This window comes from Mangifera indica, chromosome 8 (genome assembly GCF_011075055.1).
Source record: "Mangifera indica cultivar Alphonso chromosome 8, CATAS_Mindica_2.1, whole genome shotgun sequence".
Classification (NCBI taxonomy): domain Eukaryota; kingdom Viridiplantae; phylum Streptophyta; class Magnoliopsida; order Sapindales; family Anacardiaceae; genus Mangifera; species Mangifera indica.
The window spans coordinates 10097899-10202155 of NC_058144.1; the positions used below are offsets into that span (position 1 = coordinate 10097899).

The 104257-nt window shown below is 31.2% G+C and overlaps 9 protein-coding genes, 2 long non-coding RNA genes and 1 other non-coding gene across 15 annotated transcripts; 5 read left to right on the forward strand and 7 right to left on the reverse strand.

Moving 5' to 3' along the window:
* Positions 1 to 283: 283 nt before the first annotated feature.
* On the forward strand, positions 284 to 1323 carry LOC123224501. The gene is made up of 2 exons (XR_006503984.1): positions 284 to 548; positions 1007 to 1323. It is a non-coding gene; the product is annotated as an uncharacterized LOC123224501 (long non-coding RNA).
* A 6285-nt stretch (positions 1324 to 7608) lies between these two features.
* LOC123224580 (CASP-like protein 4A1) lies at positions 7609 to 10313 on the reverse strand. Its single transcript, XM_044648315.1, has 3 exons — positions 9443 to 10313; positions 9136 to 9271; positions 7609 to 7894 (listed from the first exon to the last, which is right to left on the reverse strand). Exons 1-3 carry the CDS (start codon positions 10072 to 10074, stop codon positions 7700 to 7702), a joined length of 963 nt encoding a protein of 320 aa, XP_044504250.1. The 5' UTR covers positions 10075 to 10313; the 3' UTR covers positions 7609 to 7699.
* Positions 10314 to 11114: 801 nt separating this feature from the next.
* On the reverse strand, positions 11115 to 21513 carry LOC123222534 (protein farnesyltransferase subunit beta-like). Its single transcript, XM_044645373.1, has 14 exons — positions 21269 to 21513; positions 21083 to 21169; positions 19692 to 19797; positions 15192 to 15227; positions 14538 to 14620; positions 14388 to 14441; positions 14221 to 14272; positions 13595 to 13659; positions 13420 to 13476; positions 13183 to 13255; positions 12964 to 13050; positions 12691 to 12883; positions 11859 to 11986; positions 11115 to 11517 (listed from the first exon to the last, which is right to left on the reverse strand). Exons 1-14 carry the CDS (start codon positions 21382 to 21384, stop codon positions 11281 to 11283), a joined length of 1374 nt encoding a protein of 457 aa, XP_044501308.1. The 5' UTR covers positions 21385 to 21513; the 3' UTR covers positions 11115 to 11280.
* Positions 21514 to 34103: 12590 nt separating this feature from the next.
* LOC123223623 (formate dehydrogenase, mitochondrial-like) lies at positions 34104 to 37839 on the forward strand. Its single transcript, XM_044646883.1, has 6 exons — positions 34104 to 34395; positions 35444 to 35615; positions 35983 to 36523; positions 36757 to 36881; positions 37101 to 37213; positions 37522 to 37839. Exons 1-6 carry the CDS (start codon positions 34318 to 34320, stop codon positions 37633 to 37635), a joined length of 1143 nt encoding a protein of 380 aa, XP_044502818.1. The 5' UTR covers positions 34104 to 34317; the 3' UTR covers positions 37636 to 37839.
* Positions 37830 to 40574, reverse strand: LOC123223624 (photosystem I assembly factor PSA3, chloroplastic-like). The gene is made up of 3 exons (XM_044646884.1): positions 40170 to 40574; positions 39865 to 40029; positions 37830 to 38281 (listed from the first exon to the last, which is right to left on the reverse strand). Exons 1-3 carry the CDS (start codon positions 40527 to 40529, stop codon positions 37961 to 37963), a joined length of 846 nt encoding a protein of 281 aa, XP_044502819.1. The 5' UTR covers positions 40530 to 40574; the 3' UTR covers positions 37830 to 37960.
* Positions 40575 to 42894: 2320 nt separating this feature from the next.
* Positions 42895 to 52007, forward strand: LOC123222478 (deoxynucleoside triphosphate triphosphohydrolase SAMHD1 homolog). 2 transcript variants are annotated; one of them, XM_044645270.1, is made up of 19 exons: positions 42897 to 43119; positions 43212 to 43249; positions 43342 to 43364; positions 43727 to 43833; positions 43926 to 43977; positions 44054 to 44138; positions 44401 to 44491; positions 44844 to 44882; positions 45046 to 45113; positions 45217 to 45279; positions 45421 to 45476; positions 45560 to 45633; positions 45794 to 45886; positions 45977 to 46078; positions 50121 to 50201; positions 50316 to 50407; positions 50528 to 50543; positions 51220 to 51330; positions 51433 to 52007. In XM_044645270.1, exons 1-19 carry the CDS (start codon positions 42994 to 42996, stop codon positions 51532 to 51534), a joined length of 1419 nt encoding a protein of 472 aa, XP_044501205.1. In that variant the 5' UTR covers positions 42897 to 42993; the 3' UTR covers positions 51535 to 52007. The 2 variants fall into 2 exon arrangements, with proteins under 2 accessions (XP_044501206.1, XP_044501205.1); XM_044645271.1 differs by lacking the exon at positions 50528 to 50543 and having other exon boundaries at positions 42895 to 43119.
* Positions 52008 to 59698: 7691 nt separating this feature from the next.
* Positions 59699 to 63518, forward strand: LOC123223841 (serine/threonine-protein kinase STY13-like). Of its 2 annotated transcripts, none has more exons than XM_044647241.1 (7): positions 59699 to 59841; positions 60015 to 60390; positions 61504 to 61625; positions 61845 to 62041; positions 62211 to 62385; positions 62764 to 62898; positions 63017 to 63518. In XM_044647241.1, the coding sequence occupies exons 2-7, from the start codon at positions 60042 to 60044 to the stop codon at positions 63221 to 63223; spliced, it is 1185 nt and encodes a 394-aa protein (XP_044503176.1). In that variant the 5' UTR covers positions 59699 to 59841; positions 60015 to 60041; the 3' UTR covers positions 63224 to 63518. The 2 variants fall into 2 exon arrangements, with proteins under 2 accessions (XP_044503176.1, XP_044503175.1); XM_044647240.1 differs by having other exon boundaries at positions 59742 to 59887.
* A 90-nt stretch (positions 63519 to 63608) lies between these two features.
* On the reverse strand, positions 63609 to 66863 carry LOC123223840 (peptidyl-prolyl cis-trans isomerase CYP38, chloroplastic-like). The gene is made up of 7 exons (XM_044647239.1): positions 66465 to 66863; positions 66103 to 66381; positions 65816 to 66015; positions 65012 to 65247; positions 64435 to 64577; positions 64120 to 64191; positions 63609 to 64029 (listed from the first exon to the last, which is right to left on the reverse strand). Exons 1-7 carry the CDS (start codon positions 66612 to 66614, stop codon positions 63802 to 63804), a joined length of 1308 nt encoding a protein of 435 aa, XP_044503174.1. The 5' UTR covers positions 66615 to 66863; the 3' UTR covers positions 63609 to 63801.
* Positions 66864 to 77721: 10858 nt separating this feature from the next.
* On the forward strand, positions 77722 to 77793 carry TRNAM-CAU. Its single transcript has one exon. It is a non-coding gene; the product is annotated as a tRNA-Met (tRNA).
* A 2278-nt stretch (positions 77794 to 80071) lies between these two features.
* LOC123224465 lies at positions 80072 to 82536 on the reverse strand. Its single transcript, XR_006503974.1, has 3 exons — positions 82382 to 82536; positions 81924 to 82287; positions 80072 to 81137 (listed from the first exon to the last, which is right to left on the reverse strand). It is a non-coding gene; the product is annotated as an uncharacterized LOC123224465 (long non-coding RNA).
* Positions 82537 to 88196: 5660 nt separating this feature from the next.
* Positions 88197 to 90846, reverse strand: LOC123224451 (bidirectional sugar transporter SWEET6a-like). 2 transcript variants are annotated; one of them, XM_044648110.1, is made up of 7 exons: positions 90752 to 90846; positions 90624 to 90660; positions 90313 to 90538; positions 90045 to 90206; positions 89831 to 89950; positions 89587 to 89753; positions 88197 to 88276 (listed from the first exon to the last, which is right to left on the reverse strand). In XM_044648110.1, the coding sequence occupies exons 1-6, from the start codon at positions 90792 to 90794 to the stop codon at positions 89616 to 89618; spliced, it is 726 nt and encodes a 241-aa protein (XP_044504045.1). In that variant the 5' UTR covers positions 90795 to 90846; the 3' UTR covers positions 88197 to 88276; positions 89587 to 89615. The 2 variants fall into 2 exon arrangements, with proteins under 2 accessions (XP_044504045.1, XP_044504044.1); XM_044648109.1 differs by lacking the exon at positions 88197 to 88276 and having other exon boundaries at positions 89435 to 89753.
* Positions 90847 to 97769: 6923 nt separating this feature from the next.
* On the reverse strand, positions 97770 to 99053 carry LOC123224422 (bidirectional sugar transporter SWEET6a-like). Its single transcript, XM_044648076.1, has 6 exons — positions 98959 to 99053; positions 98833 to 98869; positions 98521 to 98746; positions 98273 to 98434; positions 98059 to 98178; positions 97770 to 97981 (listed from the first exon to the last, which is right to left on the reverse strand). Exons 1-6 carry the CDS (start codon positions 98999 to 99001, stop codon positions 97841 to 97843), a joined length of 729 nt encoding a protein of 242 aa, XP_044504011.1. The 5' UTR covers positions 99002 to 99053; the 3' UTR covers positions 97770 to 97840.
* Between the last annotated feature and the right edge of the window lie 5204 nt (positions 99054 to 104257).

Here is a 104257-nt window from a genome sequence, read left to right on the forward strand (position 1 = left end):
GAGCTTTTTCGGGCTCGAAACGAGCTTAGCTCAAACGAGCCTGAAACGAGCCTATTATAAGCGAACGCGAATACGAACATGAGCCGAAGCAAAAATCAAGAAACAAACATGAGCCTGAACCCGAACAGAGGAATGCTCGGCTCGGTTGGCTCGGCGAGCCGAGTTGAGCTCGTTATTAATATGTTGGCTGGCGGTATTATACATGGTCTTCTTCTACGTTGACTTTGTATTTTGCAACTACATAAAAAAGGTTGCTTTGCTGGCTTTTCTTAAAAGCAAAAACGCTGCCGTTTGGAAGCAATTAAAGAAAGTAAAGCAACAAACCTAATCAGTTTTATTTTTTCTGTTGTTCTTCTCTGCCGAAAATATTAGTCGAAACTAAAATACACCAACAAGGTTTTCCACCTTTCTTCTCTGTTGTTCAGCCGCCAACAAGGTTTTCCACCTTTCTTCTCTGGTTGCAAAGATCAAGGAGTTTGGTATCACAACTCCAGACACAAATTACCAAACATGTTTAGGTTGCCTGCAAGAAACAGATTTGATGCAAGGTATAATAGGTTTTCCTTTTGTTGGAGTCTTTTCTGTGACTTTGTCGCTGTAAAGAACAAATTTATCGTTACAGTTCTGCTATCTGTGTCTTAATTTTCATCAGTCTTGTTAGCAGCAAAAAGCACATCCACTTTTGATTATATACAACATGGAGTCCATGGACCATAGAATGCTTCAGTTAATATGAAAGCTAGAATAAGTGAGTACATTTATTAAATGACAATCGTTATTTTTTATTAAAAAACTACTGCTAATTTTGCCACAGAGCATTTTAGTAAAAACATTTTTGCTTCTAAACTTGGGAACCAGGAAGGTTCAAATCTTTGGCTTGCTGCTATTTCTATTTCAAGACCCTATGACTTTAATTCTATATGAGGATTTCTCTGGGCATAATATCAACCTTTGCTAACTGGCAAACCTAGGAACTTAATATTCATGTGCATTTCTGTCTTTTCAGTTCATAGGATTTCTTGAGCCATACATGGAAGATAGTCACTCCGAGGGATGGAAGCATTACATTGACATTGGGTAGTTTTGTAGTGATTTCTTTTATTGATGTAAGCCTTCTAAGGTAACTTATTTCTGCTATAGTTTTTTCTTTCACTTCTTTATGATGGGAGATATGCCATGTATAGCTTTAGATTGCACTTTATCTCTCATATGCTTGTTTTTGCATCGGTCCCCGTCCTTTTGCAGTGATTGGGAAAAATCAGCACTGCTTAATGGTTCGTATTTGGATTTTGATTTTGACTTTTTGAGTAATGATTTCTCATACATCATAGTACTTGACCTTAATATGGTTCCTGAATTTAATTTGGATCCATGCTTCTTTTGTCTCCTCGAGTTCTAATCACTTTAAACTAGTAGAATTTCTTTTTTTGGAGGCTCAGATTTATAAGATGAGGATGCTTGGGTGTTGTACTGCACCGTCATTGTCCATTTACTTTGTTTTTATGCTGTGCTGTGTTATTTGATGCAAATACGTGGATAAGATGGGACAGATATATTAGCATAAAAGTCACAATATTTGCAGACAAACAAGACAAACAGACTTTTATATATTCATTATGATAATATTTTACTTTGTATATGAAATTATGTAGCCAATGATCCAAAAGAATTCCACATGTGAAATTGCTTTATGTATGTGCATATCTTTATGTATGTGAAATTACAAAAACGTATTTATTATGAAATTGCTTCTATGGTTGTCTAATCCTTTCTATTTTTCTGTTTCACTAAAAATATTTGCTTCTATGAGAAATTTACATGTATTTTAACTGTTGACGAGCCTAGAATACGAGCCGAACGAACCCGAGCTACTAGATACGAGCCTGAGTTAGGTGCGAGACGAGCACGAATACTTAAGTTATAAAGCGAGCCGAACACGAACATATGTTTTGACGAGCTCGGCGAGCCCAAAGTGAACCGAAAACTGAGCTGATTAAAAACGAGCCGAAAACGAGATAAACAGTGTTCGAGCTCGGCTCGGCTCGTATCCACCCCTACTTGCAAGAAACATGTGAGAAGCATTTTTTTATTTTTTAACTTTGTTTAGGGAATTTTTCTGTTCTTTGGTCATATTTTAATTTTATCTCTCATGCTTTTGTCTGTAAGACAGTCAGGAGGATGTAATCTTTTTCAATTAATTTTGGAATTGATCCTAATCCAATAGATAACATTTGGATGAGTTCAAATGGTGAGGAATTTTTGCATAATTCTTTCCAAACCAAATATTAATCAAATCTTTCAGAATCCACTAAAATTCGAAATTTGATATCTTGTTTGAGAAATGTTTTGCACCATCTTCTTAAGCTATTAACCTTTTGAGTAATTTGTCTTGATTGGATCATATTAAAGAGATTAGAGGATCCAGAAGCAATCATCCTCATTGCTTTGGGCATAACTGACTAATGAGTTTGATCCTTCATTGTTTGATTCTCTGTCATCTTGTAGTTAGGATAATAAATTTTTCAATTGAAGTTTCAATTCTTCTTTTGATTAGGCTCCAGCAAGGGAAGATGAAGTCATTGATTTACTTTGTAAAAACTTTGCAATTTCAGGAGTAATTGCTTTTTTCAATTGAGGAGTATTTGATAAATATGATTAGACCTTTTCCTTAGTAACATAGGAATGGTCTTAGTTTTCCCCATTTGACTTTGAATTTTCTTATTAATTGTGGGATTTGGGTATTTGAACCAATAATTTCATATTCCCATGAATATATCCATGACAAATGAAATCTGGATAATAAATGAAAGGTTGATGGAAAATGGGATTCTCTTAAGAGACATTTGAAGTTTAATTTGAAGAAATTGTAAAAATCTTAGACAAATTGTGGGAAATTTTTTGGTATAAGACCGTATAATCTCCACCATTTGACAAACCAATATGAGAATTTGAAAATCATTTTGACAAAGCAAGACATGAAATCAGTCATTTTGATAATCCCAATAAGTGTAACCATGAGGGTTAAACATTTGAGAAAATTTTTTTGGTTTGATAGATCCTTGCCCCAATCAGAACGACTGAAAACTTTCATAATATGTAAACATAAATGGATGATAAAATCAGGGTTTTCTTTACTTTGATCATTTTTGAATTCACAAGAATCAGAATCTACTAAGATGAATTCATAAAATTTTGAGTTTTTTCTCAAATCATTTGGAATATAATGGAATCCTTGTAGAAAAACATGTTTTATTAAAATTTTTGGATCTTTAATTTGAAATTCATCTTCTATGATTAGAAAGCTTATTGATGTTTCTTTTGAAAAATATTTTTATCCTAGTAATAGAGTTTTAAAGGAATTGTAGAATTTCTTTATTTTTTTGAAAGGGCAATTTTTGTCCTTTTTTTAAATCTTTAAAAGAATTTTTTTCCATATTTGCAAAAGTAATTTTTTCAAACTATTCTGGTATCTTTTCCTTTTTGCCTTTAGTATTCTTTGTTCTGAAAATGGCTAAAGCCACTTCTAGAGTTTGTTTGAAGGATTCTATCCATAATTGGATTTTTTGATCTTTGGAGCTAGGGGAAGAGTTTGTTAAGACAATGTCTTTTTGCTTTTGGTCTCTTTTTTGCACTAAACAATTTCAAACCAAGTTTTTGTATTTTGGAAATTATGGGCATAAGATGTCTTATTTTTGGGTCGTGGTGGATTTGGGTGGTATAGTTACCTCCCTTGAAGAAATTCTTTAGCGAGAAAATTAGACAGAGAATTAGCTTCTGTAACATCCCTCCTTAGAAGTACTACCCATCGAAGGAGAAATGTTACGAATTAATATTCGGAGCGTCTATTTTTTTCTTTTTTAAAAATATTTTAAAATAAACGCATCATTAAAAGTGTTTAGAAAGTATTCCAAGAAAACTGAAAATCTGGAAGCGAACAAAAGATGTATATACTCATATGAAAACTCATCTGAAAGTATCTGAAAATAGGGAGTAATCATATGCAACTATACCATAATCTCAAAAAGTCAAAAGTCGACAAGAACATGCCACTGTATGCATGTAATATAAACCAGAGATAACCTGCTCTAGCCGGATCTACCTACGCTGACTTGACCCTGCCTCGCAACTACCTCGATCACCTGTACCTGCAATCAGGAAAGAAAAGAGAGTGAGTGATAAGAACACTCAGTAAGGGAAAAGAATCAAGTAAACTATCTTTTTTTTTTTTTCCTGTTCTAACTCACTTTTGGGACTCAACCTCACATCCTAACCTCTATAAGAGATTGAGGGGATAATTTAGTTCACTCTTTACTATTTGAGTCATATTTTGTCCCATCTGGTGTCTATTTGATATTTTCTGGAAGCTAACTATAAGGATTTGACACTTTTCTAAGCTCAAGCTCTTTTTCTTTCACTACACTATTTCTGAATCTGAATTGAGCTCTACTGCGAGCAGACCCTACTAGGGGTCTATGTCCTACTACGAACGTGTCCTACTGCGGACGTGCCCTACTGCGGGCGGTGAAGTGAAAAGTGCCCCCTCATAGTTTATAGCATGCATGCGAGTCTTATATCTTACTAATTTTGCTTCCATCTAAATTTATTCATAACTCACCAGACATTACTCTTGGGACGACCCTTGAATCTTGAGTCCCAACCTTTTCTTGCTTTTCTTTCTTTTCTTTTTCTCTTCTTTTTTTTTTCCTTTCCTTTCCTTCCTTTTCCTTTCTTTTCTTTTCCTTTCCTTTCTTTTCTCTCTCTTCCTTTCCAAACTGTGAAATACTGTTCACACCCTGTTCATTTGACAGGACAGCCTTCTTTTTCATACAATTTCATAGTCTAAACGGTTCCTAATTCATACAAGTTATATATCGTTGAAAAGAGGATTCAAAGAGCTTTCTAACAAGCTATATCAGGCAGTCAAAACAGCAGATAAAGTCAGTGGCAAAAACTGCCTCCTCTGTTTATTTGATAAAGCAGTCCTTGTGGTTCATGCAATATTTAACAATCCAAATGATTCCCAATTCATACAAGCTATATATCACTGAAAAGATAATTCAAAGATCTTTCCAACGAGATATAATAGCACTCATAATTCCATAGATAAGGCAGTCAAAACGTGAGATAAACGCAGTGACAAAACTGCCTCCTCTGTTTATTTAGTAAACCAGTCCTTTCGGTTCATACAAATCTTTAACAGTCCAAATGATCTCTAATTCATACAAGCTATATATCATTGGAAATAGGATTCAAAGATCTTTCCAACAAGATATAATAGCACTTATAATTCATCAGATAAGGCAGCCAAAACATGGGACGAACTCAGTGGCAAAAACTGTAAATATTATGCAACTTTCTGCCATGCACAAAATCATAGACATAGACATCCCAAATGGCAAAACCACATTTCTCAACTTCAAAATCATCATTTATAACATAGATCCAAGGAATCAAAAGCCTAAAACATGTAACATATCAAGGATGATTTCCCTTACCTTGTTTTAAGTCAAATCTTTGCAAGTTGGTTTTCTCCTCTTTGTTTTGCTTCCTTTATCACCAAGACCACTTTAAATCAATACCAAAACACACTAACATATTCACATAACATGCATATAAACATAGATGAAAGGGAAAGGAAGGAGATCTTTGGTTACCAAAGCTTCCAAGTGCTTCTTTTTCTTTTCTTTTCTTATCTTCCAAACTCCTTCAAATCCTTCCTTTTTCTTCAAGAAAGCAAAGAAAAAACATGAAGAATGGTGGCTGCTGGAATATGGACGGAAAAATGATGGAAAATTCTTCTCTTTCTCTTTATATATAAAGTCTTATCTCTGTCTCTTTTTCTCTTTGTCTTTTTCCTTTTCTTTTCTTTTTTTTTTTTCTTTTTCTTTAGGTATATATATATATATATATATATATATATATATATATATATAAACACACATATACATGTAAAACAAATATATGTACTTAAAATAGGAAATATCTCTAAATAGAGTCAAAAGACATAAATACCCCTGAAACATACCTGAGGGTATTACAGCTTCTCCTTTAATATGTTTAATTTCAAAATAAAAAACACATAAAATTGCTTGTTATCGTGCAAAAATTTGTTTTGATACAATATTTTGAACAATTTTTTATAAAACACTTTTTCTATAGCTTTACAATCAAATTGTAAAAGAAATTTTTTATTTAATAAATCACTTTAAATTTTTGAAATGCATAATACAATGGATAAAATCTCTTTTTTGATAGTCAAATATTTTTGTTGGGTTAGATTTCAAGCCTTTGATGTGAATTAAATTATTTGTTCTTTTTCATCTTTTATTTGTTTTAAAATTTCTCCATAACCTATAACAGAGGCATCAGTTACAACAATTTTAAATCTCTAAGGATTAGCTATGTGTTGGCATGATAGCTGGACAATTTGTTTCTTTAGTTATTTGCTTATATCAGTATGAACATTGGTCCAAAGTTTTGGATTCTTCTTTAACCAATCGCATAAAGGTTTGCATAATTGGCTTAATTTGTGATAAAAAATTCATAACATAATTAAGACTTCCTAAAAATCTTTGTAACTGGCCTTTATCAGTTATTTGATCAAAGAATTTATTTTAAAATTCAATAGATCTTTTGATAGGTATGATTCTACCATTATATATGTTGTGTCCTAAAAATTTTATTTTTGTTTGAAAAGACTTATTTTGGTTTTTGAAAATACTAATCTATTTTGCTTAATTACACTGACGAATGTTTTAATGTGTATAAAATGTTGGTCTATGTTAAATAAATATATTAAAACATCGACTATGTATACTATTAAAAATTTGGAGTAAGGATTAAAAATTTCGTTCATTATTCTTTAAAATTTTAATTGTGCATTTTTTTAATCTAAATGACATTACATTCCATTGATATTGTCCAAATGGTATAGTGAATACAATTTTATATCTATCTTTTTTATCAATTTGTATTTGTTAGAATCCGGATTTTATATCAAATTTTGAGCATATGTATCCGTTATATAGTTTTTTAAATAAATCTCTTTTGTTTGATATAAGATATCTTATCCATTTGAAATTATTATTTAAAGGTTTGCAGCTTATTACTAATCTTGAAACTTCTCTTTCTAATTCAGTATTTTTCTTGACATAGAAAGCTAAACAACTCAGTGGAGACTTTTTCTAAATTGTATTAGTTATATATATAAAAATCAAATACTCAAATTTATATGTTATTGCCTAAACTTATATCTTCTACTTGTGCTTTTAAAAAACTTATGTCTTCTTCATAATAATTTCTGTCATTAATAATTATACATGTTTATAAGAAATCCGTTGCATTCTTATTGGGGGCAGTTAAAGTACAAAAGTGACCTCTGATGCTCAAATCAAGTGCAGTCAGACACTGTACTGATGAAGTAACATTGTTTGTGTATCTTCTCCTTGTGGGCCTTTTAGGGCCACCTAACAACCTCAAGTCCACGTTGCCCCTGCCAACCATCTACCAGTTGCCATAAGTATGCTGTCATTTGGTTGTCTTGTAGCTCAATGTTTGATTGAAAACACTATTGATAAAGCAGGTTTGTAAAAAGTAAAGGCACATCGCTTGGGGTTTCCAACTTTTTTTCATCTTCATTTTTCATTTATTTAAGTTGTGCAATATGACTGATATGTGGGTGACTGAGGCAGCTTTACGACTATAAAGACTTGAGAGTATAAACTTTATAACCAGATATGAGAGAGCTTAAAGCTAAGGCTACGAAAGCAACGAAAGATAATGCCACAGACGCCCTTGCCATATCTGGGAAGGGGTCTTTGCCCCAGTTGGATTCCCAGTCATCTACTCGCACAGCAGCTGAAGATGATGCAGATATGAGAAGATAAGTAATCACCTGCCATGAAAAACAACAAGTTTAGCATCTCAATCCGGTAAATAGTAAAAAAGGCTTGTAAAATCATCTCTTTGTAAAGCATGAAACAAGCCTTATGGCCTCTTCACTGCCATTCTTCACTCCTGTTACAGTAATTTCAGGGCCTAGTCTCTGAATCCAACGTGGTGGTATTGACAACTATGATGTATGAACCATCGATTATGATTAAGGTCTACTTTATCAAATGACTGAAACCAGTATATAAGAGATCAAGAATAAGAGCCAACCAAAGTAAAGTGAAAAAGCACATGATTCATAACACAGAATATCTTATTAAGATTGACCTAAACATCCCCCACCCCACCCCAGATAAGGCAATTTATTCATGTACTTTAGCCTGAGTAGCTCTTAACTATAAATTATTATTTCTCTTAACACCGAAAACTTGTATGCTTAACAAGTTTAATTCCATCTAGTTATAGATCATCATTATGTTTCCTATGCTCACTTAATTACACGTTCACTCATGACATATGATGTGCCAACCAGCCTTCCAAATGGAGATTTTGTCCGTTGCTTTTATGCTCTAGACTTTTTGATAGATATTGCTTCAACTTTAAGCATTTTGACACTCAAAAGGTGATGCCAAGTAGTCTCCAACTCATAATCTATGAAAAGCAGTAGAAGGAACTTTCTTCCGAGGCACAATAGTAATCAAGAAAAAGTTTAGTAAAAAGAAGCATCATCATAAAGAAAAAGAAGAAAAAAAGGTGAGAAAAAGTTGTCAAAGAGCTAGATGGTCCAACACATTAAAAACTTCTGATGTAAGCAAAGCAAATCCGTGTGCAACAGCAGCCCAAAAAGGCCCCATAAAAACTCAATATTATCCACTAATTGTGAGTCTTCCTAAACATTACTACCAATCTCCATCTACCATTGGCATTATGCACCGCCTTCAAAGGAAGTGGCCCCTTTAACGTCGCAAGATTGGCAACTAGATATTGAAGTGTGTAGTTAAACATGGCCTAGGTTAGGTATGAAGTTAACATTAAGATTAAAAAAATAAAATTAATCCATTAATCCTAATCTATAAAACTGTATGCATAAACCATGAACAATGAGATGTCACCGTGTGATCATGCAAATTAAAGATAAAATAATATTCGATCATACGATAATATATCATTGATTGTGTACAAGTTTGTGTGCATTATTTCTACACATACTGCTACTCAATCCCAATAAAACACAGATTCGGTCACCTGATCTAAAGAAAAATCCATATAGTGGCGGACGGGTTGCTTCTCTTTGTTTTTTCCGGAGGTTAATTTATAGATTAGATCGTAAGCCTGAAACCCAGAATATACAAAGGCTATCACGTTGACAGCCAAACAGTACCTGTTATTCAATTTTAAGGAGAGTAGTATTAGATAACAAAAAACAAAATCAATATTGACACAAATAGAAATAAATCAACTAATAAAACTGAAGAAGAAATTGAAATATTTGATGCGTAGAACGAAATCTAGATTGAAATGAGATATCATAAGTAGGAAGCAACAAACGAACCTGAACTCTTTGTAACGGTAGAAAGAATCAATAGCCCAACCACGATCTTTATCAGCGGCCAAAACAGAGAAAGAAACCAAACTGAAAACAAACCCAGAAATCCTAGAAACAATCAAAGCTCTGTTCATCATATTATCCCTCTTCGCTTTCTTCAAGATCGACATCTTGTTCTTCAAAAATTTCCTCCTACTCCCAGTATTAACAAAACCATCGTCGCGTCCACGCCCATCAACACCACCACCAAGCCCACTTTCTTCATCTTGGACTTCTTGGGGTGTGGGTTCCACCCTGGTCTCAACCGCCGCCGTCGCAACAGCAGGAGGAAGAGGTAGTATTGACGGAGGCTTTCTGTCTTCCTCTTCTTCATCATCATCTTTACCTAAGGGCGGTGATTTTGGTGTGGAGTTGTGATAGGGTAGACGCGGCGGAGAAAGTTGTCGTAGTTCTGGCTCACGCGGCGGAGAGTTGAGTTTTGGTGGTGGGTCTGGGTTTGGATTTGTGTGCAGTATTTCATGTTCATTTGATTGGTCTTGTTCTTCCTTGTGTACTTGTTCTTGTTCTTCTCTGTGTTCAGGTCCTTGTTCTACTTTGTGTTCAGGTTCTTGTGTGTGCTTTTGTTCTTGTTTTTCCATGGTTTAGAGAAGAGAAAGAAAAGAGAATCTGAGAGTGAGGGAAGTCTTGAGAAAGTGGTGTTTTTTAGCAGCGGTTAAGGATACGGAGCCAGTCAGGCAATTTCTTCCGTCCTGAATGAATAATACAGTAACGCGTACTTTTCTCTTCTTTCACAATTAATGCCTGCCCATGAACCGTTTCCCGATTCGACAATGGAAAAGTTAGATCGGACCGAACCGAACGTTGCTTATCTATTAAAAAGAGCAAAGACCAATCACAAATTTTCATGCAGGAAAAAGGAACATAAGTGCAAGTGCTAACTCTATGTTTATTCACTTCTTTGTTGTAGATTTGGTGCAAATATTTGAAATTTGACTAATAATAAATCAATAAAATCGTTTATACAATTTTATATATATATAATAATTTATTATTATATAATTAAATATTATTTAATTTTTAATTTTTACTCATTTAATTATTTAATAATATATTATTCTTTATGTATATAATACTTACTGTTCATAATAAATAACACGCTTAAATTAACTTCAGTTTGGTTAGGTTTTGAATCTTTTTACAACCCAATCATTCGAGGTATTTGCCTTGAAACGCTTCAACACCTTATTAAAAAAAAAAAATTAACATTCAAGGCAGGTAAGAGAGAATAATTTCACATGCCAAAACCAAAAAGAAAATACAGACGAATGGCAGAGAAGTAAAGACGTCAACCAGAGGGCTTACAGCTGCTGAAAGAAGGAATTTCTGTATCTCTTTTCCTTTCGGGAATTTCTGCGCCTCTCTTTCCCTTCCAGGAATCTGTGTCTCTCTTCCCCACCCCTAAAAGCTCCACTTAAATTATTCTTTCAACACTTTTCCCAGTTTGGTTTTCATGCTCAATGGCATTGCTTTCCAACATTTATAACTCAATCCAATATCATATCTACTTGACACATCACAGAATCAAACTTCCAAGTGTTTTTTAGCATCCAATGGAGCCGCTCCATTGGTTGAATGTGCTAGTGTTCTTTTTTGTTTTGATCTATAAAACAAGGAATCAGAAATCCAGAAAACGGGATAAATAATAAAGTTTAAAATACACACTATCATTATTCACTAATACAAACTATCTTTTTTTTTTTGCAATCATATACAACAGAAGGTCGGATATTGCGAATTTGCATCACATATCAGGAAACTACAAAAACTTGTTAAGAAGATTCCCATTAGGACCGACAGAAAAATTCATGAGCTACACAATATCGATCCAAGACAACATTGAAGATGGGATGAATAGGTTCCAAAAGATTAGAATGTGGACCTAAGACAGCTCTGGGCAATGGTGAAGCATCTTCATCTTTCAACCAGCTATACTGACAGACTGCTAGACCACTTAAACAATAACAGGTGTGATAATAGTCTCTAGATTTTTTAGGTTTGTCCTTGAGTCCACCTCCAGGGTCCTGCAACAATAACATCTATCAAAACAGCAACAGAAGGTATAAATCACGTTGAGAGAAGAAGAAAATTTATCTACCTATGGCTAACATGTCAAGTTCAACTTTGCAGCTAGTACACAGAAGACAAAATAATAGCTTGAAAAAGGTCCAGGTAATTAATTTAAACCAAAACACAAATAAGCTTAACCAAGACAAATTATGAGTTTATAAAGATGATCTCCATAAGTTTTTCTTCTGAATTCATTTTGGTTTTTTCATTTTTAAAATAGCACAAATGAAAGCACAACTCTTCTTCACTCAAAAATCAAGTAATCAATATGTAGAATTATCTTTCAAAACCAAACCTGTGAGCATAAAAGTATATATCTCTGCAAGGCAATGCTGTGAAATAGAGGCACCCTTTCTGCATGCCCCTCAGACGAGACAAATCCAACATTGTCAGAGTTAACTGGACAGGATGCATTCTGTGAGTCTGTAAATGATTAAAAAATAAAACTAATAAATTTCTCATGAATTCAAGGCAATGGCAGACATAAGGAGCTGAGGTGGCCTTACCTAATGGCTACCTTGAAAAGTAGGCGTATATAATACACATAGGGAAAAATGATTTTCTTATACATGACCCTCTTAAATAAATACAAGTTTCAATTCTTTTGTTTGGATAGCATGAAAAGTTTTGTAAAATATCCTTTATATCTCTTAAAACCCACTATTCTATCCTCTCTATACACACTGGCTTCCTCTAATATGCAAATTTTATGTCTTACAGTGGATTTTCAAGGAAAAAAATAATTTATTATCTTTTTGATATCCTGTTTTATGTAAGATTGAAAAATAATAATAATAAGATTGTATTTTCTTAACTTGATTAAAAATTTCACCTTATTTGTATTTAAGGTTCGTTCTTGTAGTATTACTTTATAATTAAACTTCAATAACATTTCATTTTAACACCTCATTTTAACTCCAATGGCAAGGTTGAATCCTAAAAATTGTATTTGTATTTTCCTTTTACATCAAAGGGAAAAGGAAAAAGAAATTTTACACATCTGTGTTTACTAAACTTAAAAAATTATAAATCTATATTCAGCCGTAACCATGTTAAAAGGCATGAAGAGGAGAAGACTTGATATTTAAAAGAAATAAAATCATGTTATTCACTTCAAGCGAACCTACCTCCCCGTTGAAAATGGCAAGCTTCATCACCTTCTGAGGAATTACAATCTGAACTTTCTTTCCCCTCTGATATATCTGATTCTGGAGTAGCTTCTGGACTATCAATATGGTGCTTTGCTTCTCCAGTACCTGACCGTGTCAGTCTTTCTCCAATAATCGAATGAAACCTTTGTAATAATGCAAATACACCTCCCTGATCACTTTTCTTTGTTTTAGTCCACTGTATATAAAATACTAAGGAACACCAACAAATTAATAGAAAAAAGTAGTCACCTGCCAGAAAGAATAGCAACCATCAACAAGTTTATTGGTTCTCCCTTGAAATCCACCTTCCACTCCTTGTCGAAATACAACACAATCCTATACAATCGGATCACACCACAAGAGCATTTACATTCAGTTCCGTGAGAATTATCAAAAGGAATCACCGAAATGAAAGTTAGATCTAACAGAAAGCATAAATAATAGTGAAAAAAGGAAACACTGTCTTACAATTAAGGAAGCCAAATCCAATCGATTAACCTCATTGATCAGAATCATTGTAGCCAAACCACAAAATGTATAGCTGACCATCAAATTATCAAATCCATTAATAGCTTTGCTAACACATTCAAACAGACATTAGTATATACATAAACCAAAAAGGAAAAGAAAAGGAACACATGACAATGGCATTAGCTAAACCAACCACAGAAATGAAGAAAAGAGAGGACACAGAGTGAAACATACCCACCATGAGCTTCAGAACCAGGTTCCCCAGCAATACCACCTTCATAGGTCTGACAGCTGCACAGATATGCCATAGAGTACAAACTTTTATTTTACTTTCATCAATAAGCCAACTGATAAACCAGAATCAGATGGATTTACTGGCAATTTAAATTAAAGTCTGCTTGAAACCAACCTTAAGATGTAATTTCCAACATCACGAACAAGGTCATCATCCAAAATGTTCAGCATACTTGCAACCTGGTAAAAATGAGAGATTAGTCATTCAAAAAGAGTGAAAACTTAAAAATACAAAAATAAAGTTGAATAATAGTTTTGGAACTGGAACCATAGAAAATATATGGAAACCATAAGGGAAGGCATAAATTTTGGTCCAACAGTCAAGATGAATAGTGAAACATCTTACCGATTCTCACGTAAGGGCAAATCCAAAACTAAAAACAGGTAAAAAAATTAATTTTCAGGTGGCTCTTTCTCCAGTAAAACAAACAACTATGTATTGGGAGGATTTAATGATGGGATCAGTTAAGAACAAACAACAATGTATCGACAACACTATTTATGAAATAGTAAAAAATCGTAGTAATTTGATGTTGGCCTGAGAACCATACTATTTTTTTGAAGCCACTATCAATTAATGTTGGACTCGGTGAACAAATATAATTTATGTTATAAGCATGTCCTTACTTCGATATTCGAGCCAGAATTAGCTAGTGTAAATATAAGCGAGGCTTAGGGAAATGCTCTTCTACATAGTAAAATGTGTCTGCATATATGCAGAGAGAGAGAGAGCTAACTTACCGAAATAGCAGTGTAGCACGCCCGAACATCAATTTCTCCTTCATCATGCATCCTAAGAAAAACCAAATGGTGATTCTAAGTGGAAGCCATAGAATACAAAAGCAATATTCACGAAATCTATATTAAGTTGTTTCTCAATTATATTTTTATAAGAAACACTCACAAACCTGAAGGCCCCACTTGGGTCTTTCATGCGCTTCAAAAACGTGTACATTTTGCCCCTACAAATTATTCCCAAGAGAAAATTTCAAATAATTTCCAAAAGGCTTAATAGCATATTGAGGCAAAAGACTGACCTCACAGAAGCGTCAACTCACCTATCAATTGACAGTAAAGATTTATCACTACCCAAAGTAATCAATGCATTCACCGCAGCATAAGTTGTGGCAAGATGAGGCATCTGATAGAGCATATACATAGAGTTGAGAAACAACTGTGAACATTATTTTTCAAAATAGAAATTAAAAAGAAACAATAAGATCAATTATATGAGCCAAATCTTCCTAAGACTCATCCTGAAAAAAAGCAGGACCCTGAAATTTAAGCAGGTTTGCTTAAGAGATCAGTGGCAAGAATCTTCAACTAAAAGAATGCACCACTTTAGAAAATAAAAGATGACCAAGATAAAGAGATTGACTTCATATAAAAACTACAGTAGATTGACTTCACATAATAACTACAGCCTCTCAGATACAACAAAATTAAGAATGTTAAAAACCACTGGAGTGGATTTCAACTTTGTCCCTTTTGTTTATCTTTTTCCAAAAACATTTGGTCTTCTCATCATGTGAAAAATTCATAAGATAGCAACAGAACAACCACTAAGGGGAATGCAAATGAAAGAAAGGTTTCACTATTAAAGTTTGAACAAGGATCCCTTCAACTTATTGCAAATTTTGTTGGTTGTAACTAGGACAGTGTCCATCAACAATAACCAAGTAATCATGCCAACCAGTGGATCATATACTTGCCTGTCCAGGTCCACCAGCATATCCACCATCTGGGTCCTGCAAACATGAGAAAACAAGATGATATCAAAAGCTGAAGTTGCAACATTTGCATTTTTACCTTAAGGACCAACAAACATAGTGGGCATCTAAAAATGGTAAACTGAATGTGTTAATTATAAACATAGATCACTAAGCATGAGGCACCAAACATATGTGATTTGTTTGCTCTGACATCCTAATGATTTGACTGGCTACTTAATACTTCAAAGGCATCAAGGTTCAAACATTTTATATGAGGACAAAAAAGAATAGATTGCCCTTTTCAGATGCTGTCAGATGAATGTGTTCGTTCCAAGCAATACTATTTTAAAAAATTTCTGATGCGCTAGAAATACAAAACGATAATTACAGAATGAAACGAGATTAGAGATCAATAACTTGTTCAAATTCTATTCATCAGCATAGTCATCAATATATACACAGGAGAACCTTATAATCACTAGGATTCCCTAACAAAAAAATAAATATTCCAAATATAAAACCTAATAATCACTAGGATTTCCTAATAATAAAGATAAATATAAAACTACTAGGAAACACAATCATAATGTTGTCTAAAATAAGAAACAATTAAGGATTCTAAATTTCTAATCATAATAAAGAGGGATAACGGTCTTAAATCCCTAACAAACAAGGATTCTTCTAGAATTTCCAACACTCCCTCTCAAACTGGTGAATGGATATTCTTCATTCCTAGCTCGGATACAATGATTTGATTAGGCCAAGGTTTAAATCTTGCGACTCAAGTCTTACAATAACAAACCTTAAGGTGTGTATAGTTTGAGTAATCTTTTATTACCAAAAATGAAATATTACCACAAAGATAAATTGCTTAGAAAATACTTGGTGTTAATTATTATTATTTTTGGAAAAATTGGAATGCATAACTAATCATTGTGTTTGATTGACAATTTTAAAAGAAAATGAAGATATTACATTATTTAAATGCCCTTAAAAAATTATTAGATATAAATTAGCATTGTGTTTGGTTAAACTAACATGTCTTATGTCAAAACATTTGTTATTTGTACTTTCTAAAATATTCTCCATGTTAAAAATATATTAAGAAATTTTCATGTTGTTAAACTGTGAAATTAATTAATTTAATTATTTTTTTCAAGTTTTCATCTTATTGCCATTATTTTTTCTCTAACATATTCTCTACGTTACTTGTTATTTAAATGGACAACGAGGTTATTTTTGTCTTAAAAATTTTAATAAGGACAAAAATGCAACAAAAGCAAGATTATCTTAGTAATCTTCTAATACCTAAGATAGAGATGGTAATCAAATTAACCTCTATATTACCTGTCACGACAACTTTGTAGTTGAAAATTATCAGAATCTTTTATTACCTAATAAACTAAATAAGTTAATACAAGTAATAAAAAATAGATTACTAACGTAATTTTTATCCCGAACCAAAAGCCCCCTTAAAGTGAAACACTCAAATTCCCACTGTATGATGGCAATAACTCGTGAGAAACCTTTTTCCTTTTTTTTTTAATGAGAAAACCAACTTTTCGGTTTTTTTATTGCAATAAGAAGCTTTACATGTTGGTGTTGATTCTTATCCAAAATGACAAATATGGTCGGTGATATTCAATCTGGTGAGAGAAACTCATCTTCCCATATATAGGTTACAATGTAAGTTTTGTTGATATGGTGAGAAACTCATCTTTTCACATGTCAATGACGGTGTCAATTTTACCGATCTAGTGAGAAACTTTACTATCCATATGTAGATGACAATGTGAGTTTGTCAAACGAATGATGTTGTCGACTTTATGGCCAAAAAATCATGCCAGCAGGAATGTTCAACTCTTATATTATATTAGAAATCTTGATCCCTTTAAACTTGAAAGACATGGATAAACATTTTTATTAATTATGGGCTTTGACATGTTTTAACTTCCAATTGTTAAAATAACTTAAGTCAATATAACTTGGATACCCATTAGATTATATACCCTTTCATTTTTACTTTTCTTCCTAATATGGAGCTTATATATTCCAACATGTTGAAAAGTCTAGAAGAATCATTATTTGTTAGGGATTTGAGATCCATATCCTCTTTACTAAAGATTTAGGATCCCTATTTATTAGGAATTTACAATTCTTAATTGTTTCTAATTTTAAACAACTTTATGATTGTGTCTCTTAGTAGTTTTATATCTATCTTTATTGTTAGGAAATCCTAGTTATTAGGTTTTATATTTGGAATATTTCCTTTTCTTGTTAGAGAATCCTAGTGATTATTAAGGTTCTGTTCTCCCTCTGTATATATTGATGGCTATGCCAATGAGCAAATTTTGAAAAAGTTATTTATCTCAAATCTCATTTCATGGTATTAGAGCCCATTGATTTAGGACTCACTTAAGCATGATGGGCTAAGATGAATGAAGCCAAACCCTTGGGTTGAAAACCAAAATGGATCCATGAGCTAGCCAAGATGAACTAGACTCTATTTTAGGCTGACCTAAGAAGAACTAGTCAAAAGTTTAGATGGGCTAGCTAAGAAAAGCTAGACTCTATTTCAAAATGAGCCAAGAATAGCCAAACTCAAGTTTAAATGATTTCTTTTTGTGTGTTATTGTTGGACTATTACAATAACCTTTATGTGGGATGAGCTTATGGGCACATTATTTTGTATTACTGTATAACTGTTGCAGTACAATTTGATGATATTTTGAATTAGAATATAGTTAATTTCTTGTAGTGTTATGTTTTTAATATTAATTTATATTTTAACATGTTATGATATGATATACAAATTACCATCCACTAAAGTTAGAGTAACTCAATTTATTCAAACTCAAGCTTGAAATCGACTTCATAAGTCTAAAATAAGCTCGAGCTCAAATTTTAGGAATATTCAAACTGACAAGCTCACGAGTCTGAAAATTTTAATACGAATCAACTAAAACAACGTCATTTTGACTAATATGTATCAAAATAACATAGTTAATTTTAGTTATTTTTGCTTAGTTACAATATCAAGTTGAGCTCAAAACTAGATTCGAGTTTGAACAAGCTCGAATCTAGCCCTCACTAAAGTGTCATGTAGTAAAAAATCAATATTTATTACTATAAATTTAATTTAAAATAGAATGCAAATGTCTTCTAGTGTAGAAAGGATGGACCATGCATTGTTAATCATATATGCATAAAATTATGAAAGAAAAGACAAGAGACATTGTCATTAATAAAAATATAAGCACTACATTAATGGGAAACATAGGCACTAGCCTGATGGTCTCAATATGCAAATAAATGATAAAATAATATTATTTTAATCTCACTTTATGAATAATTAATTTGTGTAATATTGTTTATTAATTTAAGATGCTCAACAATGAGGATGAAGTTGGTCCCTGTAATCCACTTTCTTCTATTTAATGTGCTTTGGACTGTTTATTTTGCTTAGGTTCCATTCCCTAACCTTCACCACCTATCTTTGATGCCATTCTATTCTACTCTTTTTCATATATTAATTTTAATTATATATTCATTCCATAATACAAACATGATTAAGCATTTATTTTGTATAATTTAAATTAAATGATCAACTGGTTATTGTTTTTTAATACACATATAAAGAATTTTTGAGTGTCAAGATTTGAGAATTTTCATATAATTATATATTTTTATTGAAATACAAATCACTCCATAGTATAAAAATCAAATATATGGTTAACCTCTTTACAGTTATACTCTATATATAGTTATGCTCCATATAGGAATAACCTTTATGTAGTCATAAAAAAACTCTAATTATAACTTGGACTAGTTATAAATAAGAATATATTAGTTTTAATTTTACATTACATTAAAGGTTTAAGAAAAAATTAAATATTTATCTAAAGTTGTTTGACATAATGATTTTTTTCTTTGGAATTGTTACTACATCTTTGACTTTGCAGATATGAAATAACTGGCCAACTTGTACACTTTGTTAAAACTAAATATTTCTAGCTTTTCAAGCATGTTTAGAGCTCCTTGACACAAAACTTTTTTTTTTATATTTTCGTAGTATCATCCTCAAGATTATCTCTTTCCTTTTCTTATATAACTGCAATAATAATTACTTTTTTAGTTAAAGCATACATGACTTGTTGCTCATTTGGAAAATTAAAGAAGATATTAACATACATTTGATTAGTATAGTGAGGTTATTCTCTCAATTCTGTAATGACTTTAAAATATATGAAAGAGGAATAGAGCCTTCAAGAAATTATGAGTAGAATTTGTGATGTAGAGTAGTGACGGAAATCCACCTAAAGTCTCCCAATGAAATTTCAAATAAACGAAGAAGCATGCTACTTCCTCTACTGATTTTATACTTAGTTCATATTAAAAAAAAAAAAAATTGAGAGAGAGAGCATTACAGACGATAAGAAAATTGAGAATACACATAATTCAAAGCAAACTATACTATGAAAATTAATTTAAACCTGATACCTGACAACGGCTAAGAAAGTCAATGGTCCTGTCTTCCAATGCAACATCAATAGACTGTCCAAGTAAAGCAATTGAATGCAGGATCCAGTAGCAAATCCAAGGTCGACTAGATAAGACAACAATCACACAAAGAAATAAAAATAAGAATGCATTGTAATGTTTATGCAACACATGACACAACCAAACATCGTCAAGAAAAAACACCAAACATGCTCAAAGATGTCTTGCAAGTCAAGGATACAAAATTTTTTTTCACTAAATAAACTTCCACTTATATGAAAGTGTGGATGTGACATTTGGATAAGAAAATCTTCAAAAACTAGTAAATGGAAACTGATCATTCTTTTCACTGCCACTCTACACCACTTAAAACCATTTTATTCAATAACCAAGCAGTCTTACAGGCCAAATCGGTTGTTCATTTAAAAATATTTATTCATTTGTGCTTTTGTGTTTGTATATGTTTCTTTTTCATGCAGTGTTAGGAGATGAAAGCTTCCATTCCTATTAAAAACCTTAAACAATATTTCAGAGTTGAACAATCAGCCTCCTTTTGGCTATTTTGAAGAGAAAAGGGAAAGATTTATACTTAGAAGAAAAAATTTATTTTAAAGCAATTTTCAGAATGAATTTTGTCTTTCCCTAGTTCTCTAAGAATCCATAGGGAGTCTCTAAGTATCTAAACCATCTAATGAGGTACAAGAATATATCTCAATATACAATAACTTAATAACAGATGAACTAAATGTATAACTCTTATTTTACATAACTTCAACTAACTCTTCAGTTTAAACATGAGTTGTGACCATGAAACAGTATAGCCATGGTGTAGTTCAACAACCCAGTTTAATCAAAAGTTAATTTGTATGACTGTGTTTCTCTGAACTGAAACTGAATGTGTCTATCTAATATAACATGAAAATGGATTCCCTGAGATGTGAGTTTCCTTGCACCATTCATTCTTTCATTTTTTAATCTAAAATTCATTATCCTTACTGGCTTTCTATTAGCTATATACAATCAAAAAAGATGTCTTTAGAAAATACCTTGAATTTTTTTATAGTTTCCTTCCTTTACCATATTACAATTTCACTAGTAGGACTAATGTTTTCTTATATTCAATCTAAACTTTGTCTCTGGATATCATTAATAAAAATTAATTAGATTATATAAATCCATGAAATACACAATTGTGTTACATTTTCCAAACTTAACACATTATATCCTTCCAAATATGAACAAAGTAGCCACCTTTTATTACCAATCCCATATACACATTATACTAAAATGAAACGACAAATAATTATTAGCTCTAGTCAATTAATAAACCGAAGAACTAAAAGAGACTCAAAACTAAACCAGAACCTAAAATTCAAAAGAGAGGCGCATACTTAGCATCCAAGACGCAAAAGGAAGGGCCAAGTTGTTGGAGGCCTCTCAGCAAGTACTCCATATGATTGTCACGCTGAAGCTCCATCCTGTACGCCAAATATCAAATCAATGAATAATCAGAAATCCATAATTCACGAAACATGAAATTGAAACCTAATATTTTAATGTGAAGGATGTTAGCTTACATCAAACGCTGAGTTTTAGGGGGAACATCGGCGTAGATCTCGTAGATCATTTTAACGTCGTTCATAACCATTGATTGCTCTCGCTGCGTCACCGTTATTCTCGAAGATGACTCCATTGACTGACTAGTGCAGTGGCAACAGTACTGCTTCGTGTTTGGATTTGGCGGTGTAGGCAAAGAGTTTCGTCAACTTTTCTTGCTGACCGAAAGTGATGAATTACCAGTCCAGGTTACCCGATACTTGTTTCTTCGATTAATTAATGGGTCGGGGCGAGAAAACCATATTAGAAAAAACCAATCCCAAATCAAGTTCATTCAACCTGACCAATTATGTCTAAATGACTAAAAACTCCTTGGCATTATTGTCAGAGAAATACTATATATATATATATATATATATTGAATACATAAAATAAGTTTATAAATAATATATCATTATATGAATAGATATTTATTTTATAGATTATATATCATTATATAAATAGATACTTATTTTATGTATATTATCTTTAATTAATAATTACACAACCATATAATTATAGATCATCTATATACATATTTTGACAGCATATTATAATGTATGATGGTGGAAATTCAAAAAATAATGTTACACATCTTTTTTTGATATTGGAAGTATATTTGGCTAATTAATTCATTTATCATAGGCCGAAAGACTTATTCCTACCTAAGATTTAGCCAAATCCCAAGCTCTCATCTTTAAAATTTCAAAAATCTAAATATGCATCTATAAATTGTTAAAATTAACAAAATTCATTAGTTTTAAAGTAAAATTATCATTTATTCAATGATTAAAAAAGCGTAAAACACTATCTTATTTTTCTCCTTATTTTAGAAAACTAACAAATTTTTTCAAACTTAAGTTTTAAAAAATTATATTTTCACCCCTGGGTTTATTTTCTCTAGCTCTCTCTCTCTAAAGATCAGAGTTGTGCAAAGGAGAATCACTTCCAAAGATTTCCCCTAGGCTTGCTAGCATCTAGTGAGATGAAGATTATGGTCTCTTCGTCTTCGTCTGCTTTGTCCAGACTCCAATCACCAAAGGGAGAGAGAGCCGGAGAAAATAAATCCAAGGAAAAATATAATTTTTCAAAATTTAAGTCTAAAAGGAAATTATTAATTTTTCAAATTAAAGAAAAAAATAAGATAATTTTTTTTTAATATTATTGATTAAATGATAATTTTATTTATAAAACTAACTAATTTTATTAACTTTAATAATTTATAAATAAATTTTTAAATTTTTAAAACTTTATAAACAAAAGTTCTAAAACTTAGTGTGAATAAGTCTTTTTGCCTTTATCGTATGATCTCATTATTGAGTAAATGTAGTCCAAATTACTGTCACATGGATTCAGATACGAATCAGTCTATCAAGTAATGTTTTCTTTTGAGCAGTCCGACTCACAGTTGGTCAAAAAAATTTTTTTAAGAAATTCAAATAGCTCTAGCCAAAAGCTCAAAATTAACCAAATGATAATTTACATCCGATTTCATACCACTTATCATGGGTTAAATGGCTGTCAATTACCCAAATAAAAGACTGAACGAAAGCTCATCATTTATAGAACATAACAATATGTAACATTATTGATGCGTGAAAAATTATACAATTATATCTTTTGATATAGTTCGTGTCCAAAAAAAAGAAAAACAAATTTTCTTTCAAGTTTATAAATATATCAAATGTGTATAAAAATAATTTAGATCCCCTTCTCAAAAGCTAACAAATTTCAATACAACATATTTTTTCAACATGACAAAATATGTGAAAAAATCATGTTAGATTTGAAGTTTTTTTTTTATATAAAATTTAGTTTTGATCCTCGATACGATTTAAAACAATATGGGTTTATATTTGGATTGACATGAGACTACTCTAAATTACCAACTAATTCAAATATTTGAAAAAAATGTTATTATAGTAGAAATTGTTTGGAATTGACTAAAAAAATGTTAAAGGATAAGCAGTAATAACACCTGAAATCCTTACCTACTATATATAATTGTATCCCCATATGGTTATACTTATTTTAATTAATTTTTATTTTTATTTAAAATTATATTTTATTTGTGTATGAGCATGGGATTTGATTAATAAGGTCATTGATGTCTTTTAAATGGTATGTGTAGGTTTTTTTTTTTGTTCATCCGTAAACAAGGCTATATGTTATGTTTGTGTTTTAATATTAGTTGATTGAGATATTTTGAGAAAAAAATTAAAATATTAAAACACTTAAAAAGAGTGAAAAATATTGTAGCACCCATAGGTATGTTTTAGAGATAAATTAGTCATTGTAATATGATCCGAGTCTTTCGAGAGGTTTGACTATATTAAAATTTTAAAGTCAAGAAAAAGTCAAACATGTGGGATGTTTGTCCCTATTTCTAGGACACCTATCCCTATGAGCTGGCAAATTTGAATTGTGACTGGCATGATTTTCACGATACGTATCTTGGAAACACCTATCCCCTAAGTAAGGACAATAATTCCAAGTGTGATCTCAAGCGGTTATTAAACTCTTCATCACATTCTAATAAGGTTAACCCTGCTTTTCACTACACAAAGAGGAGGGAGACGATTAGAGAGCATTGGAGAGCCGCCAAAGATAGTGGACGCCATGAGATTCTTGCCACACAAAGACTTGAGCAATGCCAGAGGAGAGGTAGAAGCACTTTCCTTTCTCTTCATATTTTATGTCATGATTTAGGTGTTATTTGATAGTCCTTATATTTAGGTTGTCGTGTTTTGCAAAAGATTGACATATGATCTTAAGTAAGAAAACTATGGTAGGGTATTAAGGTTGTGTAACTCATTTTTTATTCATCATGTTTTGCATTGATTCTTGTGTATGTTGATATATTGGTGCAAATCTATTTAATTAACACTTGTAATGGAGTCTTAGGATGAATCTGGGTAGTTTGATGGACAAGTCGTCGTAAAAAATGATGTGGTTTTGCAAGTTGCAATGGCGAGGGATGCTCGTCCTTGTCTGAGAGGAATGGTCATTCATCACAATGAAGAAGATGAAGTTTCACAACATGTGCAGAGGTAGTTTGGTAATTATCTTGGGTTAAGATGCTAGGATGCATGTAAATGAGGTCAGAGAAGGAATGATCGTCCTATATCCTGAAACGATTGTCCTTTACCAAAAGGAGAAACAGTCGTTTGATAGCCTGAAGTGGTCATCCCCCACATGTGAAGAGGAACAGTTTTGCCTCACCAAAAGTTAGCACCCATGCTGAGGGTTGGGAATGAGTTAAGGGTATGAGGCATCTGGGATGTTCGTTTTAGGGATGTAAGAGATGTTCGAAATGTCCATTCCAATTAAGTTAAGGGTACAAGGTATTTGCGACATCTAGTTTATTAGTGTATGGGTTATAAAAGACATTCAGGATGCCCAGCCTGATTCTCCATTAGGTGTAAAAGGGGTCTAGGATGTCCTACCCGTGAACATTATGAGCAAGGGGTTTTTGTTGTAAAAGACATATGAGACATTCACTTAGCAAGTGTCCAAGACGTTAAATCATATAATTAGGGAGACAGTTAGACTGTCAAGTATCATTCAAAAAATGCATAAATATTTGTATATTTATTGAGTGTTTTTGTCACTCATGTGTTTCTAATTTGTTTGTAGAAAGATATGATGACAGGATATGTAGGGAGGCTAACAGATGCGTTCATTGATCGTATGGCTACTATAGCAGACAACTCCACTACCTGATTTTATATTATTTTGAGTTTTATTTTAGGTTATATTATACACACTAATTTGTTTTCAGAATTTAAGAATTTTGAAAAAAAAATCGTGGATTAATGCTCTTTGGAAGAAAATCAAGGACTTTCCCCATTTGAAATGATGTAGCCAATAAAACCTAGACACCTGGAGACTCTATCGTCATTTAGCCAGGATAATAGAAAAATCTGGAGGGAAAAAAATTTATATTCATTTACTAACAAATGAAAAAGCGCCACGTGTATGAATGATAAACGAAAATTAAAAACAAAAAGAAAGCAAGTGTGTTAAGTTTGTTGGTTTTTCATTTTCCTTGTTATGAAAGACCACCTTTAATTTTAATTTTAAGACACACACCTTTAATTTTAAGGGAAAAGGACTATTTCTCACCCAAATTTTAGCCCAATTTCAAACTCACACTTATGAGAGATGAAAAGCTCAAATTCTCACCTATGACCAAACTATCATCCAAATTTTTAGTTAGAGATAGAGATAAAATAATCATTTTACCTATAAACTTTAAAATTTTATTATTTCCCCGCTCCAGGTTTTAAAAAATAACACTTTAACCTATCTTCAAAGTTTAAAAAATTTAGATTTCACCCCTACAGTTTGCTTCCTTCTCTGGCCACCATCGCGACGCATTCTATTGATCTCTCATATTCGGCTACAAAGGATGATGAAAGACGACTAGAGGTGTCGATGGGTCGGGCCAGGCTGGCTAAGGCTCGGCCCATCGGGCTAATAGGTCGGGCCTAAAGCCCAAACATTGATGGGCTTTTAGGTCGGGCTGACCCATTAATAAATAAAGGCCCAAGGCCCAGCCCATATAAAAATGGGTCGGGCCAGGCCGGGTTTTAAATATTTTTTAAAAAATTATTTAAAATTTTTAAACATAAATTATTTTTCAAATTATAAAACATAAATAAACATATATTATGATAATATTCAAATGGATTGAATTCATTTGATACTTGATCTATTTGTAATATTTTGTAATGATAAAATTAAAATTAAAATAAAATTATAAACACAAATAATTATTATTTATGAATTCATATATCTTCTTAAAGATAATTAATGAGAGAAAATGAGATTAAAAATATAATAAAATAATTGAGATTAGAGATTTGTAAATGAAAGTGAAAATGAAGAAAAATTAAATAGGTTTATATAAAAAAATAAATTAATTAAAAAATTGTAAAAAAAAAATAAAGGCCAAGACTTCTGCTACAAGGTAGAAACCTTATTTCCCTCTACCTAACAAGGCTTCTGCCTTGCGGCAGAAGGCAGAAACACAAGGCAGAAGGCTTCTGCCAGCAAAAATTTTTTTTAAAAAAATATCTAAACAATATCGTGTCAGGCCGGGCCAACCCATGCGCTTAATATTAAAGCTCGAGGCTCGACCTAATAGGCCCATAGGCCTAACCCGGCACGCTACAGTGTCGGGTCGGGCTTTCTAGTGTCGTGATTTTTTTCATGCTTCGTGTCGAGCCTCCATTCAACCCGGCTCAATTGACGTGTCTAAAGACGCCCTTCATCGCTCAAATCTAGATGATGAAACGTCGTCCAGATCTAGAAAAATAGATGAAGGATGGCACTTCGTCATCTAGAGGACACAACGAGTGACAAAAGACAAAAAAACGTTGTCCTTTGTCGTCTGGGTGGTGCAATGAAGAGAGATCTCTTCGTTGTGTCGTGTGACGAAGAGATTTCCGTCTCTTCATCGCACTGTGTGACGAGGAGATGAAGATCTCCTTATCGCACCACCATCATCACACCAGGAGAATGAGGAGGTCAGAGACGATGTCAAAGACCACGCCGGAAAATGAAGTTAAAGAGTGGGAATAAAACTGCTTATTTTGAAAGTTATGGGGGACTACTGAATTTAAAAAAATATAGAAACCCTAGGTTTATGGGTGAAAATATTACTTTTCAAAGTTTAAAAACTTTAAGTAAAGGCAAAATGTTAGTTTCTAAAACCTGGGGATAGAGAATAATAAATTTTTTAATATAAATAGTAAAATGACTATTTTATTTATTCTTTTAACAGAAAAAATTAACAGAAGTTTGACTATAGATGAAAGTTGAAGCTTTTTATCTTTTATAAGTGTGAATTTGAAAATAGACTAAAATTTGGATGAAAAATAATCCTTTTCCCCTTAATTTTAATTTAATGACAGGTGGATACAATTGAATTGTGAATAGGTTAAGAATTACACAAGAATGTGTTCATGGCACACCTCTCTACGAAAAATAAACACCATGAATTTTGTGCCGACAGGTTTGACCAAAACTCACGTTATTCCTATTTTGACCTCACTGACTTAGCACTATCCAAATGTACGCCGCGCCCCGAATCCGGAGCCCCGGACCCACACCCAGACAACACAGTCACTGTGAGGAGCGTGATGCTTCCTGCGGGCCGCTCTCTTTCTTATCTTCAACCTACAAGACTCTTTCTCTTTTTTAAATGTTTTACTGCCACTCTCTGTCCGGCGCCGTTTTTCTTCTTCGGCTCCAGAAATCCAGCTCGGCTTCACTTCCATTTTCAGATTTTTCCTTTTTCCTCCCACTTTCTCTATTATTTCCTCCAATTGTATCATGGTTAAATACAAATCAAACCGATCCCTAGCATCAATTATTTAAATTTCACTTAAATAAAAAATAATTTAATTTGAGTTTGATTTAAATTTATTAAATTAAAATTAAAAATAATCAGAAACGATAAATCTTTATAAAAAAAGAAAAAAATCTAAATAACAATAGCACTACAATAATAACAACAATAATAATGACAATAACATCTTAGACTACGTAAAAGAACTTTTTAATGTGATTCATTCGCTCTGTGGCCATATTTTAAACTCGAAATTAAATTTTAACTTTTCTGTAATTTAAATTGATTATACTCACTTTACATTTCTTTCTCTAATCCGCTCTAATAACACAAAATTTAAGGGTATTTTGGTCTTTTAGTTGATAAAGTAAAATAATCATTATAAGTGGAAGAGATTATGGTCATTTTAATAAATAAAAGGTAAAATAATTATTTAAACTATAAACTAATAAAAAGGATTAATTTTAATATCTGATAAATGATAAATGATAATTTTAATATCCAATAAGGGAATAAGTCTTTGGCCTATATTATATATATAAAAAAAAATGTTTATAGTTTTGTTGCATCAATTTATTTTAAAAACAAGATGAATTAGTAAAAAATTGACTTTGGGGTTTTTAATATTATATAACAAATTAGATTACTTACCCACCTTTACATTAACTTTAAAATAACATTTTACCCGTCCCAACTGAACAACTGTGTCCCACAAATTCCTCAATCTTATCCGGACCCAAACTATTGTTTGTCGTTTTGTAAACAATATTAAGGAAATAAATTAATTTTTTTAATTTTGTTTTTTTAAATTTACTTAAATATTTTTTAAGACTTGATGAAAAATATAAAATTTAAGATTTATAAATATGATAGTACAATATTTTTTTTTTAATGGACAAAAGGCTTATTCCCATTTAAGGTAAGGTAAAATATCGAACTGTCTTCCTCTAACTTTAAAAAACTCAAACACTTATTTATAATTAAATTTTTATTAAAAATTTCAGTTAAAATTAGAGATAAAACTATCATTTATTAAAAAAATTAAAGTTTTATTATATTTTTTTACTATATTTAAAAATCTTATATTTTCCTCAAATTTAAAGTTTGAAAAGTAACAAAAACTCTCTAGGGTTTATTCTTCTTCCTTCAACACTGATTTCTCTTTTTTGACCATCGATCATCCTCCCTCCCCTTTTATCTCTCCCTCTAGTCTCTCTCTTTTGTCTCTCTGGCCGTCTTCAATCAAAGACAAAGATGAACGGTCTTCGTATTTGTCTTCATCTCTGATCGAAGGTAACCAGAGAGACAAGAGAGAGAGATTGGAGGGAAAGATAAGGGGAGAGAGTGAATGATTAACTACTAAAGAAAAAGAAATCAATGTCAGAGAAAGAGAAACAAACCTTATAAGGTGTTGTCACTTTTCAAACTTTAAAATGGAGAAATTAAATTTTTAAATATAAAGAAAAAAATGTAATAAAATTTTAATTTTTTTAAATTTTTAGTGAATAATAGTTTTATCTTTAACTTTAACTAAAATTTTTAATAAAAATTTTATTATAAATAAGTGTTTAAATTTTAAAAAATTAAAAAATAAGATTTTATTATATCTTGACTCAAAATAAATCTTTTGTTTTTTTTCATAAATATCTCTGCCGGAAAGTATTTGTTGGAAGTATTTCCTGACTAAATTATGGAGGCAATATTGGAAGGGCGTGAGGCCCGTGACCACGGCATCATCATAGTTCCTACGCTTTATTGCTGTTTGTGTGGAATTTGAGGGCTCGAGATTCCCTGTGATCACCATTTCCGGTGTGTGTCGTTTATAACACGTGTTTTGTGTGCTGTCGGCAGACATGCTTTAAATACTAAGTAAATAATGTTTCAGACAATTCTGACAAAGACGAATATAATCATTACCTGAAAAAAGAAAATTCATTTGAATATGATATTAATATTAAAATATTTTATTAAAGGATAAGGACGTTTGAAGATATCTTTGATTGGATTGTCCAAATATAAATTTTTATTAAAAAATTAAATTTTAAATTTTTTAATAAATAACTTATATAATTATCATATTTTTTATTATAATAAAATTATATATATAATTTTATAATTTTAAATTAAAAATAAAATAATATCTAACTATATAATAATATATTATTTATATATTTAAATTATGTATAAAAAATATACATAATATTATTTTTATTTAAAATATTATATTATATTTATCTAAACTTTTTAATAATAGATTTTAAAAGTTTCATTGTTCTTATAAAAAAGTTTAAATTTGTATATTTCTTTAATAAAAATTTAAAATATTAAATCCATCCAATTAAATATAAATTGATTTTATATCCCCCAACATTAAATCACAAATTGAATAAAAATTTAAATGACAGTATATGTAATAAAATTCAGAGTAATTAAGTTCAATTCTTAGTTATCTTCCAAATTTATTGATGACTATTTCTCAAACAATATTTTGAGGAAAAGATAAATTTATATCCTTTTGATTTAAAATTTTAAAACTTTATTTATCATCTAATTTTATTAATAAATTTTATTACATGAAACGTTACAAATATAAGATAAAAAAACACAAATTCAAAAAATATTTAACATGTATAATTTTTTTATCCATAATATTTACACATGTATTCTTTTCCATTTTTTTTATTTTCACATTTTTAAAAATAAATGTTAACGTCTTTTCGACTCCTCTTTCTTGTACTTTTTTATTTTCAATAATATACTAATATAGCTCTTCTTTTTTTTTTTTCTACTCATTTTTTAATAATTGTCAAATTATTTTATTCTCTTCTTTCTCTTACTTATTTATTTTCAATTCAATTAAATATAAATGTGAGGTTATTAAGAGATTTTATAAAAAATTAAAAAATATAAACGTTGTAGTAAAGATGATTTGAAGAGAATGATAACCAATAATATTTGTGGTAAAAGTTAAAAGAGAATTATGGTTGATGAGTTCGAGAAGAAAAATGAGAGACAATTGGTTGGTTATAGGGATGGTAATTTGGACCCGATTTTAGGGGTTTAACTCTCCCCGACCGTAAAAGAGAGGGAATTTCCAGATAAAAACGGATAAAGGGGCAGAAATGGGGATGAAAAAATCTCCATAATCAGGGACGGGGATACACATGTCCCCGCCCCTCCCCTCCCCACCCCATAAATCTAATATATTAATATAATAATTTCTAAATTATTAAATTCTATAAATTTGTACATTATGATTTATTAAAACTATAACTTTAATTTTACTAATTTTTGAATTATCAATTATCAGCTTTTACTAATTTCTGAACTATTAATCTAATATATTAAAAAAACCCTAGAATTTCATTATCATAAAATGCAAATGCACCAAATTAATTCTATTTCAACTTCAAAACTTAGTCAGTCAATCCATTAGGTTTTACACAAAAAAATAAATTATAAACTTGATAAAATCAATTGAAGTGAATAAAAAGTGTTAAATTTAATGTTATTATAAAATTACCCTAAATTACATACATGAAGAGCTACTAATGAAAAAATTGATTATTGCATATTGTTAGATTTTATGAAAACTTTGTATTTGAACTAAAATAATAATGAATATTTTGTAGCTCTTGTAGCAAGTGATATTTTGGGAGAATATGATTTATTTTATTTATTGAAATACATAAAGGAATTAAGATTTATATTTGCAGATATGGGGAGAGGATTTTTCCTCGAGAGGACGGGACGAGGATGGAGAGGAGATTTTTTCCCACGGGGACGGGGACGGGGATTATTTGTTATCCCCGTAACGGGGACGGGGATTGATATCCCCTCCCCACCCCTCCCCATTGCCATTCCCAGTTGGTCACCAAGAAATAAAAACTAAAACTTTTTAAAGAAATATAATAAATTATAATTATTAAAAGATATATTAATAAATTAAATATTATTAAAGGATAAATTAATCATTTAATTTTTTATTTTTATAGAGGTAATTTTGTAATTTTACTAAATTTAAAGACAAATTAGTAATTAAAAAATTGTTTTAAATGATGAAAACATTTTTGCCATTATATTAATAAATAAATGATAAGATTTGTTGTTTAATGGAATCAGGAAGAGTTAGTTGGTATAATTTTTTTATTAATATATTATCATGAAAGTAATAAGAAAAATTATTTAAAATTAAAAATAAAATTATGTACACTAAAAATAAGTATATTATTGTTATTATATAATTAAATAATTTTAAATGATTAAATAACTATTTTACACTTAACGTTTAATGAAATAACATATTTTTATATTTTAAGTTTGAGAAAATAATTTTTTCACTTATATATCAAAGTTAACAAATAGTTTTAATAATTAAATCATCTTTATGTCATTTTGTTTATATATTATAACAAAACTATAATTAAGTATTATTTTGTCTAGAAGGTTTAAAATATTATAATAATATCTTTAGCAATGCCATAGGACAAATAAATATTGTTCTTATTTTGTTTCAAAAATTATCAAATTAAAATATATATATCTTGACAATATAGCTATAGCCCTAATAATTTGAAATATAATATTTACACTCCTAATTCGGTGTCTTTTGATGGTGTAATTGTTATTTTTAAAACTATAAAGAGATATATTAAAATTAAAAAAAAAAAACACCTCTAACTTTTTTGAATTGATAGTTGCTCTTAAAAATTTCATTATCATCTATGAAAATTTTAAAAATTACAATTTGTCCATAATATACAATTATACATAATTGACACACCTATATCTATATCTAGAGATGGCAAATGGGGCAGTTCAACCCACAACTGGGCACATGCATGGTTTTTTTGGTCCAACTTGCTTAGGTCTAACATGGAAAATCTTTTAGGTAGTTCAGTATTGTTGGATTATTTTTTAAATTGAACTTTTTGGATGAGGCGACCTATTTGGTACAATTCATTACTGTATCGGATAAAAATAATAATAAAAAATATTTTACATAATTAAAAAAATAAAAAGTTATTTTCTAGGTTGACACACACAAGGCTCATGAGTTTGCCTGTTAAGGGCCTATGAGAGCGTGATTTGAAGGGTGATCTTGAGATTTTTCCAAGTTAACCTAACATGAAAGCTCCCCAAATGGTAGGCCTCAGCATGATTCGACACGTGGCCTTGGTGGATCATCTCAAGATCAGCCTGACCTGACTTGATCTATTATCACCTTTATCTATATCCATATTATAATTCTTTTATTATTTTTAATTAAAATTAATATAAAATAAGATATATTAATTGTTATAAAAAAAATTTAAAAACAAAGTGTAATCTATTTGATGGCTTTTTTGTTTTTATTAAAAAATTAACAATTTTTGTTAACGAATTTGAGAAAAAGAATAAGAGATTGATTTTTCTTAAATTAAAAAGAAAAAAAAATATTAAATAAAACCAATAAAAACATAAGGCTAAAATACTTGTTCCCACTTAAAGTATAGTAAAATCTTAAAGTTTTATCTTTCAATTTTTAAAAACCTAAATATCTATTTATAAGGTAAAATTTATTAAAATTTTTTGTTAGGGTTAAGGGTAAAATTATTATTTAATAATAATATTTAAAAAAATAAAAATTTATATCATTTGTCCCCCTTAATTTAGAAAACTAACAATTTTTCTTCAAAAGTAATTTTGAAAAATGATATTTTCCTCTTACCTAAGGTTTCAAATTTTGTTAGCAAATTTCTGGTGAATGACGGTCAATCTCTCTCTGACTAACAATATTTGGATTCGATAGAATTCATATAAAATCTAAATAAAAAGTGGAAACTCTTCATTTACATTTTCATCATCTAAAAGAAGTTAACTTTATTTGAATGACGATGATGATCCAGATGAAGAGTTTCAATTTTTTATCTGAATTTTATCGAATCTAAATTTCGTTGGTCAGAGGAAAAACATTGAAAGGAGAGAAATCATTAGGAGGGAGAGAGATCAATCGTCATTCATGGACAAAATTTATAACCCTAAATAAGAAAAAAATATCACTTTTTAAAATTTAATTTTAAAAAAAAATTATTAATTTTTTAAATTAAAAAAATAAAATAATATAAATTTTTATTTTTTAAATATTATTATTAAATAATAATTTTATCTTTAAATCTGGTTAAAATTTTAAAATTTTTATTAATAAATAGATTCTTAGAATTCACAAAATTAAAGAATAAAACTTTGATTTCCACTACACCATGATGGAAATAAGTCTTTTGGCCAAAACACAATAAAACGTAATTATTGAAACCCACCTAAATTAATTAAAGTGATACTTAAGAGCGGTGAAGAACAAATTGAAATTCTCCACGTAAACCATATGGTCCCACTAATGAGTGGAAGCGGGTGCGTGGGCCATCCCTCCCTGCATTATTTGGGAGAGGTTCATGCATCATGGTTACATTAATGGCGTAATACATCTTTTTAATCCAAAAAGCAAATGACGACAAACAATCTTCTATTTTTTTTTCAACCAGAGGGAGTAAGAAAATACTTTTACCTCTCCATTATTGACAGCAAGTCAAATCTCTAATCTCTAATCTCTAATCTCTAATCTCGGTAGTGTATAAAGCATAAGAGTGGCAAAGTAGACATGAGGTAAATTGTTGCAAACCTTCAGAGAAATCAGATATGGCCATGAAGCGGCTACCTACTTCTGTAATTAGGGCTTTAGCTTCTTCGTCGACGGTATTCACAAGACAAGCGCATGTAAGCAATTCATTTTTTTTCGTATTGAAATCAGTCTTGTCTGCTTGATTTCTTTCTTTTTCCTTTAATTGTCGGTGATCGGATTGTGAGTCGTTTCGAGGGAAAAAGAGAAAAAAAATCTGCATGCATCAAAGCGTTTGATGATGATGATCTGTTAAGGCAGGGCCCTACGTGTGTGCAGCTTTGGCAGAATTTCATGTGGGAAGTGTGAATTTCACTTGAGTGACACTGTACTTGTCGATCTCAGGTGGCTGATTACACTAAATCAGTTGAGCCCGGTAAATTTTGTTTATCTCCCTGAGGTTTTGTGAAATTTCAGGGGTTCAAAGACCAGTTGAGTCTGGAATCTTCTGATAAATCGAATGCATTTTACTCATAGGGGGAGGATTATGAAGAATTTTGAAACTAACTGGATCTCTCTGTATTCTAACCGATATTGATTGAAATTTAATGAAAATTTTCCTGAATTTCATGAAAATTTTTGTCTGCTACTTACTATTGATCTATGTTTTTACAGAAGGATTATTTTCTGAAAAGATTTTTAGTTAATTTGAGTCGTTAAGATGCTGAAATTTAAACTAATGCTGCAATTTTCATGTCCGGTGTTGTGTTGCATGGTAATTTAAGCTTTTAGATGACATCTATGGCACCGTTTGCTAAGTTGTTAACCACTAGAATTGATGAATTAATGATCATGTTTACTAGTTCAAGTAATTGATGTGAAGTTGTATGTTCTTACAAGCCTTCATTATTAAATTTCAGAATCTGTTGATTCGACTGTTTTATTACTTCTAGAATTGGTTGATTGTTGAAAAGTGTATGGTTATCATCTATTTGATGTGTCTTGTTGTATTCTGCTCATATGAAAATGGCAGATTAGTTGCATAACTAGCATGATTTTAATTAGAAGTGGAAGAAATTGTTAATATGAGATTTTGATATACGTTGGAGCTGGTCTCTTATTACATTTGAGTGCTTAAATGGTTTGTCCTTACATTGCTTTTATCCTGGTTGTTGAATCAAGTTTCTTCTATTTGATTGCAAACAGGCTTCTTCTGGAGGCAAAAAGATTGTTGGGGTGTTTTACAAGGCCAACGAATATGCTTCAAAGAATCCTAACTTTTTAGGTTGTGTGGAGAATGCTTTGGGCATTCGTAACTGGCTGGAATCACAAGGTCATCAGTATATTGTTACTGATGACAAAGAAGGGCCACACTGTGGTTAGTATTCAGACTTTAGTACCTTTAAGCAATATGAAAGGAAACATCATTATGTAAAAAATGTGAATAAGCTTGTATACAAATGCCACCATGCTATGCATTCATAAGGCTCTCTATCATTCAGTGTTTTTGGGCAACTGGTACTCACTGAGATAGATTGGCTGACCTGACGGCCTAATATTTGAATTCAATCTCTGAAGTATATCATTAAAAAATGAATACCCCTGCTTGATGGTTTATATCAGAACTATATTTCCTTGGTTAACATGATGCGCACTGATTGATGATATCCTTGTGTAGTCAAGAAGTTGATATTTGGATGTTTCCCTGCATAATTTACTGATATTCATATCTGTGGTTGTTGCAGAACTTGAGAAGCATCTTCCTGATTTGCATGTTCTCATAACAACCCCCTTCCACCCTGCTTATGTTACAGCAGAAAGGATCAAGAAAGCCAAAAATCTGCAACTTCTTCTCACTGCTGGAATTGGTTCTGACCATATTGATCTGAATGCTGCTGCCACTGCTGGTTTAACTGTTGCAGAGGTCACTGGAAGCAATGTAGTCTCAGTTGCAGAAGATGAGCTCATGAGAATCCTTATTCTTCTCCGTAATTTCGTACCTGGATACCACCAAATTGTCAATGGGGAATGGAATGTTGCCGGTGTTTCCTATAGAGCTTACGATCTTGAAGGGAAGACAGTTGGAACTGTCGGTTGTGGACGAATTGGCAGGCTTTTACTCCAACGGTTGAAACCTTTTAATTGTAATCTCCTCTATCATGACCGGCTGAAAATGGATCCAGAATTGGAGAAACAGATAGGGGCAACATTTGAGGAGGATGTTGACAAAATGCTTCCCAAATGTGATGTAATTGTCATCAATGTGCCTCTTACAGAGAAAACGAGGTATTATTGATATTTCATATCTGATTTTTTTAAACTAAACATTTTCAAATGTTTATTGTTTACTCACTCTCTTCCTTTTTTTTTTTTTTTTAAAGAATATATATTTTGGTTAAAGAGCTTGGTTGTATGATATACAATGTCAAACTTTATTTTCTAGGGAAATATAATATATATATATTCATTTGGTAAATTGGATTAATACTAAGTCTAAATTTTTTATTTTTTTTTTGCAGAGGAATGTTTGACAAAAATAGGATTGCGAAGTTGAAGAAGGGAGTTGTGATTGTTAACAATGCTCGAGGAGCAATCATGGATACTCAAGCAGTTGTTGATGCCTGCTCAAGTGGACATATTGGGGGTAACTTAATTTAGAAGTCAGTTTATGTCAATTGTGAAGCTGGTGTGGTACATATAAGATATTGCATCCTATTTATGTTCTTTTATCTTTTATTTATTTCTTTAATTACGAGGCATTCATCCATACTCCCAGATAGGGATGCCTGGACATCTTGAATATTGCATCGACTAAGTCAATGCACTCTTCATTTTCTGGTTTTCCTTTCAACCAAATTCTCAGGATATAGTGGTGATGTCTGGAATCCACAACCAGCTCCAAAGGACCACCCATGGCGTTACATGCCAAATCATGCTATGACACCACATATTTCGGGTACAACTATTGATGCACAGGTATATTAGTTATCAAAGTCTCTTTATTTTTACAGGTATATTGATGTATATTAAGCAGACTTAAAATACTTAATAAATCTCACATTCTGATATGGCAATTTTTACATTCAAAGTTAAAACTCCTCAAGTGACAAGTTTTACTTCTTGTAAGTATTTAATCTGTTGATATTTCTCGTTGTAACTCATTTATATAGTGTCAATGTCCAGAGGTGAAGTATATGTTTCTCACTTCTTGTGTTGTTACTAAGTTCTTGCTTCTCTGTTTCATTTCCGGCTCACAAGTCAAATCATGAATTGAAATTTTACAGCTGCGATACGCTGCTGGAACTAAGGATATGCTTGAGAGGTACTTCAAGGGACAAGAATTTCCTGAACAAAATTACATAGTCAAGGCAGGTGAATTGGCACCCCAGTATCGTTAAGTCCAGGCTTCTTGTACATGCAGTATCTGAAGGTTTAACATTGGCAGTGTTGTCTATCAGCAGGCTCCCCCTGAAATAATGTGCCTGTGCATTTGTCTTTTGTTTCGTTCTTAAGTAATAATCCTTTGTAATCTGAATTTTGTGATGCTTGTTGAACTTGTGCTTTATGATGTATGAATAAAATCACAACCGAATTTAGCAATACTATAATAACTCATCAATTTAATTTTCAGTCTGCTTATTAATTTCTTAGAAGTAGAATTTCGGGAAACCTCTTTCAGTTGGCAATGCTTCGTTCTTTCTTTTCACTAACACCAAAAACTATTCAAGTGTCCCTATTTTGTTGAAGAAATTGAAGGTCTTTCATTTGAAGCTTTACAGCTTCTTCTGGTAGAGGTTTTGGCTCTGGAAAACCGTTCTCATCGCTGCCTTCGGCTACTTTCCTTGCCTTGTCTTTCACAATTCTCTCTATCTCTGCCGGCTTAACCGATGGGAAAACAGCACTAAGCATGGTAATTAGAAGTCTCTTGTCCTCCTCTTCTATGGCTTCCCTCCTGAAGCAACAAACATAAACTGCTTCAAGAGCCTTCTCAGCTCGAACCTCCATTGCGATACTTGGGATAGCCGCATTGAATTTAGATCGTCTCTGTAAAGCATTGAATTCATAATTTAGATCATTATGCATAGACATCATCATACTTCTAACTACTAAAACATTGATAGTTAATGCTGAAGCCTTAAACATATTGTTTAATTCTAGAAAGTCAAACAGTAGCTTCTTCATACAGTTTTTCTAATGATAGCCTTTTGAGAAGCATTTCTACAAGTCTTCGTTTCACATCTAGGCTTTTAGAAAAAATATGAAGACATACTACAACCAAAAATCTCCATACTTAGCCTTAAGATTCTCTCCAACCGATAGGCTATCCAGCAGGGCCACTAACTTTTCAATCTGAAGCAGCTACATCAGTGAAACTGAATAATCTCCATACTTGGCTTTCAAAAAGTAATCATCTTTCACTTAAGTAGCCGGTGAGAATGAGAAAGAAAATAGAAGAGATCGAATGGATAAGTATCCCGACCAAAGTGTGAGAAAGATTTGGTTACAAGACTTGCTATACAACTGGGAGATATCTTACCAGATAAAGCTGCAGTACCAAATGTTAATTATATAGAAGTACTAATACTGTTACCTCTTTTAACATCAGTAGAACATAAGATAAAGAAAGGGTGTTTATTCTCTAACAAGGAATTTTTTTTCCGAGCAAAATATGCAGACAGAACAAGCTATTACTATCCAACTGTCCTCTGCCGTGGACATCTTATATTAGTTGAAAAATTCTCTGGAAAATGCTAAGAAATGAAAGGACTTTTTTCTTCTATTTCTTTTTGGTTATTTCAAAATAAAACTTCGTTACTTGATCAGTTTCCTTTGATTGTTGGTAATCATTGTTTCATCTTTTTCTTTACATACAAACTCTTATACTTGACATCTTTTTCCTTTGTCATTCAAACTATTCTTTTGGACAATCATCGTTCCATCTTAATACATTCCTAATAATATGCCTAGTGGATATAACTATGGCTAGGTACCAGTCCCCATCTCAGATGTCTTTTTTCCATGATTCATTGTTATGTTCTTACTTTATGTCGGACATCCATCCCATGCTATCAACAAAAGTGCAGCCAACCAAATAGGAAAAATAACCATTTGCTTGATTTGGGTAGCAGTAAAAAGTCTTGACAAAAATTAGAGTTTTGGGACACAACTATGTTAATCCAATTAACACCAGACAAAGCCTATCTCTTTAAATCTCTCCCACCAGACATAAGCAGGGTAAAAAGTAGTTATGTTAAACAATAATGATATGTAAATGAATTTTTCAACAAACCAAGTAACCAGCATTAATGGGGTGCCAGCAAGTGGCTTTTGAACTAATACTGGTGCTCAATATTCATAATCTAAAGAAGATCAAAACCAGATGTCTCATCCATCAAATTTCACTCAAATAAACCCAATTCAAGCCTAAACTCCTTGAACACTGAAATTAAAAATTTTGGACAAAGAATGGTTACTAAATAGGATACAAGAGCTGTTAACTAACCTCTTTAGACTCATTCAAGCCTAAACTCAATTCATTAAGCCTAAACTCTTTAAACACCGTCATTAAAAATGCTGGACAAACAAGGGATATTACATAGGATAGGATACTGGAGTTGTTGACTAACCTCTTTAGCCTCATTCATCAAGGCAATGAAGTTCTGCTCTTCAAATTCAAGATCATTTGAAATACGAAGCCTAGTCGCCCCCTCCAAAATTTCCTCAGATTTTAGTAGACCAGCACCAACAGCAGCTACCCAACAGCACATTAAAACATACAAAGGATCTCCTGCCTACCCCAAACCAACACCCAACTCAATAACTTCATTTCATAATCCGTTATTCCATTTCCTCAATTTATAACCAATTACCCATAAATCAAAATCTCAAAAACTAATAAAAAAAAGTGAAAAGAAACTTAGAGCACAGTTACCCGTCCACGCCGTTCTTGGAAGTCATAGAAAGCTTTAGAATCATTGATGCTACAGTTATTCCCAACCCTTCTTCGAAACTCAGCAAAATCAACAGTATCACTACCAACGCCGCCTTCATCGCTGAGAATTCTAGCTAAAAGGCCAATAACCGGCAGTGAACCAATGACTTTGTTTGCAAAACCAGAAATGGAATTCTGGTTCTCGTAGTAGGCTTTTATAGATAACACACCAGAAGAGGAATAGAAATTCGCAACTTTATTCGACTTGGGATTAGAATGAATGGGGCGGAAAACATGAAGAGAAGATGAAATTTGATTGCAGGAAGATAGACACGTTAAGGTAAAGGATGTCACAACCATCGTCACGGTGAAAATATCGGAAGTTAATCTCGTTGATGTTTTTTGGGCCTCTCATTTATATACGTTATCCGGTGAAGTTAGTTTCTGTTTGTGTGTAGTTAGGTATACGGAGAGAATGGTGTGAGCGTTTCGATTAAGGCCTTATGTAATTTGGGCTTTGGGCCAATCTCTTTCCAAGCCAGAGATGACAATAGATATAGCGAAAGGCCAATACCCTAATCCCCATCTCTGTTCCCTAGGATTTTAATTAAAATAGGTAGCCGCTTTTCTGCGTAAACATTTTTCAGCAGCAATTCTTACTTTTTACTTTTTTAAGCAAATAATATTTTTCATTCTAAAAATACCCTTCATTTAATTTCTCAACGTTTACCGTAGCATTTTACCAATTAATTGCTTACATTTCACTATACGCATTAATATTAAGTTATCTGTAATGAATAAAATCTATAGATTGAAAACTGGATTGATTTTTTATAAAATAATTGATCGTTATATATAAAAAATAATGAATATATCGAAAACGATACGTTTTTCTCAAAACGGTGCGTTTTCTTCTCAAACAGGTTGTGTGAAGGGGCGCGGGTTCGAGAATGGATGCAGAAATTTGGAAAGGGGTGTGAGAAGGGGCGTGGGTGCGGGAATTTGAAAAGGGGTGTGGGTGCGGGAATCTAGAAAGGGGTGTGGGAAAGAAAGGGGTGCAAGAATTTGGAAAGGGGTGCATGAAAATGTAAAGGGATGCGTAAAAATACAAACGAGTGCGTAAAATATAAAAAAGGTGCATGAATTATAAAAGGGTGTAAGAATTATAAAAGGGGTGCGGGAATTATAAAAGGGTTGCGGGAATTATAAAAGGGCTGCGTCAAAATAATGAACACAAAATGAGTGCATAAAAATAAAAACGAGTGCATAAAAATGTGAAGGAGTACGTGAAAATACAAACGGGTGCATAAAATATAAAAGGGGTGCGGGAGATCCCTTTATAATATATATTATAAAAGGGTGCAGGAGAAACATATCTCCCGCACCCCTTTTATAATTATAGAGGGCCTCTCCCGTTATAAAGGCATGCGGGAGTCACCCCCCCCCCCCCCCCCCCCCCCCCCCCACAACACCCTTTTTGTTTAACCCGCACATTTTTTATATTTTACGCACTTGTTTTATATTTTCACGCACTTATTTGTATTTTCACGTACCTCTTCACATTTTCATGTATCTGTTTATATTTTTACGCACCTTTTCACATTTTTATGCACCTGTTTATATTTTTACGTACCCGTTTTGTGATCATTATTTTAACGTACCCCTTTTATAATTCTCACACCCCTTTTGTAATTCCCGTGCCATTTTTATATTTTATACATCCGTTTGTATTTTTACGTATTCGTTTGTTTTTCACGCACCCCTTCGCATTTTCACGCACTCATTTGTATTTTCATGCACCCCTTCACATTTTTACGCACCCATTTTGTGTTCATTATTTTCACACACCCCTTTTATAATTCCAGTACTCTTTTTATATTTTACGCACTCGTTTGTATTTTCACACACCTGTTTATATTTTTACGCACCTATTTGTATTTTTACGCACTCGCTTGTATTTTCATTCACCCCTACCCATACCCGTTTGTATTTTCTTATAAAAGTATATAATAATCAATTATTTTATAAAAAATTAATCTGTTTTTCATATGTAGATTTTATTCATTATAGAAAACTTAATCTTAATACATATCGTCTGAAATGTAAGCAATTAATCGGTGAAAAGCTATAGTAAACGCTGAGAAATTAAATAAGGGGTATTTTTGGAATGAAAAATATAATTTACTTAAAAAAATAAAAAATAAGAGTTGCTGCAGAAAAAAATTTACGCGATAAACAGGCTGCCTATTTTAATTAATTTCCCCTATTCCTTCAAGTAAAATATCTTTTTATCTTTGATATTTAGATAACAGAGAATTTTTGTTTCCTTCCATGTGAAAAATTTTTCTTCCCTTTCCTCTTCTGTCTCTGCAGGGCAAATTTTCATCTCCATCTTGATCTCTATTTCCATCATCTTCTCATTTTGTTAAAAGATAATGAAATATTGATTAAGTGTCCATGTATATTTGTAGTACTTTAAAAATTTTAAAAATAATTCTATGAGTTTAAAAAACATATAAATAATGAAATGGATCAGGTAGGAACAGGTTGGGGTAAAATCTCTCTTTTAACCCTATCTTCGATTACGAAGATTTTAACCAACTCCTGTTGGGAAAAAAGCGGGTTAAAAACCCGGTATGGAGGCCCAAATTACCATGTTTAAAGCCTAAGCCCAACAATGCAAATATAATATTTAATTTAAGGAATTTGGACGCCACGTGGCCTAGTACTTCACAGTATTCCAGTAACCGTGGGGATTAGAAACTCACACAAGGGGTTCGAACTCCAAATTCTCCATTCTCTTCGCTCCAAAAATCCACTAAAAATGGGCGCCATCTGCAACGAAGACCTCCCTCTCTCCCCGCGTCGCACCTGTTTTGCCTCCTCTCATGATCTCAGATTCTTCAAGAACGTGCACGACAATGTCCACGGCAACATTTATCTCGACCCGGTGATTTTTTCTTTCTTTTGGTTTCTTCAGAAAATCGAATTAAATGATAATGTATTTTGTTTTGTTATTACTGATTCTTTGTATTGTTGCAGGTGGCTTTGAAGTTTATTGATACCGAGCAGTTCCAAAGGAAAGTTGATTGCACTTTTATATATTTGGAATTATTTTATTTTACTTAATCTTATGTTGTTGATGGCTTTAAATCTGTTTTCCACGTTACAGGCTCCGTGACCTGAAGCAGCTTGGTAAGTTTTCTGCCTTTTTATTTTTTCTAAGCGATTTTCTAATGATTATGTGACTGGAATTTGTTACAATAAAACCATGTGCATACAATGTATACAATTGGTACATAGATTATATGCCATCATGTAAATGGGTAAGTTTGAATTGATTATAACATAACACTCAACTACATAATGACACATTATCTATATATCAAATTGTGTACTTAAAACTGTGTGTAAATAGTAATGCTCAATTTGTTATGTATTGTTGAGTTCTACCTAAATGTTTATTGGAATTATTTGTACTTAACTTATTAATGTTTTTGGAAATTTTTTTCCAATTTATATAGGGTTTCTTAAGAAGATAATTTTTCCTGTGCTAGGTATGACACACATGGTTTACCCAGGAGCGGTGCATTCCAGATTTGAACATTCTCTTGGTGTTTACTGGCTTGCTGGTGAATCTGTTCAAAAGCTCAAGAAGCACCAAGTATGGAATTGTTCTTTATATTTTCTGATTATTTGTAATTACATTATGTAAACCATCTTAAGGCCTTTTATGTGGGTGGTTCAATTCTGTAGGGTTTGGAGCTTGGTATTGATGCCTTTGACATTCAAACAGTGAAACTTGCTGGTACTTTATTTCATCTCCCATGAGTCTCTCTTACAGGCGACGGGTTTGTTACATTAATTGTTGTTTTAATCTGTAGGGCTTCTACATGATTTGGGCCATGGGCCTTTTAGTCACTTGTTCGAACGTGAGTTTCTTCCCCGCGTCCATAGTGGCTCAAAATGGTATACTATAGATTATTTTACAGGATAAGTGTATTCTTCCTTTTCTAAGGTTAATTACAACATCAGAATTTGATTAAAGATTTATGCTTTTGATTGAAAGTACTCTATGTTATCAAGAAACCATGTTTTGTTTTTGTATTTAAGCACCAAGTGATCTCATATATGTTCTGTCAGTATAATATGAATGGATATCTTTGTGTTCCTCTATCTCTTCCTCTCCTTCCATCTTAGACAGAATTCTCTTGTTTTGTGTGCTGCTTAGGTCTCATGAGCAAATGTCATTGAAGATGGTTGATTATATAGTAGACGAGCACCACATTGATGTGGACTCTGGAATGATTAAAAAAGTGAAGGTAAAGTCATCTTAATAGAATCCTCTGTTTCCACCTTTTTGTACAAAAAATTAAAGGAGAAATCTTTAACTGTTTATATGTCAGCTTGACGCATTACAAGAATAAAGCTATATTCAGTTTATGTCTTTGGAAATTCTCTTATGTGGTATGAGAAAATATTGAAATGAAAAACTGATTCTAAGCAATGCTAGAAATACAATTTTTCTAACGAAATAACTTTTCTCTCTTTATTTGTCCTCCCTCAGATTTTAACTCTGCCAGAGTCTTAGTTTTATTGAAGTGGGCTCTAGTCCTTATTAAAATGAATAATTTAAAGATTCATTTTTGTTCACTTATCTATTTATTGTGGCAGGAGATGATTGTAGCTAGCTCAGAGTTTGCACTCCCAAAAGTAAGATCTGTTTAGATTTTTAGTTTTCTTTTCATACTGTTTTTGATATAGAAAATTTGTCATGCTTAAACACTTAGTTTTATCTCATATGAAGTTATCATGTTATTTTTCTTTTTGTTGTTCTGTTGCTCGCCAATTTTTATAATAGCCCCATATTTTGTAGGGCACAAGAGAGAAGCGTTTCTTGTATGATATTGTTGCAAATGGTCGAAATGGCATTGATGTGGACAAGTGAGATTTAGTGATTTGTTCATCTCACATTATATTTGAGGTTCCAGCAAGTTCTTGTTTTGTTTAAAATTTTTTATGCTTTTATTATAATTTTGATATTTAGGTTTGATTACATTGTCCGAGACTGCAGAGCTTGTGGTGTGGGATGTAACTTTGAGTTTCAGAGGTTAATATTAAATTTTCTTGTTAATTTTACTTGTTATTGGTACCATCAGGTTACTCTTATAACTGGTGTAGTAACTACCTTTCCTTCTTACATAAAATGAGGAACTTATTATCAACCCGGTACAATTCTCATTTCTTGTAGGTTAATGGATACTATGCGGGTTTTGGATGATGAGATTTGTTATCGTGCCAAGGACTGTTAGTATCTTCTGTTTAATTTCATTGTCATTGTTATATACGATTTTATTACATACCACTAAAATATTGGGTAATCTTGCTAGATCTAACTGTCCACAAGTTATTTTATACTCGTGCTGATCTTTATAGAACTGTATATACACATCCAAAAGTTAAGGTATGATACTTGATTGCTTATTCTATTTCAGATAGTCTACATCTGGTTGTTATGTTGTTCATTTATTATATTTATTTTTTTTAAAATTAATTATTTTAATTAGTGGCCCTTACAGTAAGTAGTATTGAACTGTTCTTATTCCGATTGTATTTAATTGCAGGCAATTGAGCTTATGATAGTAGATGCTCTGTTGAAAGCAAATAGCTTTCTAGAAATTTCTTCTTCCATTGAAGATCCTTCTGATTATTGGAAGGTTTACTAAGCTGAACTATATTTATGATTTATAGATTTTAGTTCCTGTATGTATAAAATTCTATCTTAATAGTGGTTCCTGACAATTCAGTTGGATGACACAATTATCAAAACAATTGAGATTGCTCCAGACCAAGAACTCAAGGAATCACGAGATCTGATTTTACGCATCCGCAGAAGGAATTTGTACCAGGTATTGAAGCTTTGCTTATAATTCTGTTTTTTCTCTTTAATTGTATCACATGGAAGGAATTGTAACATGTGGATAAGTTCTTGTGCTTTGATAATCCACTCAATGTTATTGGACCTATGTTAAGAGGTGTCAGCTTACCTTCTAAAGGTCGTAGCTTCTCAATCAAGCAAAAGTTGCACAAATTACCCAAATAATAATATTCTTCTCTGTCATTTCCTTGTCATCTAACCCCTTCTTTATAATAACCTAATCTCATCCCAATCCTTAGTAATTAAATACCAAATATTATCAGATATCAAATATTATTTAAATCAATTAAATATTATTTATATCAAATATTATCTTCTTAATTAATATATAATATTATCTTCTTAATTAATATATAATATTATCTTAATCCTAATTAATATTATTTTTCTAATTGATATTATCCTAACATTATTTGTCCCTTTAAAAACTATCTTGACTTCAAAGTGGACTTTGTGTAAAACTTGTTTGATTGGTGGTATAATTGGTATTTGGGTTGGGTTGGATAATATTTTGGTTTTAATTGGAAGAGGGTTTCGTTTGATTAAGTGGATTGTGTTTAGGTTTGATGGGTGAATGGTAGAGTTTGGTGGATGAGTTGCCTTTAGGTTAATCCATTAAGGTTGAGCCTGGAAATAAGTTATGTTTGGGTTTGAGTGTGTGTGGTTTAGTGAGTTGGACTGGTGGTTATTAGTGTGTGGGTTTGAGAGGTGGTTAGCACCTAATACAAATTGGGTTGGGTTGTTGTGGAATGGGTTGATTTTTGAGTTGATTTAGTGGGGTTTTAGGTTGGGTTGGTTCTCAATGACTTGGTTCTTCTCTTCATTTCACCTTTTTTCATCGTCCGCTTCATTCGCTTCTAATGTTTGCCTCCCTCGGTAAAGACACAAAGTATAGATGCACACAAATGAGTTTTGATGGCTTGGTTTTGTTGGAGTCTATCATCTTACTGTTGGAATTTGTTGATCTTTTGTTTTTGGACCAGAATTGAGTTTGTGTGCTCCATTGTTGATGACTTCAGTTTTGTCGAAGTTCTTTCTTTGTTGTTATCATTAGGAGGCAACTCCTTTAAGTCCTTCATGTGCTCTTTTATTGTTTCAAAGATTTGGCTAAACGATCCAAACTAGTGTCTATGGTGTCTAACTTATACATCATTATCCCATCAATACTTGACTCTCCATCCTCTTCTCTATCGTGCCCAGATCTCACACACTCTTATACCAATTTATTGATAACCTTTTATAGAAAAGAATGTTGACAACAAAAGGTGTCAGCTCCTCTCAAAAGCTAGAGCCTTTCAATCTGCCAAAGGTTGCCTTAAACTCAAAGTCAATATATTTCTTCTTTCATCACCTCTATCCAATCACCTTTATATATTCAACCAATATCCTAATTTTTAAATTTAAATGTAATCAAAATTGAATATTTTGTTCTAACAAAATATTTTATTAATTAATTGATTAATAATAATACTATTATTAAATCCTAACATCTAATACCAATTTGTTAGGAACCTCTTACCAACTCCTCCCAAAGACCTGTAGATTTTTAATTAGCCAAAGGTTGCTCTAAACTCAAAGTCAATATTTTACTTCTCCTTTCTCCTTTAATTCAATCTCCCCTTTTTATTCTATTAGGTTTCTAATTTTCAAATTCAAATATTTTCCTAATCATATATATTATACCAAAATCAAATATTTTATCCTAATATCAAATATCTTATTCTAATAAAATATTTTTTAATTAATTAATTCATATTATTATCATAATTATTGTGATTATATAATTTTGACATTATCCGTCCCTTTTAAAACTGGTGGGAAAATTGGAAAATATTTTTCTTTGTTTTTTAGTTTTTTTTACAAGCCCATTTTGATTTTTTTTTTTTTCATATTTACATTTCTTGTTATCTAATTTGAAAAAACTCCTCCCATGTTGCCATTATTTTGGTTGCTACAAGTGATTGAGAAAGTCATTCATTTACTTTTTCATTTTGTTTCATGTTTTCTTTGTTTTGTCTTTGTCATCAACAAAATCAGATCAACAGGTGAATAACTAAATTCTGACACCTAGACCTCGTCGAAATTTGTTCGTTGAATCCTTGAATCTTGCTAATTAGCTCTCTTGGTTATCGTATTCAACTAATTGAACCCTATATTTTGTTGATTCCCTTTCTTTGCCCATCACTAGCTTAATTATTTTATCGAAACTATTCAATTTTTTGCAAGAATCTATAGTCTTGATTGAATCAGGTTCTTTCTTCACTTGTTGCTTGTCGTACACAATCAAGATGATTAGACTTGGATCTGAGCGAAGTTGGTTCAGTCTTGGAAGCTGGTTTGACTCGGTTTAACTCAGTTCAAGTTCGTTTCTTGCAAACTTAGACTAAATCCAAACCATAATATATGATTTGACTAAAAAAATGAGTCGAACACGAATCAAATAAGTTTCGGCTTATGAGCCAGCCATTAGCTTGGCTCGATTCGAGCTAAGTCATGGCTTGATTCGAGCTGGCTCAAGAGGCTTAAAACTACGTTGTTTATAAAGTGACTATATAGACCCCCTTTCCATTCTTATCAATGTTCTCTGAGTTTCTCTTGTCGTTCTTACTGCACTCTATATTGCCATTCCTCTACATTTGTGTCTTTTCTTTTCTTCGAAGATCACCATTTTGCGATTGAAAACAAGCAAGCAAGCATAAATCTATCTTGATCTCTCTCCTTTCTTCTGATTGTTTCTCCGGATTAACAATTGTTGAGCCGGTGAAAGTTTGTCTAGGCAGGTTATGATTCTGATTATACATCTTTGTCTTGTTCTCGTTGACTGGTGCACCATATATTTTTGAGTTTTTTATGTTCAATATTAAGAACCCTAACTGAAACCTTAATGTCTTTGTTTGTTAATTAATCCGTTATTCATATTTGCCTTTGTTTGATTACTTCACTAGTTTGGTGGTTACATTTGACCGACTGAGATATTTGATGACATGAGAAAAATGATGGTAGATTGTTAGAAGAAGTAGATGTCATGTGATATTGTTGAATTTCTAAAATGAGTTAATGCATGTGTCTAGCATTCTCTGTTCTTTGTATGATATTTGAGACTTAAAAACAATTGTTTTTTTCTTTTTGCTTTGATTCCATTTATATTTTTGCAGATTAAGTTTTCTTCCTTTAGACTGATGAAATATATACATTTTGATTGTAGTCTAAAAGCAATTGTTTTTTCCTTTTCGCTTTGATTCCATTTATATTTTTGCAAATTAAGTTCGTAGCATGAATATACATTTTGATTGTAGTCTAAAAATTTAGTTACGAGCTCTAGTTTCAAACTCGAGCCATAAATTTGAGCCACAAACCTTGAATTTTTTTCGAATCGAATTCGAATCTTCCTTCAAATTGGCTTAACAAACTTGAGCTATCTCTAAAACCTTTCGAGCCAAACTTGAGTCAGCTAATGTTCGGGCTTGGTTTGGTTCGAATTCACCCCTAAAGATGATGTTGTCTGATTCATCTTCATCCACCAATAGGACATCTTATAACTTGCATTTGCAATCATGACTTGATTTATTTTTGCTTTTACAACATAGGTAAATTCCATTTGCCCCTCATGCTTGAGCTGTCAATTCTATTAGTTGCAAATTTTTCTCTATCTTCCACTCTCATCCTATATGATATCATACCTCAACATTCTCAAAATCGAGAGGTGCTAGTTCCTTTGCATTAATCTCCCAATTATTCAGAGGCTGTCCTAAACTCAAAGTCAATATTTTTCTTCTTCCCTCTCTTAAATCCAATCACTGCTATTTATTCTACCAATATTTGAACTTACAAATTCAAATATATTATTCTAATAAAATATATTATCCTAAAATCAAATATATTATGCCACAATTAAATATTTTTTTCTAATCTCATATATCTTATCATAATCTTAAATATTTTATTTTAATAAAATATTTTTTAATTAATTAATTAATATTTTCTGAAGTTATATATTTTCTTTGCTGTTCCAGTTTTGCAACGAGTATGCTGTTCCAAAGGACAAACTTGAGCATTTCAAAGATGTCACTGCACAAGATATTGTTTGTTCCCAGGTATGTATGCAATGAATATTGTATGCATTTTGGCATGTGTACCTGCACGTGTTCTTTGCATATCAAGCCAAGCAGACTTTCTTATATGTGTTGTTTCAAATTTTTATTTTGCAGAAAAATGGTGGAGTGATACTAAAAGAAGAAGATGTTGCTGTTAGCAATGTTAGGATTGATTTGACTCGTGGAAGGAGTAATCCTCTAGAAAGGTATATGAAGTATGACATATTTATGCTGATTTTAGATAGTTCATTTGCTTTTATCTTGTACTTCTGGGTGCAATGACTAACTTTTGTTATCGATTTTATTTGGTGCATGCTTGCCTCCAGAATCAACTTTTTCAAGGTACTGAATGCATTTGATCATTTTGTTATGCATACATTTTTATTATTAGTTGTCATTACCATATTTTTAAATGATTTCTTTAGCTTCAAGACAGTGTTATGTACCCTATTTCAGAAGTACCGAATCAAGGGTATGTCCTTTTTTTTTTTTAAGTCCCTCCATAATCAGGACGGCTATAAATACCTATAATAATAAGAGAGTGGGCATGTGCAATAGCCCACTAAATAAAGTGACCACAATCTGTTGATAATTTTTCTCTGTCCACAGAATAAAATTTGGAGCTGACTAAATATCTGCAAACTGTCTTTTTCTATTTTCCTGTCGTTTTCTTTAACTATTGATGACAGCCCACAGGTTAACTATGTATAAAATATTATCATGCGTTCTTGCTGCTTTGAGCAGATATAATTATAATATTAACTGTTCTTATTATTCTAATTTTGCCAAAAATGTTGAACAAGTTTGAGTACACAATATTGAACTTGGTTGTGGAAGATTCTCTCGTTCTTACGAGTGACTAAGGATTTTATAAAGTATCTAGAGCTTGCCTTATAAGTTACTGGCGACCTCAAATTCATTATCTTCTTTGGGACTTTGATAATATTCCTGACCAGCTTCAAGGGGTCAAGTTCCATTGCTTAGGTGCAGCCTTTTAACAAGTTTGATGTCTTTTCAGGATTATGACAGTGAGGAGAAATTCACCATTCCTGATGATCGCATTAGTCACTTGTTGCCCACATGCTATCAGGATATGATAGTTAGGGTTTACTCCAAAAAACCTGAGCTGGTCTGTGAATCTGTAATTTTTCAGTAATTTAATCATATTGTTTTCATACCCTTTTGTCTTCCCATCAAGTTACTGATTGCAACCTTTCTGTATAATAAACAGGTTGGAGCAATCTCCGAAGCCTTTGAAAACTTTCAATTGAAAACATATGGGATTAAAGCACAAGTACATTCAACGCCAGAGAAAAAGAAAAGGCGCATATGAGGTGACCGTCTGCTTTCTTCAAAAATATGGAACTTACTTTCTCAGTCAGCAAATCAATACAGTTCACAAACAATACACGACATAGAAGTATTGTTTATGAACAATTTTAGGCATCAAGGTGAAATCATGGTGGATTTACTTCCATCACATAAAATCAATCATTCGTATAGTCAATGCCCTTTTCTTATCTATTGATCAATTCATTTAATGTTTGAGCCAAAAATCAAGTTATTGCGTTACGCCATGCTTAAGGTGTAATGTCAAAATTTGTTGAGTTGTGATTAGTGAAGGAGGATAAGTGGGTTGACTTGACTTGAGAGTCAAAAGTCACGGGAGTTGAATTTATTCTCTCAAAGCGTCTGTGTAGTGTGGCCCTGTGAAGTGAATTTCATTTGATGTAGAAAGAAGTATAAAAGGTTAGCTTTCACGTGCATGCTGACGTAGTGCAGCAGTTATAAATAGTGCTTATTTCATGGGAACGCAGGACGATAAGATTCTTTTACTGTTTGTCGGTATGCCCTTGTACAACATCTATTTTTTTAAAGGTCAAAAGACTTCTTGCCGCTCAAGGTCTTAAGTAATATTAAAATCTTATTTGTTAACTTTTGACAATTAAAAACGTTTATTTATGAGTTAAACTTTATTAAAAATCTTAGATTGAGGCAGAAGTAAAATAATTATTTTAATAATAATATTAAAAAAATACTCTTTATTATATTTTTTTTGGGATTTTAAAAATTAATAATTTTATTTTAATTTAAAGTTTTTCAATTTTAAAAACTTATATTATTTCTTTTTTTTCAAAACTAGAGTTTTTTCTTTTATCTCTTCAGTCACTATTTTTTACGTTGATAACTTTTCCTTTTTACTCTAAATTGTCATTGGTATCAGTTATAATATATCCTTACCCTAAATCATTGTTTAGACAATTTTTGTTTGAATTTGATAGATCTAGACAAAAATCGTTCGAATAACGGTTTAAGTTGGGATATGTGATAAGCGATGCTAGTGATGGTTTATGGTAAAAATGGAAGGTCGTTGACGTCAGAGAGATGAAGAAAAAATACTCGAAGAAATATGATTTTTTAAAACTGAAAATTTTTAAGTAGAAGTGAAATTAGTTTTTAAATCTTGGGGGAGAAAATATATTATTATTGTAAAAATGATAGTTTTATTTTTAATTTTAATTAAAATTTTAAACAAAATTTGACTCATGAGTGGGTGTTTAGATTTTTGAAAGTTTGCAGATGTGACTTTGGAATTATAGCAAACCTTGGGCAGATTTGTTCTCACTGCATTTCTAAATTTATACCTGTCAATTTTTAAAAGTTCAAACTCTCACTTATGAACGAAATTCTATTAAAATCTTTTAATAAAGTTAAAGGTAAAACTATTATTTTATATTAAAATTTAAAAAATTAAAGTTTTATTAAATTTTATCTTTTTAATTTGAAAATCTAATAATTTTTTCTAACTCAGTTTAAAAAATAGTAATTTTTCTCCTACTAAGGTTAACTCAAGAACTATCCAATTTTTAGCGACAAAATCCACTTTGACAGCCTTCTCAAAGATTAGCCACCTTTCTATGGTGTGCGTTATCACTCTTGACAACAAAAGGATTGATAAAATTGATCGAATCTTTTAGAACGAAGATGAACATCAATTGAAGGTTAAACTGAAATGATAGATAGTCAAATTTCTATAAATATTTAACTATCATTTTTAAAACATTAAAAAAATATTTATTTTTTAATTTATTTTTATGAAAAAATGTCAGAAGTAAAATTGGTTATGTAAAAATTCACGAGAAATCGAGTATTCTGAAAAGCCTTCCTTGCCAATAAGGTAAATATTTAGCTTTGTCAAACTTTCAAACAAGAATTTGCATTGGAAAATTCAAGTGGTTGAATAATGGAATTCTAAATTGATTTCTCTTTTTATTAATGACTATGATTTACGCACAATTAAAAAATTATTAAAAAGAAAATACATTATCATTGTCGATGAAATGAATGAACAATGCATAAAAAGGAGGACAATATACTCTGAACTAAAAAGTAAAAATGCACTCCTCACCTTTTCTGCTAGTCGTAAGCCAGAGTAAATGAATTTAGCTCCCAAAGGGACGTGCCTTGTATTTTATTTATGGCCAAATGACTATTTTTCTACTAAAGTTTGATGTAAATTTAATTTTTTATTTATTAATTATTAAAAATTTAAATATTCATCTGTTTATTAAATTTCACTATCATTGGTAATGGTAAAATTGTTATTTAAAGATTCTATATTTTTTAAAAAATCTTTTTCCCACTTTAGTTTTAAAAACCAATAGTTTCCTTTCTAATATCAAATTTCCCAGGTTTTAAAACTAACTTTTTCCCTTTAAGTTTAAGGTTTGCACACCTTCATATTTTTTGCATTGTGCTGCCCCCCAAACCTTCTAAAAAGGTTTAAGTTTCACCCCCTATTAAAGTTTAGAGTTTCCCGATCATCATCGACGACCTTCTTCGTTCATCTTCGACATCTCTACTACTGGGCACGAGATGTCGGTGTCCATATCCTAACCATAGCTCTATCGTTTGATGCAAAAATTGGCCGAAATTGAGCAAAATATCTCACTCAATTTTGGCCTCCTTGGTGCCGCCTTGCTAGATTTCGTCTGTTGCCAATGTCGCTTGCATCTCTTTGTCGACTCTTGATCATTCATCGATACGTCTTCTCAACGCTCCTCTATTAGCAATGGAGACGAAGTCTTCGTCTACGATGGACATCTACCAAGATAAAAATGGGAGGGAGATGGATGCCGACAATTTGGATAGGTAGAGGAGACGTCAAAGACAGAGGCAGAAGGTCATCGGAGGCAGTCTGGAAACTAAATTTGAAGTGGGTTGAAACTAAAATTTTTCAAAAAGATGGGGAGCGACTGTGAATGAGAAAAATATGGAGATTGCAAACTAGACTTAGGGGTAAAAGGGTCAGCTTTTTAACCTGGGAAATATGAGAGGAGAGGAGAATTATGAGTTTTCAAAACTAAGTAGGATTCCTTACAGTCAAATCTTTAAATGATGATTTTACTCTTGATAATAATAGTAAAATTTAACAGATGAGCGTGTATTTAAATTTTTAATAGTTAAATAATAAAAAGTTAGATTTGCATCAAACCTTGGGTGGGATACAGTCATTTGACCTCTATTTATATATTTTTTGGGTTTTAATCTCCACCCCTATGATTGAATTATTTACAAAATTATCTTTATGTTATTTATTTTAACCAAAAAAATTAAGGATAGATTTTCTTTTTTAATTTACGTATACAAAAGGGGGTATTTTTACATTTTAATATATTATGGGATAACAATTCTAAGTACGAACCATATAATTTAATTTTAAAATAAATTCCATTCACTTCATTTATGGTTTAGGTTTCCCTAGCTCAATTGGAAAAATTGTGTGAAAGGTGCTTGATAATTCTTATCTCCAATATTTAAGGAAATAAAAAAAATTTAGTTTATTTTATTTTTTTAAATTTTGATAATATTATCTACATGAGCGGCCAACCTTGAAAGAAGAAATAAATTTTCTTGCATCATATACTAAAAGATCTATAAGAGTAGAAAAATATTAGTACTATAGAGTTATATTTAGTGACATTATATATATAAAATGTCTTATTTGTAATAAAGAAATGGAATTTTGGTTTTTTTTTTCTATTATAAAAGACCAAATTTATATTTTATTACATAAAAATAGATGTACTCTCTAACATTGTTAAAAATTAATGACATAAAATTTTATTTTAATTTAGAAATAATCAACGGGATAATGTTTAATTGATGTAGATAATTCTTGGTTGACAAAATTTTGTTTTGTTTTTTTAAATTAAAGGAATTAAACTTTCATATTTTCTTTTGAATGAGTTCAAACTTGTAATCAAAATTATGTTTTATTGATGCTAAACCTTGAAGTGTATCTTGTTCATTTACATTCTTTTAATCATAATGATGATTTAGTAAATTCCAAAGAAATTATTTTTTTACTATTGTTTATGAGTTATTTGAAGGATTTAAATAATAAAGAACCTCTAAACTTTTAATTTAAAATAATCTCTACTATAAAACATAAAACAACAAAATACTTCTAATTGGGTTTTGCTTATTTTGTGTAAGTTTTGTTTATGATTTTTGGGCAATAAATTCGAGAAAAAAAAATATAATTTAAGGTTTTTATGGGTTATAAATGTCTAATTCAATGCACAAATTGGCCATATCTTCGAATAAAATGTTTATGTTAATATTTTTAATAAGAAAAATTGTCATATCGTTCTTATTAAGTAAATTGAAGTCAAATGATAATTTAACATCTTTAATAGAAAATAATAAAAATTTGATTTTTTCAATTGAAAAATTAAAAAGTTTAATCTATTTAATAAGAATAATTGAAAAATTCAATTATTTTAATTAAAGTTGACAATTTTTAATATGATGTGTTAATCTAACACAATATGATAGAAAAAAACAGGGTAGAGTTAAGTTTTTTTACATGAAATTTATTTTGAGTCAATTTGACAAGACTTAAAATTAAATCGGATAATGTTAGAGTTCATACAAAAGTAATTGGACATGACACAAATTGAGTCAAATATTTTGGAGAAATATTATTTTAATAGAATTTGTTATAGATAAATTATGAACAATACTATGTGTATATAATTTTGGTATACAATTTGAATACACAAATGATATATTATTATATAATTAAGTGTTGTTTTATCTTTAATTCAAAATCATCAAATCATATAATGACACATTATCTGTGTACCAAAAATGTATACACATAATTTATTGATAAATTATAAAAATATTGAAAGATAATATTAACATCAGTTGAAAAATTTTCAAATTATATTTAGTTATATATTTTTATAATTGTAATTACTTATATTATTTTTATTTAAATATTTAATTTTATTATTAAGTAGTAAAAATGTGATTTAATTAGTTAGATTATTAATAGTTATAAAAGTTGTAATATGTATTTAGACCATTTGTAAACAAAATAAAATATTATACTGTGTATTTTATCAATAGTAAATTAGAGTTATTTGGTGAATAAATTAAAACAGTAAAAATACTTTGGAGAGTGAAAAAATAAATAATTTTAAATCAATTTAGATCGAGTCAAGTCAATTCGAATATTACAGAGTTGTGTTAGGATTAAAAAATTTTAATAAAATTCTAATTTAAATTGAGTTAAAGTTGAAAATCTTTGACATAATATCTAAACTGATATAATAAGAATATGATTCGATGACAGAAATTACTAAATCTACTTTTAATAAGAAACCCACCCCCCAAGCCCTTTGCTAGAAATGAATGATAATTCGGTACCACTGGATATTGATGTCTAATTTCTTTTCATATGACAGGAAAAAACACTCACCCATGCCTTGATGTTACCTTTAATTAAAATGACAGATATATACTATTCATTAAAAAAAATATATTGCATCTTTACCACTATACTCTTTAGAACTAATTTTCCAAATCCTACATGGGGCAGAAGGATTCCTTCTTGCAAAAAAGATTGGAGAGCATTCACTTGTCCCCCCAAAGCTATGTTTCTTAGATGAATTTGAATAACGAAGGTGCAGAATTGAACCCACTTTCCTCCTTAAATGAATTGTTCACTTGTCCCCCATAAAATAACTCTTCATTTTCTAACTCCTCCTAGCTTTCTTTGATGCTTTTTGTTCCAATCTACTGTTGACTTGATTTGTAAAATGAAATGGGGAAAGTTGTTCCAGAAAATATTGCCCTTAAGTACAATACAACCTTTCCCAAATCACCCATATCCTCCTTTTCTTTTGCAATTACTGCAGGTAGAGCAGTCAAAGTATAATAATATTTTGCGGTGGAAAAAGCAAAGTGGGGCACGGCAGACACTGGATTCTGAAGAGGCTGCTGGTTGAGTGATAATGTGAGAGAGAACATATAATTGTACTGTTGCAGCTTTCCATCATGAAATGAGAGGGAAGTACATAGCAGGACTTCCCGCAAGTGGCAAAAACTTACAAAGAAGCCGACTCCTGTGGAATCTCAATATGCTTTTACTGGTTAAATGCCAGATTCCTCTATGTACTGTCATAAAACAGTATTTATCTTAAAGTCATTGGATGCCAACAATGACAACCTGTGGCCCGCAAAAGAGGGCACCATTCAACATACATCAAAGATAGCCAATTCTATATTGAGATTAAATTATGTGACTTATTTAATATTGTCGTAATGTGAGTGATTATTAGACTCAAATTTATTTTTATGTATTATAATTTAATATTATTTTATTTTTAATATAAAGTTATTAAATTATATTAAATATATATTTATTTATATACTTAAAATAAATATACGTAATTTTATTTTAAAAAATCCTTTTTATATTCAACTGATAAGTGATAGCGTTGTTATTTTGGCTTTAGACATAAAACAGATTTTGGAGTCCTAGGCCTTGATGGAAGAAACTAAAAGAAAAAAACAAAATGACGAAAAAAGGTTAAAGGGAAAATAAATATAATAAAAATGAAAATGAAAATATAAAATAATATAATTAAAATTTATATTTAAATTAGTTAAATAAAAATACTTGAATACCCTTTTACACTTTAATAAAAAAATTTAGTCAAAATGTATAAATTTGTCAAATTTTTGACTTTAAAAATTGTAACTTATTTGTTTGATATAATTCAAGTATATAAATCCGGACAACATAAATATATATCCTTGTTTGGGATAATGTATAATTATTGTATTATAATTATAAGAATAATTAATTATATAATAATTAATTCTTATATGTTATAATTTATTATTATTAGATTATGTTTATTATAATATTATTATGACTGGTTGACAAATAATTTAAAATATTAATTATTTATGTTGAAAGGCCCAATATATTTTTATACTTTAACTTTTAGATTAAAAATATAAAAAATCATTTATCTAATAATAAAAAAGTAATACTGCTAATTATTGGATATGGTTTAAATTAATAAAAAAATTATTATAATTTATATTAGATTTTTAAAAAAAATTACCTTATATAAATCATAATGAATTATTTGATCCAATAATATAACAAGATGGACATAATATTGTATATAGGGTTGGATTCGAATTGAACCAAGCTCGAACTTGGCTTAGTTTATATATAACTGAGCTCGAGTTCGAGCTCGAGCTCATTGAACTCGTGAAAGCTAAGTTTAGACTAGGTTTGAATTTGGTTCGATTCGTTTTTCGTTATTAAAACAATATTGTTTTAATATATATTAATCAAAACGACGTCGTTTTGTATCAAAATTTTTAATTAAAAAATTTGATAAATAGCTCGAGCTTGACCGAGCTCATAAAGGACTAACTCGTTTTAAGCTTGTTTGAGCCGAATTTGAACTCGAAATTGAATAGATTTGATTCGAATGCAGCCCTAATTGTATATTATTCTTGCGTATGATTAAATTTTGTAAGCATGTATTAAATTTTGTCAATATGCACATTGAATTTTAACTAAATTATATAAGTCATGAAAATTTTATAAACTATAATACATGTGTTATCAATATTTTACGTTTAAGATAAAATACAATGGAGAGAATTAATATAATTATTCGTTACATATTTTTATATTTAAATATTTTGATAATATATTATATAATTAAATGATTTTGAATTAAAAATAAAATAATAATATCTTTATTAAGCAATTATATTTGTTTTGTGAATTATATAAAAAATAAACAATATTATACATATCAATTTTATATTTATAAATATTATTATATAATTAAATATTATTTTATTTTTAATTTAAAATTATTTAATTATAATTATATATATAGTAATTAATATAAAATTAATAAGGTGAGGGGTAATTAATGAATTAATTAATTAAATTCAGAATAGGAAGAGAGAATGGTCAACGAAGAAGATCCAGTTGAAGCATTGAAGTGTTTCAACTGTTTCAGTAATTAAGTTTAGAAAATAAAATAAAAAATAATAAAAAATTTACGACTTCCACGTAACTGTGTCAACTGCTGCGTTGAAGGAGAAAGATTACGGAAAATACTGTAAAATAAAAAAGTACATTGACCGTGAATTCCAAAAAAAAACGAGAAGCCACGAGAGAGAGAGAGAGAGAGAAAGAGAGAGAGATGTCATGTGATATGTTTGAGAGTTTGTGTTGGCTCTTGATGACGAGATGAAATGAGTACAAAGAAGAGGCGGAGATGAGAAGAGAAAAGGATAGACCGAGGTGGGTCAGAAAACTGAAAACACCAGTCATCTTCAGCCCAAACCATGTGCCCAGACGCCTTATACTAACAAACAGACACATTGTTTTTATAAAAAATGTCTACTCTTTATTTCACTATTGAGCTTCAAATAGTAATATCTTGTGTTTTGTGTTTCTGGGGTTGACGCTTTCAGGAGAGGCTGTTGATTGTTGAAGAAGCAATGAAGGAGAAGAGTGAAAGTCGCGGCGGGTATGTGAGGGCGGATCAGATAGATCTGAAGAGCTTGGATGAGCAACTTCAGAGAGCATGGACTATGAAGAAGAATAAGAATAAGAAAGAACATGAAGAAAGTGAAGGTCTTCATCCTCACCATCCTTTGCAACTACAACTTCATCATCCTCATCGACAGCAGCAATTACAAAGACCCGTCACCGACAACAACCACAGTGGTACTTTAGCTAGACAAGAATGGGATATTGATCCCTCTAAACTTATCATTAAAAGTGCTATAGCTCGTGGAACTTTTGGCACTGTTCATCGTGGCGTTTATGATGGCCAAGATGTTGCTGGTATTGATTGCTTGTTCCTTTAATCTTTTTCTAGCTTACTCTTTATTTGCTTAAGAAACAATATCTGTTTTGTGAAATGCTTCTTTTGTTTCAGAGTTTAATGGTTATTCTGTGGATATATTGTCATGGGCTCTTGTAAACATTGCAACATATTTTAGGGTCTTTGCATTTGGCATACAATAACATTTTTTTATTCTGACCCTCTTGAAGAACAAAAAAAAGGTTAAATCTGGAAGTTGATGACTGGGTTGATAATGTTTTGGGATGAACAAAAACTGCTGTTTCCATTGCTCTTTAAGCAATAAAAGTCCTTAACACAGATTACACACCAAAGAGCACAAAATGTCGTTTAGTTGTAGCTTTTGTGTATTATTGTGATTCTTTTACCTGTTTTTGGCTGTAATTTTTTGGGATTATGGGTTTAGTTTGAAGCCTTTGCAGATTGAGTTGTTATTCCTCCAATTTCTACTCCTGCCTGGATCTTAACTTTTTGTGGCCTTAGACAAAATCTTCCTATTATTTTTAGTTTCTTTCATAATCTCCAGACCAAACAGAGAGACAACTTTTTCTGTTTTAGCAAATCATTTCTTGTGAAGGATCCTGTTACTGATCTATTCTTTCAAAATCCGTGATTCAAGAGATTGGTTGAGTTGGCAGTTAGCTGCAGTTTATATTCTTTTTCTTCAACTTTCATGTGTCCCATCTTCTTGTTGCTTCACATTTTATAACTTCACCTTTTGGGGATAAAAAGCCAAAGAATTAAAAGCACCAAAATTAGTACTGTGACTGGAAGTTCTGGCTGGCTAAAAAGCTGCCAAAAGGATGCTTGTATCTTCTCTCAATCCCAGTTATTTTGTAACGGCTTAATGAATCTAATTGTTGAACTAGTTTCTAAGTAATAGCTCTGAATAAGTTTTGATGAATTCTGTATTTTTTTTGGTGATGGGATTTATCTGATTCTTTAAATTTTCTTTTATGATGTGCAGTTGCTTTAGCTATCAAATGATGAGGCATTTTCTTCCTAATGCAACTTGTGTTTCTAAAATGAATTTTCAATTCAAAAGACCTTTTTACTTCGGAAACTATTAACTTTCATTTCCTTCTCAAGCTCAGTTAAACTTCTTGACTGGGGAGAAGAGGGCCACAGAACTGAGGCTGAAATAGCTTCACTTAGAGCAGCTTTTACCCAAGAAGTTGCTGTTTGGCACAAGCTTGATCATCCTAACGTAACCAAGGTAAAATTTCCTCTTTTTACTCGGTCTTTTCCTTTCGCTGTCTCATACACTCCTAGAGCAAAGATAAAATGTTAGTTAAAAAATATGTTTATCTTTTGTGGGTAGATGCTATCTATTCTCTCTATTGGCTTAAGTGAATTTCTTTTAAGATTTTGTCTTTATTCCAGATTTCTAGGTACTTATGTGAAACTTATCTTCAATTATATATGCCAAATCCAGTTTATAGGGGCAACAATGGGCACATCAGAGCTAAATATACAAACAGAAAATGGTCATATTGGCACGCCGAGCAATGTGTGTTGTGTCATTGTCGAATACTGCTCAGGGGGTGCACTGAAATCATACCTCATAAAGAACTGCAGAAGGAAGCTAGCTTTCAAAATTGTTATTCAGCTGGCCCTGGATCTTGCACGGGGGTAAATTTTCTTGCCTTATAATTTGTTCCATGAAATCTTCAAGTCTATCAGATACAATACTTCATGTTTATGAATGTGCTAAGCTTTGCACGCCTCAGTAAATTATGTAAGTTGGATAGACTAAAGTTCCAAGCAAACTGTATTTTAGCTGGCTGTCTCCATTTTGTAGGTTGAGCTATCTTCACTCTAAGAAAATAGTCCACAGAGATGTTAAAACAGAGAACATGCTTCTAGATAAGACACGAACTGTGAAGATAGCTGACTTTGGGGTTGCTCGCCTTGAAGCTTCAAACCCTCACGACATGACTGGAGAGACTGGAACGCTTGGATACATGGCACCAGAGGTATAACTAAGTATTACTAATAGAACTCTGCAATATCATGCATATTTATGATTACTTCTGAAGGGTATGCTTTTCGTGGCAATTTGAGCAAGGCAACAAGAAGCTGCTATTCAACATTACTATAAAACAAGTTCAATAATCTTCTGTGATAAACAAATAACGAATAAGAAGAAAACAGCTCCACTGTTGTTTTTTCCCTTCCACGGAGGTTTTGGGGGCAGGGGGAGTGCAGGGTTGGATTTTTGCATCAGCAACTATAATTTTTGATCATCAGCAACGTCTTGTCTTTTCTCTAGCAATTAAGTTGACAATGGCTTTCTTCTGCTCCTTTAGAATTGTCCCTAACCTAATTGCCAATGGTTTTATGGAATGGTGCAGGTTCTGAATGGCAACCCATACAATAGAAAGTGTGATGTGTACAGTTTTGGCATCTGTTTATGGGAGATATACTGTTGTGACATGCCATATCCTGACCTTAGCTTCTCAGAAGTGACATCAGCTGTTGTGCATCAGGTGAATGATATAACTCATGCCTTTTTTTTTACAAAATAAATGGTTTTCTCCGGTGATTGGAAAGCCATTTATAATTTGAAAGCTCAAGGAGAATTCTAACTTATCAAGTGAACAACAGAATTTGAGGCCAGAGATACCTCGCTGCTGCCCAAGCTCCTTTGCAAATGTAATGAAGCGATGCTGGGATGCTAACCCTGACAGACGGCCAGAGATGGAAGAGGTTGTGTCCATGTTGGAGGCCATTGACACATCTAAGGGTGGAGGAATGATTCCTTCAGATCAGCCTCAGGGTTGTTTCTGTTTCCGCAGATACAGAGGACCTTGAACTAGTTGCCCTTTAAATTAAATCAAAGATGATATTTTTGAGAATTGGACCGCAAATCCAGGCCGTACTTAATTCAATCAGAACAATGGCATCTTCCAGCTGATAGTATACAAAACTTCGGAGACTACAGGCTAGGAGGAAATCCCTGATATTTGTTTCTTCTGGATAATGCTTCTGTAAAGCTTTCTCTTGCCCCTTGTTTACGAAAACAAATTACAACATGGATTGGCCAGATACTCTGTAAGTGAGATTTGATAACAATTTAATATATCATGTGCTCATAACATTAAAATCATCAGCAGTTTCTTTGCAGTAAAACAAAATTAGAACTCCATCATTTTGTTAAAAATAACATTCATTTGTTGAAAGTGAACCAAGAGAATGCTTATGAAAGAAATTATGAATTTGTCATCAGTTGAGTTCAAAAGGATACATTCTGGATTTGAAAACTACAATTTTCCCACAAGTGAAAGATTACAGAATTATTGGGCAAACAATAAACTAAAGTTTGAACCAAATAAAGAAACAGTCTTCAATAGATTCACACATCCGTTATCTGATATAGGTGACAAAACGATTTAGCCGGCAATCTTGTAGCTTGGATTGACTAGATTTTCCAGGCCAGACACTACTTGAATTGATTCAATCACATCACCAACCTTAAGATCAGCCAAAAAGTCCTCATTTTCTGTCACGTAACCAAAAACTGCATACCGCCCATCCAAAATATTGGCATTACTGGGAGTTAATTCACTTTCTTTCAGTAGCCAGAACACCTGGCTTGATGCAGAATTATTCTCAAACTCCTGAAAGTATATATTTCAGGAGATTCTAATTAGCTTTCAAACTAGTACCTGGACATGTATGAAAAACAGTACGGGTATTCAAAAACTCACCTCTCTGGCCATGGCCATTGTTCCAAATGCATTGAATGGAAGCTTAGTTTGAGCCTTGTAAAGACCAAGCTCCTGTCCAGACACATCATATTGAAATTTCAGAAAGGCAAAGCGAAAACAAGTGCTCAAGGAAATTAGGATAACTTCTCATCAAAAGATTAAGAAAAGTGTTTGGAATGGTCGAAGGTGAAATTTTAAATGTCTTTACATATCCTCTCAGAAAGGTAGCCAGCACTCCCTGATCGCCACTTCTGCATTATAACAGAGTCTAAGGGTGATAGCACATTATATAAATGCAGGAGAATTTAAGCTTACTTCCAAAGTTACTCCATAGAAAGGTGATTTCTCCCCATCCACCATGATTTCTAACGGTATTGTCCGGGTTTTTTCTGTACTAGGATCAATAAAACCCTCAGCAGGGCCTTCTGGATCTCCAGTTTGAACAACAAATCCATCCGCTGCAGCCAATACAAAAAGGCAGTAATTAGTGTTGTGGCCACATAAATAGAAACTGAAAAATTGCATCCATAAACAATTTATTGTTTACAGCAATTGGAAAATTGGTCAAGTCTATTGTGAAAGAAGTTGCTAAACAAAAGGGGAGCTACAACAGGCAAGACAATCATTTAGATGAATCCAATTGCATGCATGCGTGGCATCTAAGTACAAGTATAGCAACAATTTTCTCCAAACAGTGCTATGTTATAGTGTTTGGCAGATGAAAGCCACCTAGATTAAAACATTTCACGATGGGGGTGTTTATGTCAATCCATGCTAATTTTTTTTCCTCTTTCAATGCAACAAAAACCCCAATATGCTATTTTATTAACATGACAAATATATATGAACAATTCAACAGCACAATTAAACTAACTTAATATAAGCCTTATACCTCTTTGGATTTCCATGCCATCATAGAAGTGCCTCTCTACCAAGTCCACAAAATTTCCAGCAGTTACCGGTGCATTGTAACCATCTAGAACTATCCGGAAAACGCACACATCTAAATTAGGATTGTCCTTGAACTTGACCTTCATATCAACAGCAGCTCTCCCCTTCAATAGAGGCATACTTCCGTATTCTTCAGGCACTTCGTATGGGAAGCCATCCACCATATCCTCTTCAACACTGCAGAAACCCAATGCCCCAGGAAGATCTCAGCTGCAGTCAATGACAAGGTATATATGAGAGTTTATTCTAAGAGGATTCACTTCTGTTAGTCCTCCCAACTTTTATGTTCAAAATAGGATACAGTTATTATGGAAGTAAGACATTGCCAATTGTCATTAGTAATCTATATTCATAGGAATGACCTCTACAACATAAACAATGCCAATACAGTAGTTTTCACTTTACTAAAGACTGCTTGGTTCCAATGAAGAATGGGGATTGGATTGAAGACAACATAATGATCCTAGTTCACAACTTGTGATTCAGCTGACAAAGAAAGAGAACTCTTGACTAAGTTCCTCGTCTTAGTGACAGAACCTCATTTTGACAGAAGACCACAGATGTTAATCCCCTTTTCAAATAAGGAAGAAAACCCAGGGAATGAAATTCTAATCCGTCTTATCACCATAGATATTTAGCTTTACCTAACTATGCCAACTTTCGAGCAAAATACGGAATTTTAGGTACAATTTTACTGATGTATGTTCAATTCAGTATGTTTTTTATGCAATAGAACGATACTTACCCACCGACATAATTAAGCAGCTCCTTCTGTTTAGGTGCAACAGCATCTCTATTCCTGTCCTCCACAATCTTTTGTAACTCATCCATTCCAACTTCCAATTTGTCAAGTAGTTCCAGCCCATGCTCCTTCTTTGATTCGGCTAAACCCGATACAATCAAACTCTTACCTTGTTTAAGAGCTCGTGATGCCTGCCTCACGTTCTATACATTCACACACAAGAATAAGGTTTTTTCTTAGGCTACAGTTAATTATCTCAACTAAAAAGAAAAAAAAATTAAAATGCTTACTCTCTCAACAGAATCAAGAGCTTTAACCCCAGCAACCCTAAGACTATCTGTAATATCTTCAAGTGGTTTTTGTACTTCCCTCACAGCTTTGTTATTAATAGGCAAGGCGTATCTCAACAATGCACCAGGGTCCTTGATCGGCGGACCCGAGATTAACACAGACAAATCAGGCAACGGCAAGTTATTTGCATTTACATTCAGATTTGCATCAGCAAATGAAGGCGCTCCTGTAATCAGTCCGACAGCTAAAGCTAAAGAAATTGCACATTCCTTCAATTTCTGCGGAAAAAAAAAATCTCTGTTATAATCCTTACTGAGAACTAAACAAGACCCATCCAATGAATCGTGGAAAATGTACTTACCTGACATGGGTTACGATTAACAGAACAAGTTGGGGTAAAACGCCGAGTCAACCAAGCATGGTTGTTGGTGGCTGCAGTGTGAGTTGCAAAACGAAAACGGTTGTTGGGTAATTTTGGAGTGACTAAGTTACAGGAAATAAGAGCAGCCATAATGAAGTTTAGAAAGTTTTGTTTCAAACGGGAAGGAAAGGCATATGATTGCTTTGAATGAAAATGAAAATTTGAGGGGAGTATGAGAGGAAGATAATTGGTGGTAGGATTTTGGTGACAAGGGAATAAATCTGAGGATGTGCTGGAAATGAGTAAGGGTCACACTCACTTCAGTCCTCAGGCTCTGGATAAGATTACAGATTTTCAGATTTTGGAGATGCTATGGCTGCCTGCCCTTCTGCAAAAGAAAAATATTTTTGATTAGATATAGATATAGATAGACACGTCAATTGGGCCGGGTCAAATGGAGGCCCAGCCCGAAGCACGAAAAAAAGCCCGGGCACGATAAAGCCCGGCCCGGCACTGTAGAGTGCCGGGCCGGGCCCATGGGCCTACCGGGCCGGGCCTAGGGCTTTAATATTAAGCCCATGGGCTGGCCCGGCCCGGCCCGATACTGTTTATATGTATATATATATATTTTTTTTCCTGGAGGCTGGGCAGTTTTTTTTTCCTGAGGCTGGGCAGCAGAGCTGCCTTGCGGTGCTTCTGCCTTGGTCTGCTATATATATATATTTTCCTGGAGGCTGGGCAGTTTTTTTTTCCTGGAGGCTGGGCAGCAGAGCTGCCTTGCGGCAGAAGCCTTTGCATAATTTTAAAAAAAAAAAAAAATTTAAATAAATCTATTTTATTTCTTTTTATTTTCACTTTTATTTATAAACCTTTTAATTACTCAATTTCAATTATTTCATTTTATTTTCAATTTCATTAACTCTCTTTTAAAAAATATTTAAATTCGTAAATAATAATTATTTATTTTTGAAGAATTCAGAGATTTAAATATAAAAGATGAGTAAATAAATATTATATAGTAGATATATTTTATTTATATTTTGTAATTTATACCGTATGTAAATTAATTTATTTGTACTATGTTATTAATTTATAATATTTTTCATCATATAACTACGATATTCTTCCGTCACAAGTGAGGAGTTATAAATAAAATATTCGGGATACTGTTATCGGTTTTAATAATTGAAAAAAATTTATGTTAAAAAATGTTAATTAAAATTTTTTAAAAAAAATTGATTAAATGGGCCGGGCCGGCCCGATTAAAGCCCAACCCGGCCCGATTAAGGCCCGTTATTATATGGGCCGGGCCTTGGGCTTTTATATTTTAATGGGCCGGCCCGGCCCGAAGGCCCGGTACTGTTTGGGCCTTAGGCCCAGCCCGGCCCGTTAGCCCGATGGGCCGAGCTGGAGCCAGCCCGGCCCGGCCCATTGACATCTCTAGATATAGATACAGATATAGATATTACTTCGGGATAGTGTTTAAATCCACCCCCATATTTTTAGAAAGTCACCTTGTCTTTTCAACAACAATAAATGAAAATGAAACCACTAATTTCCTGGTTTTTCATCTAATTTGATGGACATAATTGTGATTTGCTAGAGGAAAAAATTTACGAGATATTAATTAAAATAGGTAAAAATTTTTTCGCTTATATATTTTTAGACAAACACACAGTAGTTTTACTTTTATAAATAAATTTTTTTGTAACTCAAAAAATACCCTCCTAGCCCTGTAGGTGTAAGTCCTGGAAGGAAGGTGTGGTGCACGCGGTGCGTGCGGAGTGCGTGTGGTGCGTGCGGTGTGTGCGTAGTGCGCGCGGTGCATACGCAGTGCATGTGGTGCGCGCGTTGCGTACGCAGTGCGTGCGTTGCGTACGCAGTGCGCGCAATGCGTGCCTAGTGTGCAGTGCGTACAGAGTGCGCGCACCCTCATATAATATATATAAACAACTGCGCGCACACTTTCTTATATATATATATATATATATATATATATATATATATATATATATATATATATATATATATATATATATATATATATATATATATATAATAATATAATATAATATTTAAAAAATATAATAAATAAATATATATTAAATATTATAATATTTAATATATATTTATTTATTATATTTTTTAAATATTATATTATATTATTTAATATATATATATATAAGAAAGGGTGTGCGCACCCCCGCACTCTGTTTATATATATATATATATATATATACGAGGGTGTGCGCACTCCGCACGCACCGCGCACACTACACCTTCCTTCCAGCGCCTACACCTACAAGGTTGGGAGGGTATTTTTAGAGTTATAAAAAAATTTGGGTTGACTTTAATGCGGTCCATCGAAATTGTGGGCCATGTCAGGTCTAAGGCCCTTGCAGTTTGTGGGTCTTCACGTTGAACTAGTTTGTAGAAAAGTATCGGCTCACGATACGATCCTCTATATAAAAGTTCACACCATGCTAGACCCTAAACTAGTCGACATGAGGGTTAACCCGTTAAAACTATTTTTTAATTTTGTAAATTAAAAATTCAATAAAAATCATTTTTTAATTACTAAAATTGAGAATGATCCCTTAAACATTTTTCAATAATTCATCACTTATGACAAAAGAATATTATAATTACATAATAAAAAATATATTAACATATTACAAATCAATTAGTTTACATAATATATAATTATAAATATAAGTATAATATATATACTATCATCTAATCGTCCTTAATGTTTAGATTTTTGAATTCTTTAATGATATTTTCTACAATTCAATTATGTAATTTAAATTTAGTTTTCACTCAATTCTTTACACATATGATCGTCTCGATCATGTATAAGTGTAAATTAGATCGCCTATTATCCAACATGTATCCACCTACATTAAAAATAGATTCTGATACAATAGTAAACACTGAAGGGGTTAATAGATCTCAGGTTATGACGACAAGCACAAGAAAACTTTCATGATTTACTTTCCACCATGTCAAAACATATAATTTCTCATCACCATATCGTTTAATAATTTATGGATAATGATCAATATTAATATAATTATAAAACTCACTATAATTTCAACTCTAACCCACAAGGTGTTTACCTTTGTGCAAAAACAACCATATGCGTGATTTTTTTTTGCCTACATTACCAAAACTCACCTCGGGTTATGAACTTTGTGCCCTTCTTCTATTTTTATTTTTATAAATACTATACAATTTTAATAAAAAATATTGAATACCGTTTATACAATTATTGTTGGTAATTAATAAATTATCATTGATAACATCTAACAAATTTTTTACTCTTAATAATTTTGCCATAAGATTTAAAAGAGTGGCAAGAACATAAAGTAAAGAAATTTCAGTCCAATATTTTTAAAATTTTTGTTTCATTTTTGTCTAGATATATTTTGAAAAGTATTATGATACTTATACTCTTTAAAAATATCGTTAACATACTCATTAGAGTCGTGATAATCTCTTAATTATAATATGTCAAAAAAATAAGATTTTTCAAATTTTTTTGTTGGATATTGAAGAACCGTACTATAAATATTTCATATCTTTTATATGCTTTTAACATAAAGTATGTTGAATTTTATCTAATTTGAACATTTGCTTTTAATCTTTTTCATCTTAACCCCATCCACTTACATAATTTACAATATGTTTAAATCCATAATAACAATAATTGAATATATACGATGACTTGTCTAAGTGTTGATATCTAATCTTTAGTCATACTTAAACCATCTTAAGCTATTAAATTGATAATATGACATGCACATCTAATATGAAATAATCTTCCATTAAATAAAATAAATATATGATTTAACATTAATTCAATAATTTTGTTATTATTTTTTGTTTTATCAAATATATGATATGTCTTGCATTTTCATTTCATCATACGTAAAAATAAACATTTCTCCCATGTATTGGGAACCGCTTGACCTTCTGTTGCACTAGCATCGAGACTAATGAATCACGATCTGGTGAAAACAATTTGTTGTTGCCTTTTCATCTCGCGTGAATTTTTTTTACAATTATTTATAATATGCGGACAAAGATGTCCTATGCCACCCAAACTGGCACACGTTAAATATAAACCGTAGTGTTTGCACATTGCTCAATAAATTAATCTTCTTTCGATCATTTCTTATATTTGATTGAAGTGATTCCACACAATAGATTTTTGATTTCTTTTTCTTTCTATCAAGCTTTTGTTTGTCTCATTTTCCTTTATTGGTGCCCGTACTTCTATTCCATATAAATTATCAATAATATCATCAGCATCATAATATTTAAACAGATTGAACTCATTTGAGTCTAAATCCATTCATAAACTATTTTGATAAATAAAATTATGAAAAATAATAATTGATTAACAAAATTGAAACAAAAACTAAATTATAAACATAAAGAAACATTGTTTATGAATTCAGAGAGTTTGAGAATGAGATATTGATGAGAAAATATGAGATTGAGAAAAATGAAAGTTTGAGAGATTGAGAGCATATATATAAATTTTGGGAGGGAAAAGGTGTTTATATAGAAAAAATTTTGAAGAAAAGAATGAAAAAATTTTTATTTGTTATAAAGCTAGGTGGCTTTCCACCAAAGCAAGTCAAAAAAGGCAGTGAGAATTCATTTATTAGAGAAAGAAGAAAATGACAAGGCTCACGTAGGAGAAACCAAAGGAGTGTGAATGCATTAATGAAATTGGAAAATTGGCTTGGAAATTTGCTTCCTTTGTTGACTGGAGGGGCGGCAAATTGCCTATAAATCCCCCCTCCTCTCTTCATGTAGATATAGAGATTTCTTTTCTCTTTTCTTCATCCGGAAATAAAGTTTCGTAGTCTTGCTCTCTTCTCCTTTTCTATTTCTTCCTTTCATTTCTTTATCCTTTATACTTGCTTAATTAATTTTATAACACGTTATCAGCACGATCAGCTCAGGTATATTATATCTTTCTATTATGTTGTTATGCTGCTTAAATATTATAAATACGGATATCTCAATTGTGATGTCCTAGTTGACTTTTAATTTCTGTTATATTTCTGCTTAATTTTTATTTATAATCATACAAATTTGCAACCCGAAGTTTGTAAAATTGTAAATATGGACCTGAAGTCTTGAAACTCTTGAATCTGGATCTGAAGTCCTGAATATTATTTGTAACTTGAAGTTTACAAAATTATGAATTTAGACCTGAAGTTTGAAATATCATAAATCTGAATCTAAAGTTCTGAATCTTATTTGTAACTTGAAGTTTACAAAATTATGAATCTAGATCTGCAGTCCTGAATATCATTAATCTGGATCTGATATCCTGAATAACATTCGTAACCCGAAGTTTACGAAATTATAAATTTGTGACCTGAAGTCATAAATATTATTTGTAACCTAAAGCTTACAAAACCAAGAATCTGGACTGGAAGTCCTAATATTATTTAAATGTTTATTTTTATTGTATTTCATTTATTTGAATATTTATTTATTCGCATCTTTATTTATTCGAATATTTATTTTTATTTATATCCGATTTACAACCTGAAGCTTGTAAAATCGTGAGAAAATCACATACATGGGCCCGAAGTCTCGAGTTTTACGATTTACAACTTGAAGTTTGTAAAATCATGAGAATACATATATATGGGCCGGAAGTCCCCAGTTTCATATATATGGGTTGGAAGTCCCCAGTTTCATCAAAGTCTTTATTTTAATAATGATATCACCTTTACAACCTGAAGTTTGCATAAAGTGTGAAAAATATGGACTTGAAGTTCAAAACATAATCAGAATACGTATTATAATATTCTGAATACTAATTACAAAACCAGAAGTTTTGTAGATATGAGATAATATATGAACCTGAAGCTTCCAAAATTAATCCCAATATTTCTCCTATAAAATCAGCTGTTTTGTAAATATGAAATAATATTTGAACCTGAAGTTTCAAAGATTAACTCATATATATTGTTTACAAAACCAGAAGTTTTGTAAATATGACAATAATTGAACCTGAAGTTCCTAAAATTAGATAGATAATATTAAATGAGCTTTTTACATGAGTCTCTACCTAGAATTTGTGAGTCTTGAAAAACTAACTAAATAAAATATCCCAGAAGGACAAATACAAAGCTATTATCTTTTGGCATCATATCTCTGAAGGATTACAAGCCGAAATATGAATACAATGACTCTATATTTAGTATAATTCTGTAATATTCAAAATCTTTTCCTGAATGTGGAAGATAAAATATTCTCTACATTTTATTTTTGCTCCTGTAGTACCAATATCAGAAAAGAAATTCTAAATTAATATTTTCTCATTATACATCGTTCCCTGAAGTGAACGTAACTATCAGAAGTAGTTATTATGAGTATGAAATACCCAAAATTTTTTATAATTAAATCCATCATATATATTTATTTTAGAGTCATGCATATTATTTTGTATTTTATTGTCATGTTCTCTTCTTTTCAATATTTTGTGTACGTTATAACTAACGTAATTTTTAAATGAAAGGAAATGGACTCCAAAATTAAAGCGTTGACTTCAAAAGCTGATGTGAGAGACATATGTTTGGTGGATAGTGCAACAACGCACATAATTCTTAAGGAAAAGAAATTTTTCTTATCTTTAGTATTAATTGAAGCTAAAGTAACCACCATATCAGGATCAATTGATCTGATAGAAGGCTCCGGAAGAGCCACAATTATGTTAAACAATGAGACCAAATTAAACATCAATGATGTATTATATTCAAGTAGATCCAGAAGAAATCTACTAAGTTTTAAAGATATAAGAAAAAATGGTTATCATCTTGAAACCATGAGTGAAAATGGTGCAGAATTCATCTGTATAACTAGTAATGCCTCCAGAAGAAGGCTTATACTAGAAAAATTGTCTGCTTTATCATCTGGATTGTATTATACAACCATAAAGGCAATTGAGACCTACGCAGTAACGAACTAGAAGTTCGTTGATCCAAAAGCATTTATGCTTTGACATGATCGTTTAGGTCACCCAAGATCTACAATGATGCGTAGGATTGTTGAAAATTCACATGGACATACATTACAGAATCATAAAATTTTATTGTCTAGTGAACAATTCTGCATCGCCTGTTCTCAAGACAAATTAGTAATAAGACCATCCCCCTTCAAAATTGGAGGTGAATCCCCATCATTTCTACAAAGGATTCAATGGGATATATGTGGACCCATTCACCCACCAAGTGGGTTATTTCGTTATTTTATGGTCTTAATTGATGCATCTGCACGATGGTCTCATGTTTGTTTATTGCCTACTCGAAATGTTGCATTTGCTAAACTGTTAGCACAAATTATCAAATTAAAGGCACATTTCGCAGATTATTCGATCAAGTCAATACGGCTAGATAATGCTGGTGAATTTACATCCAAAACATTTGATGATTATTACATGTCTATGGGAATTGAGATTGAACATCCAGTCCCGCATGTCCACACACAGAATGGATTACCCGAGTCTCTTATCAAACGACTCCAGGTAATTACACGTACTTTATTATTAAAAAGTCAATTACCTACTTCTATGTAGGGATATGCTATATTACATGCTGCAGCGTTAATTCACTTGCGACCTTCTTCTTATCATCAATATTCTCCCTTACAATTGGTTTTTGGTTACCAACCTAATGTATCTCATTTGAGAATATTTGGTTGTGTTGTATATGTCCCTATTGCGTCCCCTCAACGCACAAAAATGGGACCCCAATGTCATTTGGGAATATATGTTGAATATAATTTACCATCTATTATCAGATATCTAGAACCATTAACAGGTGATCTTTTTACTGCACGATTTACAAATTGTCACTTTAAAGAGACAACTTTCCCATCTTTAGGAGAAAAGAAAATGCCTCTTAAAGTTAGGCATGAACTTACTTGGTATGTACCTACCATGTTTCATTTAGATCTTCGCACATCCCAAAGTGAAACTGAAGTGCAAAGGATAGTGCAATTACAAATTATTGCCAACCAAATGCCTGATGCATTTGTTGATACAACAAAAGTGACAAGATCACATGTTCCAGCTGCTAATACACCAGCAAGAATCAATGTGACTGCTGAACAGTCCATTCGAGCCATGACTGATCCATCTACCTCACGTCAGAAGCGTGGTAGACCTGTTGGATCGAAGGACACTGTTCCTCGAAAAAGAAAGGCAAATAATCAAACAAATATTCCTCCAGAAGAGGTTATGGTCCTTGAAGAAACTCAAGCCCCTGAAGTGGCACAAGCCTCTGAAGTGGCACAAACCCCTGAAGTGGTACAAAATCCTGAAGAACAGAAAAATGAGAATATTGAAATATCTTTAAATTATGTTCATACACAAAAAATGTGGAATCGTGAAACAATTATAGTTGATGATATATTCTCATTTGCAGTAGCTACTGAAATTCTGAATGATGATGATTTTGAGCCACGTACTGTGGCTGAGTGCAAACAAAGACATGATTGGCCTAAATGGGAAGAAGCAATTCAAACAGAATTAACTTCTCTAGCAAAACGTCAAGTGTTTGGGCCTGTAGTTCCAATACCTGAAGACGTACAACCCGTTGGATATAAATGGGTATTTGTGAGAAAAAGAAATGAGAAAAATGAAATTGTTAGATATAAAGCCAGACTTGTAGCCCAAGGCTTTTCCCAAAGGCCCGGTATAGACTTTGATGAAACATATGCACCTGTGATGGATATAATTACATTTAGATATTTAATCAGTTTAACAGTCTCTGAAGGACTGGATATGCGTCTAATGGACGTAGTTATTGCTTATTTGTATGGAAATTTAGACGCTGAAATTTATATGAAACTCCCTGAAGGATACAAATTGCCTGAAGCAAAAAAGGTCAATTCAAGAGGCTTGTACTCAATTAAATTACAACGATCATTGTACGGATTAAAACAATCTGGACGTATGTGGTACAATCGCCTCAGTGAATATTTGAAAAAAGAGGGTTATGTGAATGACCCTATATGCCCATGTGTCTTTATTAGAAGGTTAGAATCAGGATTTGCTATTGTGACAGTTTATGTTGATGATATGAATTTAATTGGGACTCCTGAAGAGCTCTCAAAAACTGCTGAATATCTGAAAAAAGAATTTGAAATGAAGGATTTGGGAAAAACAAAATATTGTCTCGGCCTGTAGATCGAGCACAATTCAAATGGAATACTTATCCATCAATCATCGTATATTGAAAAATTATTAAAACGCTTTAATATGGATAAGACTTATCCTTTGAGTACCCCAATGGTTGTTCGGTCTCTTGATCCAAAAAAGGACCCATTTCGTCCTAAAGAAGAAGATGAAAAGATACTTGATCTTAAAGTACCATATCTTAATGCCATTGAAGCCTTATTATATTTAGCCCAATGCACAAGACCGGATATATCCTTCGCAGTTAATTTATTGGCCCGATTTAGCTCTGCACCAACTCGTCGCCATTGGAACGGAATCAAACATATACTCCATTACCTTTGTGGAACTAGAGATTTGAGATTATTATATTCTGTCAAATCCCCTAAAAATCCTAGTTTGGTTGGATATGCAGATGCTGGTTATCTTTCTGACCCCCATAAGGCCCGTTCACAAACGGGATATGTTTTCACTTATAATAACACAGCTATATCATGACGCTCCACCAAGTAGACCTTGGTTGCAACTTCTTCAAATCATTCAGAAATTTTAGCTCTCCATGAAGCCAACCGAGAATGTATATGGTTACAGTCTGCCATCCATCATATTCAGAATGCATGCAGTCTTACTTCTACAACAAACACTCCTTCCATATTATATGAAGACAATGCAGCATGTATAACCCAAATTAGAGGTGGGTACATCAAAGGAGACATAACCAAACATATCTCACCAAAGTTCTTTTACACTCATGAGCTCCAGCAGAGTAAAAAGATTGATGTCAAACAAATCAGATCCAGTGAGAATCTTGCAGATTTGTTCACTAAAACACTACCGACATCAACATTTAAGAAGTTAGTGTATAATATCGGTATACGGCGGCTCAACAAGCAACCAAGTTAATCCTACTACAAAGAGGGGGAGCGTTCATCAGGGGGAGCATTCATCAAACAAAATTTTGAAGTTTATCAAATATTGGACAAAAGGTGCACTGTACTCTTTTTCCCTTCACTAGGTTTTGTCCCACTGGGTTTTCTTAGTAAGGTTTTTAATGAGGCAGTTTAAGCACGTCCAACGCCAACTTACAGAACATTTAATAATTATGTTTCTTCGTTTTGGTTTTTATCCCACTGGGTTTTTCTTTAGCAAAGTTAATATAATTATCTGTAAGTGGTGGAAATCCAAGGGAGAGTGTTATAAAACCAGGTGGCTTTCAACCAAAGCAAGTCCAAAAAGGCAGTGGGAATTCATTTATTAGAGAAAGAAGAAAATGGCAAGGCTTACGCAAGAGAAACCAAAGGAGTATGAATGCATTAATGAAATTGGAAAATTAGCTTGGAAATTTGCTTCCTTTGTTGACTGGAGGGGCGGCAAATTGCCTATAAATCCCCCCTCCTCTCTTCATGTAGATATAGAGATTTCTCTTCTCTTTTCTTCATCCAGAAATAAAGTTTCATAGTCTTGCTCTCTTCTCCTTTGCTATTTCTTCCTTTCATTTCTTTATCCTTTATACTTGCTTAATTAATTTTATAACATTATTATTATTTTTGGCTAGACCAAGGGTTGCTGTGGGCGCATAAGTTGCATAGTAGCCAAACAAAATATATCAAAATCTTTTTTACGATACAACTATAGTATCATGCCGAGTCAAGTTAACTTGCGGTATGACCTAATCAACCCACAAGTTGGGCATGATTTGTTATATATATTTTTAATATTATTAGTAAAATAATGATTTTATTCATATTTCTAACAAAAAAATTTAATCCTAATTGGTCAACGATTGAGACTTTGAGTTTTTAAATTTTACAGATATAACTTTAGGAATACAACTAAACTTGGTTGGAAAATAATCCTTTGGCCTAATAACAATCTATATCAAACAGCTCTTGTTCATTTATACTGAATTATTAAAAGAGAATTTGACATAGATGGTATTAAAATGAGTGTTTGAGCAAATTTTAAGGAGGCATGGGATTTTTTAAAATAATTCAGTCAATGGGTCTAGACTTAACTTTGAATAAAATTATAACGAAACGTTGATCAAACATCAGAGTGGCGCAGCGGAAGCGTGGTGGGCCCATAACCCACAGGTCCCAGGATCGAAACCTGGCTCTGATAGAGTGTAGTTTTCGAAATTTTTTGGGTTTTCTATTTGGGCCTGCCTTGTTCACACCCAAAACTAGCTCTGATAAGAGGTAGCTTCCCACTTTTTTTTTTTTTTTTTAAATTTGGGCCTTGATAAGCCTCGCACATACCCAAAACTAACCCAAACTGCTGAGCATAGCAGCCCCTGGCAGCGTGCCAACTGCTTACAAGACAAGTTACAATTACACCAATTTCTTCGACTTATTTTTTCCTGCTGCACACTTTTTTAAAAAAAAAAAAAACAGAACAGTCATATCGATTGCAGTCAGTTGTTTTTAGGCATGAGCGTTTTAGACAGCGGCTGTAGCAGATAGTTGAACGTCAGTTGGCTTGATGTCGTCTTCAACTTTTGTTGGTGTTGATCTGTAGTAGAATCCATAAATTATTAGATCCTCCTCCAGCTACAACTTATTTTGGTATTAATATTCTATTAAAGGCCAAGAACTATTTCCCATATAAGGTTTACTGCAAAGACAAATATACGTTTGCGAGATTTTAAAAAGTTAAACACTTACTCATTTTTTAATTTTCATTAAACGTGAAAGTAAAACTGTTATTTTAATAATATTATTAAAAAATATAATTTTATCTCATTCTTTCTTTATCAGATTTTAAAACCTAGCAACTTTATCTCTATTTAAAGTTTTTAATTTAAAAAAAAAAATCATATTTTTCTTCCAAACCTAGGTTTTTTTTTCACTTCTCCAGCCACTAGCGACTATCTCTTTCTACCCTAAACCGGACCACCATCTCTGTCACCGTCTCTTTCTTCTTTTGTCATGCCATTGAGTCTAGATGAATGGATGATGTTCACCATTGCTAGAGAAAAAGTCATCGGGAGAGAGCGCCATCGAGAGAGAAACATCGAACAAGAAGCTTACCATTCGCCAGATTTGTTTTCTAAACCTTAGGGGGAAAAGTGAAATTTTCAAAACTCAATATTAGGGAAAATTGTTAGTTTTTCAAACCAAGAGAAGAATATGAGATATAATTTTATTTATTTTAATATTATTAATAAACTGATGATTTTAACCTTAAGTATAACAAAAAATTCTTAGGTGTGTTGAAATGGACTAAACCTTGAGTAAGTATATAAGTTTTTAAAATATCGTGGATGTGTGTTTGTCTTTGCTCCATACTTTGGGTGGGAAATAGTCCTTTGGCCTTTGTTATGGGGATTATTGGAATGAAAATTGTCCAAGTTGATGAAAAGCATAAGCTCACCAAATGCAACCAGGGCTGGATTTGAACCAAGCTTATTCGAGCTCAAGCTCAGCTCAAATGAGCCCGAAACAAGCCAACCCCAAAAGAGTTTGAGCTAGCTTGAGCCTGCAACTTCGAGTTTGAGTTGTTCATCAAACTCATAAACTAAAAATTTTAATATAAAACGATGTTGTGTTAATAATGAGTTAGTTAAAGCTTGAACTCAAATTGAGCTTTAGCTAAGCTCAAGCCTATTTGTAGTAAGCTCGATGAGTATGAGCTTGAGCTTGAACTCAATTACTATAAATTGAATTAAGCTCAAGTTCAAACAAACTTGAACTTGATTCAGTTTGAATCTAGCCGTAGGTGCAACCATTAACAAAGCCTGCCAGTGAGAGATAGACTGACATGTCCTCCAAACTGTTCGTCTTTATAGTTTTTCGCTGTTAAAATCAACAAAAGGCAACAGGGAAAAAGTTATGAAAATATTTTTTGACAAAATAATATAAAACAGCAGTTTAGTCTTTACAAGCAACGACAATTAATTATCATTTCAAATATCTCAAAAGCATATTTCGATTTCATCGTATTGATGTTTATTTTGTAGTTATGATTTGACTATATTGTTTGGTATGATCTTGTAATATATATACTTTTACTTTATTGGTATCACAATTTTTTCATTACTTAGATTATATTTTACAGTTGATTCGCTACTACATTTCGAGAAAATAATAAAAATATATATTTTTTAATTCAAAATTTTTTAATAATATAATTATAAAAAAATATATAAAGTTTTAATATAATAAGAGATGAGGTCAAATAGATGATTCTTTTTGAATTGACACAATAAGTTTAAATTTTGAGTTCTCTCTTAATAAATGTTTTCTAGTTAACATTTTATTAGCCTTTTTCGGGATTAAATCAAATAATTTAATTTTACGTATTTAAAAAATTAAAAAAACTCTTTTAATTGATAGATAAATCTAACCAAATAAACTTTTAATGTTGAAATTATCAATGAAACTTATACAAAATGGGTATGTAACATCCAATATTCAAAGTGTTATTATTGAAATTTTATGCCAATTTGGATTTCAATGGAAATAATGGACCACATAAAATTTTTTTGAACTCACTGCTAAAAAAATCAGCATGATAGATTAATTTAAGCCCTGGGAGCTGTAGAGAGCTGAACCTCCGGCGGCTTTTCGATATCTTGGCCCGTTCTAGGCGTTGATCTATAGTACACGCCATATATAATAAGTTGCAGAAGACCGAACAGTGCTCCAAGGCCATTGCTTATCTGCAAGAGCAAAACCAAAATCATCTGTCTGTTTTTTGCACCAGTGCAAAATTATTATAGAGAAATATTTGGTTTACCAGAATAAAATAATCCAGCTTGATGAGAGCATAAGTGATAGATTATTGCTTTATTTTAACAACTCCACATTATCAACATATATGCCCTCTCATTTTTCAAAACAAATTTCACCATCTCTGTCACAGAAGCAGCTCACTCATAATGGTTAATGCTGAAACTGCTCGCAATATCGTCGGCATCATTGGTTTGTTTTTCACTTGTGTTGTTGCTACAAAAAACAATGATTTTTTTATTTTTTGGTGTGTGTTTTCAGTTACCTTTTTGTTTAATGAAAATATTTGGTTATTTATGATGCAGGTAATGTTATCTCCTTCGGCCTCTTCCTCTCGCCTGGTTTTCTTATCAAAACTGTTAATCTTGTTAATGGATAATTAGCCTGATTTTAAAATTACATTGTTTTGACAGTCCAACTTTTTGGCGAATAATTAAGAGGAAATCAGTGGAGGAGTTTCAGCCCTATGCATATATTGCAACATGTATGAATTGCATGTTTTGGATGTTTTAAGGTCTTCCATTTGTTCATCACTCTCGTCATCACCATCAACATCGCTATTGCCCTGTGTCAAACCACTTTTACTATGATTAAATTTGCCACTGGGGATTTTCGGAATGAAAATTGTCCAAGTTGATGAAAAGCACAAGCCGACCAGATGCACCCATTAACAAAGCCGGCCATTGAGAGATAGACTGACGTGTACTCCAAACTCTTCGTCTTTATAGTTTTTCGCTGTTAAAATCAACAAAAGGCAGCGGGAAAAATGTTATGAAAAAATATATATATATTTTTACTGGCAACGACAATTAATTATCATTTCAAAAATCTAAAAAGCATAAATCATATTGATGTTTATTTTGCAGTTATGATTTGACTATATTATTTGGTATGATCTTGTAATATATATACATTGATAGGATCAAATATTATTTAGGTTCATAATTTTACTTTATTGATATCACAATTTTTTTTGGTTACTTAGATGATAATTTACGGTCGATTTACTACTATTTCTTAAGAAAATAATAAAAATATAAATATTTTTATTATATGTTATTAAATATTATTTTATTTTTAATTTAAAATTTTTTAATACTGTTATGATAAGGTTTTAATATAATAAAAGATGAGGTCAAATAAATGTTAATATAAATATATTCTTTAAATTTCAAGAGTATAAATAAATGATTCTTTTTGAATTGATACGAGAAATTAAAATTTTGAGTTCTCTATTAATAAATGTTTTTTAGTTAACATTTTATCACTTTTTAAAAAAATTAAATCAAATAATTTAATTTTTAAGTATTTAAAATATTAAATAAACTCTTTTAATTGATAAATAAATCTAACCAATTAAACTTTTAATATTGAAATTATCATTGAAACTTATACAAAATGGTAAGTAACATCCAATATTCATGTATTCAAAGTGTCATTATTGAAATTTTTTATTATAAAATGTGACAATTTGGATTTCAATGGAAATAATGGACCACATCAAAATTTTTTTGAACTCACTGCTAAAAAAATCAGCATGATAGATTAATTTAACCCGTGGGAGCTGTAGAGAGCTGAACCTCCGGCCGCTTTTCGATATCTTGGCCCTTTCTAGGCGTTGATCTATAGTACACGCCATATATAATAAGTTGCAGAAGACTGAACAGTGCTCCAAGGCCATTGCTTATCTGCAAGAGCAAATCCAAAATCATCTGTATGTTTTTTGCACCAGTGCAAAATTATTATAGAGAAATATTTGGTTTACCAGAATAAAATAATCCAGCTTGATGAGAGCATAAGCAGCCCAGATACAGCCATTAGTGAAACCGGCAAGTGAGAGATAGAATGGCATGTACTCTACGCTCTTTGTTCTTATAACTTTTTTCTGTAGAAATCCACACAAGAAATTAAGCTTTTTCAACATTTTTTTCTTCTGAATAAAACCAGCAGATTTAGGTTGGGGAGATGGAAAAACTTACCACAATGGTGAGTGGTGAAGCATACATGATAATGTTGAAGACATCGCAGATAATTCCCACAAAAAATGACCTGCTTTCATGGGTGTGAAAAGCCACCATTGTAATTACAGCTATTATCAACACAAAAACCACTTCCCCAGAAAGTCCAATGGCCACCTTCTTCTGCAAATAGATAAAAAGATTAGAAATTTTTATCAAATGAGCGAATTGTCTCTACATGTGATAATAAACATATATATATATATAGATATATACCCTTCCTTGGTTCTGATGGTCGTAGTAACAGAATATTGATAAATATATCAACCCCATCACAACGCCAATGGCGTTGATGGTGATGACGAGAGTGCTTTTAGGATGAACAAATGGAAGACCATAAAGCATCCAAAACATGCAATTCATACATGTTGCGATAGCGATATATGCATAGGGCTGAAACTCCTCCACTGATTTCCTCTTAATTATTCGCCAAAAAGTTGGACTGATTTTGAAATTACATTGTTTTGACAGTCCAACTTTTTGGCGAATAATAAAGAGGAAATCATTGGTTTTTTGTAGCAACAACACAAGTAAAAAACAAACCGATGATGCCGACGATATTGCGAGCAGTTTCAGCATTAACCATTATGAGTGAGCTGCTTCTGTGACAGAGATGGTGAGATTTGTTTTGAAAAATGAGAGGGCATATATGTTGATAATGTGGAGTTGTTAAAATAAGGTCTATTCCCTTCTGCAGTCCTATTTGCATGGGCGTAAAATCCGTTAACTCATTCAAAGAGCATTTGCAGTTTGTTATGATGTAGAGTTTTATACACATCTTACTAACTTGTTAATGGCCAAAAGACTATTCCGCACCAAAGGTTTGATGTAAATCCAAATTTTTTATCTGTTGATTGTTTAAAAATTTAAATATTCATTTATTCATTAATTTTAACTGTTATAATAAGGGTTAAAATAATTATTTAGAGATTTTTATTTGAATAAAAAGAATTCATTACCTTTTTACACTTTAATTTTGAAAATTAACTATCTCAACTATAACTTAATTTTAAAAATTATTTTTTCACCCCCATTATATAGGGTTTCGAGGATTTTATATTTTAGAGTTATTAGCCACCTCTCTCAAAATTTGAAACATTATATTTATACTCCAAAACTTTATTTCACCTTTCCAATAGTTGTTTTTCTCGATAATTCACTCTAGTGACATCTTCTCTCTATCTCTAATGGTTTCTCGACGTAAAAACCACTGAACATTCTATCAAAATGGCTAGATTTTATGGCACAGATCTAATCAAAACTGGATCAGACTAATTAGTTCAATCAAGAATTAATCTTTAATTTGATTCGATTTCTATTTAATTGTTAATCAATTAAAAGTTAGTCAAACCCAATAAAAACACTGCAGTACAAGAAATTGTTTAAACCCAAAGAAACCTTGTTTCAATTTAAAATTTAAGAGTTCTAAAATTTCTCTAAAAAAGTGAATATACGCTCAACTTTAGAGAATTTTTGTATATTCTTGATTCTAAATGTAGAAGAGTTTGTGGAGTTAAAAACTTATGATGAATCAAATGTAGATTATGTAAATTATTTATACACTAATGTTGTGTATTGTATTATCAGTATAAAAAAACATATTTAAAATTATACTGGTTATTTATAGTGATGGTTATTTATAGTGCTAAATTTGAGAAAATTTGATAGATAACATTTATATTAATTAATGACATTATTGTATAATGTTACAAAATGTTAATTCAACCTTTTATAATTATTTGTTCAATTATAATGATTTATATTGAAACTAATCGATTGAATCATAAACCAATGAGGTGATCGATTTAATTATCAGTCTGGTTTTAAAAATATTGGATAATTTTATGGATAGTAAATTTGATAACATCTAATACATAATAGCAATCCAATCGCATAAATTGCTAAGTGCTATGAGTAACACTTAACGAAATTATAACAATATTTTTGGAATTAAACTGGACGTTAATTCAGTGAAAAGGGCAATTTGGTCTTAGATCAGTGGTTAGATAGTTAATTGTTTAAAAATAATTTTAAAGACTTAATAATCAAATATATAATTAAAAATATTTTGATATAAAAATAAACATAGTCTGACTACAATCGGTGGTAAATAATAAATTATTTTCTTTAACATTTTTTAATAATTAAAATATGATTATAAAGTTAAAAAATTTATCCGTTAATATCTTCTCTTTACTAAAATTTTCTTTATTTTTTCAACTATTGAAGAGATAAGATTAACATTTTTCCCTTTTTACCGGATATTGTTTTTACCCTTTTTTTTTTTTTGTATTATAAACAACAGTAAAATTTTTTTTTTTTCAGTATTCTAATTACAGCAGGAAAGTTGTTTTCGTGTGATATTCTTTCTCTCTTTTTTTTAAGTGAAATTCTTATACAATAATTTGAAATAAAGAAAATATTTTATACTAATAAAAATCAAAATCCAAGAAATATAATTATTAAGGTCAAAGGACTATTTCCCACACAAGGTATACTTTTTCTACATATTCCTACCCGTTAACTTTGAAAAGCCCATTTATCTATTCATAGGTTGTTAAAAAAACAGATTCAAGGATAAAATCGTCATTTTATCTATAATATTAAAAATAAATTAAAATTAAAATTTAATCCTCTTTTCCCCCCTAACCCCTAAAAACTAATCATTTTCCCCTAGGTCAAGTTTTGAAAAATAGCATTCCCCCCCTAGGGTTTAATTTTCAATCCCCGATGCCATCGTTGACGACGAAGCTTTTCCGACACACCACCATGCTCCGACGGCCTCTCTTTTTTCCTCTAGAAAGTCGATCGGCCCAGATCTGGTGTCGTCTTCTCCTGGAAAGTTGAAGACGAAGCTCTTCGTCTCCTAACGAAGCTCTTCAACTTTCCAGGCGAAGACGACACTAGATCTAGGTTGATCGAGTTCCAGAGGAGAGAAGAGAGGTCGTCGGAGCATGGTGGTGCATCAGGAAGGCTTCGTCATCGGTGGTTGAAAACTAAACCCTAGGGGGGGGAATGCTATTTTTCAAAACTTGGCCTAGGGGAAATGGTTAGTTTTTGGGGGTTGGGGGAAAAAAAAGATAAAATTTTAAGGGGTTAGGGTTCCATAAAATTTAACTGTTTATAGGTGGATATTTGATATTTTTAAAGTTAAAGGGGAGAAACCTGAGAATACAACATACATTGGGTTGGAAATAGTCCTTTGGCCAATCATTAAACCGTGGGTTATCTCTGACAAAAACTGGATGACAAGAAAGGAGGATTCTGATTTGGAAAAGGATAACTCTTAATTATATATCTTCAAAAGTCGATTAACTTGTAGACAAATAATTAAAGATTATTTTGAGGCCAATGGTCTATTCCCCATCCAAGCTTTAGTACAATCTTAAATCTAAAAATCTAGACATTTATTTATAAGTTAATTTTTATTATAATTTTTGATTATAAAAAAATAAAATTATCATTTTATCACTAAATTTTTACTTATGCTCAAACCATCTTGAGCTATTAAATTGATAATATAACATGCACATATAATATAAAATAATTTTTCATTAAATGAAATAAATATATGATTCAACATTAATTCAAAATTTTGTCATTATTTTTTGTTTTATCAAATATATGACATGCATTGCATTTTCATTTCATCATACGTAAAAATAAACATTTCTCCCATGTATTGGAAACCGCTCGACCTCTTGTTGCACTAGCATCAAGACTAATGGATCACGATCTGGTGAAAACAATTCGTTGTTGCTTTTTCATCTCGTGTGAATTTTTTTTACAATTATTTATAATATGCCAACAAAATGTCCTATGCCACCCAAACTGACAAATGTTAAACGTGAACCGTAGTGTTTGTATATTGCTCAACAAATTGATCTTTTTTCAATCATTTCCTATATTTGATTGAAATGATCCCACACCATAGATTTTTACTTTCTTTTTCTTTCTATCGAGCTTGTGTTTGTCCCATTTTCCTTTATTGGTGCCCGTACTTCTATTCCACATGAATTATCAATAATATCGTCATCGTCATAATATTTAAAAAGATTGAACTCGTTTAAGTCTAAATCCATTTGTAAACTATTTAATAAAATTATGAAAAATAATAGTTGAATAACAAAACTGAAACAAAACTAAATTATAAACATAAAGAAACATTGTTTATGAATTCAGAGAGTTTGAGAATGAGATATTGACGAGAAAATATGAGATTGAGAAAAATGAGAGTTTGAGAGATTGAGAGTATATATATGAATTTTGGGAGGGAAAAGGGGTTTACATAGAAAAAATTTTGAAGAAAAGAATTAAATTTTTTTTTTTTTTGGCTAACCAAACAAAATATATCAAAATCTTTTTTAAGACACTACTACAGTATCATGCTGAGTCAAGTTAGCTAACGGTATGACCTAATCAATCCACAGGTTGGGCATAACTTGCTACAATAACAAAATATATATTTTTAAAATAGTTTGGATTGAGTCTGAGGTCAATTGACCCCTTTGTTATGTCTGTAATGCCCTACTAATAAGATTTTATTACTTTGACTATATAATTTGTTTATGCTTAATATTTTGAACCTATAATTAGTAGTATGATAATACTGCTATTACAACCATTATGTTAAAATGTTTATTCTTAATAATATTTAAACACTATTTTCAAATTAATAAAATATAGAAAACAGCTTTTCATCCTTTTCTTATGCATATTATTTTTCAAAACAATTTGACTCATTTTTATTAAATGCATTTGAATAATATTTGTAATATATTTTATTATAAAAAAAAAATATATATTAAACGAACCCTAACCCTAAAGCTTGGTTTAATGAAAAAGAGTTGATCCAATCTCAACGTTGTTTTCCCCTTCCAAATATTCTAACTTTAATAATAATAATAAGGCTGAAGGACTATTTTCTACCCAAGTTTAGTTGCGTTCTCAAAACCACATTTATAGAGTTTGAAAAACTCAAAATCTTACCTATAACATAATTGTCGTTAGAATTTTTTTGTTAAAAGCAGGGATAAAATCATTATTTTATTAATAATATTAAAAAAAATAAAATTCATTATATTTTCCCTTAAATTTTCAAAATTAACAATTTTACCTTTGTTTGAAGTTTTATAACTTTGAAAAGTTATATTTTTTCCTCCAAATTTTTTTTCATTCCTTTAACCACTATCTCTAGTGTCAACGATCTTTCCTTTCTATTTTAAACCATTGGCTGACACACAGGAAGCAACCTGAAATAGATCTCTTTGTCAATGATGAAAATATCTCTTTGTAGTGGTTAGAGGAGAGAAAAAAAAAACCCTAAAATTGGGGGAGGGGGGGGGGAATGTTACTTTTTAAAGTCAGAAAACTTTAGGTAGAGGTGAAATATTAGTTTTTAAAACTTAGGAGGGAAATTGTAATGAATTTTATATTTTTTAATATTATTAGTAAAAAAACGATTTTATCCCTATTTCTAACAGAAAATTTTAATTCTAATTGATCAACGAGTGAAATTTTGGGTTTTAAAAATCTTATAGATATAACTTTGGGAATGCAATTAAACTTGGGTGGAAAATAATCCTTTGCCAAACAATAATCTATATCAAACAGCTCTTGTTCATTTATACTGAATTATTAAAAGAGAATTTGACAAAAATGGTATTAAATTACACCAATTTCTTCGACTAATTTTTTTTAGCCGCACACTTTTTTTTTTTAAAATAAAAAAAAACAGAACAGTCATATAGATTGCACTCAGTTGTTTTTTAGGCATGAACGTGTTAGACAGCGGCTGTAGCAGATAGTTGAACGTCTGTTGGCTTGATGTCGTCTTCAACTTTTGTTGGTGTTGATCTGTAGTAGAATCCATAAATTATTAGATCCTCCTCCAGCTACAACTTATTTTGGTATTAATATTCTATTAAAGGTGAAGAACTATTTTCCATATAAGGTTTGATGCAAAGACAAATATACGTTTGCGAGATTTTAAAAAATTAAACACTTACTCATTTTTTAATTTTCATTAAACGTGAAAGTAAAACTGTTATTTTAATAATATTATTAAAAAATATAATTTTATCTCATCCTTCCTTTATCAGATTTTAAAACCTAACAACTTTATCTCTACTTAAAGTTTTTAATTTAAAAAATAATCATATTTTTCTTCCAAACCTAGGTTTTTTTCTTCACTTCTCTAGCCACTAGCAACTATCTCTTTTTATCTTAAACTTGGCCACCATCTCTCTCTCCTTTTGTCGTGCCATTGAGTCTAGATGAATGGATGATGTTCATTGTCGCTAGAGAAAATGTCATCAAGAGAGAAACATCGAAGAGGGAGCTTACCATTCGTCAGATTTGTTTTCTAACCTTAGAGGAAAAAAGTGAATTTTTCAAAACTCAATATTAGAAAAAATTGTTAGTTTTTCAAACAAAAAAATATAAGATATAATTTTATTTATTTTAATATTATTAATAAATTGATGATTTTAATTTTAAGTATAACAAAAAATTCTTAGATGTGTCAAAATAGACTAAATCTTGAGTAAGTATTTAAGTTTTTGAAATATTATAGATGTGTGTTTGTCCTTGCTCCATACCTTGGGTGGGAAATAGTCCTTTAGCCTTTGTTAAACCACTTTTACTATGATTAAATTTGCCACTGGGGATTATTGGAATGAAAATTGTCCAAGTTGATGAAAAGCATAAGCTGACCAAATGCAATCAGGGTTGGATTGAAACAGAGCTAATGCTTTTAATATTATATTAAAAAATATATAAAGTTTTAATATAATAAGAGATGAGGTCAAATATATGTTAATATAAATATATTCTTTAAATTTCAGCTGTGTAAATGATTTTTTTTTAATTGATACAGTAAGTTTAAATTTTGAGTTCTCTCTTAGTAAATGTTTTCTAATTAACATTTTATTAGCTTTTTTCAAGATTAAATCAAATAATTTAATTTTACGTATTTAAAAAATTAAATAAACTCTTTTAATTGATAGATAAATCTAACCAAATAAACTTTTAATATTGAAATTATCAATGAAACTTATACAAAATGGGTATGTAACATCCAATATTCAAAGTGTTATTATTGAAATTTTATGCCAATTTGGATTTCAATGGAAATAATGGACCACATAAAATTTTTTTGAACTCACTGCTAAAAAAATCAGCATGATAGATTAATTTAAGCCCTGGGAGCTGTAGAGAGCTGAACCTCCGGCGGCTTTTCGATATCTTGGCCCGTTCTAGGCGTTGATCTATAGTACACGCCATATATAATAAGTTGCAGAAGACCGAACAGTGCTCCAAGGCCATTGCTTATCTGCAAGAGCAAAACCAAAATCATCTGTCTGTTTTTTGCACCAGTGCAAAATTATTATAGAGAAATATTTGGTTTACCAGAATAAAATAATCCAGCTTGATGAGAGCATAAGCAGCCCAGACACAGCCATTAGTGAAACCGGCAAGTGAGAGATAGAATGGCATGTACTCAACGCTCTTTGTTCTTATAACTTTTTTCTGTAGAAATCCACACAAGAAATTAAGCTTTTTCAACATTTTTTTCTTCTGAATAAAACCAGCAGATTTAGGTTGGGGATATGGGAAAACCTACCACAATGGTGAGTGGTGATGCATACATGATAATGTTGAAGACATCGCAGATAATTCCCACAAAAAATGACCTGCTTTCATGGGTGTGAAAAGCCACCATTGTAGTTACAGCTATTATCAACACAAAAACCACTTCCCCAGAAAGTCCAATCGCCACCTTCTTCTGCAAATAGATAAAAAGATTAGAAATTTTTATCAAATGAGCGAATTGTCTCTACTTGTGATAATAAACATATAATATATATATATATATATATATATATATATACCCGTCGTTGGTTCTGATGGTCGTAGTAACAGAATATTGATAAATATATGAACTCCATCACAAGGCCAATGGCGTTGATGGTGATGACGAGAGTGCTTTTAGGATGAACAAATGGAAGACCATAAAGCATCCAAAACATGCAATTCATACATGTTGCGATAGCGATATATGCGAAGGGCTGAAGCTCCTCCACTGATTTCCTCTTTATTATTTGCCAAAAAGTTGGACTGTCAAAACTATTTAATTTTAAAATCAGGGTAATTATCCATTAACAAGATTAACAGTTTTGATAAGAAAACCAGAATTAGTTACGATGGCGAGAGGTAGAGGCCGAAGGACATAACATTTCCTGCACCATAACCAAATATTTTCATTAAACAAAAAAGCAACTGGAAAACGCACACACACACAAAAAAAAACAACACAAGTGAAAAACAAACCAATGATGCCGACGATATTGCGAGCAGTTTCAGCATTAACCATTATGAGTGAGCTTCTGTGAGAGGGATGGTGAGATTTGTTTTGAAAAATGAGAGGGCATATATGTTGATAATGTGGAGTTGTTAAAATAAAGTCTATTCCCTTCTGCAGTCCTATTTGCATGGGCGTAAAATCCGTTAACTCATTAAAAGAGCATTTGCAGTTTGTTATGATGTAGAGTTTCATACACATCTTACTAACTTGTTAATGGCCAAAAGACTATTTCGCCCCTAAGGTTTGATGTAAATCCAGATTTTTTATCTTTTGATTTTTTAAAATTAAATATTGAGCAATACTATGTGTATCCACTTTGGGTACATAAATATATACACACTCATATGTGTCATCATATGATTGGTTATTGTTTTATTCTTAATTCAAAATCATCTAATCACATGATGACACATATAAATATGTACATATTTATGTACTCAAAATAGATACACATAATTTTATTGTTAAATATTTATCTATTCATTAATTTTAACAGGGTTAAAATAATTATTTAGAGATTTTTATTAGAATAAAAAGAATTCATTTCCTTTTTATATTTTAATTTTGAAAATTAACTATCTCTCTTCTAACTTAATTTTAAAAAATTATTTTTTCACCCTCGTTATATAGGGTTTTGAGGGTTTTATATTTTAGAGTTATTAGCCACCTCTCTCAAAGTTTGAAACATTATATTTACCCCCAAAACTTTATTTCACTTTTCTAATAGTCATTCTTTCTGACGATTCATTCTAGCGACATCTCCTCTCCATCCTTAGTGGTTTCTCAACACAAAAACCAATTAATATTCTATCAAAATGGCCAGATTTTATGGCACAAATCTAATCAAAACTGAATCAGACTAATTAGTTCAATCAAGAATTAGTCTTTAATTTGATTCAATTTCTATTTAATTGTTAATCCATTAAAAGTTAGTCAAACCCAATAAAAACACTGCAGTACAAGAAATTGTTTAAACCCAAAGAAACCTTGTTTCAATTTAAAATTTAAGAGTTCTAAAACTTCTCTGAAAAAGTGAGTATACGCTCAACTTTAGAGAATTTTTGTATATTCTTGATTCTAAATGTAGAAGAGTTTGTGCTATTAAAATTTGGAGTTAAAAACTTATGATGAATTAAATGTAGATTATGTAAATTATTTATACACTAATGTTGTGTATCGTATTATCAGTATAAAAAAACATATTTAAAATTATACTGGTTATTTATAGTGATAAATTTGAGAAATTTTGATAGATAACATTTATATTAATTAATGACATTATTGTATAATGTTACAAAATGTTAATTCAATTCAACCTTTTTATAATCATTTGTTCAATTATAATGATTTATATTGAAACTAATCGATTGAATCAAAAACCAATGAGGTGATCGATTTAATTATCGGTCTGGTTTTAAAAATATTGGATAATTTTATGGATAGTAAATTTGATAACATCTAATACATAATAGCAATCCATTGCTAAGTGCTATGAGTAACACTTAACGAAATTATAACAATGTTTTTAGAATTTGGTCAATTTGGTCACCTCAGTGAAAAGGGCAATTTGGTCTGAGATCAGTGGTTAGATAGTTAATTGTTTAAAAATAATTTTAAAGACTTAATAATCAAATATATAATTAAAATATTTTGATATAAAAATAAACATAGTCTGATTACAATCGGTGGTAAATAATAAATTATTTTCTTTAACATTTTTCAATAATTAAAATATGATTATACAGTTAAAAAATTTATCTGTTAATATCTTCTCTTTATTAAAAATTTTTCCTTTTTTTTTTGTATTATAAACAACAGTAAAAAAGTTTTCTTTTTTTTTTTTTTCAATATTCTAATTACAGCAGCAGAAAGTTGTTTTCGTGTGTTATTCTCTCTCTTTTTTTTAAGTGAAATTCTTATACAATAATTTGAAATAAAGAAAATATTTTATACTAATCAAAGTCAAAATCCAAGAAATATAATTATTAAGGCCAAAGGACTATTTCCCACCCAAGGAATACTTTTTCTGCACATTCCCATCCGTTAACTTTGAAAAGCCTATTTACCTACTTATGAGCTGTTAAAAAAACGTATTTAAGGGCAAAATCGTCTTTTTATCTGTAATATTAAAAATAAATTAAAATTTAATCCTCTTTTCCCCCCATAAACCCTAAAAACTAATCATTTTCTCCTAGGCCCTGTTTTAAAAAATAACATTCCCCCCCTCTAGGGTTTAGTTTTCAATCCTCGACGCCAAATCTGATGACATCGCTAACGACGAAGCTTTTCCGATGCACCACCATGCTCCGACGACCTCTTTTCTCTCCTCTAGAATGTCGATCAACCCAGATCTAACGTTGTCTTCGCCTCATTGGGAGACGAAGCTCTTCAACTTTCCAGGCGAAGACAACACCAGATCTGAGTTAATCGACATTCCAGAGGAGAGAAGAGAGGTCGTCGAAGCATGGTGGTGCATCGGGAAGGCTTCGTCATCGGCGATGACATCGGGGCTTGAAAACTAAATGCTGGGGGGGGGGGGAATGCTATTTTTCAAAACTTGGCCTAGGGGGAAATGGTTATGTTTTAGGGTTAGGGGGTAAAAAGAGATAAAATCTTAAGGGGTTAGAGTTTCGTTAAATTTAACTGCTCATGGGTAGATATTTGGTATTTTCAAAGTTAAAAAGGGGAAACATGAGAATACAACATATATTAGGTTGGAAATAGTCCTTTGGCCAATTATTAAACCCAAATAACTTACGTGGGTTATCTCTGACAAAAACTGGATGACAAGAAAGGAGGATTCTGATTTGGAAAAAGATAACTTTTAATTATATATCTGCAAAAGTCGATTAACCTGTAGACAAATAATTAAAGATTATTTTGAGGCCAATGGTCTATTTCCCATCTAAGCTTTAGTACAATCTTAAATTTAAAAATCTAAACATTTATTTATAAGTTAATTTTTATTATAATTTTTAATTATAAAAAAAGATAAAATTATCATTTTATCACTAAATCTTTAGTCATGCTCAAACCATTTTGAGCTATTAAATTGATAATATGACATGCATGCACATATAATATAAAATAATTTTTCATTAAATAGAATAAATATATGATTCAACATTAATTCAATAATTTTTCATTATTTTTTGTTTTATCAAACATATGGCATGCATTGCATTTTCATTTCATCATATGGAAAAATAAACATTTCTCCCATGTATTGGGAACCGCTCGACCTCTTGTTGCACTAGCATCAAGACTAATGGATCACGATCTGGTGAAAACAATTCGTTGTTGCCTTTTCATCTCGTGTGATTTTTTTTTACAATTATTTATAATATGCCAACAAAAATGTCTTATGCCACCCAAACTGACATATGTTAAACATGAACTGTAGTGTTTGTATATTGCTCAACAAATTGATATTTTTTCGATCATTTCCTATATTTGATTGAAGTGATCCCACACCATGAATTTTTTCTTTCTTTTTCTTTCTATCGAGCTTGCGTTTGTCCCATTTTCCTTTATTGGTGCCCGTACTTCTATTCCACATGAATTATCAATAATATCATCAACGTCATAATATTTAAACAGATTGACTCATTTAAGTCTAAATCCATTTGTAAACTATTTTAATAAATAAAATTATGAAAAATAATAGTTGATTAACAAAACTGAAACAAAAACTAAATTATAAACATAAAGAAACATTGTTTATGAATTCATAAAGTTTGAGAATGAGATATTGACGAAAAAAATATGAGATTGAGAAAAATGAGAGTTTGAGAGATTGAGAGTATATATATGAATTTTGGGAGGGAAAAGGGGTTTACATAGAAAAAAATTTGAAGAAAAGAATTAAAAAAATTTTGTTTTTTTTTGGCTAACCAAACAAAATATATCAAAATCTTTTTTAAGACACTACTACAATATCATGCCGAGTCAAGTTAGCTAGCGGTATGACCTGATCAACCCACAAGTTGGGCGTAACTTGCTACAATAACAAGATTTATATTTTTAAAATAGTTTGGATTGAGTCTAAGGTCAATTGACCCCTTTGTTATGTCTGTAATGACCTACTAATAAGATTTTATTACTTTGATTATATAATTTGTTTATGCTTAATATTTTGAACCTATAATTAGTAGTATGATAATACTGCTATTACAACCATTATGTTAAAATGTTTATTCTTAATAATATTTAAACACTATTTTCAAATTAATAAAATATGGAAAACAGCTTTTCATCCTTTTCTTATGCATATTATTTTTCAAAACAATTTGACTCATTTTTATTAAATGCATTTGAATAATATTTGTAATATATTTTATTATAAAAAATGAAAATATATATTAAACGAACCCTAACCCTAAAGCTTGGTTTAATGAAAAAGAGTTGATCCAATCTCAACATTGTTTTCCCCTTCCAAATATTCTAACTTTAATAATAATAATAAGGCCGAAGGACTATTTTCTACCCAAGTTTAGTTGCGTTCTCATAATCATATTTGTAGAGTTTGAAAAACTCAAAATCTCATCTATAACATAATTGTCGTTAGAATTTTTTTGTTAAAAGCAATGATAAAATTGTTATTTATTAATAATATTAAAAAATATAAAATTCATTATATTTTCCCTTAAATTTTCAAAATTAATAATTTTACCTCTGTTTGAAGTTTTATAACTTTGAAAAGTTATATTTTTTCCTCCAAATTTTTCTTCACCCCCTTAACCACCATCTCTAGTGTCAACGATCTTCCCTTTCTATCTTAAACCGTTGGCTGACACACAGAAAACAACCTGAAATAAATTTCTTTGTCAATGATGAAAAGATTTCCAAATCTTTTTGTAGTGGTCGGAGGAGAGAAAAAAAAAAACCTAAAATGGGGGGGGGGTGGGAATGTTACTTTTTAAAGTCAGAAAACTTTAAGTAGAGGTGAAATATTAGTTTTTAAAACTTAGGAGGGAAATTGCAATGAATTTTATATTTTTTAATATTATTAGTAAAAAAACAATTTTATCTCTATTTCTAACAGAAAATTTTAATTCTAATTGGTCAACGAGTGAAATTTTGGGTTTTTAAATCTTATAGATATAACTTTGGGAATGCAATTAAACTTGGGTGGAAAATAATCCTTTGGCCTAATAATAATCTATATCAAACAGCTCTTGTTCATTTATACTGAATCATTAAAAGAGAATTTGACAAAAATGGTATTAAAATTAGCGTATGAGCAAATTTTGAAGAGGCATGGGGTTTTTTAAAATAACTCAGTCAATGGATCTAGACTAAACTTTGAATATACGTATAATGAAACGTTGATCAAATATCAGAGTGGCGCAGCGGAAGCGTGATGGGCCCATTACCCACAGGTCGCAGGATCGAAACCTGGATATGATAAACTGTAGTTTTTGAAATATTTTGGGTTTTCTATTTGGGACTGCCTTGTTCACACCTAAAACTAGCTCTGTTAAGAGGTAGCTTCCCACTTTTTTTTTTCTCTCTAAAAATATTTGGGCCTTGATAAGCCCTGCACATACCCAAAACTAACCCAAACTGCTGAGCATAGCAGCCCCAGGCAGCGTGCCAACTGCTTACAAGACAAGTTACAATTACACCAATTTCTTCGACTCATTTTTTATTGCTGCACACTTTAAAAAAAAAAAAAAAAAAAAAACAGAACAGCCATATAGATTGCACTCAGTTGTTTTTAGGCATGAACGTTTTAGACAGCGGCTGTAGCAGATAGTTGAACGTCGGTTGGCTTGATGTCGTCTTCAACTTTTGTTGGTGTTGATCTGTAGTAGAATCCATATATTATTAGATCCTCCTCCAGCTACAACTTATTTTGGTATTAATATCCTGTTAAAGGTGAAGAACTATTTCCCATATAAGTTTTGGTGCAAAGATAAATGTACATTTACAAGATTTTAAAAGGTTAAACACTTACTCTTTTTTAAATTTCCATTAAATATAAAAGTAAAATTGCTATTCTAATAATATTATTAAAAATTATAATTTTATCTTATTCTTTTAAAACCTAACAACTTTATCTCTACCTAAAGTTTTCAGTTTTTAAAAAATCATATTTTTCTCCCAAACCTAGATTTTTTTTCTTCACTTCTCTAGCCATTAGTGACTACCTCTTTCTATCCTAAACCCAGCCACCATCTCTGTCACCGTCTCTCTTTTTTTTGTTGTGCCATTGAGTCTAGATGAATGGATGATGTTCATTGTCGCTAGAGAAAAAGCCATCAAGACAGAGCATCATCAGGAGAGAAACATTGAAGAGGGAGCTTACCATTCACCAGATTTGTTTTCTAAACCTTAGAGGGAAAAGTAAATTTTTCAAAACTCAATATTAGAAAAAATTGTTAGTTTTTCAAATCAAGAGAAAAATATAATATATAATTTTTTTATTTTAATATTATTAATAAACTGATGATTTTAACCTTAAGTATAATAAAAAAATTCTTAGGTGTGTTGAAATGAACTAAACCTTGAGTCAGTATTTAAGTTTTTGAAATATCGCGGATGTGTGTTTGTCTTTGCTCCATACTTTGGGTGGGAAATAGTCCTTTGGCCTTTGTTAAACCACTTTTACTATGATTAAATTTGCCACTGGGTATTATTGGAATGAAAATTGTCCAAGTTGATGAAAAGCACAAGCTGACTAGATGCAAGCAGAGTTGGATTCAAATAGAGCTTATGTTTTTAATATTATATTAAAAAATATATAAATTTCTAATATAATAAGAGATGAGGTCAAATATATGTTAGTATAAATATATTCTTTAAATTTCAGCTGTGTAATCGATTTTTTTTGAATTGATACAGTAAGTTTAAATTTTGAGTTTTCTCTTAATAAATGTTTTCTAATTAACATTTTATTAGCTTTTTTCAAGATTAAATCAAATAATTTAATTTTTAAGTATTTAAAATATTAAATAAACTCTTTTAATTGATAGATAAATCTAACCAAATAAACTTTTAATATTGAAATTATCAATGAAACTTATACAAAATGGGTAAGTAACATCCAATATTCATGTATTCAAAGTGTCAGTAGAGAGCTGAACCTCCGGCGGCCTTTCGATATCTTGGCCCCTTCTAGGCGTTGATCTATAGTACACGCCATATATAATAAGTTGCAGAAGACCGAACAGTGCTCCAAGGCCATTGCTTATCTGCAAGAGCAAAACCAAAATCATCTGTATGTTTTTTGCACCAGTGCAAAATTATTATAGAGAAATATTTGGTTTACCAGAATAAAATAATCCAGCTTGATGAGAGCATAAGCAGCCCAGATACAGCCATTAGCGAAACCGGCAAGTGAGAGATAGAATGGCATGTACTCTACGCTCTTTGTTCTTATAACTCTTTTCTGTAGAAATCCACACAAGAAATTAAGCTTTTTCAACATTTTTTTCTTCTGAATAAAACCAGCAGATTTAGGTTGGGGAGATGGAAAAACTTACCACAATGGTGAGTGGTGAAGCATACATGATAATGTTGAAGACATCGCAGATAATTCCCACAAAAAATGACCTGCTTTCATGGGTGTGAAAAGCCACCATTGTAATTACAGCTATTATCAACACAAAAACCACTTCCCCAGAAAGCCCAATCGCCACCTTCTTCTGCAAATAGAAAAAAGATTAGAAATTTTTATCAAATGAGCGAATTGTCTCTACTTGTGATAATAAACATATATATATATATATACCCTTCTTTGGTTCTGATGGTCGTAGTAACAGAATATTGACAAATATATGAACTCCATCACAAGGCCAATGGCGTTGATGGTGATGACGAGAGTGCTTTTAGGATGAACAAATGGAAGACCATAAAGCATCCAAAACATGCAATTCATACATGTTGCGATAGCGATATATGCGAAGGGCTGAAGCTCCTCCACTGATTTCCTCTTTATGATTTGCCAAAAAGTTGGACTGTCAAGACAATTTAATTTTAAAATCAGGGTAATTATCCATTAACAAGATTAACAGTTTTGATAAGAAAACCAGAAATTAGTTACGATGGCGAGAGGTAGAGGCCGAAGGACATAACATTTCCTGCACCATAACCAAATATTTTCATTAAACAAAAAAGCAACTGGAAACGCACACACACACAAAAAAAACAACACAAGTGAAAAACAAACCAATGATGCCGACGATATTGCGAGCAGTTTCAGCATTAACCATTATGAGTGAGCTTCTGTGAGAGGGATGGTGAGATTTGTTTTGAAAAATGAGAGGGCATATATGTTGATAATGTGGAGTTGTTAAAATAAAGTCTATTCCCTTCTGCAGTCCTATTTGCATGGGCGTAAAATCCGTTAACTCATTAAAAGAGCATTTGCAGTTTGTTATGATGTAGAGTTTCATACACATCTTACTAACTTGTTAATGGCCAAAAGACTATTTCGATGTAAATCCAGATTTTTTATCTGTTGATTTTTGAAAATTTAAATATTTATCTATCCATTAATTTTAACACGGTTAAAATAATTATTTAGAAATTTTTATTTGAATAAAAAGAATTCATTTCCATTTTACATTTTAATTTTGAAAATTAACTATCTCTCCTCTAACTTAATTTTAAAAAATTATTTTTTCACTCCCATTATATAGGGTTTCGAGGGTTTATATTTTAGAGTTATTAGCCACATTTCTCAAAGTTTGAAACATTGTATTTATATCCTCAAAACTTTATTTTACTTTTCTAATAGTCATTCTTTCTGACGATTCACTCTAGCGACATCTCCTCTCTATCCTTAGTGGTTTCTCAACATAAAAACCAACGAATATTCTATCAAAATGGCCAGAGTTTATGGCACAAATCTAATCAAAACTGGATCAGACTAATTAGTTCAATCAAGAATTAGTCTTTAATTTGATTCGATTTCTATTTAATTGTTAATCAAGTAAAAGTTAGTCAAACCCAATAAAAACACGGTAGTACAAGAAATTGTTTAAACCCAAAGAAACCTTGTTTCAATTTAAAATTTAAGAGTTCTAAAACTTCTTTAAAAAAGTGAATATACGCTCAACTTTAGAGAATTTTTGTATATTCTTGATTCTATATGTAGAAGAGTTTGTGCTATTAAAATTTAGAGTTAAAAACTTATGATGAATTAAATGTTGATTATGTAAATTATTTATACACTAATGTTGTGTATTGTATTATCAGTATAAAAAAAACATATTTAAAAATTATACTGGTTATTTATAGTGGTAAATTTGAGAAAATTTGATAGATAATATTTATATTAATTAATGACATTATTGTATAATGTTACAAAATGTTAATTCAACCTTTTATAATCATTTGTTCAATTATAATGATTTATATTGAAACTAATCGATTGAATCAAAAACCAATGAGGTGATCGATTTAATTATCGGTCTGGTTTTAAAAATATTAGATAATTTTATGGATAATAAATTTGATAACATCTATTACATAATAGCAATCCAATCGCATAAATTGCTAAGTGCTATGAGTAACACTTAACGAAATTATAACAATATTTTTAGAATTAAACCAGACATTAATTCAGTGAAAAGGGTAATTTGGTCTGAGATCAGTGGTTAGATAGTTAATTGTTTAAAAATAATTTTAAAGACTATATATAATTAAAAATATTTCAATATAAAAATAAACATAGTCTAATTACAATCGGTGGTAAATAATAAGTTATTTTCTTTAACATTTTTCAATAATTAAAATATGATTATAAAGTTAAAAAGTTTATCCGTTAATCTTCTCTTTATTAAAATTTTCTTTATTTTTTCAACTATTGAAGAGATAAGATTAACATTTTTCCTTTTTTACCGGATATTGTTTTTACCCTTTTTTTTGTATTATAAACAACAGTAAAAAAGTTTTTTTTTTTTTTTCAATATTCTAATTACAGCAGGAAAGTTGTTTTCGTGTGTTATTCTTTCTCTCTTTTTTTTAAGTGAAATTGTTATACAATAATTTGAAATAAAGAAAATATTTTATACTAATCAAAATCAAAATCCAAGAAATATAATTATTAAGGCCAAAGGACTATTTCCCACCCAAGGTATACTTTTTCTGCACATTCCCACCCGTTGACATTGAAAAAACCCATTTACCTATCTATGAGCTGTTAAAAAAAACGTATTCAAGGGTAAAATCGTCATTTTATCTGTAATATTAAAAATAAATTAAAAATTAATCCTCTTTTCCCCTTATAACCCTTAAAAACTAATCATTTTCCCCTAGGCTATGTTTTAAAAAATAGCATTCTCCCCCTCTAGGGTTTAGTTTTCAATCCCCGACGTCAAATCCGGTGACATCGTCGATGACGAAGCTTTCCGATGTACCACCATGCTCCGACGGCCTCTCTTCTCTCCTCTAGATCGTCGATCAGCCCAGATCTAACGTTGTCTTTGCCTCGTTGGGAGATGAAGCTCTTCAACTTCCAGGCGAAGACAACACCATATCTGGGTTAATCGACATTCCAGAGGAGAGAAGAGAGGTCGTCAGAGCATGGTGGTGCATCGAGAAGGCTTCGTCATTGGCGATGGCATCGGGGGTGAAAACTAAACCCTAGGGGGGGGGGAGGGAATGCCATTTTTCAAAACTTGGCCTAGGGGGAAATGGTTAGGTTTTAGGGTTAGGGGGGGAAAAAGAGAGAAAATCTTAAGGGGTTAGGATTCCGTTAAATTTAACAGCTTATAGGTAGATATTTGGTATTTTTAAAGTTAAAAGGGGAAAACCTGAGAATACAATATACATTAGGTTGGAAATAGTCCTTTGGCCAATTATTAAACCCAAGTAACATACGTGGGTTATCTCTGACAAAAATTGGATGACAAGAAAGGAGGATTCTGATTTGGAAAGGATAACTCTTAATTATATATCTTCAAAAGTCGATTAACTTGTAGACAAATAATTAAAGATTATTTTGAGGCCAATGGTCTATTTCCCATCTAAGCTTTAGCACAATCTTAAATTTAAAAATCTAAACATTTATTTATAAGTTAATTTTTATTATAATTTTTAATTATAAAAAAAGATAAAATTATCATTTTATCATTAAATCTTTAGTCATGCTGAAACCATCTTGAGCTATTAAATTGATAATATGACATGCACATATAATAAAAAATGATTTTTCATTAAATAGAATAAATATATGATTCAACATTAATTCAATAATTTTTTCATTATTTTTTGTTTTATCAAACATATGACATGCATTGCATTTTCATTTCATCATATGGAAAAATAAACATTTCTCCCATGTATTGGGAACCGCTCGGTCTCTTGTTGCACTAGCATCAAGACTAATGGATCACGATCTGGTGAAAACAATTTGTTGTTGGTTTTTCATCTCGTGTGATTTTTTTTTACAATTATTTATAATATGCCAACAAAAATGTCCTATGCCACCCAACTGACACATGTTAAACATGAACCGTAGTGTTTGTATATTGCTCAACAAATTGATCTTTTTTCGATCATTTCCTATATTTGATTGAAGTGATCCCATATCATGGATTTTTGCTTTCTTTTTTTTTCTATTGAGCTTGTGTTTGTCCCATTTTCCTTTATTGGTGCCCGTACTTCTATTCCAACATGAATTATCAATAATATCATCAGCGTCATAATATTTAAACAGATTGAACTCATTTAAGTCTAAATCCATTTGTAAACTATTTTAATAAATAAAATTATGAAAAATAATAGTTGATTAACAAAACCGAAACAAAAACTAAATTATAAACATAAAGAAACATTGTTTATGAATTCAGAGAGTTTGAGAATGAGATATATTGACGAAAAAAATATGAGATTGAGAAAAATGAGAGTTTGAGAGATTGAGAGTATATATATGAATTTTGGAGGGAAATAGGGTTTACATAGAAAAAAATTTGAAGAAAAGAATAAAAAAAAATTTGTTTTTTTTTGGCTAACTAAACAAAATATATCAAAATCTTTTTTAAGACACTACTACAGTATCATGCCGAGTCAAGTTAGCTAGCAGTATGACCTGATCAACCCACAAGTTGGGCATAACTTGTTACAATAACAAGATTTATATTTTTAAAATAGTTTGGATTGAGTCTGAGGTCAATTGACCCCTTTGTTATGTCTGTAATGACCTACTAATAAGATTTTATTACTTTGACTATATAATTTGTTTATGCTTAATATTTCGAACCTATAATTAGTAGTATGATAATACTGCTATTACAAACCATTATGTTAAAATGTTTATTCTTAATAATATTTAAACACTATTTTCAAATTAGTAAAATATAGAAAACAGCTTTTCATCCTTTTCTTATGCATATTATTTTTCAAAACAATTTGACTCATTTGTATTAAATGCATTTGAATAATATTTGTAATATATTTTATTATAAAAAATGAAAATATATATTAAACGAACCCTAACCCTAAAGCTTGGTTTAATGAAAAAGAGTTGATCCAATTTCACCATTGTTTTCCCCCTTCCAAATATTCTAACTTTAATAATAATAATAAGGTCGAAGGACTATTTTCTACCCAAGTTTAGTTGCGTTCTCAAAACCACATTTGTAGAGTTTGAAAAACTCAAAATCTCACCTATAACATAATTGTCATTAGAATTTTTTTGTTAAAAGCAGGATAAAATTGTTATTTTATTAATAATATTAAAAAAAAAATTCATTATATTTTCCCTTAAATTTTCAAAATTAACAATTTTACCTCTGTCTAAAGTTTTATAACTTTGAAAAGTTATATTTTTCCCTCAAAATTTTTTTCTTCACCCCTTTAACCACCATCTCTAGTGTTAACGATCTTCCCTTTCTATCTTAAACCGTTGGCTGGCACACAGGAAACAACCTGAAATAGATATTTTTGTCAATGATGAAAAGATCTCCAAATCTCTTTGTAGTGGTCGGAGGAGAAAAAAAAAAAAACCCTAAAATTGGGGACGGGGCGGGGGGAATGTTACTTTTTAAAGTTAGAAAACTTTAGGTAAAGGTGAAATATTAGTTTTTAAAACTTAGGAGAGAAATTACAATGAAATTTTATATTTTTTAATATTATTAGTAAAAAAACGATTTTATCCTTATTTTCTAACAGAAAATTTTAATTTTAATTGGTCAATGAGTGAAATTTTGGGTTTTTAAATCTTATAAATATAACTTTGGGAATGTAATTAAACTTGGGTGGAAAATAATCCTTTGGCCTAATAATAATTATATCAAACAGCTCTTGTTCATTTATACTGAATTATTAAAAGAGAATTTGACAAAAACGGTATTAAAATTAGCGTATGAGCAAATTTTGATGAGGCATGGGTTTTCTAAAATAATTCAGTCAATGGATCTAGACTAAACTTTGGAAAAATTATAATGAAAGGTTGATCAAATATCAGAGTTGCGCAGCGGAAGCGTGTGGGCCCATAACCCCCACGTCCCAGAATAGAAACC

Excerpts from the sequence above, each read along its gene's own strand:
- LOC123224580 (XM_044648315.1), bottom strand. The coding sequence starts at position 10,074 with ATGGAAAAACAAGAACAAAAGCACACACAAGAACCTGAACACAAAGTA. Across the intron at positions 9,272-9,442 it reads TACCGTTACAAAGAGTTCAG|GTACTGTTTGGCTGTCAACG; the intron begins GTTCGTTTGTTG and ends ATTGAATAACAG. Across the intron at positions 7,895-9,135 it reads TGGATTTTTCTTTAGATCAG|GTGATTACTTATCTTCTCAT; the intron begins GTGACCGAATCT and ends TTTTCATGGCAG.
- LOC123222534 (XM_044645373.1), bottom strand. The coding sequence starts at position 21,384 with ATGGAGTCATCTTCGAGAATAACGGTGACGCAGCGAGAGCAATCAATG. Across the intron at positions 19,798-21,082 it reads TTTTGCGTCTTGGATGCTAA|TCGACCTTGGATTTGCTACT; the intron begins GTATGCGCCTCT and ends TGTCTTATCTAG. Across the intron at positions 11,518-11,858 it reads ATATACTTTTATGCTCACAG|GACCCTGGAGGTGGACTCAA; the intron begins GTTTGGTTTTGA and ends TTATTGTTGCAG.
- LOC123223623 (XM_044646883.1), top strand. The coding sequence starts at position 34,318 with ATGGCCATGAAGCGGCTACCTACTTCTGTAATTAGGGCTTTAGCTTCT. Across the intron at positions 36,524-36,756 it reads CCTCTTACAGAGAAAACGAG|AGGAATGTTTGACAAAAATA; the intron begins GTATTATTGATA and ends TTTTTTTTGCAG. Across the intron at positions 36,882-37,100 it reads CTCAAGTGGACATATTGGGG|GATATAGTGGTGATGTCTGG; the intron begins GTAACTTAATTT and ends CCAAATTCTCAG.
- LOC123223624 (XM_044646884.1), bottom strand. The coding sequence starts at position 40,529 with ATGGTTGTGACATCCTTTACCTTAACGTGTCTATCTTCCTGCAATCAA. Across the intron at positions 40,030-40,169 it reads TCCAAGAACGGCGTGGACGG|GCAGGAGATCCTTTGTATGT; the intron begins GTAACTGTGCTC and ends GGTTTGGGGTAG. Across the intron at positions 38,282-39,864 it reads TGATGAATGAGGCTAAAGAG|AGACGATCTAAATTCAATGC; the intron begins GTTAGTCAACAA and ends AATGCTTTACAG.
- LOC123222478 (XM_044645270.1), top strand. The coding sequence starts at position 42,994 with ATGGGCGCCATCTGCAACGAAGACCTCCCTCTCTCCCCGCGTCGCACC. Across the intron at positions 43,365-43,726 it reads CCGTGACCTGAAGCAGCTTG|GTATGACACACATGGTTTAC; the intron begins GTAAGTTTTCTG and ends TTCCTGTGCTAG. Across the intron at positions 43,978-44,053 it reads TCAAACAGTGAAACTTGCTG|GGCTTCTACATGATTTGGGC; the intron begins GTACTTTATTTC and ends TTTAATCTGTAG.
- LOC123223841 (XM_044647240.1), top strand. The coding sequence starts at position 59,816 with ATGAGAAGAGAAAAGGATAGACCGAGGTGGGTCAGAAAACTGAAAACA. Across the intron at positions 61,626-61,844 it reads ATCATCCTAACGTAACCAAG|TTTATAGGGGCAACAATGGG; the intron begins GTAAAATTTCCT and ends TGCCAAATCCAG. Across the intron at positions 62,386-62,763 it reads TTGGATACATGGCACCAGAG|GTTCTGAATGGCAACCCATA; the intron begins GTATAACTAAGT and ends GGAATGGTGCAG.
- LOC123223840 (XM_044647239.1), bottom strand. The coding sequence starts at position 66,614 with ATGGCTGCTCTTATTTCCTGTAACTTAGTCACTCCAAAATTACCCAAC. Across the intron at positions 66,016-66,102 it reads CTCTTGATTCTGTTGAGAGA|AACGTGAGGCAGGCATCACG; the intron begins GTAAGCATTTTA and ends GTGAATGTATAG. Across the intron at positions 65,248-65,815 it reads CTGCTTAATTATGTCGGTGG|TGTTGAAGAGGATATGGTGG; the intron begins GTAAGTATCGTT and ends GGGTTTCTGCAG.
- LOC123224451 (XM_044648110.1), bottom strand. The coding sequence starts at position 90,794 with ATGGTTAATGCTGAAACTGCTCGCAATATCGTCGGCATCATTG. Across the intron at positions 90,207-90,312 it reads ACCATCAGAACCAACGACGG|AAGAAGGTGGCGATTGGACT; the intron begins GTATATATATAT and ends ATCTATTTGCAG. Across the intron at positions 89,951-90,044 it reads CATCACCACTCACCATTGTG|AAAAAAGTTATAAGAACAAA; the intron begins GTAGGTTTTCCC and ends GGATTTCTACAG.
- LOC123224422 (XM_044648076.1), bottom strand. The coding sequence starts at position 99,001 with ATGGTTAATGCTGAAACTGCTCGCAATATCGTCGGCATCATTG. Across the intron at positions 98,870-98,958 it reads CAATATCGTCGGCATCATTG|GAAATGTTATGTCCTTCGGC; the intron begins GTTTGTTTTTCA and ends GTTATGGTGCAG. Across the intron at positions 97,982-98,058 it reads AGCTGGATTATTTTATTCTG|ATAAGCAATGGCCTTGGAGC; the intron begins GTAAACCAAATA and ends TTGCTCTTGCAG.